The sequence below is a fragment of the Corythoichthys intestinalis genome, chromosome 21 (genome assembly GCF_030265065.1).
Source record: "Corythoichthys intestinalis isolate RoL2023-P3 chromosome 21, ASM3026506v1, whole genome shotgun sequence".
NCBI classification, from domain to species: domain Eukaryota; kingdom Metazoa; phylum Chordata; class Actinopteri; order Syngnathiformes; family Syngnathidae; genus Corythoichthys; species Corythoichthys intestinalis.
In genome coordinates, this window is record NC_080415.1 from 20374459 (window position 1) to 20517985 (window position 143527).

At 39.2% G+C, this 143527-nt stretch overlaps 9 protein-coding genes and 1 long non-coding RNA gene across 13 annotated transcripts; 5 read left to right on the plus strand and 5 right to left on the minus strand.

Annotated features, from left to right (window-relative positions):
• The first annotated feature begins 8728 nt into the window (after positions 1 to 8728).
• Positions 8729 to 13055, plus strand: tbx6 (T-box transcription factor 6). Its single transcript, XM_057825496.1, has 8 exons — positions 8729 to 8798; positions 8921 to 9140; positions 9250 to 9517; positions 11148 to 11291; positions 11406 to 11476; positions 11569 to 11627; positions 11722 to 12019; positions 12119 to 13055. Exons 1-8 carry the CDS (start codon positions 8729 to 8731, stop codon positions 13053 to 13055), a joined length of 2067 nt encoding a protein of 688 aa, XP_057681479.1.
• Positions 13056 to 18196: 5141 nt separating this feature from the next.
• prodh2 (proline dehydrogenase 2) lies at positions 18197 to 30107 on the plus strand. The gene is made up of 9 exons (XM_057825502.1): positions 18197 to 18581; positions 22565 to 22755; positions 22868 to 22994; positions 26734 to 26886; positions 26948 to 27091; positions 27171 to 27337; positions 28640 to 28750; positions 28869 to 28957; positions 29035 to 30107. The coding sequence occupies exons 1-9, from the start codon at positions 18333 to 18335 to the stop codon at positions 29205 to 29207; spliced, it is 1404 nt and encodes a 467-aa protein (XP_057681485.1). The 5' UTR covers positions 18197 to 18332; the 3' UTR covers positions 29208 to 30107.
• A 1069-nt stretch (positions 30108 to 31176) lies between these two features.
• On the minus strand, positions 31177 to 42068 carry eif3c (eukaryotic translation initiation factor 3, subunit C). Of its 2 annotated transcripts, XM_057825492.1 has the most exons (23): positions 41914 to 42068; positions 41010 to 41127; positions 40867 to 40932; positions 40595 to 40784; positions 40371 to 40496; positions 40221 to 40272; positions 39973 to 40091; positions 39734 to 39864; positions 38170 to 38320; positions 37977 to 38080; positions 35939 to 36080; positions 35740 to 35862; positions 35223 to 35316; positions 34952 to 35139; positions 34654 to 34878; positions 33394 to 33585; positions 33151 to 33322; positions 32094 to 32253; positions 31909 to 31974; positions 31753 to 31840; positions 31507 to 31672; positions 31391 to 31432; positions 31177 to 31324 (listed from the first exon to the last, which is right to left on the minus strand). In XM_057825492.1, exons 2-23 carry the CDS (start codon positions 41105 to 41107, stop codon positions 31245 to 31247), a joined length of 2775 nt encoding a protein of 924 aa, XP_057681475.1. In that variant the 5' UTR covers positions 41108 to 41127; positions 41914 to 42068; the 3' UTR covers positions 31177 to 31244. The 2 variants fall into 2 exon arrangements, with proteins under 2 accessions (XP_057681475.1, XP_057681474.1); XM_057825491.1 differs by having other exon boundaries at positions 31177 to 31432.
• Positions 42069 to 42720: 652 nt separating this feature from the next.
• LOC130909252 (probable serine/threonine-protein kinase DDB_G0282963) lies at positions 42721 to 51553 on the minus strand. Its single transcript, XM_057825495.1, has 7 exons — positions 50863 to 51553; positions 45586 to 47954; positions 45370 to 45415; positions 45166 to 45285; positions 43201 to 43287; positions 43011 to 43124; positions 42721 to 42920 (listed from the first exon to the last, which is right to left on the minus strand). Exons 2-7 carry the CDS (start codon positions 47860 to 47862, stop codon positions 42775 to 42777), a joined length of 2790 nt encoding a protein of 929 aa, XP_057681478.1. The 5' UTR covers positions 47863 to 47954; positions 50863 to 51553; the 3' UTR covers positions 42721 to 42774.
• Positions 51554 to 51700: 147 nt separating this feature from the next.
• LOC130909264 (transcription factor 7-like) lies at positions 51701 to 54143 on the minus strand. Its single transcript, XM_057825515.1, has 9 exons — positions 54127 to 54143; positions 53689 to 53978; positions 53568 to 53612; positions 53334 to 53398; positions 52825 to 52893; positions 52580 to 52742; positions 52410 to 52517; positions 52287 to 52335; positions 51701 to 52099 (listed from the first exon to the last, which is right to left on the minus strand). Exons 2-9 carry the CDS (start codon positions 53950 to 53952, stop codon positions 51969 to 51971), a joined length of 894 nt encoding a protein of 297 aa, XP_057681498.1. The 5' UTR covers positions 53953 to 53978; positions 54127 to 54143; the 3' UTR covers positions 51701 to 51968.
• A 477-nt stretch (positions 54144 to 54620) lies between these two features.
• Positions 54621 to 60041, minus strand: si:ch211-136m16.8 (uncharacterized). Of its 2 annotated transcripts, none has more exons than XM_057825499.1 (6): positions 59659 to 60041; positions 55452 to 56885; positions 55167 to 55362; positions 55050 to 55081; positions 54890 to 54981; positions 54621 to 54812 (listed from the first exon to the last, which is right to left on the minus strand). In XM_057825499.1, exons 1-6 carry the CDS (start codon positions 59698 to 59700, stop codon positions 54752 to 54754), a joined length of 1857 nt encoding a protein of 618 aa, XP_057681482.1. In that variant the 5' UTR covers positions 59701 to 60041; the 3' UTR covers positions 54621 to 54751. The 2 variants fall into 2 exon arrangements, with proteins under 2 accessions (XP_057681482.1, XP_057681481.1); XM_057825498.1 differs by lacking the exon at positions 59659 to 60041 and adding an exon at positions 59056 to 59315.
• LOC130909268 (uncharacterized) lies at positions 58646 to 68701 on the plus strand. The gene is made up of 3 exons (XR_009061719.1): positions 58646 to 59889; positions 65102 to 66789; positions 66983 to 68701. It is a non-coding gene; the product is annotated as an uncharacterized LOC130909268 (long non-coding RNA).
• Positions 60998 to 89886, minus strand: si:ch211-180a12.2 (uncharacterized). Of its 2 annotated transcripts, none has more exons than XM_057825493.1 (13): positions 89482 to 89886; positions 82423 to 82740; positions 81649 to 81942; positions 77133 to 77438; positions 76774 to 76884; positions 72077 to 72238; positions 70897 to 71211; positions 67348 to 67398; positions 66962 to 67216; positions 66544 to 66888; positions 65063 to 65323; positions 63460 to 63759; positions 60998 to 63376 (listed from the first exon to the last, which is right to left on the minus strand). In XM_057825493.1, the coding sequence occupies exons 1-13, from the start codon at positions 89531 to 89533 to the stop codon at positions 63348 to 63350; spliced, it is 2799 nt and encodes a 932-aa protein (XP_057681476.1). In that variant the 5' UTR covers positions 89534 to 89886; the 3' UTR covers positions 60998 to 63347. The 2 variants fall into 2 exon arrangements, with proteins under 2 accessions (XP_057681476.1, XP_057681477.1); XM_057825494.1 differs by having other exon boundaries at positions 61004 to 63376; positions 70897 to 71127; positions 89482 to 89882.
• A 12054-nt stretch (positions 89887 to 101940) lies between these two features.
• Positions 101941 to 110323, plus strand: LOC130909924 (chymotrypsin-like protease CTRL-1). The gene is made up of 6 exons (XM_057826876.1): positions 101941 to 101976; positions 102318 to 102353; positions 102399 to 102577; positions 106123 to 106391; positions 108770 to 108918; positions 109010 to 110323. The coding sequence occupies exons 1-6, from the start codon at positions 101941 to 101943 to the stop codon at positions 109331 to 109333; spliced, it is 993 nt and encodes a 330-aa protein (XP_057682859.1). The 3' UTR covers positions 109334 to 110323.
• Positions 110324 to 135587: 25264 nt separating this feature from the next.
• LOC130909266 (chymotrypsin-like protease CTRL-1) lies at positions 135588 to 143256 on the plus strand. Its single transcript, XM_057825519.1, has 5 exons — positions 135588 to 135594; positions 135686 to 135851; positions 137721 to 137989; positions 142671 to 142816; positions 142908 to 143256. The coding sequence occupies exons 2-5, from the start codon at positions 135748 to 135750 to the stop codon at positions 143196 to 143198; spliced, it is 810 nt and encodes a 269-aa protein (XP_057681502.1). The 5' UTR covers positions 135588 to 135594; positions 135686 to 135747; the 3' UTR covers positions 143199 to 143256.
• The last annotated feature ends 271 nt before the right edge of the window (positions 143257 to 143527 follow it).

The window sequence follows — 143527 nt, forward strand, 5'->3', positions numbered from 1 at the left end:
TAAAGGATAAATGTGACTTTGTATATTGTGACTAAATAGTGCCATCTAGTGTATTTGTTGAGCTTTCAGTAAATGATACTGTAGCCATTTAACTGTTCAGCCCAAATGCATGATGGGAAGTGCAACCATGACTGTGCGTAGTGGCACCAATTGATATATGTTCTCTGCGTTGGAAAGTAACATAGGGTGTTAAGGAAAAGATCAACCACTTCCATTCTTCTCCACATTGCTTCCCACGATATTTCTAATTGTTGAGTGAGGGATTTCACGGCTTTAGCCAATTAAAAAGAGGCTCCAAAGACTGCCAAAATTCCCTCTACTCATTTTACACTGCCTGTTAACTCTATATATAGGTAAAACGGCGCCATTATAGATTGAACGCGACAATGCGTGAGTGGGTCGTGCAACGCATGCGTTAATTGCATTAAATATTTTAACGTGATTAATAAAAAAAAAAATTAATTACCGCCGTTTACGCGATAAATTTGATAGCCCTACTTTAAGCCAAAACTAAAGACTCTGGATGAATGTAAGACATTTTGTCTGTAACGTTAAATACAATTAGTAAACGATTTAATTAAAATATATATATATATTAAAAAAAGGCATGTCCGATTTTTGCCGATTCCGATACTTTGAAAATGACGTGATCGGACCCGATCGATTGGCATCGGGACATCTTTAGTTATCACTGCACAAACATACCTATAATCTATTGACAAATGTGATTACGTAGGGCATTTATTGACAGACAACCAAATATTGGTGGGGGAAAAAGTAGTATTTTGGCCTAATGTGTTTTTCCTTCTCTAGAAATGTACATTTTGAATAGCCAGGGATTCTGACCTATTTCATATGTATGATTTCACTGATTCAAGCATCAGTGTGTTTTAGTATAATGACCTCTGGACCTCATTAGCCAAACAAAGATCCACTTCAAACTACTTAGCACATGCATGTCAAGTAAAAGGGTAGTGCTAATGCTTAATGCACTTTAACTCCCCCTCGCTTCTGTCCCTATACAAGCAGCTTTAAGACAACAAGACAACTTGCACCTCTAACTAGTGGCAGTTACTTGGACCCACCTGTTAGTTAGTAAAAGCATTGATGGGAGGCACTGACTACCCCCCACCCACAAACACACTCACACTTCTCTGGCTTTTTAGACATGCACAAATGGGAAAAGAAAATAACAATTAGAAAAACATACTCCTAACTCTAGTTGTTGCTGGTGCACTTAACGACAATATTTTGTCTAATGCCTAATGCATTGTAATTCAGCCTCCCTTCTGTCCCTATATAAGCCACATTAAGACAACAAAGGCAAGTTGAGTCCATAATTACTGGCAGTTACTTGCACCCACCTGTTAGTTTGTAAAAGCATTAATAGGAGACACTCACATTCCCCACTTCCCATCAGGCTTTTAAACATGCACAAATGGAGAAAGAAAACAACAACTAAACTAACATTTACTCTCCTGTTACCTGACTCCAGTTGTCACTGGTGCACATAGCAACATGATTTTCTCAGAATTACATTAAAAACTAGAAACTGCAATTTCGGGAGAAATTACACCTGGGTCTTTCCTCTGTGGTGATACAAATCTTAGCCCCACTCAGGTCTATCAATAGAATGGACAATAATGCCAGTCAATGGCATTAAACAAAATAAACGCCATTAGAAATTATTGGGAGAATTGGACATCCATGTCCGTCAATGGCAGCACCCTCCATAATCATCAACGAAATCGGGGACATTTGGGATACACGTCCTATTGATATCTGGTCATTTCCTGTTGATTTGGGGACATTGTTTTTTTTTTTGCCATTAAAAATCAATAGGAAAAAATTTGGACGTGCATGGACGTCAATGGTATCAACTTACATAGGTGTCAATTGAATCCAAGTACATTGGCATCAATAAAATGGAAAAAACAAGATGAAATGCCATTGGAAATGCATGGGAAGTTAGGACGTCCATGGACGTCAATGGCATCACCCTCCATAAGCGTCAAAAAAATTATCTTACCATGTTTTGCCGGAAATTATCACTGTGGTTTTTGCGAGTATCAATGCATTTATGAATGAACCGCAACCGATGCACCAGTTTTGTCAGCCCTGTTAAAATATCAGATTTCTGTGCTGAGAAAAAGAAATGAAACCAAGACAAGTCATTTCTGTAAATCTTCCCACCTAAAACATGGGGGGTGGGGGGGGGGCAACTTAATTTTCTAATTATAAAACACACACACACATACAAACTCGAAAGTCCTCCAAATGAATGTAAGAAAATATATTTTGGTCCTACAAGCACCTGACATCTTTACAATGATGAATAATAATAATACTGTAATAAAAAGTCAATAAAACCTACTAGAACCACTGAAAATGATTTGGGGTCATTCAGAGACAACCTAATTAATGGAAATTATGTTCTGCCTATCATTCATTAATTAAAAATGTATTGGTTAGTTAAGAACACAGCTACAACCCCATTTTAGGATATACATTGGTGGCCAAAAGTATTGGCACCTCTGCAATTCTGTCAGATAATGCTCAATTTCTCACAGAAAATGATTGCAATTACAAATGCTTTGGTAGTAATATGTTCATTTATTTTGCTTGCAATAAAAACACAAAAGAGAATGAATTTTTTTTTTTTTTAATGATAATCATTTTACACAAAACTCCAAAAATGGGCCACACAAAAGTATTGGCACCCTCAGCCTAATACTTGGTAGCACAACCTTTAGACAAAATAACTGTGAAATAACGCTACCGGTACCCATCAATGAGTTTCTTACAACGCTCTGATGGAATTTTAGACCATTCTTCTTTGGCCAGGTGCTCCAGTTCTCTGAGATTTGAAAGGTGCCTTCCCCAAATTGCCATTTTCAGATCTCTCCACAGGTGTTCTATGGGATTCAGGTCTGGACTCATTGCTTCTTTAGAAGTCTCTCAAATCATTTTCTAGTGTTTTTTGAAGTGTGTTTTGGGTCATTATCCTGCTGGAGGACCCATGCCCTCTCAGGGAGACCCAGTTTTCGTACACTGGGCCCTACATTATGCTGCAAAATTTGTTGGTAGTCTTCAGACTTCATAATGCCATGCACACGGTCAAGCAGGCCAGTGCCAGAGGTAGCAAAGCAACCCCAAAACATCAGGGAACCTCCGCCATGTTTGACTGTGGGGACCGTGTTCTTTTCTTTGAAAGCCTCGTTTGTTTGTTTTTTCCCGTAAATTCTATGTTGATGCCTTTTCCCAAAAACATCTACTTATGTCTCATCTGACCAGAGAACATTCTTCCAAAATGTTTTTGGCTTTCTCAGGTAAGTTTTGGCAAACTCCAGCCTGGCTTTTTCATGTCTCTGGGTCAGAAGTGGGGTCTTCCTGGGTATCCTACTATAGAGTCCCTTTTCATTCAGATGCCGACAGATACTACGGGCTGACACTGTTGTACCATCGAACTGCAGGGCAGCTTGAACTTGTTTGAATGTTCGTCGAGGTTCTTTATCCACCATCCGCACAATCTTTCGTTGAAATCTCTCGTCATTTTTTTCTTTCACGTCCACGTCTAGGGAGGTTAGCCACAGTGCCATGGGCTTTACACTTATTAATGAAACTCTGCACGGACACAGGAACATTCAGGTCTTTGGAGATGGACTTGTAGCCTTAAGATTGCCCATGCTTCCTCACAATTTTGCTACTCAAGTCCTCAGACAGTTCTTTGGTCGTCTTTCTTTTCTCCATGCTCAATGTGGTACACACAAGGACGCGGGACAGAGGTTGAGTCAACTTTAATCCATTTTAACTGGCTACACATGTGATTTAGTTATTGCCACCACCTGTTACGTGCCAGAGGTAAGTAACAGGTACTATTAATTACACAAATTAGAGAAGCATCGCAATATTTTTCAAAGGGTGCAAATACCTTAGTCCGGCCCATTTTTGGAATTTTGTGTAAAATAATGATCCCCCCCCCCCCCCCCATTCTCTTTTGGGGTTTTTTCATTGCAAGCAAAATGAATGAAGATATTATTACCAAAGCATTTGTAATGGCAATCATATTCTGGGAGAAATTGAGCATTATCTGACAGAATTCCAGGGGTGCCAATACTTTTGGCCAGCACTGTACGTACAGACTTGACAACTGCATTATGTCTATTAGTCGCTTCCAGTTTCACTTCGATTCACAAAAACATTTTTACTTTACCTCTCGGTACAATGATACGCCACTCACTACAAACACATAGTCTAAAACCCAAAAATAATAAATATCTGTGACAGAATAGGAAACCTTTAAGCCTTCAATGATCTAGAATTAGGTTCTTGGTGCCGGTATTTGAAAAGGCCAAATTGCAAACACCTGCCCACCTGGTTTCCTCTCTTACGAACATCCAAAGACTCCCCACTGAGGACTAAACAGATACACTGCTGAGAGGAAGAAACATGTCATCAAGCCATCAGTGAGCTGCAGGGGATCTGCTTGTAAACTACGCTTCTTTTCTTCACCTGTCATGTCTTTTGCCTATTGGTCCACAAAGCGTTACATGCATGCTTGGCGATTGTAATTTGCAAATGCAGTTTGAACCCTTTGTAGTACCTTAATTTTGATAATGAGGGCGTATGGGAAGAGGCATTTCTAAAATGCAATAGTGGCAGATCAAAAAATAAAATGCCACAATTTGAAAATGTTACAAAAGTGTGGGTTTGAACAGTTCTATGTGTGTATTTTTCTATATCCTACAATTTGAAATATACAGTATTGGTAAATATGTTTTCCATTGTGTATGGTTACAATAAAAATTAACCTAAAGAAATTGTTTATGATAAATTTTTAATTTTTTTATTACAGGGTCTCTGCAGGTTTCAACGAGCCAACTTTAAGACCTTTTTTTCAAGACCATAAATGACTATAATTTAAGACCCGTTTCACATAAATACTGGAAAAATTTACAAAAGACGAAGGAAAATTTGGGGCCCGGAATTACTTACTTAAGCTGTCAACACACAATTGCGCATGCACAGCAATAGCTAGTGGTTTTCGATAAATTCAGACCGGTGTTCTGCCAAAATCTGCTACATCGGCGAAACGTGCTACATTAGTCGAATTTGACACCCAAAGTACTACCGTGCGCTCTAAACTTGTTTTGTTTAGATGCATACAGGAATAACGTACTAAAAAAAAAATGCCTTCAGAAAATACTTAAATGTAGTTATATCAAATAAGGACGGTTTAAATATGCTACGTGCCTAATGTGGTCAACTGCTTCAAAGCTAACAGAAAAAAACACAATGGTTAAAAGTATGAGAGGGTAATACATGCAAAAAGTATCTTTGAGACAGTGAAAAGGTTCTAAATAACGAAATAAAAACAAAAATAGTGAGTACTCGCCGCTTCTAACCAATGTGCGCATGCGTGTTGATGCATGCGCAAGCGCGCTGAGCATTGAGTAGGACGTTTTGCCGCGTAGTAAGGAATGGCCGAACACCGGGCAGCACAGGTAGTTCCGCTTTGTAGTTACGATCTGGTGTCCTCAAAAATCCAAACATTTAGGAGCGAGACTGAAGTTTAACCATGTTCTCAATAAAAATAACGTCAATACATTTTTAAGACCTCTTAATCGTCTCTGAAACCTTTCATGATATTTTAGGAGAATTTTAGACATTTTAAGTCCTTAAATTCAATTTATTGAATTTAAGACTTTTGTTATAATTTTTAAGACTTTTTAAAATATGTTTTATCATACTTACCATGTGTAAATATTTTGAATGTTACTTTTCAAGATCAGATTCAGAAACCTTCCAAACAAACATTTAATAATTATCTAACAGTCCTTCCTAAATATATAGTGTCAAGGAATTACTTCTCAACATACACTGCTGGCCAAAAGTAATGGCACCCCTGCAATTCTGTCAGAGAATGCTCAGTTTCTCCTAGAAAATGATTGCAATTACAAATGCTTTGGAAGTAATATCTTCATTTATTTTGCTTGCAATGAAAAAACACAAAAGACAATGGAGGAATAAAAATTAAATCATGATCATTTTACACAGAACTCCAAAAATGGGCTGGACAAGAGTATTGGCACCATTTGAAAAATCATGTGATGCTTCTCTAATTTCTGTAATTAACAGCACCTGTTAATTACCTGTGGAACATAACAGGTGGTGGCAATAACAATCACACTTGCAGCCAGTTAAAATGGATTAAAGTTGACTCAACCTGTGTCTTTGTGTGTACCAAGTTGAACATGGAGAAAAGAAAGAAGACCAAAGAACTGTCTGAGGACTTGAGAAGCAAAATTGTGAGGAAGCATGGGCAATCTCAAGGCAATAAATCCATCTCCGCAGTGTCATAAATAAGTGTAAAGCCCATGGCACTGTGGCTAACCTCCCTAGATCTGGACGGAAAAGAAAAAATGACCAGAGATTTCAATGAAAGATTAAGCGGATGGTGGATAAAGAACCTCGACTAACATCCAAACAAGTTCAAGCTGTCCTGCAGTCTGAGGGTACAACAGTGTCAACCCGTACTATCCGTTGGCGTCTGAATGAAAAGGGACTTGATGGTAGGATACCCGGGACAGTGGCGCCACCCCGCTTGCCAGTAAATCGTAGATTGTTGTAGCATCAGTTATGCATTTCATCCCAAATGCAAATCTGCCAGCACCTGCTTTTCCCCAGTAATTATTTTGTTTTGTTAAATGTACACCTTATGCCTAATATATACATAACACAATAAAACAGAATTGCTGTGGAACTCAAAATGTTGACTGGACAGTTATGGACTCTGCACATTAAATCATTAGTAACATAAAATATTACACAAAACACCGAAGTATATCAGTAGCCATGTCCTTAAATCTTTCTGATAGTTTTCCCCTGACCTTTTTACTGCAATAATATAATGAAAACCTGAAATTATGGCTGTTAGTTTTGGTGTGCCACCCCAAGATTTTAAGTGGCCCCATCTGGCCACCCCTATGAAAAATTTCTGGAGGCGCCACTGACCCGGGAAGACCCCAGAGAGACCAGAGACCCAGAGACATAAAAAAGCCAGGCTGGAGTTTGCCAAAACTTACCAGAGAAAGCCAAAAACGTTTTGGAAGAATGTTCTCTGGTCAGATGAGACAAATGTAAAGCTTTTTGGGAAAAGCCATCAACAAAGAGTTTAAAGGGGGGAAAAAATAACAAGGCCTTTAAAGAAAAGAACACTGTCCCCACAGTCAAACATGGCAGAGGTTCCCTGATGTTTTGGGGTTGCTTTGCTTCCTCTGGCACTGAACTGCTTGACCATGTGCATGGCATTATGAAGTCTGAAGACTACCAACCAATTTTGCAGCATCATGTAGGGCCCAGTGTGAGAAAGCTGGGTCTCCCTCAGAGGTCATGGGTCTTCCATCAGGGTAATGACCCAAAACACACTTCAAAAAGCACTAGAAAATGGTTTGAGAGAAAGCACTGGAGACTTCTAAAGTGGCCAGCAATGAGTCCAGACCTGAATCCCATAGAACACCTGTGGAGATATCTGAAAATGGCAGTTTGGAGAAGGCAGCCTTCAAATCTCAGAGACCTGGAGCAATTCGCCATAGAACAATGGTCTAAAATTCCAGCAGAGCATTGTAAGAAACTCATTGATGGATACCAGAAGTGGTTGTTCGCAGTTATTTGGTCTAAAGGTTGTGCTACCAAGTATTAGGCTGAGGGTGCCAATACTTTCGTCTGGCCCATTTTTGTAGTTTTGTGTAAAGTGATAATGATTTAATTTTTTCCCCATTCTTTTCTCTTTTGTGTTTTTTTCATTGCAAGCAAAATAAATGAAGATATTACTACCGAAGCATATGTAACTGCAATCATTTTCTGGGAGAAATTGACCATTATCTGACAGAATTGCACTCTATGCTTCTCAGATGTTGATATAAAGCTTAAGCTCTATTATTGTACAAGTATTATCTAAAATTTCCAAATTCAGAGCTCAGCTCTCTACATCCTGAGGCCAGGGAGGGCAGGAAGGTGCTCTCAAGGGTAAAGCTGTTCTTCAAAAAGTACAATGTAACATTTAATTGGTAAAGTGCAGCCTGGCCAACTACGCTTCATGATATGACATTTTTCGTAAAATCATGGGACTATTGTTTTACCAGTTAACCCTGCCTTTCAGTATGATAACAGTCGTCTGAGCCATGCCGTGTCAGAGCATCGTTGTACTCCGTGTGTGTGATTGATGTTCTCCTTGTGATCATAATTTAACTTTTAAAAGACTTCTGGAGGGAGAGCCTTTATCTTCTTAAAAGAAAGGGAGAACGGATTCTCTCCCCTGATATAGAGTTTAATGTCAATGCATTCAAAAGAAAGGATAGCCAGAAAACCAAAGACTTGCTCTTCTATAGCCTATAGACTTTCAAACTGCTTATCGAAAACAACAGCAAGAAACATCTGTTGATTACTAGAGGTTAATGATGTGACGTCATGTTGTGTCATGTTATGTTAGAGAAAGAATCAATGTAAGGTGTCAAGGAACTTGGTGTGAAATGTGGCCATTTGGCCTGTGTGTAAGCAGCCAAACACCTATAAAACAGAACACAATCAGGCTGAAGGCATTTGTCAGAAGCCTGGTTTTCAGGCACACCGGAGCACAAGCAGAGAGGAAGAATTTGTAAAACGACTGAAACAGTGGGGAAAGGTACCCCTTCTACTTTTCCCCAGCAGAAGATCACAGTGGCACACTATGCTTGGAGTAGACGTGTACCCCAGTTTGGCTCTGGGACCTCAGAGTATCGGAGACTGCTTCTATAGAGGTGAGAGCGCCTGCACATTCACATAACTCATCCAGTTGTGTTTTCATGCTGAGAGGAAAGCATTTGTATTTTAAACAAAAATAACAAGGGTAATTCCCAACATTTCTCTACAGTTTCCAAAGATCGGGAGCCAGCAGCCCACATGCCACTGTTCCCTTCCACATGTGATGGTGTAGCCAAAACCCTGCCCCCTGCAAGGCTTGTGGCGCCCATGCCCGTCCTCCACGGCGAGCCAGCGGCTCAAGCGGGAAAAGATGACGTAAAGATGGACCTGGAAAACTCTTCACTGTGGAAGCAATTCAGCTCGGTAGGAACGGAGATGATCATCACCAAAAAGGGGAGGTGAGTGGAGGAAAGTCAACTAATTACATACTGTAGTTCTAGAAAAGTTGAATCTAACCTAACCTGAACCTATTCCTTCTTATAATCACCTCCTTCCCTCTCCCTGTAGACGGATGTTTCCCGGTATAAAACTGAAGGTGGCCGGCTTGAACCCAACATTGCGCTACATAATCCTTCTGGACATAATCCCCATGGACAACTCCCGGTATCGCTTCCAAGGAGGCGGATGGCAAGTGGTTGGCGGTGCTGAGGCAAGGCTACCGGACCGCGTGTTTATCCACCCGGAATCCCCCGCCACTGGTGCTCACTGGCAGAGCCGCACCATCTCCTTCCACTACGCCAAGCTAACCAACAACACACTGGACACACAAGGACATGTAGGTATCGCACAAACCTAAACAGAGTTATATACCGTAATTTTCAGACTATAAGAAGCTACTTTTTTCCTTCATTTTAATTCCTGCAGCTTACAGTCCAGTGCAGTTTATTTGTTAATGGCGCCACTGTCAAATAAAGCATTACCAAATACGATAACAAGCACTTAATGAAACAACTGGAACAGTAACTGAAGAAATAATTGACACAGAACATGAATTTAGATTGTTATTTACAGTGCCCTCCATAATTATTGGCACCCCTGAAAAAGATGTGTTTTTTAGCTTCTAATATTTTTTTTTATTCAAATAATATGGGACCTTAATGGAAAAAAGAGAAAAATCCAACCTTCAATACAAGTGCATTTATTCAGTGGGGAAAAAATCCCACATAAAGAAATAATTATTTGACACCAAATAATGTGTGTCACAATTATTAGCACCCCTGGTGTTAATACTTTGTACAACCCCCTTTTGCCAACAAAACAAGGACTGGGGACTGAGATGGCCATGGGAGGAGCTTGATTTTGTGTCTGGTGAACCATTTCTGTGTAGATTTGGCCATATGTTTAGGGTCATTGTCTTGCTGAAAGACCCAGTGACGACCCATCTTCAGCTTTCGGGCAGAGGGCAACAGATTTTGATTTAAAATGTCCTGGTATTTCATAGCATTCATGATGCCATGAGGTTCCCAGGGCCTTTGGAAGCGAAACAGCCCCACAGCATCACTGACCCACCCCCATACTTCACAGTGGGTATGAGGTGCTTTTCAGCATGCGCATCTTTCGTGGCACGCCAGACCCACTTAGAGCGTTTCGGTTCCAAAAAGGTCAATCTTGGTCTCATCTGACCAAAGCACATGGTCCCAGTTGAAGCCTGGGACCAAAGCACACAGTCCCAGTTGAAGCCTGGGATGGGTCGTCACTGGGTCTTTCAGCAAGACAATGACCCTAAGCTCCTCCCATGGCCTTCTCAGTCCCCAGACCTTGTTTTTGGATTGGATTGGCTGGATTTTTCTTTGAATAAAAAAATATTAGAAGCTAAAAAACACATCTTAACCAGGGGTGCCAATAACTATGGAGGGCACTGTACATCTGTAGTGCTGAAATGCATGCAGGAAGGCCTGTTGGACAACAACAGTGTTGGCAACAGAGGTTGATGGTCTCCCCCAAGGGAACAGTGATGGCCAAATGAAGCTTCGCGGCCAATTGGTTCAAAGCTTCATGGTGGTTCATTTGACAGTCGTATGATGCCACTGTCAAATAAAGCGTTACCCATTAATATCTTCTTGTGTAAATATCCCATAATACGGTGAGGACAGCTGCGGTTTATAGTCCAGTGCAGCTTATCTATAAAAAAAATCCCGTTTTCGTGTCAAATTTTATGGGTGGCAGCTAATAGTCAGGTTCGCCTCGTACTGCGAAAAATATGGTACATAGGTTGGTCACTAGATACCAGTAAAATCTGCACTGGATGTTGTCAGTAAATTGTCAGATACATCAGCTGATAGAAGTAGAACAATAGGTAGGTACATAGCAATGCCATATATAAAGTAAATGAATGTTGACTGAGATGACATTATCGAAAATGTTGAAAAATTTAACCTCTTTCTCTTTCTTCTTTGACATTCTAGATCATTCTCCACTCGTTGCATCGCTACCAGCCCAGAGTGCATGTAATCGAGGCAAGAGACATGTTGAGTTGGGGTGGAGGGCAGCACTCCTTCGTATTCCCTGAAACCCAGTTTATCACAGTCACCGCCTACCAGAACAACAAGGTACTTTTCCACAACAGAGTACCACCAAATCTGATTTCACAAAGTGAATTATTATTTCTCATTAACTCGTTAAAACAACTTCTCGAACTTCATCAATATATTTTGGGATTGCAGATCACAGAGCTGAAGATCAACTCCAACCCATTTGCCAAAGGATTCCGTGAGGAAGGCATGAATAGCAAAAAGTAATTCACCATAAAGGCACGCATGCTTTTAACCATTGCACATGACCTGCTTCAGACTGTAATGTTGTTGTTGTTTTTTTATTCCTCTACAGACAACGAGATGCAAGACAGAAGAGGAAACTAGTTGACATGAGAGAAACGGTTGCTTCAGGTGAGTGTGTAATCTAGAACATGAAACTAAAACTTTTTTCTTGTAAAGAGGTTTGTGACTGATGACAATTTATGACCCCCAATATACCCCACAGAGAACTGCGACCCATGCGACTCTACTCATAGTCCTCCAACTGCCAGCGCCACCGCTCCCGAGATTACCGGAGCAGACCTGCAGGCCCTGGCCTTGGCATCTCTGCACCCTCTGCCTCCTGAACCCTCATGTGGATTTACCTCAGAGGAGACCCCCTTCCAGGACACTCTTGTCCCAGAGGAGCCTCTGGACCTTGGTCAGGGCTTTATAGCCTCCCAGATTCCTGACATCAGTCTCGCCATAAATGCTGGGTTACAGGACACAACTGGGAGTGAGGTCACAAATACTCTAATTGAAAGGTAAGTGTATTAATCGGCAACAAATTGAGGTTGCGCTGAAAATATTACCATTGGTTAACAAATATCAACATGTATATTTTACTGCTGATTTCTCCTCAGTTCTGAATCCCTAAGTGGGGCCGCCTTTACCTCGACCTTCCCCACATGTGAGACCAGCTCGTCCTCCTTCGCTCCTCTCCCTCAGCCATCCACCTTCTCAAACCCATCCGACACTTCCATGGACTACCCCGCAATCCTATCTTCCTCCCCCACTTTGTCCATCGCCTCTTCCACTAACTCACCCTCTTTGCAGCAGACCGCTTTCACCTTCCCCACTCCACCGCCATCCTCTACTTCCTCACCCTCCTATCAAACGTTAAAGCCATCCAACCACGAAGCAGACACCTCTTTCCCTCCGTGTCAGTCCAAGGACCAAATTTCCCTGCTCATGCAACAAGATGACAGCCTTTCCAGTTGCAACAATTCCCCCACTGAGCAAAGTTCTGAAGCTTTAATTTATCCGAATGCTCTCCCTTCGAATCCTATTCCCCAACCTCCACCGGGTGGTCCCCCAGCACCCTTTGCTTTCTCAACAGCTATGCCGAACCTGTCCTTTCCAAACCAAGCCCTTCACCTCTCCAATCTGACCCAGCCAGCTCAAGCCCCCAACCTGTCCACCTCCTTTCCCCTCCCAGCTTCCTCCCTTCCTTTCCAATCCTCTTCTTGCTTCCCTTCTACTCCTCACCCCCAAAATCTTAACAACACACCCTCATCGTACAGCTCCGTGGAGCTAGGCGCCATCCCGCAGTTCCCTGGCACCGGAGCCTACCGCTCAGACATGATGTTGCACCATCCCTCTCTCCTCCCCCAGCTAGACCCACCCCGTCCCATCCCACCTACTACCCCAGCCATCTATCCAGCTTTTTCCTCCTACCCGCTCCGGTTACATCAGGACCCTCACCCATCCCTTACCATCCCCCTCAGGCACCTGTACAGACACCAGCACACCCACGCCCAAGGGTCTTTCCTGGACATGAGCACAAGGGCTATATTTTAGAATAAAAAACACATTTTGATGCTAAAAAAAGCGCTTTTTAGGGGGAGATCAACAGTGTGCAGCATAAATATTGTTTTTTGTGTGTTTTCAGGGAAAATGAAAGGGGAAGAAAATATTTTTATATCTTGAAATCTGTTTAGGTTAGGGGTCGGCAAGCCAAAATGTTGAAAGAGCCAAATTGGAGCAAAAAAAAAAAAAAACACATATGTCTGGAGCCGCAAAAAATTGAAAGCCTTATAATAAAAGCAACATATGCTGTATGTACAGTGGGGAGAACAAGTATTTGATACACTGACAATGGGAAAACCCATTGACAGTGTATCAAATACTTGTTCTCCCCACTGTATCTATCTTAGCTATATTAGCCTACTATTAAAATTATTAAGTTGGCTACAAATACATAACGTGCCTTCATGATTACCATATTTTATAAGGTGCACTTGAAAGCCTTCGATTTTCTCAAAAGCCGACAGTGCGCCTTATAATCCGATGTGCTTTATATATGGATCAATATTGGGTTAATCATGGCATGAAATTTCATTTCGCTCAGTTCCTTCCTGTGGATGCATAACGCAATGCCAACCACTACTATTAACTACTACTACTACTGCGCCTTATAATGCAGTGCGCCCTACTCATGAAAATGGTTTTAAAATAGGCCAATGCACCTTATAGTGCGTAAAATATGGAAAATGTGTATTTTCCCTGCATTGCATCCGGTCGAGAATGATGATAATAAATAATAATAATAAATTTTATGTTAAGGTGCCTTTCTGGCACTCAAGGCCACCGTATAATCAAATTAAAAAGATTTAGGCAGATTTAAGGTAAAGAGAGGGGGAAAAAATGAATCAGGGAAAATCAAAGTATAGAAAATTTAGGACAAAAATTTAAATACTAAACCGATGCAAAAACATGAAAAATAAAAGTGATTATTGTGTAGTGAAAATGATTATTGTAGATAGGAACGTCTGAACAGGTGAGTTTTGAGTCTGGATTGAAAAAGGGGGGATGATGCACCATGATGAACTTCATTATAATATTAATAATTGATCGATGATGATTAATGTTTGCGTCATGTTTGTCCTCCTACAGAAACCATATTAAAACTAAAAATATAGGTTTCCCTCCCCCATCGTTTTCCATTTTCAGCCAGTAGGGCAGTGCTAAAGAGCCGCATGTGGCTCTAGAGCTGCGGGTTGCCGACCCCTGGTTTAGGTAATCTTTGCAGACTAAAAAAATAAAATATTAATATAAAATATTATTTTTCAGAAAATGTCTGCATCTGTGACAACTGACATTTTAACGTGTACAGTGTTACCATAGCGAGTCATCTGTTAATTTACGACAGCATACAGTACATTGACTGATAATTTATGTATCGTCAAGTCTTTTTATATACACTTAATAAAATTAACATAGACTGACCATTTTATTGTGTGATAATTTACCACTAACATTGACAAAGTGAGCACAACATTTTAGACCATAACACAGATTGTCAAGGCAATGACTATGATGTAATTATCCCTAGTGATACAGTGCTGGCCAACAGTACTGGCACCACTGCAATTCTGTCAGATAATGCTCAATTTCCCCCAGAAAATGATTGCAATTACAAATTCTTTGGTAGTAATATCTTCATTTATTTTGCTTGCAATGAAAAAAACACAAAAGAGAATGAAAAAAAATTAAATCATTATCATTCTACACAAGAATCCAAAAATGGGCCAGACAAAAGTATTGGCACCCTTTGAAAAATCATGTGATGCTTCTCTAATTTGTGTAATCAACAGCACCTGTTACTTATCTGTGGCACATAACACGTGGTGGCAATAACTAAATCACACTTGCAGCCAGTTAAAATGGATTAAAGTTGACTCAACCTCTGTCCTGTGTCCTTGTTTGTACAACATTGAGCATGGAGAAAAGAAAGAAGACCAAAGAACTGTTTGAGGACTTGAGAAACAAAATTGTGAGGAAGCATGGGCAATCTCAAGGCTACAAGTCCATCTCCAAAGACCTGAATGTTCCTGTGTCTACCGTACGCAGTGTCATCAATAAGTGTAAAGCTCAATGCACTGTGGATAACCTCCCTAGATGTGGACGGAAAAGAACATTTGAGGAGAGATTTCATCGAAAGATTGTGCGGATGGTGGATGAAGAACCTCGACTGGCATCCAAACAAGTTCAAGCTGTCGTGCCGTCCGAGGGTACAACAGTTTCAACCCGAAGACCCTACTTTTGACCCAGAGACATAAAAAAGCCAGGCTGGAGTTTGCCAAAACTTAAATGATAAGCCAAAAACGTTTTGGAAGAATGTTCGCTGGTCAAAGGAGACAAAAGTAGAGCTTTTTGGGGAAATGGCATCAACATAGAGTTTACAGGGGGGAAAATGAGGCCTTCAAAGAAAAGAACATGGTCCCCACAATCAAAGATGGCAGAGGTTCCCTGATGTTTTGGGGTTGCTTTGCTGCCTCTGGCACTGGACTGCTTGACCGCAGGCATGGCATTAATAAGTCTGAAGACTACCAACAAATTATGCAGCATAATGTAGGGCCTAGTGTGAGAAAGCTGGGTCTCTCAGAGGTCATGGGTCTTCCAGAAGTACAATGACCCAAAACACACTTCAAAAAGCACTAGAAAATTGTTTGAGTGAAAGCACTGGAGACTTCTAAAGTGGCCAGCAATGAGTCCAGACCTGAATGCCATAGAACACCTGTGGAGAGATCTGAAAAAGTCAGTTTGAATAAGGCACCCTTCAATTCTGACAGACCTGGAGCAGTTGGCCAAAGAAGAATGGTCTAAAATTCCACCAGAGCATTGTAAGAATCTCATTGATTGATACCAGAAGCGGTTGTTCGCAGTTATTTAGTCTAAAGGTTGTGTTACCAAGTATTAGGCTGAGGGTGCCAATACTTTTGTCGGGCCCATTTCTGGAGTTTTGTGTAAAATGCTAATGATTTTTTTAAAAAAATCTTTCTATTTTGTGTTTTTGTATTGCATACATGCAAAAATAAATGAAGATATTACTACCAAAGCATTGGTTATTGCAATCATTTTCTGGGAGAAATTGAGCATTATCTGACAGAATTGCAGTGGTGCCAAAACTTTTGGCCAGCACTGTAGTAACTTTGCTATTGTGGTATCAAAAAACATATTCATATTTATAATATTTGTTTACATGACTGCAATGTCACAGGATTATAAAAGCTATAGCTATGTTTTCACGCCTGGTTGCTTAACAATGCCACCCCGGAAAATTAATGTTGCACTCCAGACATGTTGAGGCAACATGGTTAATCATTTCCTATCCAGACACTGATTGGCTTTCGTTCAGACATTTAAGGGGACACCTTCTCAATATGTAAACTGACCTAAATCATATGTTGACAATTAACCTGGAAATTTAGGTCTTCAAAATTCCACAGAGCCAACAAATGCAGAGTTTATGTAACTGCTGCTCTAATTTAACTGCTTTGTCGATCACAAAATATTTCATGTTTTTGAAATGACAAACATATCAGCAGTGTCGTTTTTGGAAGCCCTTTTGAATTTCGTCTTTGTCTTCGTCTTTTGGACAATAATACTTATTAGTCTTATTCATATTTTAGTCATCTCAAAATGTGTTTGTCTTTGTCTGTTTCGTCAGTAAAATTAAAACGTTTTACTCCCAAAATAAATAAAGGATACCAAATATTTCGAATGAACATTGACAGACAAGCACATATTGTAGGCTCGACAAGGACAACGCCAACTTGGGGATAATACACACAGCAGGAAAACTACATTATTTTCAATTATTTAACACCCATCCGGACGCCATGAACGTTATGTAGAGTGCAAGAGGATGCTTGCCATTAGCATTAGGGTAATGCTAACACGAATGCTATGCTAACGCTACTTGTTTCCTTTCGTGTGTGATGATCACTCAGCACAGACCTTTAAAGGCTAAAGCAAGATTGCATATTCTTTCTGGTCAAGATAAGAAAACAAATCTTACCGCGTGTGCAAGCCTTGAGAGGAGAGGACACAGGCGAGTTTGAGACACATTGTGAACATGGAAACGATTGTGCATTTTCGTCTCGTTCTCGTCAGACGAAAACTGGCATTCGTCTTGTTATGTTTTAGTCTCCCAAAACACGTTTTTAGCTCATTATCGTTTTGTCATAGTCATGAAAAAAAGTGTTCGTTGATGAAATATTTTCGTTATCGTCATCATTGACGAAAACAACATTGCATATCGATAAGTAGAATTTTTTTGTATTTAATTTTTAGTTCTAAAAATATCATCTTTGGTATGCATGACTTTTTCCAAAGTACTGATTTTCAATGTTTTGATTCAGGGGTCCAATTTGAGTTATTTACTAGAACAGGAAAAACATTCATGACTACATTCTCAAGGAAATGCAATAGGCTAGTTAAAATATAGATATAAAAAGCTGCTTCATTTTGAAATTTTGCATTCCTTTAAATGATAGCAAAATAAGACCTCACTAAATTAAAGCACTTCATGATCTTGAACGGGCTGTGAGATAAGAGGGCACACTGCGATTTCTAACCACTGAGTTACTTGTGGTGTGCTGAAAATGATCAGATTTTAATTAATTTTTCTTATAAATAAAAATTAAAGACCTCAGTGTGCAAAACGTTTCAACACATGTTGATCAATAAACATTGAAAACATTCGACTAGCATTTATTTTTACCATGAAATCAATGAAACACAAGAATCGCTGGCCTCATTTGTCAAGCAATGTATGTCATTATAGTATAGTGGGAAAAAAACAAAAAAAAACTAACATGCAGAAGAAACAATGGTGTACTGTACTCTTAATGATGAAAATCTAAAATTTGAAACTTTTCTTATCAATGTAGTCTATATTGTGAGCTAATGTTCCCTCCGGTACACTTTTTTAGGTTGATGCCAAGGGTCAACTTGGTTGTTTACGCTAATTTCCACAGTCATTGATTAACCGGTGGGTTGGCGGAAAGATTACCTTTTTTTTAAAATCACCTGCAAAATGTTAAATTTGCTCAGCTGATTGTCCTCTCATGAACCAGAAATAAGCAGGCCTAAGGGTAAATGTAGTGTTACTAAATTCAAAGATAATCTCTCTCTGACAGAACCTGATTTCACAGAACTGGTTTGGACAAGCCGCATACTTTTTTTAACTCGCATGCGTAGTGAAGTTCCCATACACCTAGAAAATTACAAACAAGGAACACCAGACACCAGGAATACCAGGATACCTGCTGAGAATTCCACACAGGGAAGATGATGTGCACTCGCCTGTGTTCCTCGCGCCTTTACCTGCGCTCCACGAGACTTATGTCTACAGCGTCCCCCAGGATGGTGCAAGCAGCTACTGCTTCTCCTGCAGACAAGCAGCCAAACCTCATGGTCGCCTCTTTGGCCTTCGAGGATCCCAGCGCATTCCGGGTAAAGACCTTAAGTGAGTTGTTTCGTGCATTGGCTGTCTTCCGATTCTGCTCCTTTCCTGTATTGGTCAACAACTGCAACAAGGTGAGCCACAAAATCTTTTTTTTTTTTTTTTTTTTTTTTTCCCCAGAACACAAAGCTGATTTTGAGTGTGAACTTGATTAATATTCTCTAGTGGGACTGTAGTAAATCAGCTGCTCAGATCTTTTTGTGCTATTTGGAGGAATACATTTATTGGTTTATTTAAAATGGGTATATTAATAGTCCTCTTCATCACCTTGGAACTGAAAAAGCGCATTAATTGTATGCTCTGCCATTATGTCTAGACTGTTGACTGAGTGGTTTACTTACGACCAATTTATTAGTGTAGCTTGTCATTCATCCAGGTCAAGGTTATTTTGCTACCACAAACAGTGTTTGCATCAGAATGTCAGTATTTCTACAGACAGCCACTTTTCAAAAACTCGGTTGCGTGCTGGGAAAGTACAATTTTTCTCTGTATATTTCAAGTGTACTTTCATTTTTCAACAGTTCAGGTTTGTAAATGAGTAGTAATTGTTAGAGTTGTCCGATATTATCAGGTGGCCCATTATATCGGCCAATAAAAGCATTTAAATATGATCTCAGGCAATATCTACATTGGTTTTCCATTATCGGTTTTGGGCCAATATGCATGTTCTTTTCAAAGTGGATGTACAACCCCTAGCAAAAAGTATGGAATCACCAGTCTGGGACGAGCACTCATTCAGACATTTGATCAAGTAGAACAAACTCAGATAAAAAGCTTGAAAAAATGATTAGTTCAAAAGTGCATCTCTATAGCATTCAGAAACACTAAAAGAAATGAATCAAAAACATTGTGGTGGTCAGTAAATGTTAATTTTATAGCGCAAGTGCAGGGAAATATATATGGAATCACTCCATTCTGAGGAAAAAATATGGAGTCATAGGAAACAAAGAAAGAAATAACAATCAAAACACCTCTCTAGTATTTAGTAGCACCACCTCTGGCTTTTATGACAGCTTGTAGTCTCTGAGGCATGGACTTGATGAGTATTCTTCATCAAAAGTCAAGAATCTTCATTGGACAAGGTGTCAAGAGTCGAGAATCTGCATTGGACAAGGTGATGATGCTGGAAATTTTGTTTGGTGCTGTTCCAGTGAGATTTACAAAGATGGCTGCCTGAAGAAGACATCAAAATTCCCTCAGTCCTTGATGATATGGGGCTGCATGTCAGGCAAAGGCACTGGGGAGATGGGTGTGGTTAAATCTTCAATAAATGCACAATTTTACATTGAAATTTTAGACAGCTTTTTTATCCCTTCAATTGAAAATATGTTTGTCATTTTCCAAGATGACAATGCATCATGCCACAGGGCTAAAACTATTAAAGCATTCCTTGGAGAAAGACTCATCCAGTCAATGTCATGGCCTGCAAATAGCCCAGATCGCAACCCTATTGAACACCTGTGGTGAAAATTGAAAAAAATGGTCCACAGCAAGGCTCCGACCTGCAAGGATGATCTGGAAACGGCAATCAAAGAGAGTTGGCACCAAATTGATGACGAATATTGTTTGTCACTCATCAAGTCCATGCCTCAGAGAATGCAAGCTGTCATAAAAGCCAGAGGTGGTGCTACTAAAAACTAGAGATGTGTTTTGATTGTTATTTCTTTCTTTGTTTCTCATTATTCCAAATTTTTTCCCCCAGAATTGAGTGATTCCATACATATTTCCCTGCACTTGCTCTATAAAATTAACATTTACTGACCACCACAATTTTTTGTATTCATTTCTTTTAGTGTTTCTCAATGCGAAAGAGTTGCACTTTGAACTAATTCATTATTTATTAATTATTATTAATTAATAATTATATATAATAATCTTTGAATCTTTCTTTGAATAATAATAATTATTAATTATTATTAAGTTTTTTATCTGAGTTTGTTCTGCATGATAAAATGTCTGTGTGAGTCCTCGTCAGAGACTGGTGATTCCATACTTTTTGCTAGGGGTTGTAGAAGTCTTCTGCCTTTGGACAAGGGCTGGTCACAGTTTAGCAAAGCAGTTAAGCTTATTGACAATTAGACGTCTCCAAACTAAAATGCTTGGGATTTGATGCTTAGTAAGCATACTAAGATGCTTCATTTTTAATCATGATTAAAGGTACACGACTGCATGTATGTGTTTGATATCGGGATCACATTTTTGCAGTTGGACAATATCAGGATACCGGATATCGTTTAAAAAGTCATTTTCGGACAACTAGTAGTTGTGCCATATAATTGAGATTAAAAATTAAGATACAGCGTTAAAAACTCTACATACCCCTTCTCAAATGGGAAGAATGAGACTGAGATAATGTATCAAAATGTTTCATGTTTTAATATGACCTAAACATAACCACATTTTTATTTTCTAAATTAATAAGCTATTCATTTTGCGCCAAACAGAAAGTAAACATAAATTGAGATAATGTGGTTGTAGAAGTGTGCACATACAGTGGGGCAAATAAGTATTTAGTCAACCACTAATTGTTTCACTTGAAAATATGAGAGAGGCTTGAAATTGTCAACATGGGTAAACCTCAACCATGAGAGACAGAGTGTGGAAAAAAAAACAGAAAATCATATTGTTTGATTTTTAAAGAATTTATTTGCAAATCATGGTGGAAGATAAGTATTTGGTCAATATCAAAAGTTCATCTCAATACTTTGTTATGTACCCTTTGTTGACAATAACGGAGGCCAAACGTTTTCTGTAACTCTTCACAAGCTTTTCACACACTGTTGCTGGTATTTTGGCCCATTCTTCCATGCAGATCTCCTCTAGAGCAGTGATGTTTTGGGGCTGTCATCGGGCAACACGGACTTTCAACTCCCTCCACAGATTTTCTATGGGGTTGAGATCTGGAGACTGGCTAGGCCACACTAGGACCTTGAAATGCTTCTTACGAAGCCACTCCTTTGTTGCCCTGGCTGTGTGTTTGGGATCATTGTCATGCTGAAAGACCCAGCCAAGTCTCATCTTCAATGCCCTTGCTGATGGAAAGAGATTTTCACTCAAAATCTCACGATACATGGCCCCAATCATTCTTTCCTTTACACAGATCAGTCGTCCTGGTCCCTTTGCAGAAAAACAGCCCCAAAGCATGATGGTTCCACCCCCATGCTTAACAGTGGGTATGGTGCAATTGAGTATTCTTTCTCCTCCAAACACGAGAACCTGAGTTTCTACCAAAAGTTCTATTTTGGTTTCATCTGACCATAACACATTCTCCCACTCCTCTTCTGGATCATCCAAATGCTCTCTAGTGAACCGCAGACGGGCCTGGACGTGTACTGGTTTCAGCAGGGGGACACGTCTGGCCGTGCAGGATTTGAGTCACTGGCGGCGCATTGTGTTACTTATAGTAGCCTTTGTTACTGTGGTCCCAGCTCTCTGCAGGTCATTGACAAGGTCCCCCTGTGTGGTTCTGGGATTTTTGCTCACCGCTTGTTATCATTTTGACGCCACGGGGTGAGATCTTGCATGGAGCCCCAGATCGAGGGAGATGATCAGTGGTCTTGTATGTCTTCCATTTTCTAATAAGTGCTCCCACAGTTGATTTCTTTACACCAAGCGAAGAGTGAAGAGTTACAGAAAATGCTTGGCCTCCGTTATTGCCAACAAAGGGTACATAACAAAGTATTGAGATGAACCTTTGGTATTGACCCAATACTTATTTTCCACTATGATTTGCAAATAAATTCTTTAAGAATCAAACAATGTGATTTTCTATTTTTTTTTTCCCCACATTCTGTCTCTCATGGTTGAGGTTTACCCATGTTGACAATTACAGGCCTCTCTAATCTTTTCAATTAGGAGAACTTGCACAATTGGTGGTTGACTAAATACTTATTTGCCCCACTGTACCGTTACAACGGAATGTTAATTAGTCTGTTCCAAATTAATCAATCACAAACTGTTGACTATTTACTGTTCAAGTCTTCAATATATTTTTAAATAGCTTCTAGAACACATCATCTGCACCAAAAAAAACAAAAGACCTGGTCACTCTTTGCAGCTGATGTCAGCAGCCCGTAGTATCCTGGGCAAGCGCATCTTCTCCTCTCTGATGAGAACCACGGTGTACGCTCAGTTTGTGGCTGGAGAGAATGAAAAAGAGATCTCTGAATCCATGGAGAAGATGAGCACGCTGGGACTGAGGCCCATGCTGGCGGTCCCCATTGAGGAGGACCTTGGAGAGAGCACAGGGTCAGGAGCACAACCTCTGAAGAGAAATATCTTTCTAGACGAAAATACAACCACAAAAAATATTATTTGCACTTCGCTTTTACAAGCTGACAATATCGATTCTCTCCTTTAGAGAGAAGAGATATAACGACAACATGGACGCCATGTTGGAATGTGTACGGATGTCGCATAGCAACGCTTGGAGCAAAGATCCCATGATGCAACTCAAGGTCACGGCTCTGCTCAGCCCTGAACTCTGCGTAAGTGGGAATAAACGCTCTACTAATCATTGTTATTTTGCAATAAAAATTTATTCGTTCAACTATCTATATGAGTGACATATATTGACAAGTAGAAAAATTATCTTATACTCGACGATGTTAGGTACAATTGACCAAAAAGAACAGAAAAAAGTTCAAAAAAGATTTTTTACATTTTGGATTAACATAAACTTCATCATCATAACTTTAGCTTGAAATATTTACGTAAAATGAATGATAACTGCTCGTTTTTTGCTCTTAACCAAGAATGTAGACTGTTTTACCTTTATATCCATAGAAATTTTGAGATTTACGCATTTATTTACAAGAATTTTCAACTTAAAAAGCTCTGTTTTTTGACGGCCGCCATGTTGGATTTTGTATATTTTGTACACATGTAACTTGCTTACACAAGTAAATTCAATAAGTTGTCATTGTATATAGAAAAATGCAAATTTTGCTTTTGTTGAATAAAATTAAGATGATTTTGCATGCTTTCCTCAAGTATTACATTTCTGATGTGAAAACCAAGTGATTTAGTAGCTTTTGAAAATGTCAAAATCGCACACAAAAAAAAAAAAGTTATTATTTTGGGCAAAAACTTGTATATGTTAACTATTGCTATTGATCCTGAAAATATAAGGGAGTATCTCTACATTTGGGGATTTTTTTGTGCACCTAGCTCAAAATCTGAGAATTTTATAGCCATTTTAAGTTTTTGTTATACTTATTTAAAAAAAAAAAAAAATTAATCCGGATTTTATTTGGGAATGACTTTAATTTTTTTTGGGTGCCACTGGTCATGGAGGCTCAAAAATGCCTGTTATGGTTTTCGGTCGCTAGCGATTTTGGTTTGGAAATATTTGAAGTTTTTTAAAAATAGGCCCCCTACGGATCGGTCCCTAGCCCCATGTCCCGTCAACTGATAGTGAAGCCTATGAGGAGGAGATCATCATTTGAGTACACGTAAAGTACATTCTTGTATAAATTTAGTTTGATTAGAATTTAAAATCTATCTAGAAATTTTGAGTGACCAGATGTACAATTTGATACGAGCTCCCTTTCAAATATATATATATATATATATATATATATATATATATATATATATATATATACATACATACATACATACATACATACATACATACATACATACATATATATATATATATATATATATATACAACCAGTCTCAGACGAGCACTCACTCAGACATTTTATTATGTAGAACAAACTCAGATAAAAAGCTTGAAAAAATAATGAATTAGTTCAAAAGTGCCACTCTTTAGCATTCAGAAACACTAAAAAAAATGAAGAAAAACATTGTGGTGGTCAGTAAATGTTACTTTTATAGAGCAAGTACAGGGAAATAAATATACAATCACTCCATTCTGAAGAAAAAAATATGAAATCACTCCATTTTCAGAAGAAAATACAGACACACCAAGTCAATGTCCTTTCCTTATTTGGGCCCATGCCTCAGATTAGATCTGCTCGTTAGTCAGCAGTTAAAAACAGTGCAGTTATCACACCTTGGAGGGCTGCTGGACCAAATGGATTCACATGAATCATGGCTCCAACAAGAGAGATGTTTCTTGAGACCAAGTAGAGGATTATCAAACTTCTTGAAGAAGGTAACGCTTAACGTATGGTTGCCAAAGATGTTGGCTGTTCACAGTCAGCTGTATCAAAAATGTGGACCAAGTACAAACAGCATGCCAAGGTTGTTAAAGTTAAGCGTACTGGTTGTTAAAGTTAAGCGTACTGGTAGACCGAGGAAGACATCTAAATGTCATGACAAACAACTAAAGGCCATATGTCTGGAAAACATAAGATGTACAACAAGACAAATGAAGGAGAAATGGGAGGAAGCTGGAGTCAAGGTATGTGACAGAACTGTGCAAAATCGCCTCTAAGGGAATGGGATTTTCATACAGGCAAGCTAAAAGGAAACCATCATTGACACTAGAACAGAAAAGAACAAGACCGCAATGGGCTAAGGAGAGGCAATCATGGACTTTGAATGACTGGAGAAAGATTATTTTTGAGTCATGGGTTAATAATCTGCATTGGACTAGGTAATGATGTCGGAACTTTTGTTTGGTCCCGTTCCAGTGAGATTTACAAAGATGGCTCCCTGAAGAAAACATCAAAATTCCCTCAGTCCTTAATGATATGGGGCTGCATGTCAGGCAAAGGTACTGGGGAGATGGCTGTGGTTAAATCTTCAATAAATGCACAAGTTTGCTTTTACATTTTAGTAAGAGTTCTTATCCCTTCAATTGAAAATATGTTTGGGGATAATAAAATGGGAGAGGGGAAAGTAATTTAATCTGTGCTCTATGTTCTACATACTTGACAATAAAGTTGAACTTGAAATCATTTTCCAAGATGATAATGCATCCTGCCACAGAGCTAAAACTGTTAAAGCATTCCTTGGAGAAAGACTCATCCAGTCAATATCATGGCCTGCAAATAGCCCAGATCTCAACCCTATTGAACACCTGTGGTGAAAATTGGGGAAAAAAAAAAAAAAAAAAAAAAAGGTCCAGAGCAAGGCTCCGACCTGCAAGGATGATCTGGCAACTGCAATCAAAGAGAGTTGGCACCAAATTGATGAAGAATACTGTTTGTCACACATCAAGTCCATGGCTCAGAGACTGCAAGCTGTCATAAAAGCCAGAGGTTTTGCAACTAAATATTAAAGATGTGTTTTGACTGTTATTTTTTGTTTCTCATGATTGCATATATTTTTCCTCAGAATGAAGCGAATTTATTTCCCTCCACTTGCCTTATAAAAGTAACATATACTGACCACCACAATGTTTTTTATTTCTGAATGCTAAAGAGTTGTACTTTTGAACTAATTCATTATTTTTTTCTTTTTATCAGAGTTTGTTCTACATAATAAAACTTTTTGCTAGGGGTTGTATGTATATATATATACAGTATATATATCAACAAGACGGCATTAACATTATCAACATTCTGTTAAAACGATCCATGGATAGAAAGACTTGTAGTTCTTAAAAGATAAATGTTAGTACAAGTTATAGAAATTTTATATTAAAACCCCTCTTAATGTTTTCGTTTTAATAAAATTTGTAAAATTTTCAATCAAAAAAATAAACTAGAAGCCCGCCATTGTTGATGTCAATAATTACTTACACAATGCTCATGGGTTCTGAAGCCTATAAAATCAGTCTCACCCAAGCGCCAGCAGAGGGCGGCAAAACTCCATAAAACACAACAAGTGAGCGTTTCACTGTACTGTCATTTAAATCTGTCTGAGCGGGGCATCTGCGTTAATTGCGTCAACTATTTTAACGTGATTAATTAAAATAATTAATTAACGCCCGTTAACGCGATAATTTTGACAGGCCTAACATATATATATATATATATACAGTACTGTGCAAAAGTTTTAGGCAGGACACCTGCCTAAAACTTTTGCACAGTACTGTATATTTTTATTATATTATGTATATACAGGATATACTGTATGTATATATTTTCCCCAAGTGTGCGCTTCCATGATCCTAATAAATTTAGTAATAAAAAAAATATATATATTTATATATATATGTATATGTATATATATACACACACACTTTTTTTTTTTTAAAAACTTTTGATCAACACCCACCTAAAGTTAAATTAAACCTATCACATAATAGGAAATATCGCTGAAAGGGTAAACTAACCACTCAATGTGTGATTTGTGGTGTCCATCAAGGTCAAGCTCACCAAGGTCATTTCCAAACAAACATATGACTTGGACCTCCTGGTCCGAGCTATGGATGGCGAGGACGTAAAGTTTCCTGGTTTGGAGGAGAGTGAGGCAGCACACCTGCACTGTAGCCTGCGGCGACTCAATAAGATAGCCGAGGTACCACTTGCTGTGTGTGTGCTTGTCTGTTTCAATAATACAAATAATTTATGCCCCTCAGTCTAGCGTAAACAAAGTGCGGGTCCTAGTTGATGCGGAATACACCTATATGAACCCCGCCCTGTCCCTTGTTACCATGGCAATGATGAAAAAGTTTAACAAAGACGGAGCCTGGATCTGGTACACATATCAGTGTTACCTAAAGGTAAAACCACTTTCCAAAAGGAAATAAATGGAAATGGAAAAGGAAGTTAAGGTTTTTGCATGGAAAAACCTCCCCTCAGGAGACAAGAGCGCACCTGATGGAGGCGATTCGTCAGTCCCAGGAAGAAGGGTTCTGTCTGGGAGTGAAGCTGGTGCGAGGAGCCTACATGGACAAAGAGAGGAAGCTAGCAGGGAAGGAGGGTCGCCCGGACCCAGTCCAAGACTGCTGGGAAGACACAAATGAAAAGTTGAGACACACACATAATAATACATTTATGACTTAATTAGCCAATGCGAGTTGGCTAGCAGTGGTGGAATGTAACAAAGTAAAAGTACTTCGTTACTGTACTTGAGTAAATTTTTGTGTATCTGTACTTTACTTGAGTACAAATATAAAGTGGATTTTTTTACTTTTACGACACTACATTTTACAGCACAGATCTGTACTTTTTACTCCACTACTTTTCAAATTGTCGCCTGCGTTACACGTTACTTTTGTTTTCATTGTGAATTTATAGTTTAGTTTTCATGCCGCCGGCGTAATCGATAAGCACCGTCCAACTATACCGTAATTGAGCACCAGAGGCAGCAACACGAGTACAAGCAAAATTAGGAAGGTGAACAAGTTATCGACCAACAAAAATGAACAGTGAAAGCAACACGCTTTCAGATAGGTGCTCCACACTCTTGATACAGTGAATGGCGGTTGGCACATTTTTTGAGCTTGTTAAACTTCTGTTTACAGTCAAGTCAGTTTTATTGCTTGTCGTTTCCATACTGCAGTTTTAAAAAGTGAAAAAGAAAATGGTAATATTGTGGGTGCAAAGATACTGTATACACACTCTTCTAACTGAAATTTATTTTTGCATCGGGAGAAAATATTTTTACTTTTTACTTGTCAATTTTATGAAGCAACTACTATGTCTTTTACTTAAGTTTTTTTTTTTTTGCCCTTGAATCTGTAATTTTACTTCAGTTAAAAAAAAAAAAAAATAGTACTTCACCCACAACTGTTGACTAGTGGCAAAACCAGAGTACATTGGTATATGGAGTAGTTCAGAATAAATATTGGTCTTATAACATGGAAAATATGGGGGGGGCGCTAAATACATTACAGTCACCACTCACCAGACATGCTGCTTATTAACAGAATTTGTCATAACCAAATACAAATTAGTGTAAAAAATGCCGACATTGCATCTCAGATTAGCATGGCAACAACATTAATCTGATTGGAGGGGAATCTAAAGTGTTAATTCCTTGAAACTATGCAGTCAATAAAAATGATAGGACATCACGAAAATTGATTACTGAGAATGAACAAATATTTACAAAAAACAAGTTATAATTGACAATTTATCTATTTTAAATTTATAAACAAATATTTACATTGTAAATGCATGTCACTCCTCCTGATACCATTTTAACTACCTTGCAAGCAACACTTGTTCAGCATTTTGATCCAAAAACAATATCCAGGAAGATCGTACCTGTTTATTTGTGGATTTCATATTGTAAGTACATAATTTCATAAATTCTCCTCGTGCAGTTACAACAGCTTGCTGGAGGTGATGCTAAGGCTCGTTGCTCAGGACCCGGAACGCTACAGGATCATTGTCGCCACACACAATGAAGAGTCTGTGAGGCGGGCAGCCAGATGGTGAGATGAGAAATTTGTTGAAATGGATTAACTGACCTTTTCCACTAAATTCAACATTCTATTGCTTTTTACCTTGTGTTTTAGCAATGTAAAACATTTTTCGCTTTATCACCATCAGGGTTGAGGATTTGGGTATTGACAAAGCAAGAGGATCCGCATGTTTTGGTCAGCTTCTTGGGATGTGTGATCACGTGTCCCTCACTCTGGGTGAGATAACAACATCACAAGTCTCGTCTTTATTGGATATTTGTTGTCCAAGCAACTGATTTTCCTCTCTTCCGAAGCCAAGGAGGGTTACGCAGTGTACAAGTCTGTCCCATATGGCTCTGTGGACGACACCTTGCCATATCTGGTGCGACGGGCCCAGGAGAACCAAACTGTGCTGAAGGGCATCCGCAAAGAGAGAGACCTCCTCAGACAGGAGCTCCAAAGGAGACTCAGATTGAGAGCTTACTAGAAGACACGCACAGGACATCCCTAACGAAGTTACACTAGTAATAGCAAAACTGCAGCTCACATTTGAAGGAAAAATATTTTTTCCATTTTCTTTGACTTGCAAATTTTGAGATACGAGTGCTGGATGCAGGCAAGCAAAATCAGCACACACCGAGAGACAGTTTGTCTCTTAAATACTTCCAAGAGAATTTTCATTTATTGCGACTCCCAGTCACCGTTGTACTGACAAACAAGAATTATGACCAACAGCTATGTCTGTTATCTTAACGCACAAGAAGTAAACACATAGAGGGTTTAACAAATAGCATCGCCACTATTTCAATGAAAACTGTGTAGAAAAACGTGTACAAAAGTCAAATGTGATTGTCATCTTTTTGTTATATACAGCTTCTTGGTGGTCAGGGCACAGACCAGGGGCACGTGTTGGTCAGTAATGAGTTGTATTTTTATTAATTTTAATGGAGAAAAAGGATTAGATTTTTTCCCTCCTGCCAATAAATGCCACAATCGAAACAAAAAAATTTAATAGCAAGAGCATTCTGGGGTGGGGGACCATGTAGTTTGCTTAAATGGGCCTGCTAGGCAGATGTATCAATTTATGAAGATCATTTGAATATGCTGTATATTTTTTACATGCACTTCAATTTTATGTATTCCCTTAAATGAAAACCAAATAAAGGTGTAAATATTGTATCCTGTGATATTTTTACTACACAATAATGCCTTATTTCGTCAGTGGCAAATGTTGACACATTTCCACATACCCGTAATTTCCGGACTAAAAGTCGCTACTTTCCCCCCCTCATTTTGGGTCCTGTGGCGTGTACAATGATGCGGCCAATTTGTGCATTTTTCTGACAGCCGCCAGGAGCGCTCGAGTCTGGAATGTGGGAGTGAGACACATGGAATATATGTGTCAAGGAAGACTCTAGTTTGCACTATTATCGGCGGTTTAACTTTGTGCATAAATAGAAGTGGGGGACCCTCGTCTTTTTGCATGAGTAGAATTGCCAGACCTGCATCATGGAAAATGCTAGAAGCATTTAAAGTGGCACTCAAAGTTGAATGGGAGTCTTCGATGACCAGCGGCGAGAGATCGTTTGCCTTGACTGGCTGCATGCGAAGAGCAGCTTTGGCACGGGTCTGCCGGGGAATCCTGGCAGCGTGGAGCAGTGTAAAAGACGTCCGCCATCCCCCACAGGTTTCGAGGGGCCGGTTTGCTTCGTGACGAGGAGGATGCCACGGGCTCAGGAGTGAATTTGCCTCATTATGGGAGACATTGAAACGACAGCAAAGGAGTGACTGAGTAGGTGCATGGCGAAGTGTATCTGAGCCTATTCATACCCGACACTGAGGGTGAAGACTTCCATGGTTTCAATGCACAGGAAGAGGATGAAGATCACAAAGACTTATGTTTCTAATAACCAGCCCAGTTAATGCTATACTGCTGTATTGCTGCTATATAACTTCCATGTCGCTGCTATATACTGCAACTGCTGTGTTGCTGGCGCTTTTTGGAAAGAAAAATTACGGTATATTATTAAAATTTTGAAAACTTTCTTTGTAAACATCTCATGTTACTATGTGGGTACACGCGGCTTATAGACGGGAGAGGCTTATGTATGTACAAAATATTTTTTTCTTTAAAAATGTACTGGGTGAGGCTTGTAATCAGGGGCGCCCAACAGTCCAGAAATTACGGTACATTATCTGTGCATTCCATAAGTAGCCATTGTGCAATTTTGTTAGGTGATATGACCTAAAAATTAAGGACCCAGTATTTTTTTTCTTTAAAAATGTACTGGGTGAGGCTTGTATTCAGGGGCGCCCAGTATTCCAGAAATTACGGTACATTATCTGTGCATTCCATAAGTAGCCATTGTGCAACTTTGTTAGGTGATATGACCTAAAAATTAAGGACCCAGTATTTTTTTTTTTTTTTTTAAGAGTAAAAAGGAAAGACCAGAAAATAATATTGAATAACGGTATTTATTATTCTGAATAGCGACAAATCTTGTGGAATGTAACCTTTCCAAGATCAATAATTGCCTTGGTTTTGATTCCTGTAGCCTCGTTGGTAGCCTCCCTGCTTGGACTGGTAACCGCCCTTCCCTCCATCTGTTAAAGGCGCATTATGAAAATCAGGTCCAACAAATGAAAACGTAGTGTATTTGCGCAACATACCTCTCTGGTACGACTGTTTCTGTTGATAGCCACCTTTCTGATCTGTAATGCGAGGGTCAACTGATTAGCAGTGTAGCTCAAATAAAACACAACCAATATAAACAAGTCAAGCTGACCTCTGTTGAAGTAGCCGCCATAGACACCCTGCTTGAGGTCAAAGACGCGCTCGTTGTTTTCCACCAAACTGCCTAATTTCTCGGCCAGCTGCAGGGCCATGTTCTGCAGGGAGGTGGGCTCCGTGCGGTGCATCACCACCGTCTGCGTGGGCTGGTCCAAAGAGGCCTACAAGCAGGTTTATTGATATTAGAAAAATTCGCAAGATATAAAGGAATCCTTTCATAATGTTAGAAGTTAAACATTACCATAAGCTCCTCGTTTATAATCATTTTGCTGATGATGCTGTGCACTGTGGCTATCTCCAACTCAAACATGTCGCACAACGTCGCCATACTGGAGAAACATACAATTCAGTTTTCTAAATCATGAAAAAAACAAAAGCCAGATTTAAGGAAGCTGACCTGATCGAGTCGTACACGCTGCTGTATGTGAACAGGTACGTCCTCAGCGACTCCTCTTGGATCTTCCTACATGAAGCCAAATGGATCACATGGTCACAACAGGGGATGGGGAATGTGCAGATTCATGAAGAGTAAGAACTCCATTGGATATTCAGGGAAAAAAAAAAAAAAAAAAAGACGCAAACCTGACAAGCATCTCGCGCACTCGCTGCGTCTCGGGAAACAGGTCCCAAACTTTACTATTCATCTTTTCGTTGATGATGAAGGAGTGACAGGTGCGCCAGTCGCCCATCTTCATTGCCTTGCTGGCCGCCACTACATGCTCACGCATGCTCTCTGGGGGACCTGGGATGCAAAAAAAAAAAAAAGGATATTTAGCAAAGGAAGTACAGATAGTCCCAGGTTTACAAATGAGTTCCAGTTTTACACTGGCGACGTAACCCGAATTTCCGTTTAAATCAGAATTAACCCTTTAAATACCCTCTAAATCTGAAAATATCTATCCAAAAACAGACGTTGGAGCTAAGTCCCCGCTAGACAGCGAGCTAAACTCCAAAATTACGATGTAAGACGTCAGTGTGGTTTGCTGGCTTTATTCAGCTGCTCATGATATCAACACTTACAGAATGAAACCGAAGAAAAATCAGTTTCATCTTCAATAACAGCAATTCAAATGTGCATTTATAACTAGCTGCTGATACAGCATTAACAACTCACACAAACGATTAGTATGTTTCCGTTCGTGTCCGCACATCAGCAAAAAAAAAAACAATCACATAAACTCGCCCTAAGTATTCGACCACAATTGAAAACGCACAATAAACTGTACAAAAGTTGTTATATACAGCTGTTGCCTGTGTGAATGTTTCACAAGCAATAAATGCACGTAGGCTTGCAGCTCTAATCTTTCCCCTATCTCTCTCTCGGCTGCGTGACTTCTTCGTGGGAGCAAATGCGCTATTCTTTGTGTGCGCAGATATGTTCTTCATGTGTACATGCACTCTTACTCGCATGCGGAAGTAACCTCCTCTACACTTCCTGCGCCAAAATAAAAGCATGCCTCACAAAACAAAGCTCAACATTATTAAAAGAAAAAAGACAAGACAAAATGGCGGATGAGCGTACGGCGTCGTAAAGTGCGGCGTCGTAAAGTGCAATCACATAAGTCATGTACATCGTAACCCGAGGACTACCTGGATTACTGGCAATGGCATTGAATGAGTCGCATAATTCTTTCGTTACCAAGTAGCGGCTGCCTTTCTCCCACACGTAGCTGATGGTGGAACTGCTTGCTGATCATGCGCCGACGAGCATCAAACTCATGGGCAGCCATGTAGGGGATTTCCAGCAGCATGGCCGACACCAGGTACACACATTCCAACAGCTCTAAGTTGATGTGCATGTGAAAGGGAACCTGTGATGCGGACACAACAATGATCAGGGATGTGAACCCTATTGATGATTAGATACTGTATTTGTACTGACCTGTCTCCTTTTTTCTATTTTTTCCTGCTCTGCGTTTCTCTCTTGCATGTTCCTCATGAGCAAACCCTGCCCTAGGAGCTCCTTGGCACGGCCCGAAGACTGGATGTCCAGCAAGGCATTGTGGGCGTCTTTGATCATGCCTTGACGGAAGGCGCAGATGCCCAGTTGGACCATGGTTCTGTTATACAAGATCTAAGAGACAAGAAAGCAAGCGGTTGATGTCCAGCAGTGTTGGGCGATATTTATCACATATACAATTGTAAACTTTCTATTCTTATAATTCCCATATACCCTATTTAGGTGGTTATATTTCTCACAGCAACAACAAGGAATACCCTCTAGATGTCTCTGACTCAACAAACCAAAGGTGTCAAAAGGCACCACACAACACAAACCCATGGTGCATAAATAAAACAATGTATCAAGGAAAATTATGACCTTCCGAGGTGGATGAACACAAATAGCGATGACAACATTGTAAAAGAATTGGTCAATAACAAAACACTATATTACAAAAGGCCACCATAAGACCTGCTGGGAATTCCAGCATTAACTCTCCTCTGTCTCTTCCCCTCTAAACCTGTGCAGTGAGTGATGCATTCAAAATAATAATAAAAAGATTCAAAATTCAAAATATTTTTTAAACCACAAGCCGCTAGCGACCCAAAACCAAAACAGGCACCTACTTCCCTTAGGCATATATGAGTCTCCATGAGCAGCAGCATAAAAAAAAAATTCAAAGCCGTTCCCTAATAAACTCTAAAGAGTTGGCAGAAAAAAACGCAAGTTTTCTTAATGTTTAAATAATCTACATATTTTTTTGAGAATTATCAAAGCATTCACACAACGAAATAACGCTGGGAAAGTTTGTTAAACATATTTCTGAGTGTGTGGGATATTGTTCTCACATGGACGCGCCTCTCTGACAAGGAGAGGGAACAGGAGAGGGCGGCGCCTCGGCCGTGCAGCGGGAGGACAAGAAGAAAAAGCGGCCGGCGCCACGGCGTTCGTGCACACGCACAAGCAAAAGCGCAATACAGAGAGCATGCTCTCCATGTTTTTATTTTTTTAAAAATAATGTATTAGTCCGGCATGGCGGCCCGACCCGACCTGACCCGAACGTGAATGCTTAAATTGTGGGCCCGACCCGACCCGACATTCGGGTCGGGTCGGGTTCGGGTTCAGACACAAAATCTAACCTCTACCGCCTAACATAGCACTCAAATCATCACATTATCACCACTCAAGCTTGGTGCGCACCTGCACTGGCGGGTCAGCGTGCTGGATGTTGTCCTGCAGGTGGCTCATCAGCATCAAGTCGCGGGCCTGGTACCAGCGCGAGTGCAGCGCGTGATGGTAGATGTGGCAGAGGATGGCGCAAGTACGGATACGGTCGGTGCGGTCCTTGGCGTAGATGAACTTGCAGAGGCGGTCCATTATAACGGCGCTGTCCTCGCCTTCGCTCTCCTCCTCGTCCTTCTGGGACTACACAGCACCCGCACTCCTAAGCACTTTTTAACACACTATTAGCATTGATGTTGATAGAACTAGTTCATACCTTGGTTTCTCCCTGGAAGCCCAGGCTGCGTCGGTGAGCTTTGTAATCAAACTTGTAGTACGTGTGCATTATTCTGCGCAGGTAGATGCGACAAATCTCCTCCGTGGTGCCTTTGTTCTCCAAGTAGGTCAGGAGACGGTCCATGATACCACATACGCGCCCTTCGTCTTTCAGATTATCCACATATTCTACAGGGAGTGGTTTAAATATCAGCTCCACCTTTTAGGCAATTCATATTTTTTACAGCATGAACCCAAGACTGTGTGCTCACCTTGTGAATGAGGATCTGTGTTTTGCATAATCTTGGTAAACTCTTCATCCATCCTCTCCACCAGAGTTAAAATGCAGCCGCGAACCCTAAAAGGCTGAAAACAGGCAAGGCAATGAACACATTAAAACACAGCTTTCTTTTCCCCGGCCGTTTTGCTGACTGTATCGCTGCCGCAATCAGTGGACATCAATTTTGATAGTTGATTATCACTTGGAGACAGACATTGTTGACCTAAACATTGTCTTAACCCTTTATTAGTAGATATTCTTTTTTTCTCCATTTTTTGGAAAACTTTTATTCCTTTAACATTTAAAACAAAAAGTTCACACAATTTTGTTGGACATGTTACAATGACAATTAAAAATTCTATTCCAATATCTTCATCATATTTATTATTAAAGTAAAAGGTGAAAATTTTTATTTTTCTATTATTTTTCTATCTTTTTCATTTAAAAAAATTAAAACTATTCACTAATAATCGTTTGTGGTAGCTACTGACTGTGGAAGAGATAAACACCTGATCTGAGATGGTTAAGTTCTCACTGTCCTCTGCAATGTTCTCCCCGATAAACATGTCGTTGTCATACAGAATGCCCAGCAGCTCATCGATGCATGCCAGACACTTCTTCCACATTTCTGACTAATGGGACCAAAAAAACAAGCATGTCAAAACAGAGCATTAGATGATGTGTGCCTCAAGCTGAAATATACAATACCTTCATGAAGGTAGCCATGTTAGGATTGTAGTCATACAGCGATGCAATGATGTTGAACTTAATTTTAACCAAGACGCCTTCCCCGAGGTTGTGCTCTAAAGCGATGCCGGCGAGGGCATCAAGCAGCTCAATCTGGCCAGTCCTGACAAAGAGCAGTCGTCATTTATTATTGAACAGAAATTTGAATAAAAATCGTGTCTAAATTGGATAAGAATGACTCATTCTTTTCACACGTTTTGTTCAATAAATTAACATAGGCTTCATTACCTATTGACGTGACACTTCGTCATTCTTTGCGTCACACCTAATAAGAGTGGGCCAACCTTAATTTAGTATAGTCAGACGAAGACGGCACACGTTCATGTCTAAGCTGGATTCAAGCTTGGATTTTTCAAGAACTACGAAAGCTGTACCGCATACAAACAGGAAGGATTGTCTTAGAAGATATTTTGTTCAAGGATTCAAGGTAAATATTATATTTTTCGTACCATGCATGCATTTTGAAACGTTGCGAAAAAAAAAATCAATGGGAGAATGGAAACCGCTACGACGCTGGCGTCATTCTTCAACATATATACGTAAAATAGATGCGTAACTGCCCGGTTTTTTGCTCTTTTAACAAAGAATCGAGATAGTTTTACGTCCATGTCTACAAAGAATTCAGTGATTGAAGCATTTATTCGCAGGAATTTTTTTTCTGTGTTTACACATGGAGGCGGCTAATTTTCGTACCTGACTAGCCTCATAGTTGGCAATATTTAGACGAAATAAATGCTACCTTCACGGTTTTTTTTTTTGCTTTTAACCAAGAATTGAGACTGTTTTACGTCCATATCTATGAATAAGTCGGGGATTTAAGCATTTATTCACAAGAATTTTCGCCAGAAAAGCTCCGTTTACGTCAGGCGGCCACTAGCCTCATTCGCTACCAGAGTAGCATTGTACTTCGACATTTGTACGTAAAATAAACGGTAACTGCACGGTTTCTTTGCTTTTAACCAGGAATCTAGACTGTTTTACGTCCATATCTATAAAGAATTCAGGGATTTATGAATTTATTCACAAGAAATTTCACAAGAAAAGCTCTGTTTACGTCAGGCGGCCGCTAACCTCATTCGCTACCAGAGTAGCATTGTACTTATATTTATTTATATTTTATATTATATTTTATTTATATTTTATACATTATTTATTGTACATATATACGTAAAATAAACGTTAACTGCACTGTTTCTTTGCTTCTAACCAAGAATCGAGACAGTTTTACAGCCATATCTATGAAGAATTCGGGCATTTAGGCATTAATTCACAAGAATTTTCAACAGAAAAGCTGTTTATGTCAGGCGGCCGCTAGCCTCATTCACTAACGGTATATAGTGTATAATGATGATTAAGGGCTATTCTATTCTATAATAAGTTGTGATTGTATATAGAATTTATTAATAATCTATATGCTTTCCTCAACTATTAAGTTTCTGATGTTAAATCGAGTGATTTATTAGCTGTTGAAAACTTAACCTAAAAAATTAAGTTGCTATTTTGGTCAAAAATTTATGTTAAATATTGCTATTGATCCTGAAAATATAGGTGATTATCTCTGCATTTGGTGATTTTTGTGCATCTAGTGTAAAATCTGAGAATTTTATAGCCATTTTAAGTTTTGATATACTTATATAAAAAATAATTAGGATTTCATATGGGAACGACTTTGAATTTTTGATGCCGCTGCTCATGGAGACTCATATATGGCTAAGGTAGGTGCCTGTTTTGCTTTTAGGTCGATAGCAGCTTTGGTTTTGAAAACATTTGAATTTGAAGTTTTTGAAAATAGCCCCCTTAAAATCGGGCCCGTTTCCCATTTCATGTCAATAGGTTATGAAGTCTATGAAATTAATCATTGAAAGTGCATTGGCAGCTGGGTCTACCTTGAACCTAGCTACCGCAAGTAATGAGTTCTAATTTTGTGATCTTGCCAAATGAAATTGAGATGTTCAATCCTAATGTTTTTAATTCTATTGATTATGCACAAAGTGAATACCGGTCAGTGCCCTTTTTGCCCCGAGCTTGCAGGATTTCATGAAGCTTCTTCACCACGACAGCAGTGTTGATCTCAGTACCCTTTGCGAACATCTTGGGCTTTTCCTAGTGATTGGAATCAGACAAAACATGCTATTTTTGTTACTTATTTTTTAAAATGTCCCAGAATGGGCTCGTACAAAAACTGAGGTTACCTTAACGAGAGGGACGCCTCCCTTCACCTTCTCCCACCCTGCCTCCGCCTCCTCTGCTCCTTCTTCCTCAGGCTCCTCTTCCAGCTTTTCTTTCTTCTTTATCTTCTTCTTTTTCCCCACCTTTTCACTGCTCTTCTCAGGTGCCTGGGTTCTGAACACATCGTGACAAGGTGTAAGAGAAGTGAAGCCTGACAAATATCATCTAGAGCTAAAACGATTACTCAAATAATCTAGTAACTCGATTTTAAAAATTGATCGAGGAATTTTCTCCACCTTGAAGAATCTTTTAATTTCACCAGCTCTAAGCATTGCCAGGACTACTTTTAATACGGCACAACGCTCTGACGTCACGTGTGTACAGAAAGAAGACAAGACAGCGGATATATTTGATTGTAACGACAAAGAAGCTGAAGAAAGTGAAGAGAAAGGCACCAAAAAAAAAAAAATGTCAAAAGTGTGGGAGCATTACAAGCTGGACACCAAGGCGAACACCGTTTCATGTATTCACTGTAAGACAGCGCTTGCATAACACTACAGCATGTCTTCAATGCTGCAGCTCCACTGAAGGCACCCAGTTTACTCTGAGAGCAGGGGAGCGATACTCTAGACAACGTAAAATTAAGTTAACGTAGCGCTAATGAATAAGATTAATGTTACTATACCTTGCCAACGTAACTTTAGCCCTGCGGAGGGCTAGGTTTTTATTAATTACAGGGTTTCCCTTACATACAAGATATTGTGGCTGTACGCCACACTAAAATAAAAGCCGCCATGCCTTGCAAATTAGATTTAAAAAAAATTATTAACTTTTTTTTTTTTTTTTTTAAATTGAGGCAACCCTGAATTATGACTACTGTCAATGTGTGGCTAATGTGTCTTTCATAAAGGCTTTATTTAATCTGTAACAAAACAGCACTGTAGAGTATTGAGGGTGCACAATAAAAACATAATAAAGCTAACTGTCAATTTCAGCTCAGTAGTCAATGATGGATAAAACACCAAGTAGCACTGGTGCCTAATGTGCTCCAATACAGCAGTTATCATACATTTATTTTGAACACTGCAGAAACTCAAAATCCTATCAGGACTTACAATTTAGACTAACTTAAAAGTTAACTAGAACTTAAAAATAGCTTGACACAAATGGAAATTCAATTGAAACACATGGGGAAAAAGACCTAACTTTTAAGTGATGTGTGTTATTAAGTGTAATGACATTTTTAGGTAAGATTTTTTTTTTTTTAATAAGATCTTAAGTTTTATTGACTGAAAGCAGTAAATTTGTTCTTTTTTGTCACATCTGAGATGCAATTGTTGGCTGTTTTCAATAATGTACATCTAAAATAAAGACATTAATTGTCAAAAAAAGTTCAATATTAGGTAAAATGTCTTGTTTTCTAATGTATATTTATAATTGCTCTTTACCTAAATAAATGTTTTATCCGATTACTCGATGGAATTTTCAGTAGAACACTCGATTACTAAAATATTCAATAGCTGCAGCCCTAATATCAGCAAATTGGTATCGTTCAAATTGTAATTAAATGAATTGTAGGCTACTCACTTCTTCAGGAAGACCATGGCAAGGGAGGCACTCTTGCCCTCTCCTTCATCAGAACTTTCACTTCCGGTGTCCACAGTGTCAGAGCTCCAGTCTTCGTCATCGTCGTCGTCGTCGCTGGAGGATGACTCATCCTGTCAAAAGAACTGTCTTATTAAAAACTCCATTTAAACATTTCAAACTATTTAGAAAGTAGAGATGGAAAAGTTCGAACTATAGGCCCTCTTTTTCCAACTGCTTACCCCGGATCCTTTGGCAGATTTGAGGAACTTGCTGGCTTCCGGCGCAGCCTCTGGCTTTTTCTTCAAAAAGGACTTGGCGGACACACCATCATCATCTCCATCACTGTCAGAGGACGAACCTGACGAGTAAAAGCTGGATTATTATAACTCATTCCCTGGTAGCTGAGGGTATGTGTTATAGTAGTTAACAAAAGAAGAAAAGAAAATCATTGAAAAAAAGTAAGAATTAAAAATAAAAAAGGGCCTACCTGAATCATCGGGGCCCTTTTCCTCCTCTTCATCTGCAGACTCTTGAGGATTCTATGAATAACAACATTGAGTTATTACTCCGTCCATAGTTTCCTCCAGTGACCGTCGGTTTAAAAGTGAATGTGTAATTGGACGTGTCATTTCACTACCTCCTTGTACGCTGTGATTTCTGTCTCGTAATCCCGGTTGTACTTGCGAATCTTCTGACGCAACGTACTGAGAGCTTTGGCATTGTTCTTGTTCATTTTCTTCTTGCCTTCTTTGTCCTCCCACAGCTTAAATACAACATTTTAAAATATAATATGACTTTAAAGGAAAAGGTGAAAGTTATAACCGCCACACTTACGAGACCTAAACGTTAAGGGTGGCTGACCTGATTCAGGTAGTCTTCCAAATCTGCCAGGAGTCGAATGTAGAAAGGGGGAACCCCCTCTTTGTCCACAATATTCTTGCTTTTGAGGAAAGCTCGACACAACTGTTCAAACTCCTCTAGACACTTGGCCATGTCGCGGATCTTCATGGCGTTGCGTATAGTCTTGATGAGATTGGTTAACTCTTCGAACCTACACCACAGAGAAGCGTTAAATTTTTTTTTTTTTTTTTTTTAAACTTGTCGCAAGATGACCTTTATCAAAAGCCGCCAACCTTTTGTCTTTGGCGCTACGCACGACACGCTTGGTGTCCTCCTCATCATCGCTGAGCAGCAGTTGCCTGTGGAGATGAACATGCATTGTGAGATCATTTCAAATATAAACGCAACAACGGATTGATGCAATAATTGTACTGACTGCTTGAGTGTAGTCCCGGGTGCTTTTGGAGTGATCTCATCAGCGGACGAGGACTCCTCTGACTCGCTGTCAGACCCGGTGGCAAAGAACCGAGACATTATTGAAGAGAGTGCTCAATCTGCAAAAACAAAAATATTTCAAATATCAGCATTGACAATCAGCCAGTTCAGGCCACATAAATCATACATGAAGTTTAAATGACTAGCAAAAAAGAACAATAATGTTATGCTATCAAGATTGTCACCAGTGTCAGCCAAAACAAAGTCAGCCTCCAATAATTTTAGGTAGTTGTGTATTCTCTCCTTGCTAAACCGATTGTGCCAATACAAAAAAAGTGTCTTATGGGTGAATGTAGCTTAAATCACTTTTGACTTTTTAGAGGGGTTAATTTTCGTGCTGACACTTGTTTTGCATACAGACTTATAAGTGGCAATGATAAAACCGAGTCAACGATCCCTTAATTTTGTTGTTTCGTAAATGGACAATTACTTAATCTGTACTTATCGATGTATTTTTTTATCTTAGTGATAGATACAATGCACTGCCTAGAAACACAAAAAAACGGCAAACTCTCGTTGGATTTTTTTTTTAACGGTTTGGCACTGGTTTTGTTAGCAGAGAAACCATATGCCGGATTTCTTAGCGGGGCAATTTTGATAAAAATATATAAAACAAAGGACACTCGAAATGTATGTTTATGAAAATAACTAAATAGCGTTACTGTATGTAACCGCATAATGGTAATTTTACATTTTATTTTCATTTGACAAGCCATCGGACGATACAAACAAGAATCTACGTGACGTGTAACGGAGCTAATGCTAAGCTAAGCGGGCCCGGCAAACATCGAGATAGGGACCAAGTCATCATCCAAATGAGGAACATATTTCCACTCTTAACTCACCTACGTCCTTGTTAAATAAAATCTGCAAGGCTTCTGTCTTGTTTGAGTAGTGTTAAAATCCAGTTTTGCTGTTAAGAGCGGCACAGAGAAAACGTGCGACACCGTCTTGTGGGTCAACCGCGCCGGGGAAAGGAAGTGCTTGTTGACTCAGCTAATCACTTTAGTTCCCTCCGGTGCTACAGCGCCAACTATCGGGCTTCTATGACACAACCACTAAATGTCGTCATCGACTTACTTCAAAGGGATTAAAGCGTTCATTTCTCTCATGGCAGTACATTACTAATTGTTAGTGTTTTGCATGTGGATTATTTAACTCATTGGCTGCCACTGACGTCCAATTAATTAAAAGTGGGATATCCGTTCACTCACTGGCACCCTCCCAGTTTAAAAGTTAAAATTCAATGGATGAAAAGAGCCACATGATTGGGCATCTATCATCATCATCAATGGCAGTGTTAGTTAATAAAACCCCCAAAATGATCAGCAGCTGATGCCGAAAGACTATGGCGGACACATAGGCACATAGGAAAAAAAAAAAAAAAAAAAAAAAATCAACAGCTGATGCTGAAAGACTATGGAGGACACATAGAAAAAAAAAAAGGCAATTCCTCTGCTAAAAAAAAAAATCTCGTGAAAAACTAAGAAATATTTCATAAAAATGTGTACCTCAAATTTCTAGCAATTCCCCCCCCCCCCCCCCCCCCAATAATCCAAGGAATTAAATGTCAGCCTTTTACTTTATACGTCAAACGGATGCATAGCTTTCCACGGAAATAAATCTGCTAAAACCAATAATTCATTTGGCAAAAAAACTTTATTCAGGGTAGCAGACAATATCGTAAAAGCAGATAATACTTCAAATTATTTCTCTGTATCACTCAATGCTTTGAGCAACCGGCTTCTCAAAAGATGCTTCTTGTCTTGTTTAATTTTTTTTATGCGAGGAAGCAAACTCATTAAAAAAGCTTCGTCTTCATCCTGTCTCTCCGCTGGGATTGCTTGTTTTGCTAAGGTATGAAATGAAAGATTTAGTGGGCAATGACATGCTGGATGATGTACTTAGTGCAGGCACCACATATTCCACTAACACAACCTACCTGGCCCTTTAGCCAGCTGAGTTCCTTGACGTTGCACAGGAAACTTTAGGCTTTTACTTTTAGTGACAGCACCGTTAGCATCAAGTACAGCGGGCCTGGATGATGTTGGGACATCTGAAAGAGCAACCATGTGGTCATTATCTTAGCAGTCTACTATACCGGAGGTGGATACCCCCATCCCAATCTTTACCCATCTTTGGCCTCTTCACTACAGATTGTGCATCTCTACTTGGGTCACGCATCCTTCTCTGGTGAGTGTTGACAGCAGTATTAGATGCTAAAGAAGGGGGAGAGAGTTTTGTTTGATCATGTATTATTTCGAACAAAGGACAAACCACTGAAGAATTAGCTTAGTTACACTCTTAGGTACACTCTTCCTTTTTGTCTTGATACCTAAATATCGCTAGCACTGCTTCCACACTCACTGCCCTGATACACATGAATTTGTCCTATACAGGTATGAGCAAATGCCATTTAATGCCCCTTTAAACTAATTTAATATCCATGTCCAACTGCAGATAGTTTCGCACACACACACACATTGTAAGCGTTAAACAATGAACATTTTTAATAGTTGAAAATACAAATACAACAAACAGCTTGATGCAACTTCTGTTCCAGTGAGAACACAAGACTCTGGAAGGCCATGCATGCATGGAAGAGAGCTAGGAGATGAACACTAGCAGCCTATTGATGGGTATTAACTTCAGCCCTAAAATTAGCAACCGGTACATAAGAGAAATTCCTGGGCTTAAAGGGAAAAAAACTATAACTTTTTAATGCCTCAAATACTTAATTTAATGCTTTTAACAGACTTAATTTTGACAAAATACATTTAATGACTTAATGCTTTTTAATGACCTGCATAAACCCTGTTTCTATACGTTATTAGGTATACTCCCCAACACCACAGGGTGTCAAGTCAATCAAGGTATTTGTAATAAGCATTCAACACTACTTATAGCTAAGTAACATATAGGGCTGCAGCTATCGAATATTTTCGTAATCAAGTAATCGACTGAAAATTCTATCAATTAATCGAGTAATCGGATAAAATTATTTTTTTTAGGTAAAGAGCAATTATAAATATACATAAGGAAAAAAAAGCATTTAATCCAATATTGAACCATTTTCAGTCAATCAATGCCTTTATTTTCGATGTACATTGTTGAAAACAGCCAACAATTGCATCTAAGATTTGACTAGAAAAAAAAATTCACTGCTTTCACTCCCAAAACTTCTAGATCTTATAAAAAAAAAAAAAACCAAAAAAAAAAAAAACATTTCTTGCCTAAAAATGTAATTACGCTTGATAACACACATCACTTGAAAGCTACGTGTTTTTCCCATGTGTTTCAATTGAATTTCCATTTAAGTCAAGCTATTTTTAAGTTTTAGTTAAGTTTTAAGTTAGTCTAAACTGTAAGTACTGGTAGGATTTTGAGTTTTTGCAGTGTTCAAAATAAATGTATGATACCTGCTGTATTGGAGCACATTTATTCAGCAATGACTACTGAGCTAAAACTGAAAGTTAGCTTTATTATGTTTTAATTTTACACCCTCATCACTCTACAGCGCTATGTTTATACGGATTAAATAAAGCCTGCATGTAAGCCACGTTAGCCACGCATCGACAGTGGTCATAATCAATAGAAACATAGCCCTCCGAAGGGCTAACGTTACGTGAGTGACAGTAACGTTATATTTATTAGGGATGAGAAGTCTACTGCTTAAAGATGGCGGTTGTTTACTAATGCTCCCCAGACGCGGCCGAGTCTGTCATTTCGCATCTAGTCCTAAATGCATGCGATATCTATGAGACTCATCGGACACTACCTGCTACCAAACTAGCATCATGCGGGCGTAGTTTTTAGCAACGTTTGCGTAGTTTGTAGCGGCTGAAGTTTTTTTTTTTTTTCTTCTTTCTCTACACATGTGACGTCAGCGCGTTGTCCCGCATTAAAAGTAGTCCGGGCAAAACGTGATGCTTAGAGCTGGCAAAATTAAACGATTCCTCGAGGTGAATAAAATTACTCGGATCAGTTTTTAAACTCGAGTTACTCGAGTTGCTCGAGTATTCATTTTAGCTCTAGTAACATATATAGGTCCTAAGAGAGTCTATAGCTCACTGTGTGGAAAATATATTCATAATTACATGTTTCATTAGATGTTGAGAAAGCAGGAGCGTTGCTTCCCAGTGTTGTGCCTCCTCCCAGAAATGGCGGTCTTCCTCTTAGCTGTGGCCTCTCCATTCCACACTTTGGCAGCCTGGTTGCTAGTGTCAATGGAGTGTGTAGATGCGGTTAGTCATGAAATTGTCACATGTTACATGTTAAGTATGAGAATGGATTTTACTTACCTGTGTTTAAGGGTCGCAGGTTGTATGAGGTGGACACTGTTGAACCCTTAAAAGCATATTAAGAAAAAAAAAATGGAGGTGATTCTTCAGTTTGACTGTTTTGCAGAGATACCGTCTCATAGTGAAAGACTATTTTGAGAAGAGATTATTTCATTTTTTCAGTAAATACTTGGTATGATGTGCAGGTACTATTATATTATGACTGCTTTTATTTACCTCGGTAGGTGTGCGAATCTGCAAATTGCGTCTCATCATAGGGATTGCTGTTGCCGCCACCTCGCCTCGTCCTGGTACCAACGCTGTCTGCTTGAACCTTGGCCGCAGCAATGAAGCTTTCAAGCGAGGCAGCGATGGTTTAGTAGCTGGTTCAGACAATATCTTTTGAGTAGAGATGTTAGATGGAATGGCGAGCAGTGCCTGAACTTCTGGTTCTGCCTTATTAGCATCAACTTCATCACATTTCTCATGAGCTGCCAGCAATTTGTTCTCATCCAGCCTGGCGGCAAAATTGTCCATTTTACCAGAACCTAAAGGTGTTGATGTGATGACAGGGTCCTTCATGCTCTTCATATCAATGGTCTCATCAAGATTAAAAGCGTTGCTTTTGTCATCAGTATGAGTGCTTTGATCACAAGTCAGTGATTGCAAAGCATCCTTGGGTTCACACTGAACAGCCTCGGATGCAGACGCTTCGTTGCGATCTGCTTCCAACGTGCCTTGAAGGGGCTCAACAGTCTTTGTATTAATGGAAAAGTCGTTGGAATGACTATCAACAGAAATGGTTTCTGACATTGGTATTGTGCCATTGGACTTACAAACTTTTACGTCAAGGTTATCTTTGTGAAAATCACTTTGACTTGCTGCCATGGTCATTGAACCATCAGGCTTAGGAGGCTCCACATCAAAAGAATTGTGGTTAGGCTCACTTGACTGGCTTTCAGACATGACTATTGTGCCATTGGGCTTAGAATGTATTGTTTCGGAGGAGTGTTGATGACCGTCACTAAAACTGCTTTCTGACTTTATTTTTGTGTCATTGGACTTAAGCAGTTCAGCACACATGTCGATTTGAGGACATTTATTTGATTGGCTTTCCAACTTGTTTATGTCTTCACTGGATTGAGGAGGGTTGGCGTCAAATGTGTTGTGGTGGTTGTCAGATAAATGGCTTTCCGATATGTTCAGTGAACCGTTGGACTCGGCAGATTTTGTGCCGACTGCTTTCTGGTCACAGTCACCTTTACAATGGTGACTGTTGTTGGAGTGGTTTTCTGAAATCGATGAAGCACTACTGGAGGGAGTATTTGCATCGAAGGTATTGTTGTTAGGGTTACTTGAACTGCTTCCCGATTTTAGAGTTCCACTGGGCAAAGACGTGTTGTGGTGACTGTCACAAGAAATGTTTTTCGACAAAGGTATTGTTCCATTTAACTTACAGGGCGGTACAGCGTCACTGCTTTTGTCGTGACTCTCATAGCAGTCCGACTTGGATAAAATAGTATCGGAGGGAGGATTTGCATTAAAGATATTGTGGTGATGGTTACTTGAACTGTTTTCTGATATTGTCACTGCACCACTGGAAGAAGAGGAACTTTTAGCCTCAAATGTGTTGTAGTGAGCGTCACAACAACATGTTTTCATACACCGACAAGGAGCTTTTGCATCAAATGTGTTGTGGTGGTTGTCATTGGAGCTTTGTTGTGACATGGACAAAGAGCTGTTGGACCGATGGAGACTAACACTAAAAGTGTTTTCCAGTGTTGTTTCGGTGGACTGAGGGTAAAGTTTAGTATCAAAGGTGCTGTGGTGAGCGTCAGTTAAGCTAGTTTTGTCCAACTGCGAAATGGTGATGTTGTGAGCATTTGTCACATTGGTTTTCACCTCAGCTGTATTCTCAAAGGGCAAGCTATCCTGTTCTTGAGGTTTGTCCTCCAAAGCAGGACCTTCATCATTCCATGTGGGCAGATCCTGTTCTTCATTTTGGGGGCGGGTCATTTGGGATGCAGTTGAAGTAGAACATGTGGACATTTTGTCAGTCTCATCAAGAGTCAAATTTGCAACATGCTTTAAATTAGATTCAGTCGTTGCCATCAGTGAGGTGTTGCTTAATTGATTGTTAGTAGTAGTTATATTTTCAGATGAATCAAGCAAGCTAGCAGTCATTTCCGGTAAGCACTCATCATCCAACCAAGAGATAGACGCATGTTTATCCAAGTTGCGAGGTTGGCTGAAGTTTGTTTTGTTTACCTCTATCCTTGGGGTCAGAGTGGTCCTTGCAGCCAAAGGTAATGCTTGCGTACTATTAAGTATGGATAAATCATTCATAGTCTGGTCATATGTGAGCTCCAGGAGGGTAATATCTGGAAAGAATTCCTCATACAAATACTGCTTTTTCTTCAGTGTTTTTCGTTCCGTGGATAGGTTTCCTCTCACTTTTTCTCTCTCTGGATTTTCAACAAAAGGTGAAGAACAGCCCATTGTCAAATCAGCCATAATGAACTTTTTTTTTGAAACGTCCACACAGCCTTGAAATGCCAAGACAAGAAGGATGTAATGGCAGATTCTTCTCTTCAAGTGATTACAGCCTGCAGATGAAGAGTGCAATGTATAAAATAGACATCACATAACCACAATTCATAATGCAGTTACAATGGACTGTTATGTCTATGATAAAGAAAGCATTGAAGAAGTAAGATTTGAATTTTCAGTTGACAAGGAAAGATAAAAATCCATTGTTTTTAAGCTCTAAATACCAATATGGTATGCTGCTAAACAGACATGTGCAGATTACCGGTTTCAAGGTATACCATGGTATGAAAACGTCACCGTTTCAAAACCGCAAACATTTTCCGTCATACGGTCTCTAAGGTATTAGCTATTTTTTATGTCTCAAAAATGCATGGAGAAATCCTTCTCTTGCAGCTGAAAGGCTAAACCCTCCCCCACCGGTTGTTGCTCTGTGTCAGTGAGTCAGTTGTGCTACATAATGCTCTTTCCCCCCCCATTGAAGAAAACGAAATCGCTGCTATGGGAATACTTTGGCTACAGAAAAGTTAAAGACTGCTGCGGCTTAGAGGAGGAGGGCCAACTGACATGTAAAACATGTTTGCTGTGGGTGGCTGCCGAGGAGGCAATACCTCCAATGTGATTTTGCATTTATACTTAGGGTGTAACGGTACATGTAATAGTATTGAACCGTTTCGGTTCGTGGTGCTCGGTTCGAAATGGACGCGTACCGAATGAGTTTCTGACGTAATATAACCCTAACTTTTCGAGGCTGAGAGTCGATCGGGTTAGTTTCTTTGTGTAGATTATATTTACTCCGTCTTCTCTACTATAATGAGGACCACCACGGTCGGACAGTAGGCTATAACCCAGAAACGTCAACGGCGGGACAACGTGGCCGCCGCCAGAACGCAGTGAAACGCGGGCGTTAGAGTCAATCAGCCAATGCACACCAGTCGTAGTGCGGCCGCGTGTTAGATGCGTCCCAGAAGCGGCTCAACGCGACACACGCGAAAAGAACGGCAGAGTTTATTATTTGACGCGAGACGCAGCCCTCCTGCGTCAATACTACTACCGGTAGCTAGGATCGGGCCGGAAGTAACTCGTGTAAAAATACGGTTGATCCGGTCGATTTTCAAACTAATATGCAATCGATTCGTAACCCACTTTTTGAGTCCATCAGATTTCTTGAGTTGTAGATCGGGGCACAGTTGACTTGTCTTTGTTGATTTACTGCTGCCTTCCCTGCTATAATAATAACCAACACGGCCCTGTGTTCAATACAAAACCCTCCTACCACAACAAAACAAGTAGGAACTAATATTCACATAGGAATTAAAGTTATACAAAATATACAATATAAATGAATACTACATCACATTTGTAAAATATAAACACATGATAAAATAATAGCCCATTTAAATAAAATAAGTTGAAATGAGCTAAAACACCTGTAATTAAATAATAGGAATAATACACACATCCTGCTTACACAATTAAATTTATTAACTTCTGTGTGGTGCTTTAACTTGAGAAAATCCACCAATAAAACTTTTGAAAACCGTTCATAAGAAAAAAAAAATGTTTCATTGCGGCATCTCATTTCTAAAATACTCATTGGGATTACTTTTCTCTTTAGCACAGGACTTCTTTTTTCTCTTTCAGAAAGAAAGCTGACCAATACGCGGGGTCTGAAAGGCATATTGTTGTTGTATCATCTTTAAATACCCGCTACTTTTTGAGCAGAATTCTAGCTTTGTATAGGCTAATGTTCCTATTGTTGAAAGCACAATTGTAATAAAACACTAGCACATTTATATTTGTTTTCTTACTGTACCGAAAATGAACCGAACCGTGACCTCACAACCGAGGTACGTACCAAACCGAGATTTTTGTGTACTGTTACACCCCTAATTTATACAAAATTAAAGGTTAGTAAACACTGTCATGAACGTTTCCCACCAGCTACGAGAGTTAACTCAAACGTGTTTAGTGTGTCTAGCGGTGATAAAACTTTTTCTCTCTCTGGCATCTGTGTGTTGAGACAGAGAGTTTGTGTTTCATGTAAATATGATAGGAGTCATACACATGTGCTTATTGAAAATAATTCTATTATTTTTGTTCTGATAGTAATAATGTTTAGCTGTGGCTGTGGATTTAGGCTCACCGAAAGGACTATTTTTGATTTTATGTAGAATTTTTTTCCCCTAATTTAACTTTATACTTATGTTCCAATTTGTTAAGAGGTTTTGAAAAATAATCATTTTCGATGGAAAAAGTTTTTTTTTTAAACAGATATCTCAAAGTAACACATTTTAGAGCTGTAATTGCAATACCGTGATACCTTAAAACTGATATTTTGGCTTAAGGTTATCATACTGTCAGAATATCATATCGGCACATGCCTACTGCCAAGTTTAGCATATTAGTGCAAGTGTATCATAAAAGTACTGGTACAACAAAAGTAAATCATGAAAACCTTATTAAACCGCCCTAACTGGCATCATAGCTTGCACAAGTTTAGTGATTTAGAATTTTAGATACAACTCCAGTTGGAGCGATTAACGAATCGCAGCCAGATGTTTTAGATTTTACTCATATATAAACATGTTGAAACGACTCAATGACCCACATTAAAGCAAAAGCACCCATATAATAGTGGAAAAGTCATCAACACAGTAACCTTCCAAGTTACAGCTCCAATGGTGTACATTTTACTACCTACATGTTTCCATTACTCAGAACTGTGAGACGTACTTACTAGTCAACCACCATTAGTGTCACGCCAACTTTAAAACAGTTAAATAGTTCACTTTAACGTAAAACAACAACAGCAATGGCACTGCAGAAGTGCGGCCAAGTAGCAGAGGGGTTTCCTTTAACATTTTCATTCTCTGACATGCGGTAGTGAAATGTTTGCTTTCACAACTATTTTAAGTCGCTGACATACTTAAAACGCCATACTTAAAACGCCAGTTGACAACTTACCCGACACAACATGAGCTTTCAAGACGATCCCTGTCACGCTAAAATCATTTTCATTCGAGTTTAAATTTAACGCCAAATACTGTGCTTCAAGATTTCAACCAATCACAGCAATGAGTAACTTCTTTTGTCTCTCCGCCGTGGCATACGGCTCTGCGTCATGGTACCTACATTGCCCTCATTTGGCGTGGTGGGAAAGCTGCACTTCTTGAGAAACTACGTGTCAATATGAAACATTCCACGTTATCTAACACTGTTAACATATTTTACTTAAGTCATCTGAAATATATTTTCTGGGGGTTAAAACGTTTTTTTTTAATGAGCATAGCAAATGCATTTAAAATGGGAATAGCGAATATGAATAAGGTGTTAAGTAATCATCAAATAACAGTTTATGCGAATATATTCAATGTTAGCTATAATACATTGCAATTTTTATTTTATCCCCCCCCCACTCAATTTTTTGTACAGAACAGGCGAAAAAATTTTTTTCATGACTATTTTACCATGAAGATTCTTACTGAAGGTAACAAAACTGAATGTATACATTTCTTCAAAGTAGCCACCCTTTGCACTGTATTCTCTCGACTAGTTCAACTGACTCACCTGAAATTGTTTTCACTTCACATGTATGCCTGATAATTGTTCATTTGTGGAATGTCTTGCTTTAATCAATGGGGTTGGGACCTTCATTCGTGTTGATTTCCATTTTTTGGCCTATACCGTTTTATCAACACAAGTATGGTATGGCTTGTTTTTTTGTTTTTTCTTAAACGACCCAATTTTAACAAGAACAACTAAAAGAAACATAAGTTTTTTTAATTGAAAAAGTTGTCAGCTCTAACAGAGGAATAGAACTTTTATTAGTAAAAATTAAAAAATTCTATTCTCTGAACAACATAATTGAAACTGAAATTGATGCGCTGCCTTTGTTATTTACCAAGACAACACCAATTTATTATATGGGTTTTGCACTTTACCAACTTAGTTGTATGGATGCTCCAAACTAAGTTTCGTTGTGCTTTTTGCAACAATAATAAATATTATGAATCAAATCATTTATAACGGTTTCATTTAGCCTTAAAGAAAAAGCTGCAGAATTGTTTCGTTTAAAGCATGAAGTCCAGCATCCTTCTCAGCTGATTTTGAGCCATGGCCACAGTGTGATGACTCTCCTGCTTTCTTGCGTCACACTCAACTGACGCTTCGTCTGGGCTGACAGCCTGGCAAGTATCCTCTACTGACGACAGGCAAGAAAACGAACAAATGAGTCATCCATCAGATAGAAAAAAACTCAGCTATAATTGTTTATCTAAAAACATCTCACAATTTTGCTTATTGCTATTAGCAAAGGACAATTCCATGGAGGAGCAGAAAAATAGCATTGGCGTTAAAAAAAAAAAAAAAAAAACTTCCTGACGTCGTACCTTTAGAGTTGGTGCCATCTTTGACCCTCTGCCGTTTACGTTTTTTACCCTAAAACACAAACATATACTCAAGATCTCAATCACTGTATAGAGGCGGCCACGACTGTCCTCATGTGTACTTACGTAGTTTTCAGTGCAAGACCAATCAGGATGTTGCTGGGTGTGAAGTTTTTTGGCAGCATCAGCGAGCTCGTAGTATTTCCTCTGCTCCCTTTTTGTCAGTGACTTCCACTGCGGAGAAATGACAAGAAGTGACTCATTCTGTTCAACACCAGCCAACTTTGGACACTCACCATCTGTCCGATCACTTTGTTGACATCAGCGCTGTTCCGAATTTTGAGCATGGCCACCACCTTAGGCCTCTGCTCCTGCCGGAACAGCATGAAGGCATTTAGCGGCTTTTTGATGTACTGTTCACGTCTCTTTCCATCGTGTTGATCCTCACAAGATCTTTTTCTACAGAAACATTTAAATTCAGACAGCATGAGATTGGAATGAAATACCAACTCTAAAAACCAAAGGAAAAACTGATCCATACCTTGAGTGGGATTTGATTGCTGATGTGGCAGCAATAGACGGAAGTGGACTTTGCTCCTCAATTTTATTCCTATTCTTACAAAATACACATTAAGTAATTGAAGTAGCAACTCATGTCAAAATCCATTTTTACCACAATGGCCGGCATTGAGTGATCATGTTTCTGTGCCATTAGAAGTCATAAAGACATCCAAACTCTATTGACTGGATTAGCTCGGCAGCAATCGAATGTACTGGGCGTCTATTGTTGTCAATGGCAACCAAAATGAGTTAATTTATTAAATAACAAAGCCGTTACAATAGTAGGCATGTCGTTGATCCATTTCCTTAGTTTCAGTGTTGTAAGTGGCAATACGTGAGGGATACTGTGCGGTCAATGTAAAAATGGTTCATTTTTAGAGCAACTCTGGTTTGTCTATCACACGTCAATGGCTGCCAATGAGTTGACATGCTGGTTTGTCTATCACAGTCAATGGCTGCCAATGAGTTGACACGCAACTGTTGACTTACAGATTGTCAATTCTCACGTCTTCTACGGAAACAGTCGAGTCCATCATCAATGTTGGGTCTTCATACTAGTCATGGCACAGACAGAAAAAAAAATACACTTACAGCTTTCAACTGTGATTTGATTTTAATTTTTTTCATATGAGCATTTTCAGAGCCTGCAAGGCAGATAGGCCCTATACAATTACATGTACAATTGGAACATGATAGATAATATAAGAAACAAGAATGTCTTACCGGGTGATAATTAAAAGGACTTGCACCCCATTCATAAGGGAGAGACTGAGGAAAAGCAGAACTGTATTTAATTCCTAATTTCTCATAGTTATCATTTATTTAAAACCAACATTTTCCCTACCAGGCCTTGACTGTACGGCATCATGAAACCGGGAGAATTCCACTCTAGGGTGGAAGTCGTCAGACTCATGAAATTTGGAAACTCCAGCCTCTTCCCAATGGGGAACCACACACCCGACCCATCCACCTCGCCTTCTACAGTACGGAGCTCAGTATAGATGGTCTCGTCTGGCTCATCACAGAACAAAGGACGATTTGGGGGCAAAGAAGGGTCGGATGCGTCACCTGCCATTTCTTCACACATGACAAGCTCGCCTTGATCCATTGGACGGTGCAAATGTTTAAAGTCTGCTGTAATGAATATAGTGAAAAAAAAAAATTGGGAAACGTAGCATTTAACAAAATCTGTATTCTTGTCAACAAGCATTCAAAATATCAATTTAAAGCAATTATAGTCATACATATCTACCAATAGAAGTGACTGAAAAATAAAGCAAACCTGCACTTTTACAACATGGTTACCTACTCACCATCAAAAGTTGAACAGTCAATGGCTCGCTTCCAGACTTGGAAGTGCTATCACATGCTGAACCCACCCACCTGCTAGTGTCTTTGATCCTTTGGTGTCTTTGTGATATCACTTGTTCTATAATCACCATGGCAATAATGACAACTCCCCCCCCCCCTTTTCCCTCTGGTAACCTGGAGATTGTGGCCTTTTGCCTTGATAAAATCAAAGGCAGAATTAAGAAAATATTGTCCCAGTCGGACAATTATAGCTTTTACCAAGTGTTGGGGACATTGCTTTGATGGTATGCCTATGCTTAACATAGTTCAAAACGACGCAAAATTGTGTTAGCTTTGAGCATTTTGGCTACAGTAGCAATATTATACAAGCATGTTATATTGAGATACACAGATTTGTTTTTAATACATTAAAAAGTTACAACGCACATTATCACAACAAGTTGAAAAGAGAAAATGGAAAACTGCTGCATACCGATTATCAGTTTTATTATGCTTATTATACGATATAACATCATCAAGACAACAAAATCAAATCGCCAATAATTAATTTTGACATTTCATATATATGCAGATATTCACAAAAAGTACAACTGCACTCAGTTGCTGGTGGCCTTCTTTAATTTGGTCTTGAGCTCTGACATGAATGGATTCCCAAATCTGAAAATAACATATGAACCAACTAAAACACACTGTTTTATTCTGTAAAAAAAGAAAAAGATTTACTTTCTATTCACCCTGTTTGTCTTGGTGGGATCCATTTGAGTTTTTGTGGCATCTCAGCTTGTTTGGTTGCATCAGCCTCTGGCACTAGTTGGAGCTCTGCTTCCTGTTGGTATTCAACAATTGATCATAAACACAATATGTACCCAATGTTGCAATCAACATTTCACATACCGTCTTTGGTAATTTTCTCAAAACAGGAAGCCCTAAAAAAAAAAAAAAAAACAACGTGTGACATGATGACGGTTTACATAATATGAAAAATTTTCCTGTTGATTCAAAGAAACGTACCAGGCACTTTGATCCCCGATCCCAGATTTCCCATGATATGAACACCTGCTGCCATTTTGGATGCTGGCGGAGCGCTTTCAGGTTCAACTGAGGGTCTCAGGAGAAGCGAGCGTCGGTCTTTTGGTGGCCTTGCATGGGGATTTTTAACAGCGATTCTTGCCCTTTGAGGAGCAAAATTCAACGCAAAGCTGCTCACCTGCAATGATTAGGAAAAAAGTTTGCCTTTTAAGATAAAACCACCACTGATTAGAGCAGCATTAATGATTAAGGAGGAACTCATCATACCTGAGTGTCACCTTCACACTTTGGCTTGTCCGCTTCACCCAACGACAGAGAACTTTTTGTTTTAACGGTTTCACCAGAAAGCGTTAAAAGCTCCTCTTGCGACTCTTCCGAGTCACTTGTAGGCAACTCGGAATCAGTCTTTAAAATTTCCCATGCGCTCAACTCAAGAACATTTTGTACGCTAGCTTGAAGAACGTCAGAAGACGAGTTGGCTCTCGTTGCTCCTTTTTGATCCCAAAACGCCTGCTCCGAGAATCCCAACTCGGGTGACGATATTTCGATGAAGCTTTCCGTCTCGGACCTTGCTTGCTGCTCTCTTTTTTGCAAAGATTGATTCCTCCTGGATATCTTGTCTTCTTTGGACTCAACGGTCTCTTCTGATGAAGCAGGTTGTATCCCCAAGTTGAGGGTATCTTCAGGAATTGCATCTTGATTTTGGCTGATTGAACAGAGCATTATTTCCTCTGTGTTTATCACAGGATCCGCAATGGTTGCGGAGTCTTTGAACACTTCATTCACCTCCTCAACAGCTCCATCAGTTTCACCGTTTACGATCCCCTCCGCTTGTTCTTCTGTATCATTTATGTTTTCACTCTCTTCTTTGGCTATTGATGATCCAGTAAGCGTCCCCATCTTCCATTCTTGCTCAAAGGGTTTTTCACAAGAGAATTTGACAGTTTTTTCAACTCCTTCCTGAATGTCTTCAGTCTTATGTCTTTGGTCAAAAGGTACATTCATGAATGTTTGTGTTTCAGTTTCATTTTGAAAAGCTTCACTGTTCTGTTCAATAAGTGGCTCCTCACAGGTTAGAATATGTAGCTGCTGAGACACATCACATACACTCAAGGGCATATTTTCAAAGGTTCCTTCAATTTCCTGTGCGGTCTCGATGTGGGGCTCTACCGGTACCGCAGAGAGTACTTCTGCTTTGCAAATGTCATTGTCCATATTAAAAAGCTCTACTTTCTTTCCCTGTTCAGGTTCAGCCGTCGTCACAACAGATTGCTCATGAACGCCGTGTTCTTGATGTTCCTCCTCGAACCCTTCAGATTGTGGTCCAACTTCAAATTTCAGACCATCTGCATTTTCTTCCTTTTCTTCTGTCTTTGGTCTGCTTGAAATTTCAAGGTCCCCTACAGTCTTCTCTGTCAGACTTAACTTCGACACATTAAAGAACATTGTTGCAAATTTCCTTTCAGAATCGGGCAATTGTGCTTTGCTTTCCGTCTTCAGGGTTTCTTCACCAGCCCAATCTGGCACAGATACATTTCGATGACATGCCGCAGTGTCAGAGTGGTCCTTACAGATACCTGCAGTGGTGGGACCATCACCACTAGAACCGCTTCCTATGGTGGAGTCCTGCTGCGGATCATCGCCGAAGATATTTGAAGGTTCCGGCCTGAGGAATCTGTTGACGGCCCCGGTGATATAGTACTAAAAAAACATTCACACAAGAAAAATTAGCCCAAGAATTTAGATGCAAAATTCTCATCAATACTGTGCAGAAATCCCGTTTAAGACTTCACATTTATTAATGGCGTACCGCACGCATGCCATTTTTAGACCGTGACGTCGCATCGTAAAGCGGAAGTAAAGCCGAAGTGGGACATTTTAGACCTGCCCTTGCATGGAAACAACGTTATTTGTGCTACTTTTCTCCGGTAATCTTTCAAAAACAAACATGTCGATCACACATTGCTTTTTTGGAACTTGTAGAAACGACTGTAGACATTACGACATACGAAGGATGTTTTCTTTGTACGGTTCCCGAAACCAAAACTCGGGAGGAAAAAATGTGAACACTGAATCAACTTGCCCGGACTTTAACACCAGCTTGGTGAATTCATTCACATTTCATATGCAGTAAACATTTTGTTGGGTTGGCATGGTCTTTCAGAGGGCAAAGAGGTAAGCCATTTTTATATTTTTAACTTATTTTTAGCATGACATTGTGCCGTACTGCTTCTGTCTGACAATGACCCGAAAAGAATTACAATGGTGTCTGTTAAAAAAAAAAAAAAAAAAAAAAAACTTTAGTAAGGGGTAAGTGTGAATAAATTATAGAATCAAGATTTGTTAATAACGAAAAAATTAAAAGTGTTCGTTGGCTGTCACTGAGTAGCATTTGCCATCATTACACAAAATGTAAATTCCCCCCAAGAATGGTCAGAGATGTAGGACAACCAGAAGATATAATATATAGGAAAGACGGGGCTGGTGGTAAAGGATAGCTTGTTGAAACAGGAGAATGTCATTGTCAGTCGTGTAAGAAAAAGGTGTCAATAAAAAAGCTAAGGCTATGCTAAGGTCGCCTCGTTTTTTTCGTCTTTTTCAGCCCTCGATACTCAAGCCATCGCTTTAACTGAACATTTTTATGTACTTCCACATCTTTGCAAGTGAATTTGGCACCAGGGACATCCTTTTCGGAGAGAATTGGTAGGTTTAGTTTTGTAAACATCTCCTTCATACACAATTTCCATTCATTTCCTATTAGGGACGGTGGTATGTCCTCCCTTAGCAATAGTAGCTAACGTCATGAATATTAATGAGCGGAAGTGACGTGTTGCTTGCGGTACGCCATTGGAGAACATGTTAATTTAAAAAAAAATTTTATTGAACAATAAACATACATAAAGACATACAGTTCACCTAGAAAAAAATCATTATCAACAATATTTCCTCTCACATAGTAAGACACATAAAAATAATTCATACATTAAAAAAAAAGTTATATACCAAACAATTTCGCATGACATTCTAGCACAGACTTGCATTTATTATTCCGTATCATATTAAGTGATGTGATTCAATTTCAACCAAAAATAATTTAAAATTTGGATTTACGTTTTGAAATTTAGATGTATGAATATTATATTTCCCCAACAATATATAAAGATTCAATATTGTGTATCTTTGGATTCAAATACAGTAATAATTGTTTTTCCTTTCAATCCAATCTTTTGTCTAGTATGCAATAAAATATAGTTTTGAAGATCAGTCCAAAACTTTGCACTAATGGGGCAACCATAAAACAAATTAGGTATGTTCACTTAAGTAACGATGACATCATTGCTCATCGGTTAACTCTTTGATGCCTATACAAAAATCAAAGATCGAGGTAGCCTTGATGATTTTATTTTTATTTATTTTTTTAAACCATATAGATGCCTGTAGCCACCGATTTGAACCCTACATAAAATATATATATATTTTTTTTATTGTATTTTATTTATTTATTTTATTTTTTTTCCCTCTGTACTATGTACAGACTATTAATGTGTTTTTCGAATGTTGACTGCTAATGTCATACATTAACGGCCACATCATGCTGTCCTTTGAGCTACCTATATCTTTGCTGCTGTAACACCGAGAATTTCCCCATGGTGGGATCAATAAAGGTCTTCTTATCTTATCTTTATACATTTTAATCGTTCGATTGCTGACACCCCCGCAGTAGTCAAAGTGGAGTGAAAACATCCACCACCGTTAATGGCAGTCAATGAGTATATTACTTGTTTAAACATGGTTTAGCATCTAATTGAAAGCGAAAAGTTAAGTTTTGCTATTTTATTTTATTTTGGCGTCAAGAGGTTGAGGAACTTACCTTCGTCTTTGAGGTAACATTTTTAAGAGCCGCCAAGTGTTTGCCGCACATGCGATAATTCCACTATTCGCATCCAGCGGCAATGGGGAAAAAAATATTTTTAAATTCAGTCTGGAGGGTTGCAGTTTAGCAATAGCGTCAATCGATGTGACGCAAAAATGACATATGAAGATGAACAAGAGCGTGCGGGAACGTCAAACACTCACAATGAGAGGCTAGAGTGGTCTTTCAAACAAACAACGTACAATTGTAACCTGAAAGGAAACTACAAGCGTTTGGGTTAATTTTCTGCACTCTTTCATGGGCACTTCCTTTCAAGGAAGAGAAAACGGTATATCTTGTGCACACGGAAAGGTTTTTCTCCCCCAGTTGAAAGTACCAACGAAGTTAAAACACCGGTTTTAAGTTTTGTTTTATATTAATGGTCCTTTTATTAATTCATATTTTTATATTCTCTATTTTACTGTGGGAAATGTTTATATTGGCGTCAGTAGAAAATAAAGGACATTAAGAAACAAAAGGAAAACATCCTTTCAACTGACGCAACTGCAGTGCAATTCGAAACAAACACGACAAATATGCATCGATCGTGCTTCCACTCACCAAAATATTCCACAACGTCCCCTCGACTCTGGTTGGCTCCATAGCCCAAAACGCCAGTTTGGAGCCAAATTAATTGTTTTTGTTGATTTCAACGAATTTTATCAAAGCGCAAATGTTCTCCTGGCCTCAGTGTCGCTTCCACGTCAAACGGCGACAAAATGTTTGTCTTCATCAGCATGGCTAGTGATTTCCTCATAAAACAGTCTTCCGGGCGAGGGTGATTAACCACAGGTGAGGGTTGTGAAAGCGTGTTTTTCTATGTATTCTTTCTAGATACAGATACCCAATAACGAGGCTCTAAATTAAAATAATTCCTTGCAAAGTAAAATGACCGATAGTCATTTTGAGTTAGAATTTGTCGTTGCTCGTGGATTAGATCTTCAAACTTTCGGTTGGCGGGCTAGATGTAGCCCCTATGTCATTTTAAGGGGCCAGTTACACTTGGCATTTTTTTTCCTGAACTGGACACAATTAATAAGTAAATTCAAAGTCAATTACTTGAAAGTGGGGTAGAAGAACCTTTGCTGGAATTATATTTTATATAGCCTACAGTAGGGGTGACAGTGGCTAGAATTTCTTGCCGGAAATCCCCGACGTGAAGGTCGCCATGGAGCCAGAAATTTTATTAATTTATTTATTTTATTTTTAGGGTTGTCAAACGATTAAAATTTTTAATCGAGTTAATTACAGCTTAAGAATTAATTAATCGTAATTAATCGCAATTAATCGCAATTCAAACCATCTATAAAATATGCCATATTTTTCTGTAAATTATTGTTGGAATGGAAAGATAAGACACAAGATGGATATATACATTCAACATACGGTACATAAGGACTATTTGTTTATTATAAAAATAAATCAACAAGATGGCATTAACATTATTAACATTCTGTTAAAGCGATCCATGGATAGAAGGACTTGTAGTTCTTAAAAGAAAAATGTTAGTACAAGTTAGAGAAATTTTATATTAAAACCCCTCTTAAAGTTTTCGTTTTAATAAAATTTGTAAAATTTTCAATCAAAAAATAAACTTGTAGCTCGCCATTGTTGATGTCAATAATTACTTACACAATGCTCACGGATGCTAAAGCCTATAAAATCATTCGCACCCAAGCGCCAGCAGAGGGCAGCAAAACTCCATAAAACACAACAAGTGAGCGTTTCACTGTGTACTGTCTTTTAAATCTCTCTGAGCGGGGCATCTGCGTTAATTGCGTCAAATATTTTAACGTGATTGATTAAAAAAATTAATGAACGCCCATTAACGCGATAATTTTGACAGCCCTATTTATTTATTTAGTTTTTGGCGGGGGGGGGGGGGTCAAACCTCTTAAACTACTGAAATGCAGAGAATACAGTTTTAGCAAAGTTATTTCTATCACACATACAAAAACTGATTTTCATTTAAAATGGTATTTTTTCAATGATTTGCAAAATAAAATTTAACAAAAACAGCAATAACCCCAACCTCCATCTCTTAATTTTCATTTCCCCTCATTTCCTCACATACTAAATGCCAAATCTCAATTACTACTTAAGAAAATAGGATGTATATTAAAATGAAGTTAATATAAACATTTACTTTTTTTTTTTTTTTTTTTTTATAATAAAAAAATACCGTATTGGCACAAATATAAGACGGCCCTGATTATAAGACGACCCCCTATTTTTTAAGACTCCAGTTTGAAAAAATACTTTTTGAACACCAAATTTTTATACAGAAAATAATTACAGTACATCAGAAACAAATTATTATAACAATATATTTGAGAGAAAAAGCATGTTATTTTGCCTCATTCAAATCTTAATATCTGAACATTTAAATATGTAAACCAAAGTGCAATCACATTCGTAAATGAATGGCTTCTGATTTTTGAAATGTAAATAAACCAATCTATTGTGATAAAACAACAAAATTGCAATAACTGCATTAACCATCACAGTGAAGTCTAACTGTAACTGTTGAAACAAATCTGAATAAGGAAAAACATTGCAATAAAATAATGCCAACTTGTTAAACTTGAGAATGGCTGAGATACTTCTTCGTGTCAGGGGTTCGCTTTGGCCTGGGGAGTCAAGTTCAGCATTCGCTTCAATGATATCTGGCGCCATCTAGCGTCATGAATGGTTATAACGTCTAGACCCTGAATATAAGACGACCCCACTTTTTCGGTCTTATTTCAATGCGAAAAACACCATCTTATTTTCGGGCCAATACGGTATATTGGTGGAAATGGATTACGCTACACAAGCACTTTATTATGCTTGTAAATCTGATGTTGGTAGGTTTTTTTCTTCTTGGAGATGAAATGCATGTGTGGCAGCTTAGGTTTTTTTTTTTTTTTTTTTTTTTTTTTTACATAGCGTTTTGACAGTTGCCGTCATATTTTCGGAATCAAAGCACAGTGTACCGGAACAGCATTCCGGCCTTGAATCTCATACCTGAACTGCGTTCTGGCCCTGAATCTTATACCGGAACTGCGTTCCTGACCGTTCTGGCCCACTTTTACCCCTGGGCTACAGTATATAGCGGAAAACACTCAGGTGACTTGAAGTATTGCTCTGAGACCCCCAATTTGGCCAAATTTCAAAATTGCCCGATGTGCATGTGTGATACATCATTGGAAAGCTTAAAATCTCAATTTCCTGGGCGAAGAAAAATGTTGGACAGGAGGGCTTTTTAAAATTTTTTTTTTATTTTTTATGTTTTTTAAACAGCAAAACCCTATCTGGAGGTGAGAGCACGCGAGAGCAGAATTACAGATGCCATGACTTTAACGAGATATTATCGCGTACTTACCTTGTTTCGATACAAAAAGTCCATGTCGCATTTATCACTGAGTGTCAAGACACAGCTGTGAATGGCCACAGTTGGATTTTTGGGGGATTTTATGGGTGAAACATGGTAATATAACAAGGGTCGCGATGCAGAAATCGCTGACATCAAGGAGTGGTCGAGATGTTCTTTTTCATATATTTACCCTTTTAAATTTTTTTATTCAGTTTTTCTTTGTTTGGATCAATTATTTATCATTTAACATATCGGAGAAAACGCGACAGTAACAAAACAAAATACAATTAAGCTATAGTTATGAGGTAGATATCCATGACGTTTTTACAGACGCCATTTTTTTTCTTCCAAGTACACTTTTTGCAATATCTTTTATCAAATTGGTGACCAGAGAGCATGTTTCTATAGATAAACTGTGTTACCACATAAGTGTGATTTTTGATATTGCACAGTCTTTTGACAAGAGGAACTTAAGACAACACATCCTGCTGTGAAATGACTCAACTCCTAGTGTGTATCAAAATATAGACAAATAAAAGAAGTTGAATATAAAATGGGAAGTATTGAACAACATTAGAATTGTTTGTATTTCTTTTCAAAATCACTTGAAACAATAATAGCAGCCTTATTTTTGCCCAAATTGTCAGATTTTATTTGCTGATATGGATGGGATTTTGTCGTAAAAAATATTTGTACAAAAATACGGACACTTGTAAAAGAAAGATAAAAATCAAGCAGCTGGAAATGAGATCGTATAAATAAATAAACTAATGGAAACAATACCTTTCTTGATGAAATATACAAAAACTACAAGCTAAATTCTACTTATTAGCAAGTGTATAAAATATTTTTATTGGGATATCATGACGAATTCTTCTTGTAACCATCATGATGTTCACATGGAAGAATTTTCCTCATTGGGCTCTGAAATAGAAGTTCATTGAGAGAAAATAACACATTTATTACTATAGTTCTCACAAAAAAAGACAACAATAAATGTGTGTTACCTGTCCAACTTCTGTAAACAGGAATTTTGAGTGCTGGGTGCGTTAGTTCCACAAGAACTCGCAGGCGAGCTCTCTCGCTCTCCCTACTGCCCTTTGTCAAATTAACTCTGTTGATATACAATGCTCCAGAGTTTATCCCTCGTTCATCGTAATCATCATCGTCATCCTCATCACTACCCTCCTCCACATCGGATAACTTTGTCTCCTCATATTTCTCATTGTTGTTGTTCTCAACTTCCACTTTCTCGTCGATGTACGCTATACCTTCGGTGTCCGGATCTGTGACAGCAGCTTTGGTCTCTGGAAAGGATACATAAAGTATTTATCACTGTTTTGCTGCCATTGACGGTAATAGACGTCCATTTTACTTCACCAGCAAAAAGAGTGATAAGCAGTGTAATTAAAGACTCTTCCACTAGATGGCAAGAGCTACCTAACCTCAGACTACAGTATGTATGCATTTTTTTTTACCATTCTTTCATGAGTATGACTGTTCAACAAAATAGGACATAAGTTCACACTGAATAATTATATTTAAGAGTAAATTGATATTCATATTATACAGTAGTACCTCGACTTACGAAATAAATTGGTTCTGGAAGTAGTTTCGTAACTTTAATATTCTGTAAATAGAGAAGCGTTTTCCATGTAAATGTTCTAATCTGTTCCAAGCCATTTTAATATCAACAAAAAGAGTGATAGTAGGTGTAATTAAAGGCTCTCCCACTAGATGGCAGGAGCTACCTAACCTTAAACTAAGGTATGTAGTATGTTTTTTTTTTTTTTTTTTTTTAATTACCGTTCCTTCATGAGAATGATAGTTCAGCAAAACAGGACAAACGTTCACACTGAATAATTATATTTAAGAGTAAATTGATATTCAGTGTTATACAGTGGTGCCTCTACTTACGAAGTTGATTGGTTCTGGTAGTTTCGTAACTTGAACATTTTGTAAGTAGAGACACGTTTTCCATATATATGCCCTTATCCGTTTCAAGTCCCCTCAAAATTCTGACCTGAATCATTTATAATTTATAGAGACATGTAACAAATGGTAAATGGTAAATGGTGTTAATAGCTGTTATAATTAGATTATTGCACAATAAACATAAAATCAGGGTTGTGCATAATGTAAAAAACCAAGAATAGAGTAAAGACTAAAAGTTAATACACTCATGTAAAGCTATCAGAACACGAGAGGCGAATGAAGAGGATGCTGGGATACACACATACAGTAGGGGTCCCTCTTAGCTAATTGGATAGCCAATGGCAGAGCAGCTATAAGTATGTTACGTTAAGTAAATGCTGGGAGCTGTGAGTACCAACTATGCTGTTTTTTGCTTCTCTTATCCAGAAATTTCTATCATAACAAAAAGCAATATTTTCCCATCTGAAAATTCTGTATGTAGAGACATTCGTAAGTAGAGATACCACTGTAGTTGACTGTATATAAGGGTATGCACTTCCTTTTTTCTGTTTCATTTTATATCTTTTTTTAGACAAATGTGAAGACACCGCCATTTTACAAGTGACACTTTATAGAAAACAATATAATGAAATGGGGATAAAGCTAGAAAAATTGGACAGATAGATGTATAGTTACTTATTCCATGTCTGTTCCTCCGTTTATCATTCCGACTAGGTTCATGTGTGGACCTCTCGAGGGCGCACACGCTTTTAAGCTCCCTCTGCCCGTCATCTCCGATCTCCTCTGTCTCACTGGACTCGAGCGGTGAGAGGGTGGTCCCGCCCGCTGTCCACAGTAACTTGACCTTGGGGTGACCTCCTTTCAAGAGAAGGGAGAAGACACCCACTCCTTCACTGCTCCAACACACCGAAATTGAGGAGGGTATGCTTGGAGCGACTGAGTGTGGAACACAAAGTGCCAAAGTTAATGGAAAATTTTGAATTTTGTGCAGTGATATGACTGTGAAATTGTCCTTTAAAAAAGGGTGCCACAGGGGTCAGTTTCAGGACTGCAGTTATTTTGTGTCAACATTATTTATCTAAAAAAAATGTTATGACGCATTACTGTTAATAGAAGCAACATTTCAGTACTCAGATTGAAATTTTTGGTTTCATAAATTAAAATGTTTAAAATTTTCATGTGTATTGATTTATTTAGAGGTGGGTAGAGTGTCCAAAAATCTTTACTCAAGTAAAAGTAGCGTTTCTTCAAAATATTATTACTCAAGTAAAAGTAGTCATCCAAAAAATGTGCTCAAGTACAAGTAAAAAAGTATTCATTCCATTAGTATTTTTTTTCTGTTAGCACAAACATATCTATATGAACTGTAGTTGTAATGATACCTTACAATAACCCATTACAGAAATACAAAAAAAAAAAAAAAAATCACTGAATTCTGGCGAGAGGAAAAAAAAAAAAGACTGAATTATTGAAGCATTATTCGTCCAAAGCGCATGAGTGTCCTTTAGTGGAGAAAACAGTTCCTAGTTTGAATTGTGAATAGTTCCTTCATAGTTACTATTATATTAAAAGGATCTTATCTCCGGTTTTCCAAAGTCAATCGGTGCCAAATAAAAACTGGGAGAGGTTAAAATCCGCCATTTTGAGTCATGTTGAGGACAGAGCTTTATGTCAAATACTTCATTTTTTACAGTGCTTTAAAGATGCCACGTCACTGAACAGGCTGACGTGATCATAAAACGGTAAGCTTGCGTCAGATTGGTGTAATGGAGTCATTTGATTATTGTTGCGACGTCTCATTGTTGAAATTGGTAGAGCTACTCTTGGCGTCGCTGGCCAAAAAATAATAAATCTAATATGTGGAATAAAGAGGAAAAATGTAACGACTCTTGCGTAGCCCAAAGTAGTGGAGTAAGAGTAGCGTTTTTTTTTTCATAAATCTACTCAAGTAAAAGTAAAAAGTACGGCTTTGTAAAACATCTCTCAGGAATACATTTTTCTCAAAACGTTATTCAAGTAAATGTAATGGAGTAGATGTCATGCGTTTCTAACCACCTCTGGATTTAATAAATTGTTGGCAATCAGGGTGTCATTGGAAAAACAGACCGTCCCTGAATAAATAAAAGTACAAAGAAAGGCAAGTCAGTCATGCTTACCAATGTCAACATTTCTCCAAAGTCTCTCAATAGGTTCTTGCAGGGAAAGGTGCTCAACCCTGCATTTAATCCCGCCCCCTCTCTGTCTTTTCTCCCGGTTGTGTGCCGTCTTCAAAGTGGCCGTGATCCTGTAGAGTCTAGGGTGAATCTCCATGGGGCCCCACAGCTCTCCTCCATCCATCACTTCGTCTTCGCTGTCGTCTCGCTCGCCCCCTCTCACTTTCAGCCAGGTGACTGTAATGTCGGGTGGGTAAAAATCGGTAACCTCGCACCCTAGGGTCAGCATTTGGTCCGATGTGGAGGTGGTGGACGAGATGTCGGACACGCGTGGTTGCTTAATAAAGCCTAAAGTGGAATGAAATAGGATATAACATTCACATTTAACACTGAGTGTTATGCCATTCGTCTTGCATCTGACCTCTTGTCTCGCGGGTAACAGGCTGCTTAAGGGCAATGTGATGGACGCTGACCCACACTTTGGTACCTCCCTGCTCCAGTTCAGTTCGGGGCAGTTTGCACTGACTGGAGGCTGTGAAGAAGCCCTCGGAATTAGGTCGAGGGGAAGTTGAAGCTTGGGATGCCACAGGGCTCAGCTCTCCACCCTGGCAGAACCAGCGGAAGGTGATGACATCCGGGTGGAAATGGGATGCCCGCACAGTCATGCTGATGACCTCTGGAAATTTTGGAAAACAACATTTTATTTACATTATAGTTAAGTAAATATCAATTCACCCATTTACTTTAGTGCTTGGCTGCCAGCCAATTTCAGGAGTTAATCTGTATTTGTTGAAATGTCTGCCTCACCTGGGTCATTTGGGGTCTCTGCCAACTGAATTTCGGATACCTCCGGTGCAGCTGAATAGGTGAAGAGACAAAAGAATTACTCTGACAGCCTTGCATGAAGAATGTGTTCATTTTTTAATTTCTTTAATAGTATTTTAAAGAAATTCGCTCAATATTTTAGCCGTATTTTGTTTTTTGTTTTACTAAAGGTGTCTTTCCCTGAATCAAATGTAAGATATGTTAAGAATCATTTTACATTTTTTACATCTGTTTGATATTACGAAAATACATTTTTGGTCTTGTTAGAATACATTATTTTGTTGTTTTTTGAAATGTGTTCATAATATTCTAATTTACAGTACGACTAGGCATGTGCCGGTATGATATTCTGACGGTATGATAGCCTTAAGCCAAAATATCATGGTTTCACGGTATTGCAATTACAGCTCTAAAATGTGTTACTTTGAGATACCCACTTTTTTTTTCTTAATATTTTTCCATTGAACAGGCTTTTTTTTTTTTTTTTTTTTTTGAACAGGATTTTTATTTTTCAAAACATTAGCAAATTCGAAAATTCAAAAGTTTAATGTTAAGTTAAAATAAAAATAAAAAATAAAATAAAATCAAAATTAAATTAAAATACAGTGCTCTGGGTGAGCCAAAAACAACAGCCACAGCTCAATATTATTACCATCAGAATAAAAATTGATTCATTGAATTATTTTCCATAAAAAGCACGTGTGTATGACTCTTATCATGTTTACATTATTAACGCCACATGTTTTACCACAGCTAGACACATTAAACATGCTCTATCTCGTAGCTGGTGGGAAACGTTCATGACAGTGTTTACTAACCTTTAATTTTGTATAAATGCAAAATCATATTGGAGGTATTGCTTCCTCGGCAGCCACCTTCCGCAGACATGTTTTACATGTCGGTTGGCTGTCCTCCTGTAACTTTCTGTAGCCGAAGTATTCCCATACCAGCGATTTGTTTTCTTTAATGGGGGAAAAAGTTCAGGAGTTTCACCTCTTCCAGCTATCGTGTAGCGTAGCTGACTCACTGACACTGAGCAACAACCAGTGGGGGAGGGTTGAGCCTTGCAGCTGCAAGCGAGGGATTTCTACCTTTATTATTGGGACATAAAAAAGCTAATACCTTGGGGAAGATATGACAAAAAATTTGCGGTTTTGAAACCTTGACGTTTTCATATCACGGTATACCTTCAAACCAGTAATCAGCACATGTCTAAGTACGACTTTGTTTTCACAAGATTCTGACAAAACATGGAGTTGTTCTGGTGCGTATTTTAACTGTGTTTCAAAATTTTTCATGCCATCACAAATTTTCTTCTGTTTTTAGTGATTATGACTATCATGATTAAATATATTTTTTAAAAACTCTTGTGAATGTGGCATTCTTTTAGTTGTTCTTGTTTTTAAAGACTGTTTTTATCTCAATAAAAACACTTTTTTCCCTAAAAAATAAAATGGGTTATAATGACTCATAGACTTCATAATTAATTGAAATGAAAACTTATGTCAAATTTGCGCAAAAAAAAAAGGGGCAAAAACTAAATGTTAAATATTGCTATTGATCCTGAAAATATAGGTGATTATCTCTGCATTTGGTGATTTTTGTACATCGAGTGTAAAATCTGAGAATTTTATAGCCATTTTACGTTTTGTTATATTTATATAAAATATAATTAATCAGGATTTTATTAGGGAAAAACTTTGAATTTTTTTGTGCCGCTGCTCATGGAGAATCATATATGCCTAATGTAGGTGCCTGTTTTGGTTTTCGGTCGTTATCAGGTTTGGCTGTGAAAATATTAGAATTTTAAGTTTTTAAAAAAAAATTAGGCCCCCTACGGATCGGCTCTGCACCCCGTGTCATGTCAATATACTAGTCCTTCTCAAAAAAGTAGCATATTGTGATAAAGTTCATTATTTTCTGTAATGTACTGATAAACATTATAATTTCATATATTTTAGATTAATTACACACAACTGAAGTAGTTCAAGCCTTTTATTGTTTTAATATTGATGATTTTGGCAAAAAAGTCAAGAAAAAACTAAAATCCCTATCTCAAAAGCTTAGCATATCATGAAAAGGTTCTCTAAAGAAGCTACTAAGCTAATCATCTGAATCAATGAATTAACTCAAAACCCCTGCGAAAAATTCCTGAAGCTTTTAAAAACTCCCAGCCTGGTTCATTACTCAAAACCGCAATCATGGGCAAGAATGTCGACTTGACTGCTGTCCAGAAGGCCATCATTGACACCCTATAGTAAGAGGCTAAGACACAGAAAGACATTTCTGAGTGAATAGGCTGTTCCCAGAGTGCTGTATCAAGGCACCTCAGTGGGAAGTCTGTTGGAAGGAAAAAGTGTGGACGGAAACGCTGCACAACCAGAAGAGGTGACCGCACCCTGAGAAAGACTGTGGAGAAGGGCCGATTCCAGACCTTGGGGGACCTGCAGAAACCGTGGACTGAGTCTGAGGTAGAAATATCCAGAGCCACTGTGCACAGGCGTGTGCTGGAGCCACTTTTGAACCTGAAACAGCAGCAGAAGCAGGCTACAGAGAAGCAGCACTGGACTATTGCTCAGTGGTCCAAAGTACTTTTTTCAGATGAAAGCAAATTTTGCATGTCATTCGGAAATCAAGATGCCAAAGTTTGGAGGAAGACTGGGGAGAAGGAAATGCCAAAATGCCTGAAGTCCAGTGTCAAGTACCCACAGGCAGTGATGGTATGGGGTGCCATGTCAGCTGCTGGCTTTGGTCTACTGTGTTTTATCAAGGGCAGGGCCAATGCAGCTAGCTATGAGGAGGTTTTAGAGCACTTCATGCTTCCATCTGCTGAAAAGCTTTATGGAGATGAGGATTTCATTTTTCAGCACGACCTGGCACCTGCTCACAGTGCCAAAACCACTGGTAAATGGTTTACTGACCATGGCATTACTGTGCTCAATTGGCCTGCCAAATCTCCTGACCTGAACCCCATAGAGAATCTGTGGGATATTGTGAAAAGGAAGTTGAGAGACACCAGACCCAACACTGTGGATGAGCTTAAGGCTGCTATCGAAGCATCCTGGGCCTCCATAACACCTCAGCAACGCCACAGGCTGATTGCCTCCATGCCACACCGCAGTGAAGCAGTCATATCTGCAAAAGGATTCCCGACAAAGTATTGAGTGCATAGCTGATATAATTAATTGAAGGTTGCCTTTTTTTGTATTAAAAAACACTTTTTTGTATGGGTCGGATGAAATATGCAAATTTTTTCAGATAGGGATCTTTGTTTTTTCTTGACTTTTTTTTTTTTTTTTTTGCCAAAATCATCAATATTAAAACAATAAAAGGCTTGAACTACTTCAGTTGTGTGTAATGAATCCAAAATATATGAAAGTCTAAAGTTTATCAGTACATTCCAGAAAATAATGAACACAATTTGCTAATTTTTTTGAGAAGGACTAGTATTATGAAGTCGATGAATGACTTATCATGACATTAAGGGAACATATTTTAGCAATGTAAACACATTGAAATAAAACTCCTTACATAGAACTGTAAACCTCTCTGATGATCTCTCCATTACAATCTTGTCTTTGCCAGCATAGGACACCTGACATTTAAATACAGCTCCCTTATGGATGGAAATCTGCGGGATGAACGTCAGCGAGGCGATGAGCTGCTGGGCTCCACTTCCTGTTGAGTGTAGAGGTCCCTGGGAGTGCAGTTTGTAGTAACCCATCTCTCCTCTGGAAGGAAGCAGAGGACCTTTTTCCGGCGCTGGGGAGGTGAGAGTTAGGCCGTAGGGCAGATGGATGGTGGTTAAGGGGTTATAGAGGCAGTTAAAGTTTGCACTGGATGTCCCTACGTTTGGACATTGTTAGCAGAAGGATGGTGAATAGCAAGAGAGCATATATTATGCCAGTCAATAATTTGTAATAATACATATAATTATTAATTATTACTCACATTTGTAAATCCTGTCATGTGTCAGTACCACACATTTATTAAACATTTATTAATCTAGGGAGTGTAATTGCATACAGACTTTCATCGGGAAGCCAATTTGGTAGTACATAACATAATAGAGGGTGAATGAAAGGTTCAAAACAAGCACAAGTGGCGTTGTAATCATGAACACTGTAACTTTTTATACGAATAAAAACGGTGAGGGCTTTATACAACATGAATGTGAAATGAGGAGGTAAATAATGTGTTAAATATATTTTTGACTTGACTGTACCCAGTTTGAGAATGAGAGCTCCACACCCTATTTCGCTGTTGTTGTGTGTTGCAACAAATTACAAAAGAGCTCAGCTGTTGAATGTTAGCATGTAAACGATAATGTTAAAGTACTAATACATAATACAGTACATGTTTTCTTCTTCTTTGACAAAAAAAGGCCTCTGATTGACAGAGGCATTTTTCTGAAGTTGATCACTGACTAGAAAACTATGTAGGCGTGGACATTGTATTGAACTGGAGAATGGAATTTCTGTTGGATAGAATGTGTGTGAATGATGAGGATAAACTGTAAAATTATTGAAATGTATACTTTGAAACTTTGAAAGGAGGTCAGCATCTTAAATGCATTTAGTGTACATATATATAAATTAAAGTTTGAATGTGATAATTCAGTTTTGAAATGGGAGAGGAGTGGAAGGACCACATTCACAAAAAAGAGAAACAACTCAGGTCTTCTTGTGTGCCTTTTTAGTGTAAGGTCTACCTGTGAGGGAGGTGTCGGAGATTGGAGTGTCGTTGAGGAACCATGCAGTCTGGACTCGGTCCACCCTCCTGCCTTCGATGCACACGCTCACTCTGCCCTTTTGACCCACAACGATGCGTGGAGGGAGGATGATTCCGGACACTGCCAGTGATTTCTGCTTCTCTGGAAGCAAAGAGAATCAAGTCATGTTGTAATGGTTTACAATTTATCCGCAGGGTCTCAAAAAGTCTAAGAAAGTCTTAAATCCAGTCATGAATCTAAAGCCTAATAATGTCTAAAATTCTCATAAAAGATCTTAAATACGACCATGAAAGGTCTTAGAAATCTATTGACTTTACATTGATTGAAAACATTCATAAACTCCAGTCTCAGATTTAGATGTTTTGATTTTTTGGGACACTGTCAACTTTTCAGGATGCTCAAATTGTCCCCACCAACTTTTAAGCAACCTTATTTGCATTATATAATGTGTTCAGTTATATAGGTAATTTAGATTGTCTTCCCATATGTTGGAATGATAGTATTGACCCTACCATCATTAAGTGAATTATTTTCATTATTTTCACACTTACATTTACCCCTTTTACACTTGCTGAATGAGCCAGTCAATGTTTTTTTCCTCAAATGTCCTCAAACGCGCGTTTGTTTGGCTGATGACTTGAGCCCCCCCCCCCCCCCCCCCCCAATACACTCTCACAGTACAGAATCCCATTACATGTCGACCTGCTGCCTCCTCCGCCCGCTTCGAAGAGGAGTGATATAAGAGGGGTTTTTTTCTGGCCAGCAGCTGGTGTAAGTAATGTGAAAAGTCATTGTTGTGAAGGTGGGAAATGAACCACTAATTTTGCTACTGAAAGTCTGACCTGCATCACAGTTTAGCATTACTTTTACATTAAACTGTGTGAACTTGCTAACCTGAGTAGGAAGCTGCTTCAGGAGAAATGTCCTATGTTAACGTTATTTAAACTGAGAAATATGGTGAACTCTGCTCAGCTTTAAGAAATGTAGTGAACCAAGGTTTACTCCATCTTCACAGTTTTCATTTTTATTTTGCTTATGTGGTCTTAAAGCAGCCCAAAGGAGCTTTAATTTTTTTTGTTTGGCTGTGCTTGAGGACAAAAGCAGTAGTGTTTTTCCTGAAGGAAGGCTCCATTTTATTTTTTTTTGTTATTACCTGACTAAGAAGTTGTTGTTTTTTTTTGTTATATACAATTTATTTAGACAGACAATTTTGAGTGATATCAAGACAAATGTTGATTTTTTTTTTGCATTCCTGGATAGTTAAGAGATGATTATAAATGTTGTATTTCTTTGTATGTTAATACACACATTTGTGTTCAAATATTGCCATTTAAAATTGCTAATTAAATCCAGACATTTATTCTGGAAGTTTTGAAAATGTTTATTTAATAGTTTTTGAAAACAAAGGTTTTGAAGTGAACGGTGTATCACCTGAACCTATACATATGTACTGCAAAAATCCATCTCCTTAAAGCTGAAAAAAAGAAAAACTTAAAGTCCCTTGTTTTCAGTGTCAATCTTCTAGAAATAAGTACAATTATGTGACAGTGGTACAAGTAATTTTACCGAGATTTCTTGAAATCAGAACAATAGCAAGCTGAAAATAAGCTTAACAGACTTATTTTAAGCAAAAAACATCTAAACCTGTTTGTCAAAAATGTTCTTAATTCAAGAAATTGTTCAAAACATTATTTGAAAGCAATTTTTTTCTTGATTTAGGTAAAAAATGACCGACTTTTAGATTTTTGGGCTTAATAAAAACAAATGGTAATATTTACTAAAAGTAAGTGGAAGAATCTGACACATTAATCTGTTAACTAGCCTATAAAACTCAAAACAAGATGAAGAAAATTATTCGCCTAGATTTAAGAAAAATGATCAGATTAAGACGTTATACTGTAAATTTGCAGTGTGAAAGTATAAGTCAATACAGATTTATTTTGCATTAATCATTTAGCCTATCAATTAATTAGGTTCCTATTGGTGAGAAATGAAGCCCAGTCTGTTTGGTCTTATTAATGTCCCGTCCCCAGCAAAAAGTGTACATACAGGTTGTGCTGTTATATCGTCCCTACCAATATTGAGACCAAACCTACGCCCTTGCTGTGATGTAACTACAAAGTGGAACTACCTGTGCTGCTTGGTCAGAATTTATCGAACACCACCTGCTATTGCTGTACTCAAATAAGGTTTTGAACATTATCTATTTTTGAGCTAAGAACATTTCTGACATTTCAAAGCTTTTTTTTTTTTTTTTTTTTTTAAAGATTAAATATACTAATTTGTTGCTTAAAATAAGTCTGTTTAGCTTGTTTTGAGTTAGCCATGATTCTTATTTCATGAAAACTAAGTGAGTAAAATTTATTTGAAGCACTGTCAGATAATTTCACTTATTTCTAGAAGATTTACAGGAAAAACAAGGGAATTGAACAAGTTTAAAGGAGGTGTGTTTTTGCAGTGTATTTATTATGGCCTTTACAAGTCTTAAATTTGGCTTGTTGAAACCTGCAGAAACACTGTTGTGTGGCAAATCCATGTAGAACAATGTGTTATTTATTCCATTAAATTTGAGAGACAATAAACTTGTATATCCACCTATTGGCACCCGTACAAGAGTAAGTCATAGGTTCTTAACTTCCTACAAGTACTGTATTAGCTTTGTGTTCACTTAAACGGGCCCAGATTTCTCACACACCCATTATGTAACATTTTTGCTATGTAGTTTCTCGTGGGAATTTTTAAAAATCCAAAATTCATGTGTTGGCCAAAAAAAGTTTGGGAAAAAAATTGGGTTTACTGAACGTCAATGATACTGTACCTAATACTGTAGTCCTCAAACTCTAGCCTTTTTTTCCCCCCCCGAATATGACTCGTAGCAAGAATAATATTAAACATGTTTAAATACAAAGAGTACATCTAAAATCACTAGTTCAACATTACAAGGTATTACTTGAAAACGTACAAAAAAAAAAAAAAAAAAAAACTGTCATGAAAAATGTTGTAATGACTCTTGTAAAGCAAGCACATGGCTTCCGGAAAAAAAAAAAAAAAAAAAACATCTTAATTATGACTCATTTTCTTTGAATTATAATGACATAATTATGAGCTGGTGACTCATAATTTATCACAATTTGTTTGTGCTTATACAGTTGTGGTCAAAAGTTTACATACACTTGTGAAGAACATAATGTCATCGCTCTCTTGAGTTTCTCTCAGCAGCAGGTGATAGCTTGCGTTTTCGTCCAGATCGTGGCAGTGACAAAACAGTGCCATACACTTTATACTTACAAACAATTGTTTGCACTGTTGCTCTTGGGACCTGCAGCTGCTTTGAAATGGCTCCAAGTGACTTTCCTGACTTGTTCAAGTCAATGATTCATTTTTTAAGATCCATGTATGTATACAGTATTTTTGACCCAGCAGATTTGATCACTTTTTCTGTTAACCCATAATAAAGTCATAAAAGAACCAAACTTCATGAATATTTTTTGTGACAAAGAAGTATCTGTTCCAATCACTCTATCGGAGAAAAATCAGAGTTGTAGAAATAACTGGAAACTCAAGAGAGCCATGACATTATGTTCTTCACAAGTGTATGTAAACTTTTGACCACAACTGTATGTCCTTGTTTCAACCACAAAAGAAAAATTATTTAAAAAGTTGTACCGTAATTTCGCTACTTTTTTCCCTCATTTTGAATTCTGCGGCTTATAGTCCAGTGTGGCTTATTTGTTGGTTTATTTGGGTTAATAGGTAACACTTTATTTGACAGCGGCGTCATAAAACGGTCTGTTTTTGCTTTTACTCATTTATTCTTAGTCTTTTAATTTTTATTTTTATTTTTTCATGGAAATGTGCACTTTGAGATTTGTTTTTCAAATGTAAAGTGGGTTATAAATAAAATGTATTATTATTATTACCATGTTTTATTTTTATGTGATTAAAAAACTACCTTCATATTGAAAAGTTTTTAAAATTTAAATGGCATGAGACATTGCACCATTTTTAAAAATGTTTTTATAAACTTAAAAAAAAATCTATATAATACAAAAAATACTGTTACGAGTACCATATTTTTCGTACTATAAGTCGCACCAGCCAAAAAATGTGCAATGAAGAGGAAAGAAAAAAACATGTAAGTCGCACCAGAGTATACGTCGCATTTTGGGGGGACATTTATTTGATAAAATCCAACACCAAGAACGCACATGTCATGTTGAAAGGCAATTTAAGAGAAAAATAGAAGAGAGAACAACTGGCTAAGTCTACAGTATGCTAACGTTACATGACGCATAAACAACGAACAGAGAACTTGTCTGGTATGTTAATGTAATATAGCCATTAAGAGTTATTCAGATAACTATAGCATAAAGAACATGCGGACAAGTTATGATACGATAATGTGTTAATAATTTCATACATAAATCGCTCCGGATTATAAATCGCACCCCCGGCCAAACCATTAAAAAACACTGCAATTTATAGTCCGAAAAATACGGTTAAAAACCTTGTCATTTTTTATTTATTTATTTATTTATATTTACTTTCATAGCATATTTTAACCTACAGTACATTGGGGTTTTGATTCTTCAATTTCTCTATATGGGATCGTCACTGGAAAAACTTCCACTGTTATATGATACACATTTCATGCACACACACAAGGCCTCCCTCACCATCACGTCGCCTCCAAGAAAAGCCAAAGCACAAGAGGAAAACAAGCACCAGGGAGATACACATCAGTGCCACGGATGCTTTAGCAGATTTAGTGAGCACCGGTGCCACATCTGATAGAAAGAACAGAAAAAAATTCAAAATATACTCCATGGTGACCTCAGGCGTTTACTGTAAAATGAGGAAAACAAGTTGGAATTAAGATTGCATCAACAACAAAATGAGATTAGATAAAAGCTGTTTTGATGAGCACTTCCAGAAGTGTGAGAACGACTGTGTTTATTTTGTCTATTCAACAACCTTTTGTGAATTTGGCCACGCTATTCAAACGTCCGGAATTTAAGATATATAATAAGGCTACCTTGAGGATCCAGTTCTTCCACGTATGCTGAAACCCGGGCTGACTGTACAACTCCAGGCTGGCTGACTGCACACTCCACCTCCCCGCCCTTCTTCCTCTGCTCATGGTTCAAAGTAAAGTAGCGTGTGGTTCCGAAGGTCCCGTCCGGATTCTGCTCACTGATGGGCGGATCAGGGAGAAAAGTTCCGTTTTGCAGCCAGGATATGGTCAACTCCTCCGGGTAGAAGCTTTCCACATGGCAGGAGAGGGTGAGAGGACTGTTGGATGAAGGCGAGCGAATGGCTGAGAGCCTGACGGTTGGGGTGTCTGAGGGAGCACAATTGAAGTCATTATCAAAACTTTTGTGACTTACTTTGAAAGGATAACAAGACAGAAATAGACTACAATTACAATACATTTGGAGTGTCTGAGGGAGCACGATTGAAGTCATTATCAAAACTTTTGTGATTTACTTTGAAAGGATAACAAGACAGAAATAGACTACAATTACAATACATTTGGAATGTTTTTGGAATATTTTTTTCTGGATGTGATTCAGTTTTGGCACACAATGACAATTATATTTATAAAAAAATCTAGTCATCAACTGAAAACAAAATGGATGCATTGTCAAACAGGTTCTGATGTGGGCGGGATTCACCATAGCAACTCACAACTGGCTTTAGTCAAAACAGTGAACGCGTCTATACCTTCTGTGTAAGGGGTGGGAATAGGAACTTGCGTCTCATGATATAGAGTATTTATTGTGTCTTTGGCATTTTTAAGACCTTGGAATGATAAGGATTAAGTGTTATTTAACCTTTGCTCTTTCACCAAATTTACTACCCTTTCCACACTTTCTGAACAAAGTAACCTCCACACAGACTGCTTTCGAATCATTATACATTACCCCTCCCACTATGTTTTTACATCTCAATCAATTTCAGACCCTTTCAAAGCTACCAAACTATAAAATTGTTTCACCTTTATTTAAATTATAGAAGCTTTGTTTTCAATACACTCCATTGAACAGCAAAAACATGGTGGGATTGCCAAGGAAGATGCAAGCTCATTTGTTGTGCCTGTTCAATTAACTGATGAATTGGTGAAAAAAAAAAAAAAAAAAAAAAAAAAAAACCCCAACAACAAAAAAACGATCAAATCAATCAATCACACATTAATAATAATAATATGATACTTAATGTATATATAATGTATTTTCTTTTTTCTTGTTTTGAAATTTATTAAATTATTTTAGGGAGGAAACAGTAAATACAAGCAACAGTATGGCCCGGGATTGCTTAGTTTTATGTAATGTGAACACAATACTACCGAGTGGCAGATAATACATACTTTCCATAGAGGTGCAGCTGTAATGTAGTAGTAGTTAAAGGACACCATAAATGGGTTAATGTGCAATCGCTTCTCCATCACTGTGATCACAATGAATGTCCAGCCTAAATGAATCCCTTAGTAATATTCCGGAAAATTGTACATTAAAAAAAAAAAAAAAACTCAGTATCTTGTTGTGGAATACTCAAAGCCTATTAAAATTTGCACATGAAACCGTAAAGTTTGAAAGCCAACTTTGACATTGCAATGGCAAGAGATTCGTCTTTTGCCCAATAGACGGCGCTGTCGCCTCCACAATCAGGGATTCTCTATACAAATTGTTGGAGTGTCGAATTAATTTTCATGCACTAAATGGAGTCCTACAGAGATCAAACCCATCCAAGAACACTCGCACACGCTTATAGTACAAATTTGTAAATTTTCAAGAAAGTCGGTCGAGCCGTTTCGGAGTCCATAGGGAACGAACACACACAGACACACAGTTCCATCTATACATAAGTTTAGATTTAGTTTCTCTGATGTCTGTAGTTGGATTAATTCCGTAAACATTAAAACTGGATGTTTGGAAACATCTGCTTTTGCATTTAGAAAACAATAATACAGTTCCATATTATTCACAGTCCAACTTTCAGCAGTGTAGCTAAAATGTTAAGCCAAGATGAGCCTATTGGTCGACTAATCGCAAAATTAATCGATGATTATCGACCATCAAAATAACTATTTGTGCTGGCCCTGGTGCCCCAAAAGCAAACACTGCATCAGTGTTGTTGATGTTGACGAGCTAAAAAGATGTAATTGGAAACTAAAACATAACGAGACGAATGCCGTTTTTTGTCTGAAGTGATGAGAACAAGATAAAAAAAATCACCATAGTTTACGTCATAGGTTTACAATGCGTTACATTTTCTTATTGTATCATGTGACGTGCTACACCTCCCGCCCGACACACACGCTTACTCACTTGTGTCCTTCCCTGGCTCCAGATTTGCCTTTTGTGAAACACATGTCAGGTGATGCTTGGTAAGTTTTGTCTTCTTATTTTGGCTACATATGCCATGTTGCTTTAGCCTTTAAAAGTCTGTGCTGAGTGATCATCACACACTAAATGTAAATTGTAGCGTTAGCATAGCATTCGCGTTAGCATAAGCATTTAGTGTGGGGAGTGTCGTCTTAAACTCTTGGATATTTTTTACATGCAGTCCGCATGCAACAAAAATGAAAGAAATGAACAAAAAACAGTTTTATAATGGGTCGAAATTCATTTTTGAACAGATAACGTGACTAGCAACTTCGACAGTCATTTGCTTTGCATATAATAAAAAAAAAATAAAATAGGTGAGGGCTATTTTATTTTGCGAACAATTTTTTTCTTTAATTGAAAATATTTTTTTTGATTGAAACATTTTTGGGGATTGAATGATTTAGACACAAATGTCCTACCCATAATATGGCCCAGACACAAAAAGGATGGAACGTTTTCAATGAAAAAATAAGTGTTCAAATGCAATTTTTTTTTCTCAAATATTTTTTCGCATTCAAAAACTTTTTCTATGATTGAAATTCTTCCTTTTTTTGATTGAAGTGATTTATTCTTTTTGAAATTACTGTTTTTTTGAAGCAACTTTTTTTTGGATTGAATTCTTTTTGAAAATACATTTTTTGAAGCATCATATTTTTTGATTGAATAATAAAGAGAAAAATGTCCTAGCCAAAATGTGGCCCAAACACAAATCAACATTACTTCAATCAAAAAAGTTGCTTCAATTTTTCACTGGGGTAACTACATTGGAATGACACCGGCAGGCGTACCATATTCAAGGGATGACGATCTTGGCAGAAAGTATTGCCTAAGCAGCCTGATTTAGAATTCCCCTCAAGAATGATGGGAGACAAAAAACACTCATTGTCAGCTTATTATTATAAATATTCTTGTAAGTTAATTCTATTGCTGACACTGCGTTTTGGGGTCATCAACATATTGTGACCCCCCTACCCCAAAAGTCAAACTCCGCCTATGCTGATTGTGTATTATCATCACAAATGTGTTGATGTCCTTGTAAACTCAATTCTGTGCTGGTCCTTGTATTTATTTATTTATTTATTTATTTATTCATGGACTAAAACTTGTGAAGTTTACAGACGAAAACATTTTGAGTAATTGTCGACCCGAGGTGGGTAATAACGCGTACCATGTAATCCGTTACATTTACTTGTGTAAAAAATGTACTTCTAAGAGTAGTTTTATTAAGCTATACTTTTTACTTTTACTTGAGTAGAATTGTGAAGAAAAAAACACAACTCTTACTTCGCTACTTATGGCTCCGTAACATTTTTCCTCTTTATTCTACATATTAGATTCATTATTTTTCTTTGCCAGTGAGTAGAGACGTGCCTGGTGTATTTACCGGGGTAGGTCTACCGATTTCACCTATGAGATGTCGCAACAATAATCACATGACTCCATTAAACCAATCAGACGTAAGCTTGCCGTTCTATCTTCACGCTAGCCTGTTCAATCATGCGGTGTATTTAAAGCGCCGTAAAAAATGAAATATTTGATATAGAGCGCTGCCCTCAACATGACTCGAAAGCGTGGATTTTAACCTCTCTCACAGTTTTCATTTGGTACCGATTTACCTCAGAAAACCGGAGTTAGTTTCAAAACACTAATTGTGAAGGAATTCTTCACTATTCAAACTAGGAACTATTTTTGCCACCAGAGGGCAGTCATACTCTTTGAACGAATAATGCTTCGTTCATGTAATATTTTTTCTCTCGTCTTAATTTTTTTTTTCCTTTTGACTTAATGTGGTTATGTAATGGGTTATGTGATGGGTTATTCCACACTATCATTATAACAACAGTCCATATAGATTCCTTTGTGCTCAGAAAAAAATACATTGTTAAAAAAAAAAAAAAATCCAACAAAAAAATAAGCAGTTACTCACAATGTTACTCATTACTTGAGTATTCTTCTCACCAAGTCCTTTTTTCTTGTACTTGAGTACATTTTTTTGGACGACTACTTTTACTTTTACTTGAGTAATAATATTTTTAAAGTAACGCTACTCTTACTTGAGTAAAATTTTTGGCGTCTTTTGGCTTAAACTAATAAGTATTTTTGTTCAAAAGACTAATACGACAGTTAAAAGGGCTGCTAAAAACAACACTGCACTGCACTTACATGTAATGTTGAGTAGAAAATTGAGCTCTTGATTTTTTCCATTGTGGTTCACTTTGCAGCCAAAGGTCACGTTCTGGTCCTCTTTACTTGGGTAGTAGGTGAGATTGACAGCAGCTCTGTAGAGACCATCGGGGGTCTTCTCCCCATCGAGCGAGTTGGTGGAATGAATGACTTGGCCGTCTCTAGTCCAGGTGAACGAGACAGGTGGAGGGTAGAAGCCATCTGCATGGCATTCAAGCTGGCTCTCGGCCCCCAAAACAATCCATTGTTGCGGTACTGACACAAATGGGGAGGCTTTGCAGGAGAAAACCAGGAATGCGAATGAACAGAAAAGAATGAAATAAGAATAAAATGTTCCTGCATATATACACACCCTGTTTAAATGCCAGATTGTTGTCGTGCTAAAACAAACAAACAAACAAACAAACAAACAAACAAACAACCTCAAAGTGTGAACGCCCTCTCATAGCTTGTAGCTATTTTCATAATTATATAATTACATTACATAATTATCCTCTGATAAACCTCAAATACATGAAGCTGTTCCAGTAGACTTGTTTGGACATTTCTTTTAGCATTACAACAAGAATCATGAACATTTTGTCCAAACACTGACTAGTATTTGGAACTGGTAATAAGATATTTTACTAAAACCTGGCGTTTGAACAAAGATTCTCTGAAAATACTGTTTCATTGCATTGTGTTGCTGCCTGTGAAATAGCTTCAAATAGAGTATGTTTATTTAAAAAACAAAAACAAGCCGTGTCAACATACCGATAACACTGAGTGTAACATTGCCTGCGTGCAGCTTTCTGGAGTCGTAGTATACTGTGCATTCATACACCCCTTGCATACTCAGTCCGACACTGAGGATGTTCACTGAAAAATCTCCAATGAGGAAATGATCGGTGGTCCAAAAGAAGCCATCTTTTATCTGCTCAGTCGCATTCTTGAACGAGGCGACGCTTGTGCCGTTGTTGCTCACCCAGTCGACTTCAACCAGATTCTCATCCACTTCGTCCAATTTCAGTGTCACGTTGCAAGGAAGGCTGACATTTGTATTCAGTCTGGCTTGTATGACAGCAGAGCACACTATGGACAGTATAAGAACATTTTTGTTAAATTTAGGAAAAGTGAAATAAAATGCTTTAAAAAAAAACAAACAAATTGAAGCAGTTTGTCATGTTTGCAAGTACAGTGATCCCTTGGTACTTTGCGCTTCAAATTTCGCTCCCTCAGTCCATCGTGGATTTTTTTTTTCAATTAAAAAATTACTGCTTTTCTTGGTTTGATCTTGCCAGAGATGCTTGAAAGCCGAATCTTCAAAGCGCCGCATGCGTCAGTTATCGTTTAGCTTGTTAAACAGTTGCTGTGGCAACTCAATGTGTGTAAGTGAGATGTTTGAGTGGATTTGAATGGACTCACTCAATGAAGCATTTGATAAAGACAAGCATTTTACTTCGTTAGTCTTGTTTAAAAAAATAATTCGGTTGGACAGTAACACGTTTAAAACATAGTAATAATTACATTTGAAGTGCATAAAAATCATTTATTAAAATATATATGGCGGAAAACATAGACAAGGCTGAAAAAGCAGTTTCTGCTCTTGCACCCCTCTTTAAAATAATTGTATTTAAGCCAAAAAAACTGTTGTGTTTGATAGAACAATATGTCTATATGCTGCCATAGCAGATTCATGGCGTAATAAGCCACCGATCTATTTTTAATGTTTCCATTTTACCCTGGAAACCTCAGTTTACAGACACCGCGCAACCGCTTTTGTTTCAACCCAGCCATAAAAAGAAGGTAAGTAATTAATTTATTATTCTAAATGTCTGTCATTTTTAGCTTAGAATCATTAATTGATGTCTAATATTTAGTTTTTTTTTTTTTTTTTTTTTTTTTTTTTTTATGAAAAAGACTTTAAAAAATTATCCACTCGCATATTTTAAACTTTTAAACAAATTATGTCACAGTGAAAAAAATATTGCCTGTAAATAAGTCACAGATATCTACCTCATAACTATCGCGTAATTGTATTTTTCTGGTTACTGTCGCATTTTCTCCGTTATTTGAGATGATTAATAATTGATCCAAACAAAGAAAAATTTGGAAAAAAAAAAAACGTTTAAAAGGGTAAATATATGAAAAAGAAAATCTCTACCACTCCTTGATGTCTGCGATTTCTGCAACGCAACTCTTGTTATATTACCATGTTGCACCCATAAAATCACCCCCCCAATCCAGCTGTAGCCATGCACAGCTGTGTCTTGACACCCGCTGGAGTTTTTTGATCGGAAAGAGGTTAGTACGCGATAATACCTCGTTAAAATCGTGGCGTATTTAATTATGCTCTCTCATGCTCTCACCTCCAGATATGGTTTAGCTGTTTAAAAAAAAAAGTTTTTAAATTCCCTCATGTTCAAAATTTTTCTTCCCCTAGAAAATTGAGTTTTTAAGCTTTCCAATGATGTATCACACATGCATATAGGACAATTTTGAAATTTGTCCAAATTGGGGGTCTCAGAGCGGAAGTCACCTGAGTCTTCACCGCCATATACATAAAAATGTCTTTTTTTTAAATTATAATTTGGAAAAAAAAGTGAAAAAAAACATATCTTATATGTGTCTCTTTCCAATGCTAAATCTAAATAAGTACATTGAACACACACACAATCTCCATTAATCGCGAAAAACGAGGAATCACTGTATGTCAATGGCAGGTAATTACATTTACAATAATGACCCATTTAATTAAATTTGAAGTCTCAGTGTATTAACATGTATTTTTTTGCCACTCGATCTTCATATTACAAATTGCTTCAGGAAACAACCATGAAAAAATCCCACCTCATATATCAAGTTGGTAACAAAACATACAGCAAGTAGCTAATATAATGGGAACACCTCATTCTATTGAAATGAACCTCTCCACCAACACAAACTATAATCAAAATAACAATAAAATTAATGAGCACATGAATACCGCTATAACACTCAACATTATTCTCTTTGTATAAGTATTGGACCTTGTGTAAATGTACCCAAATATGTGGCTGGTGAAGGAACAGAAACATAATAATTCAAAAACATAAAAGAGTGTGTGCTATTTAAACACTTCATGAACTTGAAAGGCTAAATTTCGTAAGCAAATTCAATTTTTGAGTTCTTTCTTTTCACACATGCTCATAAGTCACTGGTACAAGTACCTGTTCTTGAGTGGATAAACAGCCATTTACTCAACTCTTCATGACAATGAGCTTAATAAGTAACTAACTAGCATAATTAATACCTGTCAGCAAACACAAACGCGTGCAGTGGAAACATTTATACATCTCATGACCTAATTGTTTGGTAGTGACAACCCAGTGACATCTGAGACTTAGAAGGCATCAACAATTAAAGACATACTTTAAATTACGCAATTCTAATTACGGAATACTTTTTAGTGTACTGGAATGTGACTTCTTCACATGACAGTGTTCTTGCACCCTTTTGAGAGACAAATTTAAAGCTTTTAAAAAGACCTTAAAAATATAATTTTAGACCAAAACATGTCGCAACAATTTCTGATGAAAAAAAAAACTAAATCTATTTCATTGTAACTGGTGTTTTTCTCCTCTCATGTGCAACTCGATGGCTTTGACCCCCGTTGTCCCTAACGATAAAGTCTTTGCACTAAGGTTGGCAACCAATGGGTACCTCACGATGCTATTTGCGATACAAGGCTCACGATAACGATGATTTCCCGATATGGCGACACAACAATGATCGATACATGGGTCAGGAAATCATTCTACGATATTCTACAATAGAATTGGAATGTGTCTATCACTAGTAGACGTCCATTCCATTTGAAGTGGAAAGTAGAATGGGGATGCAACTGACCGGACAGTGGCAGTGGCAGTCAATGCTAGGCAACAAGTTAATTTTGAGGCATTTAATGTCATTTCCTGTTGATTTTTGGCCATGGACAGGCAACTTCCTTATGATTTTGGGTTACTGAAAAGGAAGTGACTCAAGAATATCCCCAAATGAATATAAAGTGACTCGAAATCAACACAAAGTAGCCTGTATAACCCCTAAAATGAATAGAAAATGACCTGTAAATGCCCACAAAAGACTGACTGAATGCTCTGGTTTCAGTGTCATTGACGACGCGAGACCTCCAATCCAGTGAAAATGAATATTGTACCTCACGAATGCTATTTTCCGACCGTGACGTTGCCATCTTAACCAGGAAGTGGGTCAACAAAGACAGGCCCCTCGCATACAACTCATGTTATTACTACTTGTTTTCTGACGATAATCTTCAAAAAAGATCATGCCGAGTAAACACTGCTGCTATGGAACTTATAGAAACGACTCTAGACATTACGACATATGAAAGTTTTCTTCATCGTTTCCCGAAGCTGAAAAAGAGGAAAAAATGTGAACAATGGATCAACTTTTGCAGACGTCCAAAAGACCAGTTTAACGCCAGCAAGGTGAAGCCATTCACCTTCATATGCAGTAAACAATTTTTCAGGGCCATGGTCCTACAGAGGACAAAGAGGTAAGCCATTTTGATATTTTTACTAATTTTTTAGCCTGACGTTTTGCCGTGCTGCTTCTGTCTGACAATGAATTACCTGAAAAAAATTAAAATCGTATCTGACTGCCACTGTTATTACTTTTTTAGTTGTAAATAAAACAACGTTAGTAAGGAGGGATTGTAAATAAATTATAGAATTAAGATTTGCTATTAATGAAAAAATTAAAAGTGTTCGTTGGCTATTACTGTGTAGCATTGCAATCGCTAAACAAAAATAGCAATGTAAATTACCCCTGAGAACGGTCAGAGACGTAAGACAATCAAAGGATATTATATAAAAGAAAGACAGGGCATATGGTGGTAAAGGATAGATTGTTGAAACAGGAAAATGTCATCGTCAGTGGCATAAGGCAATGCACACAAGAAAAAGGTGTCGATAAAAAAGCTACCTCTGGATCAGGTCGGCTCTTTTTCCCGTCTTTTTCAGCCCACGACACTCAAGCCATTTCTTTAACTGAACATTTGTGTGTCCTTCCACATCTTTACCAGTGAATTTGGCACCAGGGACATCATTTTCGGACAGAATTGGTAGGTTTAGCTCAGTAAACATCTCATCCGTACACTATTTCCGTGCATTTAGCATTAGGAATAAACACAAGCTTAACCTGACTAGCAACAATTGCTAACGTCATGAATATTAATGAGCAAAAGTGACGTGTTGCCTAGCGCTGTCAATGGCAGCCAGTTAGCTAACGTAGACATTATTCTAATGGAAGATTTTGTTAGCAAACTACTATTCCTTTCTTTTTTCTAAAAGTGACACTGTTTTAAAACAATAAATCGATTCTTGGTAGGAGCATATCGATAACTTTTTGGGTAGAGATGTCCCGATCGATCGGGTCCGATCACGTCATTTTCAAAGTATCGGAATCGGCCAAAAAATATCGGCCATGCCTTTTTTTAATATATATATATATTTTTTAATTAAATCGTTTTCTAATTTTATTTAACGTTACAGACATAGTATGTTACACTTATCCAGAGTCTTTAGTATAGGCTTAAGGTAGGGTTATCAAATTTATTCCAATAACGGCAGTAATTAATTTTTAAAAAAAATGTATCACTTTAAAATATTTAACGCAATTAATGCATGCGCTGCACGACCCACTCACGCATCGTCGCGCTCCATCTGTAATGGCACCGTTTTGCCTATACAGAGAGCTGAAAGGCAGCGTAAAATGGGTAGAGTGAATTTTGGCAGTCTTTGGAGCCTCATTTAAATTGTCTAAAGCCTTACAATCCCTCTCCCTACGATTAGACAAATCATGGGAAGCAATGTGGGGAAGCAAGGTAGCAATTGATCTTTTTGTTAACACTTTATGTTATTTCCCAACGCAGAGAAGATATATGAATTGGTAGCACTACGCACAGTCATGGTTCCACTTCCCATCATGCATTTGGGCATGGCCTTCAGTATCATTTACTGAAAGCTCAGCAAATACACTAGGTGGCAATATTTAGTCACAATATACAAAGTCACAAGTCTTTCTATCTGTGGATCCCTCTCACAGAAAGAATGTTAATAATGTAAATGCCATCTTGAGGATTTATTGTCATAATAAACAAATACAGTACTTATGTACTGTATGTTGAATGTATATATTTGTCCAAGTTTTATTCATTTTTTTCGTAATGCATTGCCAAATTGTATATGATCGGGAAAAATTATCGGGAATGATTGGAATTGAATCGGGAGCAAAAAAAAAAAAGCAATCGGATCGGGAAATATCGGGATCGGCAGATACTCAAACTGAAACGATCAGGATCGGATCCGGAGCAAAAAAACATGATTGGAACAACCCTACTTTTGGGCTATAAAGTACCGGGATTTATTACCTTTTTCATATACGGTCACATCCCTATTTTGCACGGGGCACTGTTATTTTCACCATAGGCCAACTACTTCTCTGCATATTCCCGCTCACCTCTACATATAGAATAACCAGAAAATGGGGTCATGTCGACAACTCAAATAGCTGACGTACGCTGAGGTTGCAGACAACGTACAGTATAAGATACAATATATTAATCCCAAACTGTCAAAATTGGTGCACGGCCATTAAAGAAGCAAATACACACCACAGTGATTTCCCTGGCATTAATTGCATCATCTGGAAATTTAATACTCACTGCAATTTAAGACCTTGATCATCCAGATTTTAAAATGAAGACATTGTAAGACTTTTTAAGGAGCCGTGGGAATCTTGCATGATTAGAGTAATTTACTTGTCAAACGACATCAACAGTCATTATAACCGCACTGTAGCAGTTAGTACATCATGTGACCTTATACCGTGTGGCCTTGAGATACGAGTGGATACAAAGTGGACATTTTAAAAAAATTAGAGCTGTTATTCAGAGGATTTTTTTTTGTCTTTGAACTGTGGGCAACTTATACGGATGGTGATTTCAACTCAATTCACAATAAGCAGTTTTGGTACATAGTGAGCGATTCTTCACAGAACATGCCTCAAGCTGTTTATTCAAGTTGACTGTCAAATTAAACATAACAAAAAGACTTAAATGAATAATTTAGCAAAAACACTCGAAGAACTAAACTCACTTTGTCCCTGCTTCTCTTTTAACTTTTATTAGATACATAATACACGGATACATAACCACTGTCACAGCAACGCAATTACAAAAACAGGGTGACTGTCGTGATAGCCTATAAAGCAGCCCAAAAAATTAGGTACACACAAAGAACTTAATGCAGCTGAAAACAAGGGTGGTATACATAAAAAAATTTTTTTTTAAATTGTGATCAAATATTGACTAAAGTACCAAGCGTACTGTTTAGAAAACTGTGATATTAACTAAATGGAATATCAGTGAGTAGCAGTTACTACAAAACCAAAACAAAACAAAACAAAACAAAAAAACAGATGAAAATATGATCAATACGTGTTATTGCAATATGTTTTTTAAGTTAAGGAACAAACTCCAATTTGCTGTTTTTTTTTTAAAGCTGAAACAATCCAAATGGGAGATTAGGTTTCAATTTCAAGTGAAACCTGATCATGACATCAGTTAATCAGTACGCAAAAGACTTATCACACCCTTTATAGCCCTTGGATAAACACAGCTGCAAGAGAATAAGCATTAAACATGCCACCTTTGCCGAAAACTCAACTTTTTACGGTGTTTAAAGTTACCTGGTCACATTAGTGGAGTACAGTAAGGTAAAGTTGAATAATTAAAGCAACAACGCAGCCTTTGTGTGAGGACACAATACTCACCATTGTTTATGAGGTGCAGCAAGACCACACAGACGAGGACTTTACACTGCATGGCCAAGCTTGTCTTGAGAACTGCTTCTTATCATCAGGCCCTCTTGCTGTCTTATATAGCGCTGTTAAGTGACAGGGGGTGGGCTTGACGTGCCACATGGAAAATAAGAAATATAGTCCCTAGGGCAAGAAAAAAGGAGGCCCGTGATATGTGTATATGTTCCCAGTGGAGTGATACAGCGCAAAGAAGCGAGATGTGGGGACACTCCGAGTGCAAAAAGCGCTCACTTAAAATTCACGGGGGCGTCCGGCCAAGGTTTTGGGCCTACTTTACATTGGTGCTGTGTTGCCATGAACAAAACGTAATCCTGCTGAGCTTATGTGGGCAAACACTCTTGCGAGACTGCAACTCCTTTGTATCTGCTATTACATTTGGACCAAAGAGAGGCATTCCCTTTTGCATTGGATAACTCCTGTAATGAGTTAGTTTTAAAGGAAACCTCGGACTTAAAGACTTGTAAACTCTAATAAGCCAGAATTGTTCTGTTTTACGATTGTTCTGTTTTACTGAATTATGTCATTAGAAGCAAATAAAATATTGGCATTGATTAAAAAATCTATAATATTTAGTACATGTTTTGACCTACGTAGGGCGCCATGTTTTATACGCGCAATGGACGCTCGGGGTGATGACGTAGTTTGTCACACATCAGTTAAAAGCGGTGAGTACTTACTACTTGTGTTTTTATTGAGTCTTTCATTTCCTTTTCATTGTCTCAAAATATTTTTTGCATGTATTTCCCTTTCATACTTTTAAGCTGTTTTCTTATAGTTTTAAGGCAGATTGTTAATCTGTTGACCACATTCGTCACGTAGCGTATTTAAACCACCTTTATTTGATATTACTACGTTTAAGTAATTTCTTAAGGCATCTTTAGTATGTTCTGTCCGGATGAATCTAAACAAAACAAGCTGAAAGTGCACGGTAGTAATTTGGGTGTCAAATTTGCCTTTTGTAGGACGTTTCGCAGGTGTAGCGCATTTTTTTCCTACTCTCATCTCGTCTCATCCCGTCTTTCCTGTTCATTTTGCTTTTGCTGCTCGTTTTGTGAAATATCGACAGTGCTGTCATGCTCATTAATGTTCCTTTCAGGTTCAAATTGAAAAGGTTGAACAGATGACATGTTCATGTCGCTAGAGTCATACTCTGGAAGCCCGGCAGTATAACCATGTGAAGTCACCGCCCTGCAATGTAACCAACAATGGCAACCTGCTAGTTAAACTAATTTTACCCCCCCTTTTGGCCGAAAATGTTGATGCATGTAACTGACTCTCCAATATATGAGTTTAAAATTAAGACTTTGCAGGAAAAGTGTTGTCTATAAAAGTTGTACACCAATAAAACAAACAACAAAAATGAAGGAAATGAAAAAAGTTTTTATAATGGGTCAAAATTAATTTTCGAACAGATCATGTGACAAGCACCTGAGAGACGGTCATTGGCTTTGGTTAGCCAAAACCACCTGAGGACAGAGGAAACAAGAAATGCTCGTTTTCAATGTAGGGTTATAAATATTCCTGGCTGGAATATCAAAAAGATGTTTTGCCTGCCGCCATGTTTAAAGTCACCACGGTGAGGATTTGTTTCGCAAGGGTGTGAGTGATTGGAAAAATTTGGCATTAAATTGGTTATCTCCGCGGAACGAGCATTTACGAGCATGGGCTAAGCTACTAACCTAGCATATATCTTGTAAGTTAATTTTATTGCTGACACTGTGTTTCGGGGTCATCAACATGTTTCGGTCTCCTCCCACAAAAGTGAATCTTCCCCTATGGTTTCAATATCAAAATTATTTTAACTCATCATAACGTTTATCTTTTAAGAACTACAAGTCTTTCTATCCGTGGTTCCCTTTAAGCATGAGTAACTTTTTAAAGGAGTGTCAAACATATATTCGGCCACTATTATTGCCACAATTGAGCTGAAGTGTGGAGCCGAAGTTTATCAGCAACAACAAAAAGAAAAATCATTAATAAAAATTATTTGAAAATAAGTAAAAATCTAGGTAATTACAGTTTGCACAAGTTTAAGTAGATAAACAAAATGTACTTGCACTGTATCAATATTTTATTGTCCTAATACAGTACCTGGTTTCAAAATTACAATCCAGTAAATTATCCGTTAAACAACTTTTATATGTGTACTAAAAGGGAAGGAATTTAAAAATGGTTGCAATATTCTGTTCAGCCCTTTCAATTTGAACCCGAGAGGAAAATTAATGAGCATGACAGCACTGTTGATATTTAACAAAACGAGCAGCAAAAGCAAAATAAACAGGAAAGACGGGATGAGACGAGACGAGAGTTGGACAAAACCGGTGTTCTACCAAAATGTGCTACACCGGCAAAATGTCTATAAGAGGCGAATTTGACACCCAAAGTACCACCGTGCGCTTTCAGCTTGTTTCGTTTAGATTAGGCTGTCAAAATCGCGTTAACGGGCGGTAATTAATTTTTTAAATAATCATGTTAAAATATTCGACACAATTAACGCACATGCCCTGCGCAAACAGATTGAAATGACAGCAGAGTGCAATGTCAACTTGTTACTTGTGTTTTTGCAGTTTTGTCGCCCTCTGCTTGCACTTGGGTGCGACTGATTTTATGGGCTTAAGCACCCATGAGCATTGTGTAATTATTGACATCAACAATGGCGGGCTACTAGTTTATTTTTTGACTGAAAATTTTACAAATTTAGAGGGGAACGAACGAAAAAATTTAGAGGGGTTTTAATATAAAATTTCTATAACTTGTACTAACGTTTATCTTTTAAGAAGTCTTTCTATCCATGGATCACTTTAACAGAATGTTAATAATGTTAATGCCATCTTGTTAATTTATTGTTATAATAAACAAATACAGTACTTATGTATCGTATGTTGAATGCATATATCCATCTTGTGTCTTATCTTTCCATTCCAACAATAATTTACAGAAAAATATGGCATATTTTATAGATGGTTTGAATTGCGATTAATTACAATTAATTATGATTAATTAATTTTTAAGCTGTAATTAACTCGATTAAAAATTTTAATCTTTTGACAGCCCTAGTTTAGATGCATCCAGACAGAACATACAAAAGATGCCTTAAGAAAATAATTAAATGTACCAATATCAAATAAGGGTGGTTTGAATATGCTAGGTTATTAATTTGCTCAGCAGATTAACAATCTGCTAAAAAGATTCCACAAGAAAACACAATGCTTAAAACTATAAGAGGATAACACGTGCAAAATGTACAGGTATTTTGAAGCAATGAAAAGGTAATAAAAGACTCAACCACGGAATTATGCCGCGGGCTACCAACACTAGCAATGCGAGCGATCGACATAATGAGCATGCCTGTCCTATAGCATTTCAACACCACACCTGCAGTTGAGTAAAAAATCTTAAAACTCTGAATGACTCTAATTAAACATGGTACATGTTAGGTTTTGAGTTGGTTACCTCCTAGTGTGTCCCTGTGATTGCCCATTGATTTCACCAGTTCTGCCTGCTCCTCGTGTATCCCCCAATCTGCTCCTCGTTGTCTTGTTACCCCTTTTCTGTGTGTGCTCCCAGTTTCTTTTCACTCCTTGTCGCGACATTTTCCATGTGCATGTTCACGTCAGCGTCAATTCTTGCCTGTTCCTATGTCACAGCCCTCGTGCTCCTCAGCCTAAGTAAGTTTTTGATCCCGGTCTTTTGTTTGTACCCTGACTTTCGTTTGATTTAAGAATTGTTAGATTCCCCAGTCGTTTTGTTTGTACTTTGTTGGCTTTAATTAAATACTTTTTGCACCGTCTATCTGCCTCACCTCCCTTTCCCTGCATTTGGGTCCACACACCACCTGCCTGCATGCAAACCTGACAGTACACATCTTGTTTCTGACATGATTTATGTGACAGTTTTGCTTTCACTTGCTCCACTTTGCTTTAAAGGCCCAAACTTTCCAGGAGTTTCAAGTACCACTTGTGTTCTGTTTGCCTGTTTGTCTTCGCGGAATTGAGCCCACATGCAAGTCTATGCTGCAGTGTTATGTTTTCTCTCCTTTCATCTCCTCACATTCTTGTTCCTTTCATCAGGCTGAATGTCTGACAGTGAGTCAACAGGCACAGAAACCGATGAAGAGCAACTGATAAACTGCATTGAGATTCTTGTCAACATCTTGTCATGACATTGGTCTGCCAGGTATTTATGCGTAATCACGACACCTGAAAAAGACAACCCTAAAAAAACTCTGTGTAAGTATTTACAATTACAAGGTAAACGTTGGCAATTTAATTAGTGACCACTATGGATATATTTGACATTTTCCTGCAAGAGGATTGCAAGGGAGAAGAAATAATTTTAAGTAGTTTTAAAAAGAGCAAATCTACAAATTTATCGATAGCAAACCACATATATGCAAAGGATTACTCTAATTAAAGTGTAATCAATTATAAAGCTTTAAAATGTGGTACCCTGTGTTTAATTTAAAGATGTCCCGATCGATCGGCATCCCGATCGATCGGGACATCTTTAAATTAAACACGATCGATCGGGTCCGATCACGTCGAAGTATCGGAATCGGCAAAAAAATATCGGACATGCCTTTTTTAATATATACATATTTTTAATTAAATCGTTTTCTAATTGTATTTAACGTTACAGACTAAATGTCTTACACTCATCCAGAGTCTTTAGTTTTGGCTTAAAGTAGGGCTATCAAATTTATCGCGTAAACGGCGGTAATAACATTAAAATATTTAACGCAAATAACGCATGCGCTGCGCTACCCACTCACGCATTGTCACATTCAATCAATAATGGCATCGTTTTACATATACAGAGAACTAAAAGGCAACGTACAATGAGTAGAGAGAATTTTGGCAGCCTTTGAAGCCTTTTTTGAATTGGCTAAAGCCTTACAATCCCCCCTCAACGATTAGAAATATCATGGGAAGCAATGTGGGGAAGAAAGGTAGTAGTTGATCTTTTTCTTAACGCCCTATCTTACTTCCCAACTCTGAGAAGATATATCAATTGGTACCATTATGCACAGTCATGGTTGCACTTCCCGTCATGCATTTGGGCAGAAGTTAAATGGCTGCTACAGTATCATTTACTGAAAGCTCATAAAAATCCACTAGATGGCAATATTTAGTCACAATATACAAAGTCACATTTATCCTTTAAGAATTACAAGTCTTTCTATCCGTGGATCCCTCTCACAGAAAGAATGTTGATAATGTAAATGCCATCTTGAGGATTTATTGTCATAATAAACAACAGTACTTATGTACTGCATGTTGAATGTATATATTCGTCCGAGTTTTATTCATTGTTTTCTTAATGCATTGCCAAAATGTATATATTGGGAAACATTATCGGGAATGATTGGAATTGAATCGGGAGCAAAAAAAAAAAAGCAATCGGATCGGGAAATTTCGGGATCGGCAGATACTCAAACTAAAACGATAGGGATCGGGAGCAAAAAAACACGATCGGAACAACCCTATTTTAATTTGTAAATCATAAGGTGCCGGAACGCAAAGTACATATGACAGTGCAGGGTTGATGAGACGGACACAGGTCCCGGAATATAAGCAGAAATGGTGCTGAAACAACATGCAAATGCCCCTTGCCATGCTGTGGGACTTATGAGCCTCAATTTCAGATGATAATAATAATAATAATAGTAATTATAATACATTGTATTTCTAGAGCGCTTTTCAAGCCACACAAAGACGCTTCACAAGAGAGATGGAATCAGAGTACCAGCAAAACAATCATTAAGAAATTAAAAGCATAATATCCATGGTATTAATGTTATGACAACAATTTAAAATTATTTAGGCTATACTCTGCACAGCACGGGCAATTGTCGACATAACCACAGGTGGGACTTACAGTCAGCAATTAGTTTCTCAACAGGTCTAACTTGTAAAACATGAAAAAAAGATAGGCACGGCGGCCTATTTAGCTTACAATATTTAGTTGTCCAAAACATTCCTTGTTGTCATTGTTGCTTTTCTGACTCGTTTGCCTGTCTTTTAGGCATGTTGAAATACCGTTTTATGCTAAAGTTTTTTCTAATTTATGTCAGGGGCTGATTTTTTGGTGCAGCTTTTGAGCGTATCAACAAATCTCTGACTCTTTCAAATGACGTAACATTTTGATGAACAACATTGTAGAAGGAGAAGTGGGTGAGCGTATGGGGGAGAGAAGGAAGCGTGGTGTTGACTTTTACTATGGTTCGGAGTTGAAAGCCCCGCTAACCAAAAGTGCAGATTGGAAACAACATGCAATTCTTGTGATATGTTCTGTAAATTTATCCATGCATCTTATTATTTTATCCCTGCGACCTGACCCCGGAGCAAGCGGAAGATGATGGATGGATGGATGGACATTTTTTTAGAAACGTTTTTATATTGAAGCATCACCAGGGCTGTCATCGGCACGGTAATTTATGCGTCAACGCGGGGCTCCTATTGGTGCGCCAGCGTGACGCTCCAATTGGTGGACTGCATAGCCGCCGCCAGTGACTTGTTTTGCATTAGAGTGGCGGAAAGAACAATAAAATGAGGGGGTAAAAAGCCCAAGGTTTGGCTTTCTTCTTGCCACTCTTCCATAAAGGCCAGATTTGTGCAGTGTACGACTGATTGTTGTCCTACGGACAGACTCTCCCACCTCAGCTGTAGATCTCTGCAGTTCATCCAGAGTGATCATGGGCCTCTTGGCTACATCTCTGATCAGTTTTCTCCTTGTTTGAGAAGAACGTTTGGAAGGATGGCCGGGTCTTGGTAGATTTGCATTGGTCTGATGCTCCATCCATTTCAATATGATGGCTTGCACAGTGCTCCTTGAGATGTTTAAAGCTTGGGAAATCTTTTTGTATCCAAATCCGGCTTTAAACTTCTCCACAACAGTATCTCGGACCTGCCTGGTGTGTTCCTTGGTTTTCATAATGCTCTCTGCACTTTAAACAGAACCCTGAGACTGTCACAGAGCACGTGCATTTATACGGAGACTTGATTACACACAGGTGGATTCTATTTATCATCATCGGTCATTTAGGACAACATTGGATCATTCAGAAATCCTCACTGAACTTCTGGAGTGAGTTTGCTGCACTGAAAGTAAAGGGGACGAATAATATTGCACGCCCCACTTTTCAGTTTTTTATTTGTTAAAAAAGTTGAAATTATCCAATAAATGTTGTTCCACTTCACGATTGTGTCCCACTTGTTGTTGATTCTTAACAAAAACATTAAATTTCATATCTTTATGTTTGAAGCCTGAAATGTGGCGAAAGGTTGCAAGATTCAAGGGGGCCGAATACTTTTGCAAGGCACTGTAGGCCATGTCTACACCTTGCAGGGTTTTGTAAAACAGAGGCTCCGGCCCTAATACGTCGGGATCAAATAATTACATCCACACCAGCACGTTTGTAGAAAAAAAAAGCTTCCACAGCCAACCTCATTCATTCATTTTTAAGTACATTCATAACACATAACAATGCGTGAAAAATAATAGTCCATAATACCCCATCCTTCGCATGTGTTCTTCACTATGAAGGACTGCAAGAGTTTGTAAATATATGGAAGCAAAAAAGCAACCGTCTAATTTACTCCAAATGTATACATTGGTTTCATGTGTGGTGTAGGGACAAAGTTTGTTGCTCTCAGTGATGTTTCCACAGTAGTGTTGTATCGGTCGTGAACGATTTTTTCTTTTTGAACGAATTGTTTGGGTGAACGAGACCGAACTAATCACCTTCTGCACTGATTCGTTCTATGTAGTTGGGGTTTGTTAGCTGCATGGGAGCGCGTTGAGCAAGCAGCAGCGTCTTCTGACATCGCACACGACCAATCAGACGCCAGCCTTATCGCGGGCAGGGCAGGGAGCGGAAACAGAATCAGGGCGTCTGTCACTCACTTCCACGTGTGGCCAATAAGCAGCCAGCGTCCACGCATGGGGCAAGACTGAGTTATGTCCCGTTCACTTACTCGGTCCTCCGGCTACTGAGTACTGACCGAGCTTGTTGCTAACTTGGCTTATCAGTCATGAGCCGAACGAGTCAAAAAATGTAAAGAAATGACTTTGTCACATATTTGTTAATGTGGAGCCTATCATATGCTGCTCAAACAGACAAAAACACCACAGAAACCTAGCTAGCATGGTTTAGTGTACGACTTTTCTCAACAGACTTGGGACTGCATATGACGACATACTGTACTATCAAATTTACAGTAGTTTAAAACACTTTCGCGGGTAGCCATGAGGCAAGCAAAAGCTGAGCTGCGGTTGCGTGACGCCAGTGTAGGGGCGAGAGAACTGTCATTGCATGGAGGCTTCATGGCCGCGATATTTACCTCTTATGTGCACAGAAAAAGGAATATTTAGTATGATCACCATAATACTGATTTGCAATGAAACTGTATATACATGTCCATTTTTTCCGAGTGTTTTATTTACTTTTATCGTGTCAGAGCATGTCGGGTGTGGTGGGTTTGACAAATTATGTCCATCCATCCATCATATGCTACTCAAGCACCCAAAAACAACACACGCGGGCACGGGAGATGTCGCAATATGTCTACATTTTTCTTAACAGACTAATGAGAGTAGAAAGGCGACATCGTAAAGCACAAACAATTATTTCTCGTCAGCGTTTGACGATCTGAGATGAGGGGACGACAGGGGAGCTGACCGGATTATTTTATTTATTAATACCAGTGATTTGCAATGAAACTGTCATACCAAAATGTAGTATTGTTTTCATTTCAGAGCAACACATTGACAACTAGCCATTTACACTTTAGTTTTAACAATAGTTACCAAAAATGATAGTGATGAGCACAAAAACAAAAACACAACAAAGCGTGAGGTAAATATAGTGTGTTGGTCGTTCTATATTTAGAAATTAAACTTTCGATTTTTATTTTCGTGACAGCAAGCATGTTGCGTTGGCTGGTAGCAGCAGCATTGTATATGTGATCAAGATCATGCTAAAGAAAGTCCGTGCGCCCCCGACCCCAAATCCACACAAAAGGAAAATGTTTAAAAGAGTCCTAAACCAAAATGCAAGCACGAGCCATGACTTTGATCCCATAGAAATATGACTGACGACGCGGAAGTTTTCCCTCGCTTTTGCAGCAGCGGGAGGGAGACGAGGCTGGGAAAGCAGAATGATATCGTCTGTCACTCATTTCTGAAACTACGACGAGCAGTCAATGAGGAGCCTGTGTGCAAGAGAGGGAGGGACCAAGTAATGTCACTTCCCGTTCAGTTATACAGCGAAGCGGTCTTTGGTGATTCGTTCGGCAACGTCACTAACCGAACGATTCATTTGGGCGGGGAGGGGGATGAGAGGGGCGAACGATTCGTTGAACGAGTCTTTTTACTGAACGAACTGGAATGGATTCGTTTCCTCAAGTGAACGACAGACCCTGTCACTATTCCACAGTTATATCGGTTATCAGTGTCCACATGATTGCGCCACAAACGCAGAATCTTCACTCGAACACAGTTCTTAATAACCCAGGTTTAAATGTGCATGTGGATGATAGGCCAAACCGTAAAAAAAGTTCTTTTAGCCAAATACCCTGCTACCTGTAGACATGGCCCTAATCTCTCCGGTTTTATCTTGCACACCATAGCATAGCTTGCAGTCACTTAATCACTGGCCATTAAACTTTAGCAGCAAAGACAGAGTTTTCCTCTGATGCCTCTTTCCTTGGCTCTTGCTGATACAAATCTTTCAAAACTAGCAGCGTTCGGAATAGCCGAAGCTAGAGATTAGGTAAACGTGCACGATAAGGTATAAGAAATTCCACTGTAAATAATGGTTGATTGGAAGATAAAACCAGGTGATTTGGCAACTTTAAACATCAATGCGGAGTAGTGAAGCGGACTAATTGGTTTATGTATTATTATTAGGGCAGGCTAAGCCAATTTGGACCAAAGTGCGACCAGAAAGCAGATGGGCAGAGAAGTGATTTTTATGAAACAAAGACAAGGTGTTGGTAGGCTGGCAGGGATGATGGGTCAGTAAATGGCTTCTTCAAAACAGGTAGCTTAAATGGGTGGGTTTCCCGAAGGCAAAATTAATTAGTCAAGGGTTCAAAAACAAGAGATTCAAAACCGATGGGCTTGTTGGCCAATGTACCAATGGTGACTGGCAGAATCATCTGGCATCTGCTTGCTGACCAGGGCGCACGTTAAAAGCAGTGGGGATTACTGACAAACTGCAGGTACACCACACCCAGCCTGCCAATGTTGCACTAAGGCCATAAGTCAAACAGGAATTCTTACCAAAGTAAAAGACCTCCACAATTAGTATGCTCTATAATGCAAGTTAATTAAAGAAGAAAACATTTTTTTCATTGCTGCATGCAGTCACAATGTAAGCATTAGGAAAAACTGGTTTTATAGTAGTGCATAGGGTCCATAGGAGTGGTTACAATATATATAGACACACTGGGTACAGTAGAACAACATAGCTAGTGTACTCCTGCACTTGAACATGATGCTACGGACAACATTGGCTCTCTTATTGGGTATATTACTCATAAGTAAAGGTAGGGTGTTTAACCTAACTTTATCCTTTCTCTCTTATTACATATTCGTAGTGTACGTCTTTTTGTCAAATTGTCATGACACTTGGTACTGTTTCCTTGGATAGATTGTATTACAAAAAGATAACTTGTCTAAGCATGCCTTCAGGGTCTCGAATGCCTTGTATTCCACCTTAATGGAACCTCAGTGCTGGTGAGAGCAGTAAGGGGAGATGCTACCAAGCTGTAGTTCTGGATAAATCTCCTGTAAAAGTTGGCAAAGCCCGGGAATTGTTGCAACTCATGCAGTTCTCTGGTACAGGTCAGAATGGGACTGCCTTTCCTTTTGCAAGGTCCATCTGAATTCTCCCCTCCGACACTATCTTACCCAGGAAGGACACAGATTTGGCGTGGAACTCACATTTCTCAGCTTTGACAAAAAGCAAGTTCTCAAGGAGACGGCACAGAACAAGTTTGACGTGATTGATGTGTTCTGACGTGGTCTTGGAAAAAAATATCTTCTCGGTAAAGAAATACAAAAATATTGAGCATGTCTAGCAGGTTGTTGGTTAGGCCAAAAGGCATGACGAGATACTCATGGTGTCTGGTTGGAATGTTGAATGCCGTTTTCCACTCATCTCCTTCCCTTATGCGAGCCACACGACATGCTTTCCTAAGGTCCAGTTTAGTGAACACGGTGGCACCCTGGGTAAACTCAAAACCAGATGACATGAGTGGCAGGAGGTAGCGGTTGTTGATAGTGATGTCACTGAGTCCACGGTAATCTATGCATTGGCTGAGAGAGCCATCCTTCTTCCCCAAAAAGGAGAAGCCTGCTTCAGCTGGTGAGGATGATGGACGGATTATTCCGATGGCTAGTGAGTCATTGATGTAATTTTCCATGGCCTTTTTCTCTGATGCAGATGCAGACGACCCTTCGGTGGCGCCGTGCCAGACAGGAGGTATATGGTGCAGTCGTATGGCTGGTGAAGGGTCAGTGATGTGGCCTTGGTTTTATTAAAAGACATCTCGGAGTCCATCGTAGCAGTCAGGCACGGTGGAAAGGTCGGGAACAGGGCTGGCAGGTTCAGGGTTGGTGGGCATGACCATCTCCTTCAAGCAGGTCGGGTGGCAACTCCTGTGTTAGTGGGCATTACCATCTCCTTCAAGCAGGTCTGGTGGCAACTCCTGCTCCATTCCAGTCTCCAAGTGGAGGTGGGGACTGCGCTGGCGCAGCTATGGATAGCCCAGAATGAGCGGTTGATCTAGTGAGCGTAGGAGATGGAACTGGATAGACTCCTGGTGATTTCCAGACGGAAGCATAGTTACAGGATCTGAGATGTGGGTCACTGCGAGTGGGTGTCCGTCCAGAGCTTGTGATGGGACAGGTGTTGACAGGTGGTGGCGTCCTATGCCAAGCTGCTGGGCGAGTTCCGCATCCAGGATGTTGGCCTCAGTTCCAGATTTGGCAAGGTTGGCCAGCTTATGGGTGGCATTGCTTAGCAGAAAGCGAATTTGGAGCAAGGGGTTAGAGATGGGGGGGTGATTGGAGACACTTTGAGCTCACCTGAACTCAGGCCTTTTGCTGGACAGGTAGCTATTCGATGCCCCTTACCCCCACAGTACAAGCACAGGTTGGATGTAAAGCGCCGCTGATGCTCTTCAGAAGGGCAGTACGGTCGATCTTCATGGGCATAAAGGCAGAAGATATGCTCCTACCACAAGTGGCTGGCTGGCTCTGGTGTCACTTCTCTCGCCTTTGGGTCTGAATTTGACGGTCAATGCGGGCTTCGAGGTCAATGGCTTCAATGAGGGTGCTGGGCAGATCATGTGAAACAAGCTCATCTTTGATCTAATCCGCCAGGCTGTGATAATAGGCATTACCATGGCTTCCGTGTTACAAGAGCTGCGCCTCACCAGAGTTCGAAAGTCAATTGAATAATCTGCCACTGTCCAATTGCCTTGACGGATGGTCATTAGTGCCCGGGATGTTTCAGGGGCTGAAGAGCCCTGGTCAAACACCTTAATTATCAATTATCTCCCCTTCAAATGAGTTGAAGATCGCACAGGCTGGTGTTTGCATCTCAAACTCAGCTGTTTTTCAGAGCCGGTGTGTGATTCCATAACCGATTTTGGCACCCTCTGTTGCGAAGGTCCAGGACTGCATTGAGAATTGAACTTTGCAGCTCGGTAAAAATGCTCACACATTGGTTGGGTCACAGTCAAATTCTGGGTTTCCATTCTTGAGTTCTGGGGCGTCAGCAACTGAAGAGGGTGCCACAGGATCCGGAGCGTCAGGTAATGTAGCGGTTCTGGTTGGAGTGGTCTACATGGGTTTTACAGGGAAGTGAGTGCCTAGATCAACTGAGTCAGCTACTGGTGTTGCTGCTGGAGCTGTTGTTGATGCTGATGGCTGAAAACAATCAAAGATATCATGTCAGCAGAAATCTGGGAGACGTTCCCTCCTGCACATTGAAGCTGGTCCAGAGCAGAGGGTTCGCGCGCTGGTTCCATGCAGTCAGGTGCAAGACGGGAGAACCAGTTGCATATCACGAACACAAGGTTTTATTAGAGTTGGTAGGCAGTGAAAACAGTCAGGAAATGGAGCGATGGCGTGGTCGGGTTGAGCAGGTCAGGCTGTGCAGGCAGATCGGACTGGAGAGTTTGCGTAGTCGGGTCAAATAGGACAGGCTGAGCAGATCCATCGGTCAAAGGCGGTCAACAAGCAGGAGCATGCCTGACGATCTGACACTGATTGTTTGAAGGCCATTCCTTAAATTCACAGCTGTTAAATGGTAAATGGTGTTATACTTATATAGCGCTTTTCCACCTTTCAAGGCGCTCAAAGCGCTTTACACTATCTCACTATTCACCTACTGGTGACGCAGCACCAGACTAGCGATGTCTCGATCGATCGGGATGCCGATCGATTGGGTCCGATCACGTCATTTTCAAAGTATCGGAATTGGCAAAAAAATATCAGCCATGCCTTTCGTTAATATATATATATTAGGGCTGTCAAAATTAACGCGTTAACGCGCGGTAATTAATTTTTTAAATTAATCACGTTAAAATATTTGACGCAATTAACGCACATGTCCCGCTCAGACAGTATTCTGCCTTTTGGTAAGTTTTACAGCAAGGCTTTTTGTGCTGTCTAACAGCGAACTCTTGTGGTCACTTTGCGACATGGTTTATTGCTTTCTTGCCAGTTCAATTTGGCTGCACGACGTCTCTGTTGTGCTTATATGATCCTTGGACAAGATTTGTCCGTAAGTATGGTTGTTGTAAAGAATGTACATATTATGTTAATAAGCGAAATGTTATATTTTTTGTATGAGACGCTTTTTGTTTATGTTTAGTTAACCTGTATAGCGTGCTAAGCTAACGTTCTTGCTAATGCAATGCTTGTGTACTTTTTTTTTGTAGTGTTACGACGGTCTAAAGAGGACAATGGTTTGAGGCCATTTTATTAATAAATCAGATGAAAAAGGAAGAAGTCTGATTATTAAGGCGTCGTTCACTAGCTGTCTAGCTTTGGAAAAAGTAAGACGCTTCGGAGTGAGGACAGCATAGACAGATTTAAATGACAGTAGAGTGAAATGCCCACTACAGTCCTTATGTACCGTATGTTGAATGTATATATCCATCGTGTGTCTTACCTTTCCATTCCAACAATTTATTTTACAGAATATATATATATAATTCACAGAAAAATATGGCATATTTTATAGATGGTTTGAATTGTGATTAATTACGATTAATTTTTAAGCTGTAATTAACTCGATTAAAAATTGTAATAGTTTGACACCCCTAATATATATATATATATATATATATATATATATTTTTTTTTTAATTAAATCGTTTTCTGGTTGTATTTAACGTCACAGGCATAACATGTTACACTCATTCAGAGTCTTTAGACTTAAGGTAGGGTTATCAAAATTTATCCCGATAACGGCGGCAATTAATTTTTTAATAATGTGTCACATTAAAATCTAAAACGCAATTAATGCATATGCTGCATGACTGTCTCACTCATTGTCGCGCTCAATCTGTAATGACGCCGTCTAAAGGCCCAAGTACACTGCATGCGTGATCGTTGCGGTTCCGGTCCGACTCCGGTAAAAAATAGCGCCGGAGCCAATTATATCCTATTGTTCAACGTATACCGGCCGCGTCAATGCTCCGGCTTGACTGCGAACCACCTCCGGCGTGCCGCATGCCCGCCGGATGGTAATAGGCTATTTTCTATTTTTGCCGGACACGCATCCGGCAAAATGGGCAGAGCTGGGCCTGGACGTAACAACCCAGGTGCCTAATCACGGTTTAAACACGAGCGAAGATGAATGATGAGCGCTTCATCATGGAGGTGGAAACCCACAAAATCATTTATGATGCAGCAGATCCTTTCTATAAGGACAATTTTAAAAAGGAAGCTGCAAGGTGTCCTATTATGTGTGTTTTTCTGTCCTGATCTCATCATGATGCAGTCATGTCTGTCTCTTAATGCCAGATTAACTAAAATATCAATATGCAAAGAAAATATGTGCTCTCTCTCTGCTTCTCTGATGAGTATAGACTCCGTGTGTTTTTCGTTGTTTTAAATGGCACATTATCGCGCGCGATCACGCGAGAGCTCACGGGGGGGGGACGAGGTTGGCGGACCGCAGCCGTGCAGCAGCCGGTATGATTTGCCTGTTTTTGACGGACTGCGTGGCACGCAGGCAACACTGAACCGGACCGGAACAGCAACGATCACGCATGCAGTGTACTTGGGCCTTTACTTATATAGAGAGATAAAAGGCAGCGCAAAATGAGTAGAGTGAACTTTGGCAGCCTTTGAAGCCTTGTATTAATTGGCTAAAGCCTTGCAATCCCTCTCCCTATGATTAGAGCATATCATGGGAAGCAATGTGGGGAAGCAAGGTGGCAATTCATTATTGACTTAACACCTTATGTTACTTCCCAACGCAGAGAAGATATATGAATTGGTAGCACGTTGCACAGTCATGGTTCCACTTCCCATCATGCATTTGGGATGGCCACAGTATCATTTACTGAAAGCTCAACAAATACACTAGATGGCAATATGTAGTCACAATATACAAAGTCACAAGTCTTTCTATCCGTGGATCCCTCTCACAGAAAGAATGTTAATAATGTAAATGCCAACTTGAGGATTTATTGTCATAATAAACAAATACAGTACTTATGTACTGTATGTTGAATGTATATATTCGTCCGAGTTTTATTCATTTTTTTCTTAATGCATTGCCAAAATGTATATGATCGGGAAAAATTATCGGGAATGATTGGAATTGAATCGGGAGCAAAAAAAAAAGCAATCGGATCGGGAAATATCGGGATCGGCAGATACTCAAACTAAAACGATCGGGATCGGATCGGGAGCAAAAAAACATGGTCGGAACAACCCTAGTTGTTAGGCTTGATTGTTAAGCCAAAATTAAAATAGGTTGTCTTTAAATAGTCAGAAGAAAAGGAAATGTATAAGGACTATTTAACTTATATTCAGTTAAATTATCATGTTAATTAAAATTTTACTAATTGCAGTTTATAAAAGCCCTTAAAGGGTATATAAATCAATTTTACACAGCGCAAGCAAAACTCAAGTGCTCAACTTCACTTCTAAAAAATATAAATAAATATATTTTTAAAAAACCTGATTACCCCATTCCAATTACAGATCAGGCCCGATTTCTGATAACATCATCTGATTGGAGGCATCTTTAGAAATAATTGTCTCTTGGCAAGAAACAAATCAATAAAACTCTCATTTAATGACATAAAACAATTGTATTATACTACTTACACCAATAGAATTTTTTTTATATTATTGAATATGTTGAATCATTGGATGCCACTGACGGCGATAAACATCCAATCCATTTTGACTCTGAGAGCGATCATTTACTCTCAGCCCCTTCCAGTTAAATAGTTGATAGCAATCAATGAATTCAATAAACTTGATCATATCGAGTAATAAAAAGTGATAACAACAATTGTGAATTTGCCACTTTTTCTCTTCTGTTTTTAAATTTAGCACTAATCCTGAGCCTTGGCGCCTCTTCTTTGGAAAACAGAATCAGAGCGACACCAGTCCCAATGAGGTCAACCGCACTGTGACCCAGATCATTATTCATCCCGACTACAATAGCATAAACTTTAACAACGACATAGCAGTCATGAAGCTTAGCAGCACCCTCAGTTTCACTAACTACATCAGCCCCATCTGCTTGGCAAGTAATGCCAGTCAATTCAACAACGGAACCTTGTGCTGGGCCACCGGCTGGGGCAAACTGGGGGCTGAGGGTGAGTATCACACGATTCAATCAAATATGCGGGAATCGGGGGGGATCAGTGAGCTCGATAAAATTATAACTACAATTGTAATCAGCTCTCTGAGTTTCTTAGGACTCTTAAAAACCATTACACCTAATTAAAGCCTTTGCCATACGTCACAGTCATACTAAACAAAGATATATTTCTATATTTTGGCACAATTTTACACGCAAATGCAGTTTTATGGCATTTAAAACACCTCTGACAGAGGAGAGGATTTTCTAACTCTCAATTTAATACGGCTAGTAGGTTTCAAGTGCCATTTCTTGTCCAGTGGGTTGTAATACCACCCGAAAGGGAGGGCTAAAAAAAGCAGCCTCTTTTTAATTCTTATTCTTGGTGAGGACAGTAAATAAAACGACTAGTCCTACATTATACGTCGACGGATCACAACTCTGTGTTTTGTCATTTCAACAATTTTAACGAAATGCATTCCAGGTCAGCAAATCGGAGACGTTTATAACATCACATTGAAATTTGGTAGGCATATTCTACCAATCAGAGGTGGATGCTAGTCTTTTAAAGAGGGAAAGCTAAAAATATGTCTGCCTGTGAGTGCTTTGTGACGGGGGAGGGGCTCAGCGGCACCTTCTTGGTAAGGAAAGGAAGTAGACTGCCAGAAGTCAAGTCTGCAAACACAGGCAGCTACAACAACAACAACAACAAAAAAGAAATAAGCTCGATTTTTGTTTTAGTTCTTGACAAAGCAAGTGTCGCTATGATAATTATAAAAGTCTCCGGTTCAATTAAATTTTTCCCAAATACGTCTCACGGATGTTAATACGACAAGATCACTGATACGCTCATTTCGCTGTCAATCAAAAAGGGATTCAGCCTCAGACAGATCATCCAATCATCATGCAAAGAACCAGAGCGTCCGGGCCAGCCGAGCCCCGCCCACTGCCCATAGACACCCATAGACGCACAGTATCCAATAGGCTGGATAAACCCAGCCTTTAGCTAATGACTCGTCTTGTTTGGCTGTAGTGGAATAATGTAATATCAACTCTAGAGACGCACTGCGAATAAATGAAAAGCAAGCCGCATCGTAACCAGTGATAAGACACAATTTTGAACAAAAGTCGAGCGCGTTGTTGCGCCAATTTAGTCAAAGACATGTACACACAAGAGTACACATTTGATCACTTATTTTTTGACATTTTGGAGGAACCTGAACTTCCCTTGCGCTGTTAGTTATCGCCTCTGCTACTAATGTGCTTTACGCATCGGTCCTCACAGCCTGATTGATTTTTTTTGTCTCAATCCTGTTTAATCAATTGTGAACTGATTAATTGCAAAACTGTTACGCAGTTACTCCATATATCCAAAATATATCAACATTGCGTCGCATCCTGTTTGGGTGCCGGGCAGTCGTCGACTTTACTCCGATGGGGAGGTTCAGAACATCTTAGCTGTCAATGTCCACTTTGGACTTATTTGTTCATTTATGTTAGGCTACTTATTCATTTCCTTATGATTTAAAAAGGTCAATGTTTGCGCGATCTTCAAAACATATTCCATTTCACTTTGCATAATATAAGTAATTTGTACTTATTTTTCTGAATGTATGTTACATATATCTTTATCAATTAAAAAAAAGAAGTAAATGTTTACATTAACTTCAATTTTAATATACATCCTATGTTCTTAAGTGGTTAAAATTGAGATTTGGCATTTAGTATGTGAAGAAATGAGGGAAAATAAAAATTAGGAGATGGAGGTTGGGGTTATTGCTGTTTTTGTTCATTTTTATTTTGCAAATCATTGAAAAAATACAATTTTGAATGAAAATCAGTTTTTGTATGCGTTATAGAAATAACTGTGCTAAAAAAGTTTTCTTTGCATTTCGGTACTTTAAGACATTTGACCCCGTCCCCAAAAAATGAAAATAAATAAATAAATAAATAAAATAGAATAAAATTTCTGGCGACCTTCACCTCGGGGAGTTCTAGCAAGAAATTCAAGACACTTTCACCCCTGGTTAGATGTGAAAAAGGGCTAAAACATTAAACAATTGGTTTCTAAAGGTTATAGTACATTTAAGCACCACCTGAATGCTAAATGATTTTTTTCAGTCGTGTATATGTAATGGGCGCACGCGTGTCCGTTGTGAGCGGTGCAAGGAAACCTCCCTCCCGTCAAAAAGCTGCTAGCCCCGGGCTTTCGGCCTAGTGGTCAGAGCACTCGCCTGCCTTACTGGATGAGTCGTGCGCACGGGTGTGAGTCCTGACTTGGATGAGGGGGACGGATCGCGTTGCGCAGCTCCGATCCATTCAACATCGGTTACATATATGTAATGATTTGAGGTTGCATAGTCAATTTGTAAACTTGACTCACTTCTCCTGCAGAGCAAAATGTGGCCTTTGAAAGGCTACAAGAGGTTGAGATTCCAATAATTGGAAACAACCAGTGCCGCTGCAACTACTTCTTTGTGAACAACGCTGACATCAACAGCAATATGTTATGTGCTGGGCAGGAAGGTAGAGGAATATGCCAGGTTTGTGTCTTACTGTAATTGGATCAGTCCATCTTCACATCAATATTCTGGACTTTATCATTTATCCGTCATTTGTAAAATGTGTTTTCAGGGTGATTCAGGCGGTCCAGTGCAATGTAAACAAGGTTCAGTCTGGATCCAGGCGGGCGTGACCAGTTTCAACATACCATGCGCCGAGGGTTTCCCTGATGTGTTTGCTCGCGTGTCGTTTTTCCAAGACTGGATTACAGCACAAGTGGCGGGGGCCGACGTTAGTTTTGTAACATACGCCTCGAGCGGTGGTGACCAAGACGACGACTTTCTATGTCCACTAATTGACCGACCATCGGCCACGACAATAGAGCCATCATCATCCATGACACCTCTTTTGAGTCTTAGCCTCTTGCTTTTGGTGCTAGTTATTCAGGCATTGTGACAGACTTCTGAAGCAATAACTGATTTTATGAAAAAATATAAAAGTAAATTTCTATTATAGTATATATTCTCTATAAATCACTTCCAGTTACATTTTTTGGATCCAATGACTATTCCTCAGAGCGCACATGGAGGCAACATAAGCTAAGTTCGAGTTCAATCTATAATGGCGCCATTTTACCCATACAGTGTATAGAGCTAAAAGACAACGTAAAATGAGTAGAGAGAATTTTGGCAGCCTTTGGAGCCATTTTTTAAATGGCGAAAGCCATACAATACCTCTCACAATGATTAGAATGATCATGGGAAGCAATGTGGGGCAGAAAGGTAGTAGGTGATCTTTTACTTAACACCCTATGCTATTTCCCAACCAGGGATCTCGTTAACCGAATATTTTCCGTCGTTGACCAGTTTTTTAAAACGTTGACGGAAAAAACTGAAGAAGAAGAAGAATGAACTGAAGTCCATCCGTCATTTTGACAGGTTGCAATTCACACCCCAGACCACAGGATGGCGAGTGAGCATATTAATTAGCTATTGTCTCTGTTGATGCATGACGTCGTTGGCCTTACTCGGAAAAATGTCCGAACTAGCATTCAGGTGTAGCAAACACGGAAACGTTAGGAAGCTTTGGAGAGCATTGTCTAAGGCTACGTTCATTCTACTGGTCTTAATGCACGAATCCAATCTTTTCGTGTTTTTCCGACTCGAGTCAGGCATTAACTTGACGGTCTGAACGGGACAAGTCGCATAGAAGTGGACCATTTCAAATCCCATCTAGGTCATTTTTGTATGTGGTTCAAATCCGATCTGGGCCACATTTTTCCAGACTGTCGTGGCGGTCTGTACCGTCCAGTGTCCCACATCCTATTTCAGCTGTGCGTTATTAGCGCCTAGCTTGCAGTGAACACGGCTTTTGGGGAAGGGCCGGGCTTGACAACAGTCATAAAAAAATAAAAATGGGTTGAGGATAAGCATGAGAATGATTGGTTTTCTCTCTGCTCTATGTGAGCTATATTTCAACATTTCACGGCCGAGAGTCGGGAGAGGGGTCTGGCTGCAGCCCGTCTTGGAGAGTCGGGGCAAACTGCCCCTATGTGTGTGTGACATGCACGGACAGTGCGTGCATGCTATCGATCCATATAAACTGTAAATATAAGCCTAAACAGGGATTATTTATGTCTGTTATTTGTCTCCTCCTTTTGAAAAGCAAAATATGATATCCCTGGAATGACGGATGACTTGTCATTTGTTTTGATCTTCTGCGCACCGGTGCGTGTCGGACTGCGAATTAGAGCGCATGCGTAATACTTGAATGGTCTCAATGGACAAAAGCAGTCTGAATGGGCACGCCAAAAAAACGGATATGACAAAAAATCGGATTTGTGCATTAAGACCTGTAGTATGAATGTAGCCTAATTGAATGAGCAGGGACAAACAGCTTGGAGTCAGAAGTACGTGTGCTATTTTCAAACCTGAACGCACCCTGAGTCTTGGATGACAAATCAACAGAGCAGAGAGTAGACACAACATGGCTGGTTGTTTCTTCAGTTTATTCAGAGTTGAGTAAGTAACGCACCGCTTTTGACCAACATTGATATTGAATATGTCATTATTATAATTTTCAAAATTTAAGTTACGGGTAAAAATAGATTATGACCGGGTTTTTACGACCCTGTCAGTCAAATCGACAGACAATGAAAAATTCCAGCGCAACCTCTGTTCCCAACGCAGAGAAGATATACCAATTGGTACCACGACGCACAGTCATGGTTGCACTTCCCATCATGCATTGGGGCAGAAGTTAATTGGCTACAGTATCATTTACTGAAAGCTCAACAAATACACTAGATGGCAGTATTTAGTCACTATACACAAAGTCACATTTATCCTTTAAGAATTACAAGTCGTTCTATCCATGGATCCCTCTCACAGAAAGAATGTTAATAATGTAAATGCCATCTTAAGGATTTATTGTCATAATAAACAAATACAGTACTTATGTACTGTATGTTGAATGTATATATTCGTCCGAGTTTTATTCATTTTTTTCTTAATGCATTGCTTGATTTTTTTTTTTTTTTTTTTTTTTTTTGCATTGGCAAAATGTATATGATCGGGAAAAATTATCGGGAATGATTGGAATTGAATCGGGAGCAAAAAAAAGCAATTGGATCGGGAAATATCGGGATCGGCAGATATTCAAACTAAAACGATCGGGATCGGCTCGGGAGCAAGAAAACATGATCGGAACAACCCTATGTACTACCACAGTTAGCTACATAAACATGTCGTCGGTTCTGCCTTTCCAATTTGAACCCGTGGGAAATGTGACATGCATGACAGCACTGTCAATAGTTCACAAAACAATCAGCAAAAACAGTTAAATGAAAGTCTACAGCAGGATTCCAACCCGCGACAGACAAGCGCTTAAACCAAAGGACAAGCGCCAGTATGGCCACATAATGTCATAGTCATGATTTTCCTTATAAAGCAATCATAACCCACATGCGTTGTCTGTCTACGCGCCAAAAGCTGAAAGAGAAACACAACAGAAAAGAAAGTGCGGCTGGCTTGACCGCGAATTTTAAAAACGCGGCTCACGTCAGACAGCAAGCAGACAAAAATAACATAGGCATTGCATAAAAGGGTTCATTGAACACACAATAAAAACCACAATCGCTAAAAGGGAGACACAAAAAGGGTCGGTGATAGGGTTGTTCCGATCATTTTTTTTTTTTTTTGCTCCCGATCCGAACCCGATTGTTTTAGTTTGAGTATCTGCCGATCCCGATATTTCCCGATCCGATTGCTTTTTTTTTTAATGCTCCCGATTCAATTCCAATCATTCCCGATAATTTTTCCTGATCATATACATTTTGGCAATGCATTAAGAAAAAAATGAATAAAACTCGGACTAATATATACATTCAACATACAGTACATAAGTACTGTATTGGTTTATTATGACAATAAATCCTCAAGAAGGCATTTACATTATTAACATTCTGTGAGAGGGATTTACGGATAGAAAGACTTGTAATTCTTAAAGGATAAATGTGACTTTGTATATTGTGACTAAATATTGCCATCTAGTGTATTTGTTGAGCTTTCAGTAAATTATACTGTAGCCATTTAACTGTTCTGTCCAAATGCATGATGGGAAGTGCAACCATGACTGTGCGTAGTGACACCATTTGATATATCTTCTCTGCGTTGGGAAGTAACATAGGGTGTTAAGGGAAAGATCAACCACTACCATTCTTCCCCACGTTGCTTCCCACGATATTTCTACTTGTTGAGAGAGGGATTCTAAGGCTTTAGCCAATTATAAAGAGGCTCCAACGACTGCAAAAATTCTCTCTCCTCATTGTACGCTGCCTGTTAGCTCTATGTGTAGGTAAAACGGCGCCATTATAGATTGAACGCGACAATGCATGAGTGGGTCGTGCAGCGCATGCGTTAATTGCATTGAATAGTTTAACGTGATTAATTAAAAAAAAATGAATTACCGCCGTTTACGCGATAAATTTGATAGCCCTACTTTAAGCCAAAACTAAAGACGCTGGATGAATGACATTTTGTCTCCAACGGTAAATACAATTAGAAAACGATTTAATTAAAAAAAAAAAAAAATTTTAAAAAGGCATGTCCGATATTTTTTTGCCGATTCCGATACTTTGAAAATGACGTAATCGGACCCGATCGATCGGCATCGGTGACAGAAGGTCAGTATAAATAAAACTCCTGAGGGAAAACCACGATGAGAGGCAGACATATGGAAAAAAAAGGCAATTAACAAAGAAGGAATATATAAACTGTTAAATGGCAGCAAGTCAATATCTCGGCAAACCGCCTAGGATCTGTTTAAAGACACTGCTGATGAGCTGGAATTGGATGCAGGTACGACAATTGAGAACTCATCCCACATCTCTAACAAAACAATCTGACCAGCAGCAGGATAAGACAAAATCATGCCAGTCGTCATATTAGCTTTGCTAGCTGGCTAGCACAGCTGTTCTTCAAGTCCAGGTCAACTGCGTCACCCCCAGCCTGCATTGCGCGCTTAAAACATGGCGTCCTCAGTCGGTCAAAACATGTATAAAAAATTACATTTTTAAATGGCAATAATAATGTATATTTGTTTCTAATGACATATTTTGGTAAAAGAGAACAATTGTGGCTTATTGGAGCCTACAAGTCTTTAAATCCGAGGATTCCTTTAGAGTTGAATTAAAGAATAGGAGATGAATCGACAATTGAAACCCAAATTTGAGTCAAATTTATAGTTGTTGCAAACACAAAATGTTTAAAATGATATACTATTCACCAGATTATTTTTCCAGATGGAAATTACTTTAAATAAACAACTTCTGAAAATACTTTGTGATTACGTCAATTTTGAACACCGGTAGAATGGCATTCCAACATTAATCTTTCATTGCAGTAATTACACCTATTTAACAAGGCTTGGCTCCCGTTTATTTTTAATATCTAAACACAATGACACATTAAAAAAAGATCATATTATTATGCATTAATAAATCAAGGCGAGGTGAACTCTTAAATAAATCTTAAATACACCTTTTTTCAGTTGCAAGTAGGGTTGTGCAAATTTTTTGGTGAGGGCATTTAGCTTGCTGTTCTTGTCAGGGCGGGAACTTAGGGGGTGCGACCTAAAAGTCACCTTAATAGTAGGTAAAATCAGGTGAGTTAAAAAGACATTTTTGAGACCTTTGAAATTTTCTTTAGGTTTCTCATTTAAAAAAAAAAAAAAAAAAAAAAGGTTTTAGATACCCATCCTCATGGTACATAATAAATAACAAACACTTCAAGTAACATTTTGCAACAGAAACTTTATATCTATTTCTTAAAGATGATTTCCCCACTCCTTGTCATTTCATCGTCGTTGGGTGAAAGGGCACACCGACTTGTGTGAAAAAGAGATGTAAATGTTACCTCAGGGACGTGCCATGCTTTTCGGACGGATACTCAACCATGTCCTTGGCGTTGCAGAGGTGTTTTCCAGAGTGCACGGCTCTTCTGGGGGCCTGGGAGAGAAAGCCAATCTCTCCATCACTCTCCCTTTTGCCGTGCGCAGCGCCATTGAAGCAACATTGAGTCTTGTGGGGCAGAATTGTCAAGTCATGAAATGTTGATTTATTCTAATGAATGGAAGCAATACAAATGAAGAATAACAACATTAACAAAAAAAGACCCCCATAACACACTTATGAAGTCTGATACAAGATAAACAAATCTACCTTGTATTCCACATTGTAAGCCTTTTCACTGTCATTTTTGTGTTCATCCTTGACAGATTCTGTATTTTAAACTTGTTCACCACTTTGTGAATGTGTTTGATGTCATCTCTCATAAAGCTGTGGGCCTACCTGAGCTGTCCTCCCCGCATCTATAATAGCATCCCTCAGCATCTCATATGTATCCGGGTCACCTTATCGCTCTATTGTACTATGTAGATATACATGGCATGATGACTTCTGAAAAGGTGTGAAGGTGAATGGAGAATTCCCAATAAAAAGTATCTATCTATCTATCTATTGTTATGTACTTACTTGTTATGTTCACTTGTGCGCTGTGTAGTCTTTTTTTCTCAGTCAAAGCAATTATGCATTCACATTCTAGTTAGTTTTAACCAGTGTTGTTATCTTACTTTTAAAAAAGTAATTACAGTTACAAATTATTTCTCCCCAAAAGTAATTGCGTTAGTAACTCAATTACCTGAATGTATGAGAAATTGGTTACTTGGCAAAGTAACTGGTGTTACCTCTTTTTTTTTTTTTTTTTTTTTTTAAATTCCCCCAAAAATTAAACAAAAAACACAGTAACCTTTTCTATGTTTGGAAGTCATTTAATGTTGTGAATCAAACGTTTAAGTTGCTAAAATTGCATTAGTTCCCCTCTGTCTACTTTCGACGTGTGAAAGTTTTAAAACTGTTTCACCATTTAAAGATAGATTCAAGTCAAGATTTTGCCGATTAAGGAATATTTTAGATAAAAAGTTACTTAGGTTCGCTAGGAAGGTTCTCTACAACAGACCCTTCCAGAGAAGTCTACTGCTTTTAGATGGCGGCTGTTTACAAATGCCGGCAAGTCTCTCATTTCGCATCTAGTTCTCTATACATATGTTTAACGCCGCCGTGTCTCTCATTTCGCATCTAGTTCTATATCCATGTGATATCTAAAGTATGTTACGCCCCTGTCTAGGACCAACATGGGGCACCAATCAGGAGTGGCTGAATCAGCAACACCTGCACCTAATTCACCTTTCAGCCACCCAACTCAAGCACACACACACACACACACACACGCACGCACACACGCACGCACACACACACACACCAGTGGAAAAAAAGCAGTAAAAAAAGAACAATTTACCCACAGGGTCATAACACCCCACCACCTAAAAATCGGACATTCACCACCCCCAGTGTAAATGTGCGATTCAGAGTGCTCGGGATAATGCATCAGCCAGTACATTGTCATTTCCTTTTTTTACGATGAACTTGGATGTTGAAATCTTGCAGTAACAAGGACCAGCGTATCAGACGCTGGTTGCTATTCTGCATCTGAGTCAAAAACACGAGTGGGTTATAATCGGTGAATACTGGAGTTGGCACAGAGCTGGACCCGATGTATACTTCAAAATGTTGTAAAGCCAGTAACAAGGCCAGAGCCTCCTTTTCTATGGTGCTGTAATGTAATTGTTGTTTATTAAACTTTTTCGAGAAGTAACAAACTGGGTGATCAACATTACGGTCGTCTTCCTGCAGGAGGACAGCATCGGCGCCAAGTGCGCTGGGGTCAACCTCTACCTTAAAGGGGTGAGCGAAGTTCGGGGCCGAGAGCACAGGCGCACCACAGAGCAGGACTTTAGTGGCTTCGAACGCGAGTTGACAGTTATCAGACCAACGAAAAGGGGATTTGGTGCTTGTCAGACTAGTCAGTGGAGCGACAACGTCAGCGATTTTTTTACAGAATGCCCGGTAATACCCAGCCATCCCCCAAAAACTCCTGAGGTCACGGCGGTTTTGGTGAGCTGGTAAATCAACGATGGCCTGAACCTTTGCCAGTACAGGGCAAACCTGGCCCTGACCGACCTTTTTCCCCAGGCAGCACGTAAATGATCAAACATTTCACCCAAGGTTTTCATATGTTCAGGCCATGTTTGAGAATAGGCAACTATGTCGTCTAGATAGACCTCGCAATTACTAACGCTATCTAAAACAACATTCATCAGCCTTTAGAAAGTAGCTGGTGCATTTCGCAGCCCGAATGGCATGACTGTACTGTAAAAAGTGATCAGGGGTGACGAAGGCGCTTATTTCCGAAGCACGTTTTGTTTGCGGGACCTGCCAACAGCCTTTAAGAAGGTCTAATTTGGTCACAAATGTAGCAGAGCCTAGCCTATCAACACAGTCATCCAGTAGTAGTAGTAGGTAGTGGGAATGAGTCTGATTTAGTGATGGCATTAACTTTTTGATAATCGGTACAGAAACGTGATGTCTGATCAGGTTTTGGTACGAGCAGCAAAGGGGAGCTCCAAGCGCTACAGCTTGGTACGGCGTAACCATGATCAAGAAGATACCTCACCGTAAATTTCGGACTATAAGCCGCTACTTTTTTTGGTCAATTTGAATCCTGCGGTTTATAGTCCAGTGCGGCTTATTTATTGATTAATATGGGTTAATAGGTAGCACTTTATTTGACAGCGGCGTCATAAAACTGTCATAAGACAGTCATAATTATGACATGACACTATCATGAATGCTGAATGCTTACATCATTAAGTGTCATCTTGCAAATTGTTTCACTAACTCCATTTATGTCATTCTTGGATCTTTTACATCCATTCAAAAGTGAAATAATTTGCCAGATAACACTAAATGACATCTGGTAAAAGCATTTACTAATGCTCATGACAGTGTAATGTCATAATTATCTAATGACAGCCTTATGGCGCCACTGTCAAATAGTGTGTTAACAAATACCATAACTAGCAATTAATGAAACGACTCAAAAAGTAACTGAAAAAATAATTAGCACAGAACATGAATTTTGATTGTTATTTGCATCTGTAGCTGTACAATGCATGCTAGGAGGCATGTTGGACAACAACAGTGTTGACAGCAGGTGGCAGCAGAGGTTAACTGTCTATCCTAAGGGAGCAGCAATGGCCAAATTAAGCTTCTTGAAGCAAGGAAGCTTTGCAGCCAATTGGTTCACAGCTTCATGGTGGTTCATTTGGTCTTATGACAGTCGTATGATGCCGCTGTCAATCGAAGTGTTACCGGTTAATATCTTTTGGTGTAAATATCCCATAACACCGTGAGGACAGCCGCGGCTTATAGTCCAGTGCGGCGTATCTCTGAACAAATGCCCTTTTCGTGCCAAATTTGGTGGGTGGCGGCTTATAGTCAGGTGCGCCTTATAGTGCGAAAATTAGGGTACTTCTTTCTCCATCATGGCACATTTTGTCGGATTCACACGATAGGCATGCTGTTTAATTGGCTTATGATCCTCCACATCAATGTCATGTTCCAAGACCTTTGTCTGGGAGGGGATGTCTTGAAACAAGCTTGAATATCTGTGGATCAGATTACATATGTCAGAGCGAGCAGGGTTTGAAAGGTGCGCTAGGTATACCTCCAGATTCATCACGACCTCAGAGTTTTGAAGGCGTGCAGAGGATGTGGAGCTGTGTTTTTCATTCAGCCTATCAACACTAGGATGGTACAGTGGCTGTGCAGCAGACAAAGCAGCAACAGGGGCAGCAGCACTCTGATCACGGCCGATGTATTGTTTTAACATGTTGATATGACATACACGAGTCTTTCCTGCGATCAGGGGTCTGAAGTACATAATCAGTTTCGCAAGTTTTCGGTCTATGACATACGGGCCAGAGAATGTCGATCGCAACGCAGCACCCACGGTGAGCAACAACACAAGAACCTGGTCGCCAGGCTGAAAAGTTCGCGCGGTGGCCTTTTTGTCATAACGGATTTTCATGTTGCTTTGGGCAACCTTCATTGAATTACGGGCCAATTCCCATGCATGATGCAGTCGTTCTCGGAAAGAGCTAACATAGTCTAACACGTTTTGTTCAGGGTTGGAGTTATCAGAAAGCTACTTTTCACAAAGTAAGCGCAGTGGTCCTCGTACAGTGTGGCCAAAAACTAAACTAAAGCCAAGGGATTCTTGAGGCGTTTCTCGAATGGTGATTAGCAGCAAAGGTAAACCCTCATCCCATTCTCGGTTTGACTCAGTAGAGAATTAAAAAGGCATACTTTTAAGTGTTTGATGAAACCTTTTTAATGCACCCTGCCTCTCGGGATGGTATTAACTGGAAGCATGATGTTTAATATTGAGCACTGACATGACTTGAGCAAAAACCTTGGACATGAAATTTGACCCTTGGTCACTTTGAATGCTTATCGGAAGGCCAAATGTAGAAAGAACTTTACCAGTACTTTTACAATGGCGCGGGATTTCAGAGAGCGTAAGGGGACAGCCTCAGGGTAGCGAGTAGAAGCAGACATGATAGTTAAAACATAACTGTTACCGGTTCGTGGAAGTGGACCAACACAGTCCACAATAACATGCGAGAAGGGTTCACCAACAACAGGAATTGGCTTAAGGGGTGCAGCAGAAATTACTTGGTTAGGTTTACCAGACACTTGACAAGTATGACAGGATTGACAATATTTCACAACATCAGACTTAAGTACTGGCCAGAAAAAAAACGGAGGATGCTGTTATAGGTTTTTCTAACACCAAAATGGCCAGACATACAATGATCATGGGCCAAACAAAGAACTTGGGTACGAAAAGGTTTTGGGACCACAATTTGGCACACATGTCATGCGTAAAACCTGAACTAGGTGACCAGAGGCGCATCAGGACCCCATTTTCAAGGTGGTAACTGATTTTAGGCTTTTTGGATTCTTGACCAAGGCAAAACAATGAGAAACTACTGTCGCCATTTTGGGCTGCGATTAGCTGTTCTTTGTCTACCGATAGTGTCAAATTGTCATTAACAGAATGAGACTTAATAGGAACTACTTTTTTTCGGGCTGGTGGTGTCCTTGTTGGAATGTTAGAGCACAAAAAAGTGTCACTAAGATCCCATTTTTTTCGTGCCTGAGCACGAGTCACGGCACACACAGGAAATCAAGGTAGATCTGCCCCCACCTGCTCAGGAACATGCATCTCAGAACACCCACCCACCGGCCAAATCATTCCCGAGTATCAAATCAACTCCATTGATCGGGAGCTGGGGCCTAACTGCAATTTTACTTTGCCTGTCACAAAACAAGATGTCAAATACAGAAAATGCAAAGGTGCACGCACCTCACTCAGTTTGACACCCAACATTAAAATGTCTGAGCCAGAATAAGACTCAGCTGAAAAAGTGAGAACATCCCCACAAATAATCGATTGCTTTGCCCCAGTATCGTGCGGAATGGTTATAGAGACTGATTTTGTGTTTGCCAATGATACTAAACCTGTTGAGACAAATGGATGAAAATCTGTACCTGCTGTTTTGGTGTGGCTAACTTCATGTGAGGCGGAGCAAAATTGTCTAGTCTGAACGGACGCAATTGAGGATGTGGTTTGGTTTTGGCTTCCTTTCTTTTCAAGATGGGACAGGAGCCAATCAGGTGTCCCTGCTCATGGCAGTAAAAACATTCACGGGTTTCTGTAGCTGAAGAAACAGTGACAGGGTTACGGCGGTAGGTTTTAGGGCATTGAGGTTTGTCAATGGGAGCTGAATCACGATGAGGACATATGTTTGTGTGTTAATGCGAATTCATCTGCCAGTACTGCGGCGTCAGTAAGGCCGGTGGTTATCTTTTCATTCAAATAAATTACAATTCTCCCGTGAAGACAATTTTTAAATTCTTCCAACAATATTAATTCACACAAATCATAAAAATCTTTAATCTTACTGGCCTGGCACCATCCATCAAACAAAGCAGTTTTTTCCCCTAGTGAACTGTACGTATGTTTGGGTGGCAGTTTTTCCACATTTTCTACATTTTTGTCTATATGCCTCTGGCACTAACTCATACGCGCGAAGGACGGTGGCTTTCACAATATCGTAATTTAGGCAGTCTTCTAAAGACAGGGAAGTGCACACTTCTTGGGCTTTTCGAACTAATCTACATTGACGTAACAAGGGCCACACATTTTTGGGCCAGTTCAATATAGCTGCAACACGTTCAAAAAACTTTAAAATATGAGTCCACTTCAGACTCTCTGAAAGGCGGAACTAATGAGATGTGCCGGTAACATCAAACCCTTCATGGGGCATACCGGTGAGCGGTAACTGTGGGGTTGTGGGACTGGCTGAAACAGCCGCACACCGCCCTAGCTCCAGAACTTTCACCCGTAGATGCATGGCTTCCACCTACAACTTCTTGTGTCTCACTTCGACCTCTTTAATGCGAAGCGTTATTCTCAGCTCCTCGGCCGTCATGGCAGCCTGACTTGGGGAGGTACGGAGTGAGGGAATACCAGGCACAGCACCTGGCCCCTCTGTCGGGGCTGGCTCACCCAACAAACCCCTGTCATACAAGACGTCAAACAGGAGATCACGTAACTCAGGCTTTTTGATGTTAGGTGGAACAGTCACATTAAAAGCGTGTGCAATTTGCACAAGAACACCCAATGCATAGAGGGAAATTAACCTGACCTGCGACCTGTGACCTGCGTGGTACCCCCAGTCAAAGAGGCGTGCGATCAGTTTTTTTTCTTAAGACATTTCTGCCTGTCAAAACTGTTGCCACTTCCAGGATTGCCACTTTTATGCACAAGCAGCCTGGTTGCGGCTTCCAGGAAATATACCCAGCGCCACAACATATGCTTCTATTTGTTATTTTCCAAGTGGTAAGAGCGCAACTGAGCATCGATTGTAACATCCCAAGTAATGATGTCAGGCTTTCATTGTTTTATAAAGATTTATTTCAATCTCAACTCGGCTCCTGCTCGTAAAAGCCGAGCGTGTTCTCCCTTCCACTCTCGCTCCTGCATGATGCGTTTGATTGCGATCACGGAAAAAACAGTGATCAAAAAATAATGACAGTCTAGAAGGTGTAGTAATTTCAAAATTTGCCGCGGGCGAGGAATGAGTTTCCGGTTCAGAGGTAAACTGCGCGGGCGCTGACGTAACACATGAGTCTTCTCCTTTTTACGCATTCGTAGTTAACGCAAATGCAATCGTACCTTGCAGAAGCAGGGGGGCCCTCAAACGCACTTTAAACAAAGAGTGGACAGGTATAAAAATAGTCGTCAAAATACTCTGGAGAAAATTATCTGTCCTAGTGTAGAAGTAGCCTTATTTACAGAAAAAAATGTTTTCATTGTGATGTAATTTGTGCGTAAAATATTCAAATATGGTAATTTCCCGAATATAAGGCGCACCAGTGTATAATGCTCACCCCAAATTTAGTTGTAAAACCTTAATTATTGTACCCGTTTATAACGCGCACCCTAATTTTAGCACCAATAAATAGAAGAATACAAGAAAACAGAGCTCGTGTACAGATACAGAAATGTCATTTTACTGACTGGTGAAACACAGCACAAGCATAGCACACTGGTCGTTCAAAACATTACCATAAAGTGACAATATTTACGGTAATAATATGATTTGACAACTTCTCCAACTTACCAGAATCTAGTAGAAAACAAAATAGATGTGACTTTTCTTTTATAGGCTGCTGTATAACTTGCTCGTTTCGTCATGATGAATAAATGTTTCTTCCATGGATTGATACGGTAAAATGAAAGTGAGAACGTAAGTCTGAAATCCGTGAGAGCTCATCGCTGTCGACACGACAGTAACCATAGGAACTATTGTTATTTGGGTTTAAGTTTCCCGAGGGACAGATATAGTTGACGGACACACGAAGTCTATGTGCTTACGTTTGTTATGGTCCGAGCTGCAATAAACGTTGACTCAAATGAGTTCAAGAAACTAATTCTGTGCTTTATGATGAGTGATAAAAGCAGATTTTAACACAGACGAAATCATTCGGCCGATTAGAGTAAAGTATTACCGAAACAAAATGGTGACGTCACGTACCGTAATGGTCGGCAACGGATCGCTGCATACGTTTCTTCAACACATGGCCGTGTCAATAAAAAAAAAAAAAAAAAAAATCGGTTTATAACATTTATACATATTTCTGTCTCCATCCATGTACAGGTTTATAATGCGCACCATGATTTTACAAGTTGATTTTGGGGGGAAAAAAGTGTGCGTTATATTCGGGAAATTACGGTAATTAACTTTTTAAAGTCGTTTTTCTTTTTAAAACTAAATAAAAATAAAACAATAGCACTGCTTCATTGAACAGTTGACCTGAGTACTTAAAGCCCTGTTTTTCAGTTTTACTCTGTCAGACCATCTGCGAAGCCTGCCTGTTACCTGCCTGCGTAGCGCTCCGAATCTGACTTTTGCAGCTAAATCTGGACCTGCCTGACTGCTGCCTTCTCTCATGTCCTGGTAACTCGACCTGCCTTCTGATTTTGGAACCCAGAATCCTGGCTAGCCCATATCAGTACAGCTGTCGTCTCACCTGCCCTGTTGTTCCTGTCAATAAACTGCTTAAAACGTGACGCATTTGTGCTCCTACACTTTCGGGTCTGTCACAGGGGCATTGTAAAATGGTGTTAGGCAGCGGATAAATGGTTCAGGGGCAGATGCAGTTTTCTCAGTATATTGAAGTGATAGGTAAAGTTAACTTTAAATGCTTTTTCTGCATTTAAAGATAGGATAATTGCTTTCTTTTTGTTATTGTGTACCCTATTTATGAGGTTTAGGGACTCGGTGTCGAGCCGCTACTCCTCAGCGTTGAGAGGGGCCAGTTGAGGTGGCTCTGGCATCTGGTTGGGATGCCTCCTGGACACCTCCCTGGAGAGGTGTTCTGGGCATGACCCACCGGCGTGAGACCACGGGGACGACTCAGGACACGCTGGAGAGACTATGTCTCTCGGCAGGCCTGGGAATGCCTTGGGAACCTGCCAGAGGAGCTGGCTGAAGTGGCTGGGGAAAGGGAAGTCTGGACTTCCCTGCTCAAGATGCTGCGTCCACGACTCGACCCCCGATTAAGCGGTAGATGATGGATGGATGGATCGATGGATAATGATACTCCTCTTTGTCTGCTGTTATAGCTGGCTGAATACATTAAGTTGATATTTGAGTTATTAAGGTATTTCTCTTCGGATTTGGTTAAATGTGATTCTTGCATGAAAAAGAGGTCTGTCTTCAGTTTTGCAATGTATTCCATAATTTTAAATTTTCATTGCCTGCGTTCGGAAGCCCGAACCATAATGTTACAATTTTCGGAAGCCCGGCACGCCTAACCTCTCCTGTTTTATCTTGTATTCCACAGCATAGCTTGTTGTTACTTATCACTGGCCAAGGGCCATACAACTTTGGCTACAAAGATGGAGTTTTCCTCTGAAACCTCTTTCCTTGGCTCTGGCTCTTGCTGGTATAAATATTTCAAAACTAGCAGAGATCGGAATAGCCGAAGCTAGAGATTTGGTAAACGTGCCCGCTGGCTTTAATAAATTCCTCTCTAAATAATAGTTGACTAGAATATAAAACAATGCGATTTGGCGACTTCAAACTTATAACATGCGGAAGCTGACTAGTTGGTTTACCTATTATGTTCCCTTATGTAAATTGGCAAAAGAGGAAAACACAAGCATTAGAAAAACTGGTTTCACAGGCGTGGTTAAAGTGTAAATAGACACACGGGCTCCAGTAAAACGACACATAGCTAGCGTACTCCTGCACTTGAACATGATGCTGCAGACAACATGGGCTCTCTTATTGGGTATATTACTTACAAGAAAAGGTAAGGTGTTAAACCCAACTTTATCCTTCCTCTCTTATTACATATTGGTTGTATACATCTTTGTGTTTTTAAATTTTCATGATACCTCCTACGGTTTCCTTGGATGGATTGTATTACACAAAGATAACTTCTTTAAGAAATACTAACTGCTTGGACTGTTAAGTAATAAACTAAAGTGAAAAAATTGAATTTAATTTCTATATAAAAAAATTGAGCATGATTTGTTTTTCCTGAAATATATTTTTCCACATTACGCTAACAGTTTTGTACCAAATACCCAGTATGTAATTGAAAACCCGCACCACACATCTCTCTGTTTTTGAATTGTCATGACACCTGCTACGGTTTCCTTGGATATATTGTATTACACAGACAACTTGTCCAATTAACACTCACAGCCAGGACTGTCAAGTAAAAATTAATAGCGAAAAAACATTGGTTGCATGGGAAATTGCATTTAATTTTTGTATAAAAATAGAGAACGATTTGTTTTTCCTTATTTTTTCTACATTGTTGTTAATATTAATTTTTAGAGGTGTGCATCGGCACTGCCCTCACGATTCGATTCGATTCGATTCAGAGGGTCACGATTCGATTCGGTTCGATTCGGCAATGCATCGAGATGCATTTAAGCCTGGGATGCATTAAAATTCTAAAGCAAAGCATATTTTTCGTGAATCATGAGGCAACACAAGTGATCAGACAAAAACAAATTTTTATTGGCTCTTGTGTCACTCCTGGTTGAAGTCAAATGAAAATAGTATACTTTCAGGTATGTATATTAGGGCTGTCAAACGATTAAAATTTTTAATCGAGTTAATTACAGCTTAAAAATTAATTAATCGTAATTAATCGCAATTAATCGCAATTCAAACCATCTCTAAAATATGCCATATTTTTATGCAAATTATTGTTGGAATGGAAAGACACACGACGGATATATACATACAACATACTGTACATCAGTACTGTATTTGTTTATTGTAACAATAAATCCACAAATGGCATTATTAACATTCTTTCTGTTAAAGTGATCCACGGATAGAAAGACTTGTAGTTCTTAAACGATAAATGTTATAGTTACAAGTTATAGTAATTTTATATTAAAACCCCTCTTCATGTTTTCGTTTTAATAAAATTTGTAAAATTTTCAATGAAAAGTAGTTAATATAATAATAATAAGAATAAAAATAACAATAATAAAAATAGAGTGAAAAGTTTTACGTGTATTTTGCATAGCTAAATTGATATGAATGCCAGTTTATTTAGCATTGTTGTTTAACTGTGTGTCAGAATAGGGCCTCATTACTATAGACTGAAGTGCTTTTCTTTTTGAGAACATTATTTTTTTTTTTGAGCGATAGGAATATTATTTTTGTTGTGCTTTCACTAAACGATACTTATGCTTGTTGTGAAGGAGAAGCTTATGCCAATAAACGGCGCGCCTGTGTCCACTCGCCTTTACTGTATAACATATACAGTGGGGAGAACAAGTATTTGATACACTGCCAAAACCCATTGGCAGTGTATCAAATACTTCTCCTCACTGTACCTGTACATATCTTACCCAAAATAAAACAAGAGACACATAATTGCCACTAAAAGAAAGAAAACTTACCGAAATATGTGTGGAGCACAAATAGCAATTTGCATTGCATTGTGAATACAGCATAAACGTCTCACAACTACGAATTCTCCCACGTTTGGAAGACATAACATGAGTATGGAACGGCGCTGCCCCCAAGCGGCCAGTGGCATTCTCTTCACTCTTAATGTCCATAAACGGCCCCATTGTAATGTTTGAGGCAATATGCCAGCGGGTGCGTTAATTGCGTCAAATATTTTAACATGATTAATTTAAAAAATTAATTAACGCCCGTTAACGCGATAATTTTGACAGCCCTAATATATATATATATAAAAACATCACGGCATTTAATTAGTGCTTTCTCATTTTTTTCACACAGTACCAGCCTTTCACACAGTGCAACATCTGAACTCCTGTGCAAAATCAGTAATAACAGTCACTGTATTTTAGTCACAACGACCCATCAATAAAAATATTCAAGTAAATACTAAAGAAAATGACAAAGAAAATATTGTAGTGCAGCAGCATCTTTATCGCAATAACAATCCAGGGAATCGATTGATATTTGAATGTAAGGTAGCTCCCTCTACAGTTGAGCCTAGATCTCGAGCCCGAACCTTAACCCAACCCGACCGAATTTCGGGCCGGGTCGGGCCCAAAATGTCAATTTACGTTCGGGTCGGATCGGGCCGGACTTATATATATTTGTAGGCTATACTAAAAGAATATATGGATGTTAAACTAAGGAATACTTGTTATAAAATAAATAAATTGGATGAAACAGAGAGAAGGCGCTTTTGTAATCACAAACATGAGCCAGTGCGTTGTTTGCGCACATGAACGCCGTGGCCCCGCCCTCCTTTTAATCTTCCCCCCCTGCTCTTGGCGCTCTCCGCGAGTCTGCAACGCTGCATTACCGTATTTTTCGGACTACAAGTCGCTCCTGAGTATAAGTCGATCCAGCCATAAAATGCCCAACGAAGAGAAAAAAAACATATACAAGTCGCACCGGAGTATAAGTCGAATTTTTGGGGGAAATTTACTTGATAAAATCCAACACATTGAACAGACATGTCATCTTGAAAGGCAATTTAATATAAAAATACAATAGAGAACAACATGCTAAATAAATGTACAGTGTACAGTGTATGAACAACGAAATGTGAATATACTGTCCTACGTTACGGCTCGATCCTGGCTATACAGCGAACTCCCAAAAGACAATGCTGGACATCCGTATAATTTGCTGAATCAATTTGGTCCTCGATAGAAAACAGGTTCGCATCAACGTAAATAAATGATAATTAGGTACTATTAGTAATGAGTAACGGGTTAGCATGCGTTCGCTATCATTAGCACATCGTTCAAACAACCACACAACTGGCTCTAAGTGTCCGATCGCGGGTGGAAAACACACAACAACAACAGAAAAGATGATACACGCAGACGTTGCCTCTGTAGAGATGATTTAAAAGCATAAACAATGAAAGTAGGTTCGCAGCCGTCTATTCTCTCTCGCTAACTCGCCCACTCACTCACTTACTCACTCAGCGCTAGGTAGCTGTCCGTCTTCTTCTGGTGTGTGAGCACTCTTCTTCACGTAAACAAGTGCGAGTGCGCCCTCACGTGGGCGTGAAAGCGCCACAAACTAAATGCATCCATTTCAAGACAAAAAAGGCAATAATGCAATTGAACATACAGTGCCAAAGGCAGAACGCGAACGTGGCCATAGCTATAAAGAGTTATTCAGATAACTATAGCATAAGAACATGCTAACAACTTTACAAAACCATCAGTGTCACTGCAAAACACCAAAATAACATGTGAAATTATATCATAATGTGTTAATAATTCCACACATAAGTCGCTCCTGAGTATAAGTCGCACCCCCAGCCAAAATATGAAAAAAAAACGCGACTTATAGTCCGAAAAATACGGTATATGCGGTATTTCCTTTTTGAATTTCGATATAGAGCCGCAAGAGGTGAAAAGCAAACTAAAGACGGTGGGATTGAAAAGGCAAGAATCCACGAGTGGTGTGTGGAAAGGATTTAAATTGATAGTGGAAGATGTTACAGAAAACTGTCGGCCTTGCCGAATGCAACAAATGTGGCGCTTTGCTCTCGTACGAGAGCAGAAAGACTGGCACATTGACGCTGAGCAGGCATTTTAAAAACTGTACTGGCCTAAAAGATATTAGTCAAACATCGATATTATCATTTATTTCAAGGGCTGCACCTCTTTGTGCTAAGCAGGACATCGTGGAGTTCGTGGTGTTCCTTAAAACGTCACTATTTTGTTTCAGTGCTCCTTAAGGCAGGTTGTTCTTTTGTGTGTCCTGATGAGAGTCATTAAAATAAAGAATGTCATTTAAAAGTATTTTAGTTTATTTTTGAATATGCTGCTGTTCCTCTCCTTGTCAGAGAGGCGCGTATAGTGAGCATTATATCCCACACAGAAATATATTTAACAAACCTTTCCAGCTTCATTTCGTTGTGTAAATGCATTATAATAAAAATATGTAGACTATTTAAACATTCAGAAAACTTTTTTTTCTGCCAACTCGAGGAAATTGAAATAAATGTCTATTGCATTTTACCGACGAATTGACGCATGAACTATCCACCTGATAGAACCGACACACAAATATAAACGATATAAATGTTTATTGAATATGCATCTTGCAGTCTTGTTTATCTGGGGGAATTTGTTACAAAAGACAGGTTTTAATTCATCATTATGCACATAGGCATCGTCCAAGTTGTGATCACACAAAACGCAATCACGCATTGCATCCCCGCATTTGCTCCTCCTGCTGAGTCCTCACAAATAAAACGGGCTCGGGCCTACAAATGAAACGTACATTTTCGGGGGGAGGGGAGGGTGGGTGGTTCGGGCTCGAGCCTACAAATAAAACGTAAAATTTCGGACTCTCGGCCTTTAATACACGGGGGCCGGGTCGGGTCGAGCTGGATTTTTTAGGCCCGAACTAAGCTCTAATCGAGAGAGCAGAGAGATAGAACATAACATAACAATGGCTGAAGCGGAGAAAGTGGGAGCGAGAAAGATTATTGATGCACCGAACACATTAAAAGCAGACATCTGGTGACATTTTGGCTTCTACGAAGTTGGTGGGAAACTTGACCAGAGTTATGCGGTGTGTAAAAAATTAAACATGAGAATAATAATACAAATGGGGAAACCAAATCCATTGCATCACCGGAATTGCGCAGGGAAGATTTTTGAACGTACTTATATATTTTAAAATGCGCTGAATCAATTCGGCTTGTTGCCCGCATCGAATCGAATCGTCCATGCCCCGCATTGGGATGCATTGCCGCATCGATTATTGTTGACACCCTTATTAATTTTATATTAAAATCGAACATGTAATCAAAAATTTGTTTCAGTCATTAATGTAGCGTAATAAATAGTTCATATTTTAATTATTAGCCTAATGTTTATGAATGTTAAAATCATATCCAGCTACCGATCCTGTTCAGGCTCACAAATGACTATCCTTACTGGTTTTAATGTAATATTCAGTATTTGTGAAGTGCATTTTTTCTTAATATTAAGAGTGACAAGCCACCACTTGTTAATTGGTTATTTGTTCATGGGACAGTCAGATGATCATGGCACAGATTGTTTTTGTCAGGTAAGAGACAGGAGAACCAATTGCGTATCGCAAACACAAGGTTTTATTAGTGTTGGTAGGCAGTAAAAACAATCAGGAACTGGAGAGATGGCCTGGTTCGATCGAGTTGGTCAGGCTGGAGAGCTGGCATAGTTGGGTCCAACAGGACAGGTTGAGCAGGTCGAGTGCGGTCAACAAGCAGGAGTCTGTTGAATCGCTGACAATCTGACACTGACTGAAGTTCGTGCCTTCAATGCAGAGCTGTTAAAAAGTTGCAGCAGGCAGTGGTAATTAGGTGGAGTGGCAGCAGGCTGAGTGTGCTGGAATCCTCCAACAATTAGTGGAAAGAAGCCAGGGTCAAGATAGAACACCACTCTCAAGGGATGGACCCAGAAGTCCCAAGGACTGTGCCACAAAGCAAACCGTCAGAGTCCATGGCCTCATCCTCATAGGGATCGGCTCCATCACATACTTAGTGGTGGAGGATACACCTTCTGATGTCACAGGACCGGGCTAAGAGTCAGAGTCAGGCACAGGAGCAGGCTTAGAGCAAGCCGCTCAAGGTCGACCCATCTGGACGGACGGCTGGTCAGAATGGAGAAAGTGGAAGTCAGAGATGAGGGTCCGGTCTACAAGTCGCCCGGCTGGGACCCACATCCTCTCCTCAGGACCGTAACCCTCCCAATCCACCAAATATTGGAGGCCCCTGCCCCACTGGTGTGACTTGAGCAGGCAGTGAAAAGCATAGATTGGGCCCCCATTGATGAGGCAGTACCGCATTTGGGACCACAGGGCTTTCATGAACTGGCTTCAGTTTAGAGACATGGAAGGTTGGTTGTACATTTATAGACTTAGGCAGTTGGAGACTGACAGCCAATGGGCCGATGACTTTTTGGATTGGAAATGGGCAAGCTTTCACGAAGTCTTGGACATCTGTCCTAATTGATGGCCACCAGAATTGCTTGGAGAGCAGATGAATGGTGCACGTGACACAGGATGGCAAATCAGGTAGGCTTCGTGGCCCCATTGGATCAGCTGAGATCTCCAATTCCCAGGAACAAAAAGGCAATCAGCAGGGCAAGCGCTGGGGCCAGGTTCATCCCAGATACCTGCTTTAACCTGCTCCTCAATGTCCAAGGTCAGATTAGCAACAACACAGGAGTTGGGAGAATTCACTTGGGCTCCTTCACAGGTACTTCATCCTTCTGGAACACACGGGAGAGGAATCCTGCTATGTGTTACATAAAACAGAACGGCAAGAGGGTGTGAAGTTGAACCGTGTGAGGAACAGGGACCACCGGGACTGATGCATTTTCAACCTCCTGGCTTTTCGGATGTATAGGTTTTTGTGGTCTATCCAGACAAGAAACTAAATACTTGAACCCTCAAGCCAATGCAGCTATTCCTCCAGAGCAAGTTTTACAGCCAGCAGCTTGCGGTTCCCAATGTACCAATTCTGTTTTGCTGAGGACAGTCTGCAAGAGTAGAAGGCACATGATGTAGCTTGCCATCTGATGCTGCACGCTGGGAGAGTACGGCCCTGACCCCCACATCGGACACATCCACCTCTACCACAAACTGTCTCACAGGGGAGGCATTTGGAAGATGGGAGCAGAGGTGAAGCATGCTTTTAGGGTTTCGGATGCCTTGTTTGCCGTTGGATTCCACGTGAATGGAACTTTAGTCCTGGTGAGAGCAGATGATACCAAGCTGTAGTTCTGTGTGAATCTCCTGTAAAAATTGGCAAATCCCAGGAGTTGCAACTTCTTGCAGTTCTCTGGTACAGGCCAGGATGTGACTGCCTACATTTTTGCAGGGTCCATCTAAATGCTGCCCCCGATACTATCCGACCCAGGAATGACAAATTTAGCGTGGAATTCACATTTCTCAGCTTTGGAAAAAAACAAGTTCTCAAGGAGACTGCTCAGACCAAGCTTGACGGGATTGTTGTGTTCTGACATGGTCTTAGGCAAACATCAGAATACCATCTAGATAAACAAATACAAAAATATTAATCATGTCTCGCAGGATGTCATTCACCAGTGCCTGGAATAATGTGGTGGCGTTGGTTAGGTCAAAAGGCATTGCGAGGAACTCATAGTGTCTGGGTGGTGTATTGAATGCAGTCTTCCACTCATCGCCTTCCCTCATGATGATGATATTCGTTCCTAAGGATGAGTTTAGTTGCACCCTGGAGAAGCTCAAAGAAGAACCCTGCTCTGGCCAGGGAGGATGATGGATGAATAATCCCAGTCATTGATGCAATTTTCCATGGCCTCTCTCTGGTGCAGATAACGAGTACAGAAAACTCTTCGGTTGCGCCGTGGCAGGCAGGAGGTTTATGGCGCAGTCGTACGGCCGGTGAAGTTGCCACACCCCGCCGACCCACCAGCGCCAGGCCAGCGACCCGCGCTGGAGTCCAAGGACAATTCCCGGGCAGAAAAGAGAGGGGGAAGGTGAAAGATTAGAGTGCTGAGAAGCCGCCGAGGGGCGGCTCGGGATCGTAGCACCGATCCCCCACCAACGCTGCAATCAGCAATAAAGTGAAGAGGGGGCCATGCCATAGAGAAAAAGTATGGGACCCACCAACCACCTTATTACTGTGGCTCCCAGGTCCCCGACTGGAAGGCATTAACAAGCACCGTGATGGGATTGTGTGGGCAGGGTATTGCCATGTATGCATTAGAATCTGGCTGAGGGCAATGGAACCGCCGCAGGGAGGTTCTTCCAAGCCGCTCATCCCACCACCCCTCGCTGAGGCACCCTCATCGAGTATAATGTATGTGTTGCGTTGAGTATGGTGCAGGAATGGGGGGGGGTCTGCAGCGGGGAGGCAACACCACCCTTCCCAGAATGACCCTGGCCGCCCCACATCCTGTTTATGATGCATTAAAATCAAGGGGGAGCTGGCCCGGGCTTGATTATTTGAGATATTCACCGCATTTAGATCGCCAAGCAGACAAAGATTTGGAGACAATGGAATCTTTCAGTTGAAAAGGGATAAGATTTTCCTCATTACCTGCGACCAGAACTGTTTTACCGGTTTCTATCACCAAATAGCACGCAAATATGTATCTAGAGTATGTTCGTTACAGGTTGGGAAAACCCCATTTTGTACATAATAGATTGAGTAAATGCCATCTGTGTTGTAATTTAACTGGATACGTTGCCAATTGCTATTCTTAGTCATAGTAAAGTTATCATCCCACGGTACTTAAAGTTCGTTACTCCATTTTTTGATTGTTTAAATTACTCTTATGTAAAAACTTGTTTACCACTTTCAAAAGCATTTTGTTGTTGTTGAAGGAGGATATTAACCATTTTATTTGCTAGTGATGGGAATTTGCTTTTGATAACTGCCCTGCTTTTATTGTATTGAAGGAGATTGATACTTCTAAATTGGAAATCTTGTATTATTTTTTCATATGACATGAATATTTAATCTTTAAACTAGGGGTGTCAAACGATTAAAATTTTTAATTGAGTTAATTACAGCTTAAAAATTAATTAATCGTAATTAATCGCAATTAATCGCAATTCAAACCATCTATAAAATATGCCATATTTTTCTGTAAATTATTGTTGGAATCTGCGATTGGCTGGCAACCAGTTCAGGGTGTCCCCTGCCTACTGCCCGTAGTCAGCTGGGATAGGCTCCAGCACCTCCGCGACCCTCGTGAGGAAAAAGCGGCATGGAAAATGAATGAATGAATATTGTTGGAATGGAAAGATAAGACACAAGATGGATATATACATTCAACATACGGTACATAAGTACTGTATTTCTTTTTTATAACAATAAATCAAGAAGATGCCATTACCATTATTAACATTTTGTTAAAGCGATCCATGGATAGAAAGACTTGTAGTTCTTAAAAGATAAATATTAGTACAAGTTATAGAAATGTTATATTAAAATACCTCTTCATGTTTTCGTTTTAATAAAATTTGTAAAATTTTCAATCAAAAAATAAACAAGTAGCCCGCCATTGTTGATGTCAATAATTACTTACACAATGCTCATGGGTGCTGAAGCCTATAAAATCAGTCGCACCCAAGTGCCAGCAGAGGGCGGCAAAACTCCGAAAAACACAACAAGTACAGCTTTCACTGTGCTGTCATTTTTATCTGTTTGAGCAGGGCATTTGCGCGTTAATTACTTCAAATATTTTAACGGGATTAATTTAAAAAATTAATTACCGCTCGTTAACGCGATAATTTTGACAGCCGTACTTTAAACAAATGCTGTAATCAATTGGTTCGTTCCTCTTTCCTCCCATGTGCTGAAATAGGAATTTTGTTAACTTCAAAATGTGGGTTGTGCCAGATGGGTGAAAATTTACACGGTGCTTATTGTGATTGCGTGATTTCCATTCCATTCCACCATGCTTTCAAGGTGCATGCCATCATTAGATTCTTGAAGCAACAATGTTGCTTGACATTGGAATTAATAAAAGGAAGGGTTGCCAGTTCTATTTGATTACAGTCTATTTACTCTCATTCCAGCCATGGTTGTTGTTCTATGTATAGGTGTAACCACTTAATGAGGTATTGTATTTGATTTGCTATTGAATATGTTGGAAGTTGGGAGCACCTAAGTCACCCTCTAATTTGTTTCTCTGTAGGTTGCAGAGGCTCATCTTGTTCTCTATAGGGCCATTTACATGGTGATGCTGCGACACCAAGACGCAACAATTGTATTGCGGAATGGCCCCGCCTTTCTATTGTGACAGCAAAAACAAGAGACGCAAACCTTTGATTCCGGGCTCCAAATTGGAAAGATTCGATTGAGGGGCTTGCCCCGCAACCATATAACTGGAAAGCTCTCGCGCCGATGACGTCAGCACCGCAAACGTCACTTTGGGCATGCGCAGTGCTGCTACTAAACATTAAAAATGGCTAACATAGCGGAACGTCCGCTTTAATTTATTGTTTTCATAATATTTTTAATTTAAATATGTTTAATGTTTCCATTTTTGTGCCTTTTGGACAAAGGAAAAATGCCATTGCTTGGAGTGGGCTCAGGAGGTTGTTGGTGTCAAGGGAGTGCCTCATTGGCTGTCGCCATGTAAATCTGCACTGCCCCCTATGGCCTGGCATGAATACTACATCATTTTTATAAAATTTGTCGTATTCTCGCAGCATCACCATGTAAACGGTGTGTAATTCTGGAGGCCGTTCTTTAAATGCACAGCTGTTAACAAATGCAGGTGGTGGTAATTACGTGGCGTGGCAGCTAGGAGTGGGAACCTCTTGGTACCTCACGATAAGATACGATTTGCGATACAAAGCTCACGATAATGATGATCTGACGATATGGCGATACAACGATTATCAGTACATTGGTCAGGATATCATTCTAGGATATTCTACAAAAAACTAATAAAAACTTCTGCTGTGAATTTGAATGAGTTTATCACTAGTAGACGTCCAATCCATTTGAACTGGGAGGGTGGCAGCGAATGAACATTCGTTCATTCGCTGCCATCCCTCCCTGAACGTCTATGGCTGTCAGTGGCAGCCAATGCCAGGCAATGAGTTAATTTTGCGCCATTTAAGGTCATTTAGCTGTTGATTTTCAGTTACTTCCTGTTGATTTTGAGCAAGGGCGTAGGTTTGGTCTCAACATGACAGTGCAAGGCAGTGACTCAAACTCAACAGGAAATGTAAATGCCCTAAAATGAACCGCAAGTGACCTGTATATGCCCTAAAAATTGGACAGAATGACTGTGAATGGTCTGGTTTCGAATGAACGAACGTTCTCAGTCAAAATGAATTCGGCGTTGTGCACCGTCAATGCAGCCTTAATGTTAACTGAGACACTATTATGGTGGAAGATTTTGGTAGCAACTTGTTTGTCCCTTTTTAGTTTTTTAGACATTGACACCTTTTGAAAAAGATATTTTGATTATTGGCAGGAGCACATCGATAACTTTTTGGTATACAAAATATCACAAAATATCACCATTTCGATATTTCGTCACACCCCTAGTGGCAGCAGTGTGCTGGAATCATGCAAAAATTAGTGGCGAGGGGCCAGGCTCTTGACAGTTTTAAGTTTTAAAATACTGTTGTACTCAAAAAGTGTGGGTAAAAAAACTCAACATGTTTTTATCTCTTTTGTATAGATGGTGTGAAAGCAGAAGGTAGGTGTTAATGTTTGCTCCATCACAGTAACTGCTATGCAGCATCACACTATATTCAAGCGGTTGACATTTTGTTCATACTCCACCACAGTGACCTGTGGACTGGCACCACTAAACCCAAGAATCGTCGGAGGTGACGATGCCCCGGCCGGCATGTGGCCTTGGCAAGTCACCATGCACTATAATGGGAGACACATCTGTGGGGCGACTGTGATCCATGAGGAATGGGTGCTCACGGCAGCCCACTGCATCCCAAGGTATGAAGACATTCCCATCAATTTTACTTACTGTCAAGGATTATAAAGGCATATGAGGGAAAAAAGAAACTGGGATTATCCTGTTTATATAACTATTATTTTATTTTTTTTTTTTTTTAAAGTATAGGCTGAAATGTTGTTAAACTTGATTGTTAGGCTTTCGTGGAATATCCATCCTTGTGCCCAAATTAAAATGTCTTTAAATGGTCAGAAGAAAAGGAAATAAATGAGGAGTGTATTACTTATACTCAGTTAAATTATCATATACTGTAAATTGAAATTTTACTAATTGCATAAAACAAAAGCCCTTAACTCATTCACTCCCAGCCATTTTCACCGGTGCAACCCCCTTTGCTCCCGGCCATTTTACTGGATTTTGACAGATTTTGCAAGGCCCACAGAAAATTCTTTTCAATTGCTATATAAACATGAAACCCACCAAAAGAAAGATTAGACTCTCTTCTTTCAGCAGAAAAAAAAGTTCATGTCTTTTTCCATTCTTTAGAAATCAGTATTAGAAAATAGCTTATTTTGAGCAATTTTCCAATTTCTGATGAAAAAAAGAGAAATTGAGCTTTTTGTAAAAGCATACATTTCAAACATAACTTTAACGCAGCTATTTTTTGCTTTTGTGACATCCCAAACATCAGAATGTTTTCCTTCTACAAAAAAACAAACAACAAGACAAATAGAGCTTTTGGTAGCAAAGTAACAATTTATTTACACATAACTAAACTAATGAACTGAGAGATGACGCTGTTGTGGCCGCGACAGCCGGGGTAAACTTTTCCGTCATCGCCGCCTGTCTCATCAAGATGGATTTTTTTGAGTCTTTCTTTTGGGGTGACCACTGCCTTGTGGTGGAGTTCGCCTGGGGAACTTGTGTGGGGCATGTTGTGTTTCTGGGGGGGAACTGGTTTGGCCGTGCGCGTTTCCAGCTGAGTCAAGTTACACTGGAGGATAGCGGGGGACGCGAGCGGGCGAGCACTGTGGCGAGGGCTCTGCTCGGCGAGCAGCACGGACTCAACAGCATCGTCCGCTGCCCTGGTGGTCCCTGTCGTTCTGCTCGGTCATCCAGCGCCTGGCATCCCGGGTGTCCTCCCAGTTGTTCTGTTCGGTCGTCCGCCGCCTAGCATTCTGGACGTACTCCTGGTCGTCGCACTTGGTCGTTCGTCACCTGGCGTCCTGGTCGTCCATTCGGCGGCCGTGCGGCCCGGCCGTTCGTTCCATTGAATTGGGTTGTGGGTCTTACCAAATGCACTACTGCCCTCCAGTGGCCAGCTTTATTGCTTTAAAATGGATTTTCAGCATTGTGCTTTGGAGCTAAGTTGAATCAGAACCTAGAGATGTCTCTTGTGAAAAAAAAAACGTAAAAGAAGTATAAATACGTCTTTGGGACACTGACAAAATTAAAAATAGAACATATTTATATGTTTTTGGGAGCAAATGAGTTAGAAGGTTAATCAATTTTACACAGCGCAAGCAAAATTCAAGTGCTCAACTTCAATTCTAAAAAATAGAAAATATTTTTTAAAAAAACCTGATTTCTGATAACGTTTGGGGACATATTTGGAAATAATTGTTTCTTGGCAAAAAACAAGTAAATAATGATATAAAACATTTTTTTATACTACTCACACCTGTAGTTTTTTTTTTTTTTTATATTGAATATGTTGACTCACTGGATGCCATTGATGGCGATAGACATCAATATATTTTGACTGGGAGAGCGATCATTCACTATAAGCCCCTCCCAGTTAGATAGTTGATAGCAATCATATAATCAATAAACTTGATAATATCCAGTGATAAAAAGTGATAACAATTGTGAATTTACCACTTTTTTTTCTCTCCTGTTTTTAAATTTAGCACTGATCTTGAGCGTTGGCTCCTCTTCTTTGGAAAACTGAATCAGAGCGAGACCAGTCCCAATGAAGTCAACCGCACGGTGACCCAGATCATTGTTCATCCTGACTACAATAACATAACAATTGACAACGACTTAACACTCATGAAGCTTAGCAGCCCCCTCAATTACACTGAATTCATCAGACCCATCTGCTTGGCAAGTAATGCAAGTCAATTCAACGACGGCATCTCGTGCTGGATCAGCGGCTGGGGCAGACTGGGGGCTGAAGGTGAGTGTCACACCATTCAATCACATATGCGGGAAACGAGGGGATCACTGAGCTAGATCAAATTATGACTACGATTGTAATCAGCTCTCTGAGAGAGTTTCTTAGGATTCTTAACACTTAATTAAGCCCTTGACCATACGTCGCAGAGTCATACTAAATGAAGATATACAGTATTTCTACAATTTTCCACGCAAATGCAAATTTATGGCATTTAAAACAATACTTCAAAACGCCTCCGACAAAAGAGAGGATTTGCGAATTCTCAATTTATTATGGCATGTCTTCTTGTTGTTGTTAGACCACTCGAAAGGGAGGGCTCAAAGAGTCAGCCGCTTTGTTTATCTTCTTCATGGTGAGGACAGTAAATAAAACGGCTACTCCAACATTATCTGTCAACGGATCACAACTCAGTGTTTTGTCATGAAAACAATTGTAAGGAAATGCATTCCAGGTCAGCAAAACCAAGACTTTTATAACATCACATATTGAAATATGGTAGGCATGTTCTACCAATGAGTGATGGATGCTGGTCTTTCAATGAGAGTAGGCTCAAAGTGTGTCTGCCTATGAGGGCTTTGTGACTATGGAGGGGCTCAGCGGCACCTTCTGCTTGGTAGGGAAAGAAACTAGAGTGCCAGAAGTCAAGTCTGATAACACAAGCAGCTACAATAGAAAAAAAATAGGGCTGTCAAATGATTAAAATTTTTAATCGAGTTAATTACAGCTTAAAAATTAATTAATCGTAATTAATCGCAATTCAAACCATCTATAAAATATGCCATATTTTTCTGTAAATTATTGTTGGAATGGAAAGATAAGACACAAGATGGATATATATATTCAACATGCGGTACATAAGGACTGTATTTGTTTATCATAACAATAAATCAACAAGATGGCATTAACATTATGAACATTCTGTTAAAGCAATTCATGGATAGAAAGACTTGTAGTTCTTAAAAGATAAATGTTAGTACAAGTTATAGAAATTTTATATTAAAACCCCTCAATAATTACTTACACAATGCTCATGGGTGCCGAAGCCTATAAAATCAGCTGCACCCAAGCACCAGCAGAGGGCAGCAAAACTCCGCAAAACACAATTAACAAGTGGGGTTTTCATTGTACTGTGAAAAATAAGCTTGATTTTTCGCTATTCGTTTTCAACAAAGCAAGTGTCACTCGAATGCAGAGGTTGCGCTAGACTTTTTCGTTGTCTGTCATTTATGCCTGTTATTTGTGTCCTCTTTTTAATGAGCAAAATATGACATCCCTGGAATGACGGATGACAGCCAGCATGTGTGATTGTATGGTCATTTGTTTTGATGCTTCTACTGGCATATATAATCCCCGTTTAGGCTTATATTCAAAGTATATGGATCAATAGCATGCACGCAATGTTCGTGCATGTCACACACACATACGGGCAGTTTGCCCCGACTCTCGGCCGTGTAAGCAATGTTGAAATATTGCTTATATGGAGCAGAGAGAAAACCGATCATTCTCAGGCTTATCCTCAAACCTATTTTTATTTTTTTTTAGGACTGCTTCAAGTCCGACCCTTCCTAAAAAGCCGTGTTCAAGGCAAGCTAGGTGCTAATAACGTACAGCTGCATCGCTACCGTAGCTACCGTACAGTCTCTCGCTTTTTGTTGACGTAATTGCTGCATTAAATCAGATTTGCGGGACTGGACAGTACAGACCGCCGTGACAGTCTGGAAAAATGTGGCCCAAATCGGATTTAGACCACATACGAAAGTGACCCAGATCGGATTTGAAATGGTCCCATTCTATGCGACTTGTCACGTTCAGACCTTCAAGTTAATGCCTCACTTGAGTCGGAAAAACACGAAAAAATCGGATTCGTGCATTAAGACCTGTAGTATGAATGTAGCCTTAGTTCGGACACTCAGATGCCTTGACATTTTTCAGAGTAAGGCCAATGACGTCATGCATCAAGACAGACGATAGCTAATTAATATGCTCACTCGCCACCCTATGGTCTGGGGTGTGAATTGCAACCTGTCAAAATGACAGATGGACTTCAGTATTTTCCGTCACCGTTTTAAAAAAACGGTCAACGACGGAAAATATTCGGTTAACGCGACCCCTGCTCTAATGATTATGAAAGTCTCCGGTTCAACTCAGAACAACGGAAATTATTAAAATGCCTCCCGCGGATGTTAACCCTATAACGACGGCTATCTCGCCGGTGACACATTTCAGCATGCGTACTTTGAACTGCCGCAGCTCCTAAACGGTTTGTGCTACTGAAAAAAATTCAACGGATCCTGAAAGCTGAGAAGTTGCGCTTGACAGCCAAATGGGTGTCATTGCTGTGATCTCACTCTCCTACTGCCAGGAAACCAGCTAATCAGCTTCTTTATTCTCTAATGTGCTGGCAGTGGGGCATTTATGCATGCGACCCGTGATAGACACACGGAAGGAAAGTCAGGAGAGCGGTAAAACAAAGTGAAGAACGACAGGTTTTATTATTTTTTTGCGAGGAAATGCCAGCAAGACAATCATCCAGGACAACAGAACCTCCACAAAGATTTGGAGAAGAGTGTCGCAGCAAGGGCGCAACGGGAGGAGCAACATTTGGTAAAGAAAGGTATTGATTGTTTCTCTGTAGTTGAACCTTTTTTGTACTTTTTTCAAGCTCATTTTTACTTTGTTCATGGTACTTTATGGGTGAAACATGACTGTATTGTGTTGACTTACAGTTCAATATAGATAGTGTAAATGCGCAAATGTGCGCATGGCAATCTACAATGTATGATTTGTGCCTTGTTGGCTTAGCAACCACTTTTGAACACTGTAACATTGTCAGTCTTGTTTTAAAGTATATTTTGAATTATTATGTTCATGAATGTGCAGTAATTCATACATTGTCGGTACTATACAGCGTTTGTGACTACTACTTCTCTGCTACAGTTTGTGTTGTGATGAGGAACAGCTGTTGTGTGTATGTGCTATGAAATGACAATAAAATACCGTAAGTACTCATCTTCTTCCCCAAGTGACCCATGTACTGGAGAGGGCTGTGGAGATGATGGAGCTGGAGATTCCAGTGTGGTCACAGATCGGAATCGCAGAGAGCCAGCATAGGGTGCCAACGTTGCATCTCTGACAAAGAAGCCCTGCCTGGATGTGTGAGACACGCAATGTGGGCCTGTGTTTCCAGCCAGAGAGGAACTGCTCCTGGCCGTTCCACCAAGGCGTCTGAGGAATCAAAGACTAAAAAATGTATCGCTTTCGTTTAATGGATGGTTTGGCACATTTAGAGGAAAAGTATCTAAAGAAGTTTATTGTAAATAGTTTTCATATATATTTATTCACTATTTTGCACTCTTGGTCCCCTGTATAAACCTGTTTTGACCATACTACGTAGAAAGGACAAAAACACCTATGACCATGTTTTTGTTGAATTATCAAATATAATAAAATTATTCAGTCTCACTTTTTTTCTGTTGAATGTTTATCATAACAAGTTGAATAAATATTATTACTAGGGCTGTCAAACGATTAAAATTTTTAATCACAGCTTAAAAATTAATTGACCGTAATTAATCGCAATTCGAACCATCTCTAAAATATGCGATATTTTTCTGTAAATTATTGTTGGAATGGAAAGATAAGACGGATGTATACATTCAACATACAGTACATAAGTACTGTATTTGTTTATTATAACAATACATTCACAAGATGGCATTAACATTATAAACATTCTTTCTGTTAAAGGGCTCCACGGGTAGAAAGACTTGTAATTCCTAAAAGATAAATGTGAATATAAGTTATAGTAATTTTGATAGTTTGTATATTGTGACTAAATATAATTATTTAAAGCAGACACTTTTTTCATCTGTGTGATTTTGACAAAGATCAGCTCACATTTGATGGTGAAGAAAGGTGCAGAAATTCCAAAAGGTTCAGAAACTTTTGCATACCACTGTACATGCCCAGATAATGCTTCACCAGCAGGTGTGTTCTCCCTTTCTGCATGTTTGTCACTGAAGTTCAAATTTTTTGAATAAACGTGAAAAAAGTAGCTCATTTGCTACTTCTGATCAGCTGCTAGAAATTGCTGTGACGAAAAGTTACATAGTTTTCCCACTATGCTACAATTTGGCACGCTCTGATTTCAACGGAAAGTATTCTAGTTAGAAAATCTAAAGTTCTATCATTTAAATGAATTTGCTGAACTATGCACTTACATGGTTAAGTTAGATGATTTTTTTTTTTTTCTGAGAAAGCGGTATGTTCACAATTTTTTTAAAAAAAATCTACGTTTGGATAAGGCTTGAGTCACATTGCCGGTGATGGACGCCCAATCAAACTTTAGAAATTGTGAAGTATCATCATGGTCTCATGTCAAACTAGGGACAGCAAAAAAGAGTACAATTCAAATACCTATTCTAATTCACCAAGGATGTTTAATGACTGATTCACAAATCAAACACCTGTTTTGTTCGTTCCCGTTCAGCTCTTTGAAGAATGGTTAGCTGTGAGAAAGGGCGAAAACATTAAACAAATGGGTCCTAAGGATTATCGTACATTTAAGGTCCACCTGAATGCTAAAGAATTTTTTTCAATAGTGTATATGTAATGATTTGAGGTTACATTGGTGGGGATGTTGTCCTGTCAATTTGTAAAAATGACACACTTTCTCCTGCAGAGCCAAATGTGGGCTTTGAAAGGCTACAAGAGGTTGAGGTTCCAATAGTTGGAAACAACCAATGCCGCTGCAACTACGCTCTGTTCGACATTGCGGTCAACAGCAATATGTTATGTGCTGGGGAGGAGGGTAAAGGAGCATGCCAGGTTTGTGTCTTACTTAAATTAAATCACTCCATCTTCACATTGATATTCTGGACTTTAACATTTATCTGTCATTTGTAAAATGTGTTCTCAGGGTGATTCAGGCGGTCCCGTGCAATGTAAACAAGGCTCAAGGTGGATCCAAGCGGGCCTGGGCAGTTTCGGAATACCATGCGCTAACGAGGGTTTCCCAGAGGTGTTTGCTCGCGTGTCGTTTTTCCAGGACTGGATTACAGCGCAAGTGGAGGGGGCCAACATTAGTTTTGTAACCTACACCTCGCGCGGTGTTGACCATGACGCCAACTTTGTATGTCTATCATCATCCACGACACTTCTTTCGAGTCTTAGCCTCTTGCTCTTGGTACTGACTATACAGGCGTTGTGACTTAGTTATGACACAATGTTACTGATTTTATGAAAAAAAAAAATGATAATATGAAAAACTCAATTCCTTATATTCTCTATAAATCACGTTGAATTACATTTCTTTCGGTAAGATTTAAATTCAATGATTCTATTTCACAGAGCACACATAATGCACCAACTGATTTTTTTCCATTGTAACAACACTGAATGTTTTCTCAGTCTTAATTTTTCAATAAACTTGGAATTCGTCAAATATAACACATTGTGTGAAAGTAAAATTGATGACCCTCCGGGATATTTTAGTCGAAATAAAGAACAAGTGATTAATCGACAATCGAAACCCAAATT

Bases quoted from the DNA above. Each gene is read 5' to 3' on its own strand.
- tbx6 (XM_057825496.1), top strand. From the start codon at position 8,729: ATGCTTGGAGTAGACGTGTACCCCAGTTTGGCTCTGGGACCTCAGAGT. The intron at 11,292-11,405 runs GTACTTTTCCAC...TTGGGATTGCAG, and splicing joins CCGCCTACCAGAACAACAAG to ATCACAGAGCTGAAGATCAA. The intron at 12,020-12,118 runs GTAAGTGTATTA...ATTTCTCCTCAG, and splicing joins ACAAATACTCTAATTGAAAG to TTCTGAATCCCTAAGTGGGG.
- prodh2 (XM_057825502.1), top strand. From the start codon at position 18,333: ATGATGTGCACTCGCCTGTGTTCCTCGCGCCTTTACCTGCGCTCCACG. The intron at 27,092-27,170 runs GTAAAACCACTT...ACCTCCCCTCAG, and splicing joins CATATCAGTGTTACCTAAAG to GAGACAAGAGCGCACCTGAT. The intron at 28,751-28,868 runs GTGAGATGAGAA...TATCACCATCAG, and splicing joins GTGAGGCGGGCAGCCAGATG to GGTTGAGGATTTGGGTATTG.
- eif3c (XM_057825491.1), bottom strand. From the start codon at position 41,107: ATGTCTCGGTTCTTTGCCACCGGGTCTGACAGCGAGTCAGAGGAGTCC. The intron at 40,785-40,866 runs GTTGGCGGCTTT...TCTGTGGTGTAG, and splicing joins CGTAGCGCCAAAGACAAAAG to GTTCGAAGAGTTAACCAATC. The intron at 38,321-39,733 runs GTGAGTAGCCTA...CGATGTGTTCAG, and splicing joins GCCATGGTCTTCCTGAAGAA to AACCCAGGCACCTGAGAAGA.
- LOC130909252 (XM_057825495.1), bottom strand. From the start codon at position 47,862: ATGGCTGATTTGACAATGGGCTGTTCTTCACCTTTTGTTGAAAATCCA. The intron at 45,286-45,369 runs GTAAGTAAAATC...CATTGACACTAG, and splicing joins CCTGCGACCCTTAAACACAG to CAACCAGGCTGCCAAAGTGT. The intron at 43,288-45,165 runs GTAATTATGAAT...CCCCTTCTTTAG, and splicing joins CTCAACATCTAATGAAACAT to CATCTAATACTGCTGTCAAC.
- LOC130909264 (XM_057825515.1), bottom strand. From the start codon at position 53,952: ATGGATCAAGGCGAGCTTGTCATGTGTGAAGAAATGGCAGGTGACGCA. The intron at 53,613-53,688 runs GTAGGGAAAATG...GCTTTTCCTCAG, and splicing joins TGCCGTACAGTCAAGGCCTG to TCTCTCCCTTATGAATGGGG. The intron at 52,743-52,824 runs GTATGGATCAGT...ATGTTTCTGTAG, and splicing joins GCAATCAAATCCCACTCAAG to AAAAAGATCTTGTGAGGATC.
- si:ch211-136m16.8 (XM_057825498.1), bottom strand. From the start codon at position 59,106: ATGTGCGGCAAACACTTGGCGGCTCTTAAAAATGTTACCTCAAAGACG. The intron at 55,082-55,166 runs GTACGTTTCTTT...TTTTTTTTTTAG, and splicing joins ATCGGGGATCAAAGTGCCTG to GGCTTCCTGTTTTGAGAAAA. The intron at 54,982-55,049 runs GTATGTGAAATG...GAATACCAACAG, and splicing joins TGAGAAAATTACCAAAGACG to GAAGCAGAGCTCCAACTAGT.
- si:ch211-180a12.2 (XM_057825493.1), bottom strand. From the start codon at position 89,533: ATGCAGTGTAAAGTCCTCGTCTGTGTGGTCTTGCTGCACCTCATAAAC. The intron at 72,239-76,773 runs GTGAGGGAGGCC...CTTTGCTTCCAG, and splicing joins TTCTTGGAGGCGACGTGATG to AGAAGCAGAAATCACTGGCA. The intron at 67,217-67,347 runs GTGAGGCAGACA...CAAAATTTCCAG, and splicing joins AGAGACCCCAAATGACCCAG to AGGTCATCAGCATGACTGTG.
- LOC130909924 (XM_057826876.1), top strand. From the start codon at position 101,941: ATGGCTTCCGTGTTACAAGAGCTGCGCCTCACCAGA. The intron at 102,354-102,398 runs GTAATGTAGCGG...TGGGTTTTACAG, and splicing joins CACAGGATCCGGAGCGTCAG to GGAAGTGAGTGCCTAGATCA. The intron at 108,919-109,009 runs GTTTGTGTCTTA...ATGTGTTTTCAG, and splicing joins AAGGTAGAGGAATATGCCAG to GGTGATTCAGGCGGTCCAGT.
- LOC130909266 (XM_057825519.1), top strand. From the start codon at position 135,748: ATGTGGCCTTGGCAAGTCACCATGCACTATAATGGGAGACACATCTGT. The intron at 137,990-142,670 runs GTGAGTGTCACA...TTTCTCCTGCAG, and splicing joins GGGCAGACTGGGGGCTGAAG to AGCCAAATGTGGGCTTTGAA. The intron at 142,817-142,907 runs GTTTGTGTCTTA...ATGTGTTCTCAG, and splicing joins AGGGTAAAGGAGCATGCCAG to GGTGATTCAGGCGGTCCCGT.